The sequence below is a fragment of the Ornithodoros turicata genome, chromosome 1 (genome assembly GCF_037126465.1).
Source record: "Ornithodoros turicata isolate Travis chromosome 1, ASM3712646v1, whole genome shotgun sequence".
Lineage (NCBI taxonomy): Eukaryota > Metazoa > Arthropoda > Arachnida > Ixodida > Argasidae > Ornithodoros > Ornithodoros turicata.
In genome coordinates, this window is record NC_088201.1 from 69703091 (window position 1) to 69822578 (window position 119488).

The window sequence follows — 119488 nt, forward strand, 5'->3', positions numbered from 1 at the left end:
AGTAGAAAAATATTTATGCTTGACCTCACTTCCCAATGTTACAACAAGATCAATATATAAGCGTACCACATTTGAATGGCTGATGGTGCAAAACATCAACATGACTTGTGGCTATTGTTGGCAGGGCATCGCATGGGTGGGGGGAGGAGCATGAACGTGAAAGAGTGTGGTGATATTCTATCGGTCTGTATCCATTATTTACCTTTTTGCAACAATTTTTGGAAAACTGTCACCCTCGGCAACGTATCACAATGCATTAAGAGAACACCTTTTATTCATTTTTATTGGCTCTTTAAGCAAGGGGTGCGTTTGCGTAAGAAATATGGCATTCACAGCTTACATTAGCACAGGTACTTTGAACTTACGGATCAATGTCTATGTCCTGGACTGTGGAATGGGTCCAGTTAGAAAAGACCAGTGACAGCCAAAAAGCCGGACCCCCAATGCGGTAGTCTATCGGTACCTTGGAAAATTATGAAAAAGACGCGACCAATGAGTGGAAAAGACCAATAAGAACCTGGGGGGGGGGGTCACCTCTGATGTATCAGGAAGCAGCCTATATTGTTATCGGAATTTAGAAATGGTGGAAAGTAACCAGTCATCGGTACCATACTGGACCAATAAGAAAGCACCCTGGAATGGTATACCAGTAAGCAGCCAGGGCTGGCTCTAGATCTAGCCTTAAAGGGGGCTAGAAAATGTGGAGAGGGCTGCTAAGCCTAAAAAGTTGTTGTTACTGGACTCAGCTCTATACTACTTACATCACCTCAGTGTTCACACATGCTCAGGCAGGACATCCTCCTCCCATACATAGTTACCTAAAGAATTCATCAATTTTAGGAAGATAATTGATATACACTAAAATGAAAAGTGGACCTAATATTGAGCCCTGGGGAATCCCGACATTAGAAATTACAGGAGGTGAAAAACATATTTCTTTCACGATGTGTATTCGGTTACATAAATAACTTTCGATAAATCTTGAGTGCAGGACCGGTTATCCCGTAGTTCTCTAACTTATCTAACACGATCCTATGATTTACGCAGCCAAAGGCCTTGGAGAATTCAAGAAATAAGTAAATAGTTATACCGCCTGTATCTAGTGATCGTTTTATTCATTCAGTGAAGGTTAATAAAGCTGTCTCTGTCGACGATCCGCTGCGAAAACCAAATTGGGTTCTACATAGTATGTGGAATTTGTTTATACAATCGGTTAGTCTATTATATAACAATGGCGTTCATGGCTTTTTCACGGAACATGCTAGAGGGGATCACATGGAACATGAAAGATCTGTCCTTTCTAACAACGTGGTTTGATTGGATGCGATATGTTTCCTGGCCAAAGTATGCAGAAATGATTGAGGAATTCCGAAGGCCACGTCCAGCGGGCCACGGATTTTGATGATGCACTTGTCAGTATTGGTACTCGGTAGGTTTTTTGTTGAAGGGATGCATGATGAAACGTTGGTGAGAAGAGGGCCAAAATGTTCCGGGACCACGAACTTTTTGCCCAAGGCAAGGCGTATGACGTTTATGTTGGCGTCGATGCTGACTAAATTAGTCACCCAGTCTACATACGTTGGAACCTCGTGGATGGGTGATTAACTTGGAGACAATATATTTGGGACCGGGCTTGCATTGGTGTATAACGTTGAGCAAAGAGCGAGGAAAGCGAGCTGGTGTAACATTGGTTGTGGTGAACTTGTAGCTAACATTTTGTTGAGTATGAGGAGACACAAAGACAGGAGAGACGAAAGGACGAACTCAAACTAGCAAAATGAAATGTTTATTCCACAGGAAGCACCCTATAGAGTGGTTGCTGTGCAATAAAAGGTTACGTATAGGAAAGGAAACTCAACTAAGAATGCGCTAGGTTGACGGCTGGCTGGCTAGTGCAAAGTTGGTTACGGATTATTTTGCTAGCGCCCAAAATGACGCTGGATGCGTCAACCTTTAGACGGTGCCTTAGACTGTGATGTTAGCCTAAATGGAGACACAGTCCAAGCATGTACGCAGGTATCTGTTCAGTTCAGAAAACCGTATTGTTTTCCTGATATTCCATCATTCATACATCGTCCAGTTTGTCCAATGTAACATAGGCCGCACTTAAGAGCAATGCTATACACTACTGTCCATGTCCAAATGACGACATCGTCGTGTACTTATCTGGGTTCGCGTACAGTGATGTAAGAAACCTGTTTCATGATTTTCTCTAAATTTCGGGCAGCAACTTATATGATAATCTACACATCCCAAGCGGCACAATGTACTGTTGAATCTCATATACGAGTAACAACATAAGTTGTTACTCGTATGACATTCAACAGGGTTCAGGCAATTCTGATGCATATCTAATTATGTGCGTCAGCAACAACTGCGTAAGAATCAAGTTGAGGTCAGACTTTGTTCGCGAACATTCTTCATGCATCACATTACAAGTCGTCGAAACGCTAGCGTTGCTGGTCATATTCATATCGTAAATTTTAACGGATGATTCTAAAAGTTCGTGTTGTGTTTCTAGTGCGTTTTGTGTTTCACACATGAACCTTAAAGTGGGACTCAATGTTTCATGACGGAATGTTTCACCAGCTCCAGCTGCACATTCAAAAATGTTGTCACACCTGTGTTTGTTTTCAATTAACAGTGGTACAGGCGACATTCACATTCGTGCGACACAGTTGACGCGTTCCCTTAGTTGGTACCGACTCTTGGATCAACTATGACCGCTAAACAAAAATTCAAGGGAGCCGTTCAGCATCTCGTGTATGAACAATTGTTCAAACTCAATGCTCAAACTCAGCTGCGGTATGCTATTGCACGATTTCGAAGCAATTCTAGTCTGTGTGTCTTACACTGTCCACAGTAAGAGTGGAAAATTTTGTTAAAGGCTAAAGAAATTCGTTTCGGTGCAGTGAGATCTAATGCGACACTAGAGGTCGTGGTTACCTATAGGGCATCTACAGTGGTTGATAAACATGACGGCAAAGGGTGGCCCAAATAAAAGTGAGCGCAGGCCGTAGCGAGTAGCAGTGCGTGTATTAAAGTAGAGAGGTTCCGAGGCTGAACGGAGGTTACGTTGTGTCTCGCAGTTCGGCCAGTTTTGGTACTCAGGCTTGGATTTACTGTGGTTGGCAGTGGAGGTACTTTATGGTAATCAGCATTTGTTTAGGGGTTTGCCTCTCCCATGCTATTGGCAAATGGCTTGACCCACACAGAGGGAAGGCTTTCCCATGCATGGTGTCCAACATGGGACGTTCCGTCTTTGCCAATGCTGGGAGATGTGTGGCACTTTAACTAATCTGCTATTTTAAGTGTATGCCTGAGTACCACGGCCCGCTGAGTTCCACTTTTCTGGAATGGAAACTGCACCCTAACATGGCTATGCCACGCGCAGTAGAACAGCAGCGCCTGCTGTTCCTGAGAACCCGGCCGAGACATTGAAACGGCGAAGCAACCCAAGCGGTGCCTGCTCATTCTACCGACGAACCAAACCTGCAGCTTGGAACTTCCACGTCGCTGGAGCTGCTTACAATCACAGCTCATGATGACGCAGCAGTCCGGAGTCAGACCAGCCTTATTTCAGTCGAAGAATCCCGTTCAATTGAACGCTCCGATTCCGAGATGCACTTGTGCAGAACTTGTCTGAAGACTTGCACGATTATCAGGTCAGTATGAAATTACCCGATGCGGGTGTAATCGCTCGGTCGTGCCTATCTCTGTGGTTAGGGACGCAGCCAACTGGTATCATCTCCGGCCCGGTTTCTGGTCAAAGGATGGCTCAACACCCATAGGAGAACACCTAGGGGTCGTGTTCCAGTCGAAGGACGCGTACGACAGTTCCCAGGATCCTTGGACTCATCACAGACTGTAGCATATTGGCGCCATTCTCTCGCGCGATCCGGCACTCTTCTCCTGACAGGGAACATCCATGGCTGTATGGATCCTTGGTAAGAACTTTACAGCACCCCTTGACTCTTAACCTGGTGGGAGACGGCGTACACGAATTATGGCGATCCTGACACGTGAGTACGGAAGTTTGCGAATTCACTTTACGCATCGTGTCCAATCCTACTGTCGCAGTCCACATGTCTGTCAATCTCTGGCTACTCTACGACAGAGAACAACGTAAACAACGTTTCGTCCACCTACCCAGAGTAGTTGTGCCTGGCATCCTGGGTAGAAACCTCATTTTACAAAACAAGCTCGACCTTGACTCGTGCGTATGCCACTACATGTACCGTCTAGTAATATTCTTCTTTTTCATGGTGTCTGAGGGCCCCATGGCCTACTCCTTAAACTACTCCCAAGGCCGCTACCCCAGGGCCAGTGCGAGCAGGGCTCTCCGCTGTCATGGAGAAGTCCACTGGCTCGGCAATAAACCACTCTCAGCTATGGGAGAACGTCTCGTCAAGAGCATGTTTACGGAAAAGCCCGGTAAGACTGAGTTCATGCAATAGTGGTGGTACGCTGGTACATCACCAATGGGTAAAATCAGTGCGAAAGCTGGATAAACAGAAGAACACAGAAAGCGAAAGCAGAACACAGCTCTCCCTCTGTGCCCGATAAGATGTCCGTGCTCCGGCACAAAACTGACACCGGTAACTCTGCACCCTGGCGCATTAGTTCACGACCGCTAAGATCTGACAAGCGGCTCTCGACGAGATGATTGCCATCGTAGCAGTACAAAAGTTACGAGCTCCTTGGCTGTCTTTGTTGTCCTGACCCCGAAACCAGATGGTACCGCGAGATTATGCGTCGACGTTGGTCGGCTAAATGCTGCAAAAACGATGTCCCCGTACCCCTTTTCATCTGTCGAGTTCTGCTCTCCTTTTGGGCATGCTACTGTATTTTCCACGCTCGACTGCAGCAGAGGTTTCCTGCAGATATACAGACGGCTTTCATGTGCACCGGGGTCTCCAGTATGAGAGAAGCTGGTCTCACGATTCCACGAACAAGATGCAGCTTGCATCGTCCACGATTCGCCTCCTTGGCTATCAGATAACCAACAGCACCATCCCAGTCCCCAAGAGCACCACGCGGCAACACCGCTTCTTGGGTATTGTTGACGTTTGCCGACAGTTTATTCCTTATTGCGTGGACTTGTTACAAGGTCTTAACTAGCTGCTACGCAACAGTACACCAATGTAGCAGTGTAGCTTGGAACCCCAGAGAGAGGTTTTCCCGCAAGGTACGGCGAAGATACCTCTCCCTTAATAATCAGTGGTAGCATCTGTATTGGCTCTGTGGCGGGGCTGTGTGTGTGTCAGCATTAGCAAGAGACGTTCAATTCCGAGGGTAGCACAAGACCAAACAAGCGTTTATTCAGGATATGTACAAGGAACATCCAGGAGTCTAGGGGCAGTTCCCAAGAAGGAAAGAGGAGTAGGAAAGAGAGAAGGGGAGACCGAGGGATGGCGAGTCAGGGTTCCGTTATGTAAGGGGTGCATGTGGACTGCACTGTAGTCCTTCCAACAGCACCAAGCATTCAAGAACAAGAATTTGCATCATGCAACATTTGTAACAGTAGTAGTCGTTAGAAAATAAGCAATAGTAGTGGTCGATAAAAAAACAATCGCAGACAACGAAAACAAGCAATGGAAATTGTCCATAGAAAACCTGGTGTCATGTTAGACGTTGTCAGGCGAATTTTTACGGCAGTTTCATCTTGACCAGCGCTAAGGACGATACATGGAAAACAAGGAATAGAAGCGATCGATAGAAGACAAGCAAAATGTATGATCTATTGAAAACGAGAATGGTCGAGAGAAAACAAGGAATGGGAATGAAATTGCCTCACGACGGGAGCCACCAATCTATCGAACAGAGACGGTTCTTCTCGGCCTTCTCTGTTCAAACGATCGGCGGCTCTCGTCCTGATGCATTTCCTTGGTACTTCCTTTCCGGTTCGCTAGATTTGTACCCGTCTGGGAAATAGGAATGGTCGATAGAAAATAAGTGCTCGGAATTCTCGGTAGAAAGCCAGCAATAGGACTTGTCCATCGAACATGAAGAATGGTACAGTGCAATAGAGCTGGGAACAAAAAGAGGCAATAGGAAAGGTCAATGGAAGACAAGCGCTTAGAATGGTTGCTACAAAACGAGTGCGAGTATAAAACAAGCTATATGTATAGTCGATGGAAAACAAGTGCTGGGAATGATCCATAGAAATCAAACTATAAGAACGTGAACCTCTCTACTCCACATTGCAATAGGAGTGATCAATAGGAAACAAGCACTAGGAATGGACGATGAAAACCAAACACTACGATTGCGCAGTAAGAGAGAGCTGGGGATGAAAGGAAGCAATGAGAAAAGTCGACAGAAGAGAAGGGCTAGGAATGGTCGCTAGAACACAATCACTAGTGTTGGTCGATAGAAAACAAGCAAAAGAAATGATGGATGCAAAACAACCGTAGTATTGGTCGATAGAAATCAAGCGCTGGCAATGAAATCAAGCAGTAGGAACGGTCGCTAGAAACAATGCGAAAACTCTATAGAAGAGAAGGGCTAGGAATGATTGATAGAAAACAATATAGATGGTCGATAGAAAACTAGCCAATGGTGTATAGGCATGTTTTATAGAAGACAAGCTGTAGAAGTGGTACATAGATAACTAGCAATAGAAATGCTAGATGGAATACAAGCGCTTGAAATGGTTATAGAAAATAAGCGCTAGCTTTGGTCTATATCAAAGAGGGTATGACAACGTAGGAATGACAAGAAGCAATGGGCAAATTCGATAGAAGACGATGGCTTGGAATGGTCGATAGAAGGCGAGCAATTGGAAATGTTGATAGAAGGCAAGCCATAGAAGTGGTCCATAGAAAAAAGCACCACGAATAGTCGATAGAAAAGCGTTAGAATTGGTTTGTAGAAAACGAGCTGAGCTGGAAAACAAGGAATGGTGATGAAACACATGTACTAGGGTTGGCGTATAGAAAACAATGTATGGTATTGGCCGATAGAAAACGACTAGTGGAAACGACCAGTAGAAAACAAGCGATAGGAATGGTGTATAGAAGACCAGCGCTAGCAGTGGTCCTTGGAAAAAAAGGAGGGGCAGATGCCAGAACGAGGGCTGGGATTGGTAAACAGGAGTGTAAAATCAGTGCTGGGAATGAAAAGAAACAATGCGAAAACTATAGAAGAGAAGGGCTAGGAATGATTGATAGAAAACAGTATGGATGGCCGATAGAAAACTAGCCAACTGTGTATAGGCATGGTGTATAGAAGACAAGCTGCAGAGGTGGTACATAGGAAACTAGCTATAGAAATGCTAGACGGAATACAAGCGCTTGAAATGGTTATAGAAAATAAGCGTTAGGATTGGTCTATATATAAGAAAGTATGACAACGTAGGAATGACAAGAAGCAATGGTTAAACTCCATATAAGACGATGGCATGGAATGGTCGATAGAAGGCGAGCAGCTGGAAATGTTGATAGAAGGCAAGCCATAGAAGTGGTCCATAGAAAAAAGCACCACGAATGGTCGAAAGAAAAGCGTTAGAATTGGTTTGTAGCAATCGAGCTGAGCTAGAAAACAAGGAATGGTGATGAAACACATGCACTAGGGTTGGCCTATAGAAAACAATGTATGGTATTGGCCGATAGAAAACGAGTAGTGGAAACGACCAGTAGAAAACAAGCGATAGGAATGGTGTATAGAAGACCAGCGCTAGCAGTGGTCCTTGGAAAAAAAAGGAGGGGCAGATGCCAGAACGAGGGCTGGGATTGGTAAACAGGAGTGTAAAATCATGCTGGGAATGGAAAGAAACAATGCGAAAACTCTATAGAACAGAACGGCTAGGAATGATTGATAGAAAACAATATGGGTGGTCGATAGAAAACTAGCCAATGGTGTATAGGCATGGTGTATAGAAGACAAGGTCCAGATGTGGTACATAGATAACTAGCAATAGAAATGCTAGATGGAATACAAGCGCTTGAAATGGTTATAGAAAATATGCGCTAGGTTTGGTCTAAAAGAAGGGTGTGACAACGTAGGAATGACAAGAAGCAATGGGCAAATTCGATAGAAGACGATGCTTTGGAATGGTCGATAGAAGACGATGCTTTGGAATGGTCGATAGAAGGCGAGCAATTGGAAATGTTGATAGAAGGCAAGCCATAGAAGTGGTCCATAGAAAAAAGCACCACGAATAGTCCATAGAAAAGAAGCGTTAGAATTGGTTTGTAGAGGACAAGCTGGGCTGGAAAACAAGGAATGGTGATGAAACACATGCACTAGGATTGGCGTATAGAAAACAATATATGGTATTGGCCGATAGAAAACGAGTAGTGAAAACGAGCCATAGAAAACGAGCGATAGGAATAATGTATAGAGACTAGCGCTAGCAGTGGTCCTTAGAAAAAAGGAGTGGTAGATGCCAGAACGAGGGCTGGGATTGGTAAACAGGAGTGTAAAATCAGTGCTGGGAATGAAAAGAAACAATGCGAAAACTATAGAAGAGAAGGGCTAGGAATGATTGATAGAAAACAATATGGATGGCCGATAGAAAACTAGCCAACGGTGTATAGGCATGGTGTATAGAAGACAAGCTGCAGAGGTGGTACATATGAAACTAGCAATAGAAATGGTAGAAATGGTGGTACAAGCGCTTGAAATGGTTATAGAAAATAAGTGCTAGCTTTGGTCTATATAAAAGAGGGTATGATAACGTTGGAATGACAAGAAGCAATGGGCAAATTCGATAGAAGACGATGCTTTGGAATGGTAGATAGAAGGCGAGCAATTGGAAATGTTGATAGAAGGCAAGCCATAGAAGTGGTCCATAGAAAAAAGCACCACGAATAGTCCATAGAAAAGAAGCGTTAGAATTGGTTTGTAGAAGACAAGCTGGGCTGGAAAACAAGGAATGGTGATGAAACACATGCACTAGGATTGGCGTATAGAAAACAATATATGGTATTGGCCGATAGAAAACGAGTAGTGAAAACGAGCCGTAGAAAACGAGCGATAGGAATGGTGTATAGAGACTAGCGCTAGCAGTGGTCCTTAGAAAAAAGGAGTGGTAGATGCCAGAACGAGGGCTGGGATTGGTAAACAGGAGTGTAAAATCATGCTGGGAATGGAAACAAACAATGCGAAAACTCTATAGAAGAGAACGGCTAGGAATGATTGATAGAAAACAATATAGATTGTCGATAGAAAACTAGCCAATGGTGTATAGGCATGGTGTATAGAAGACAGGCTCCAGAGGTGGTACATAGATAACTAGCAATAGAAATGCTAGATGGAATACAAGCGCTTGAAATGGTTATAGAAAATAAGCGCTAGGTTCAGTCTACATAAAAGAGGGTATGACAACGTAGGAATGACAAGAAGCAATGGGCAAATTCGATAGAAGACGATGGCTTGGAATGGTCGATAGAAGGCGAACAATTGGAAATGTTGATAGAAGACAAGCCATAGAAGTGGTCCATAGAAAAAAGCACCACGAATAGTCGATAGAAAAGCGTTAGAATTGGTTTGTAGAAAACGAGCTGAGCTGGAAAACAAGGAATGGTGATGAAACACATGCACTAGGGTTGGCCTATAGAAAACAATGTATGGTATTGGCCGATAGAAAACGAGTAGTGGAAACGACCAGTAGAAAACAAGCGATAGGAATGGTGTATAGAAGACCAGCGCTAGCAGTGGTCCTTGGAAAAAAAGGAGGGGCAGATGCCAGAACGAGGGCTGGGATTGGTAAACAGGAGTGTAAAATCATGCTGGGAATGGAAAGAAACAATGCGAAAACTCTATAGAACAGAACGGCTAGGAATGATTGATAGAAAACAATATGGGTGGTTGATAGAAAACTAGCCAATGGTGTATAGGCATGGTGCATAGAAGACTAGCTCCAGAGGTGGTACATAGATAACTAGAAATAGAAATGCCAGATGGAATACAAGCGCTTGAAATGGTTATAGAAAATAAGCGCTTGCTTTCGTCTATATAAAAGAGGGCATGACAATGTTGGAATGACAAGAAGCAATGGGCAAATTCGATAGAAGACGATGCTTTGGAATGGTAGGTAGAAGGCGAGCAATTGGAAATGTTGATAGAAGTCAAGCTATAAGAGTAGTCCATAGAAAAAAGCACCACGAATAGTCCATAGAAAAGAAGCGTTAGAATTGGTTTGTAGAAGACGAGCCGGGCTGGAAAACAAGGAATGGTGATGAAACACATGCACTAGGGTTGGCCTATAGAAAACAATGTATGGCATTGGTCGATAGAAAACGAGTAGTGGAAACGACCAGTAGAAAACAAGCGATAGGAATGGTGTATAGATGACTAGCGCTAGCCGTTCTTCCAGAGCCCTCAAAGATTACATTCAACCAGCGTCATATGTGCAACAGTGCATTCGTTTTCTCAGTCCTGAGTAAGGTAAATCTAAATTTGTCAGCTGTTGTGCATCGGTCAAAAATGAGCTGTTCTTCTACCAGAGCCTCTAAGGGTTACATTCAACCAGCGTCATATGTGCAACTGCGCATTCCTTTTCTCAGTCCTGAGTAAGGTAAATCTAAATTTGTCAGCTGTTGTGCATCGGTCACAAATGAGCCGTTCTTCTTCCAGAGCCCTCGAATGTTGCATTCAACCAGCGTCATATTTGCAACAGCGCATTCCTTTTCTCAGTCCTGAGTAAGGTAAATCTAAATCTGTCAGATGTTGTGTATCGGTCACAAATGAACTGTTCTTCCAAAGCCTTCAATGGTTATGTTCAAGCAGCGTCAGATGGGCAACAGAGCATTCCTTTTCCCAGGCTGAATTAAGGCAAACCTAAATCTGTCAGATGTTGTGTTTTGGTGACAAATGAACTGTTCTCCTTCCAAAGCTTTCAATGGTTACGTTGAAGCAGCGTCATATGTGCAACAGCGCATTCCTTTTGTCTGTCTTGAGTATCTAAATGGGTCAGCTGTTGTGTGTTCGTCACAAATGGGCTGTTCTTCTTCGATACCTTCAAGGGTTACATTCAAGCAGCGTCATGTGTGTAACAGCGCGTTCCTTTACTCTGTGTTGAGTAAGGTAAATGGAAATTTGTCAGCTGTTCTGTTTCGGTCACAAGTAGGCTGTTCTTCTTTCAGTGCCTTCAAGAGCTACATTCAAGCAGCGTCATGTGTATAACAGCGCATTCCTTTTCTCAGTCTTGAGTAAGCTAAAATCTAAATCAGACAGATGTTGTGTTTCGGTCAGGAATGAGCTGTTCTTCTTCCAGAACCTTCATGGGTTACATTCAAGCAGCGTCATATGTGCGAGAGCGCATTCCTTTTCTCAGTGTTGAGTAAGGTAAATCTATATCTGTCAACTGTTGTGTATCTGTCACAAATGAACTGTTCTCCTTCCAAAGCGTTCAATGATTACGTTCAAGCAGCGTCATATGTGCAACAGCGCATTCATTTTCTCCGTCTTGAGTAAGGTAAACCTAAATCTGTCAGCTTTTGTGTATCGGTCACAAATGAAATGTTCTTCCTTCAGAGCCTTCAAGGGTTACATTCAAGCAGCGTCATATGCGTAATAGCGCATTCTTTTTCTCTGTCTTGAGTAAGGTATATCTGAATGGGTCAGCTGTTGTGTATCGGTCACAAATGAGCTGTTCTTCTTCGATACCTTCAAGGGTTACATTCAAGCAGCGTCATGTGTGTAACAGCGCGTTCCTTTACTCTGTGTTGAGTAAGGTAAATGGAAATTTGTCAGCTGTTCTGTTTCGGTCACAAGTAGGCTGTTCTTCTTTCAGTGCCTTCAAGAGCTACATTCAAGCAGCGTCATGTGTATAACAGCGCATTCCTTTTCTCAGTCTTGAGTAAGCTAAAATCTAAATCAGTCAGATGTTGTGTTTTGGTCAGGAATGAGCTGTTCTTCTTCCAGAACCTTCATGGGTTACATTCAAGCAGCGTCATATGTGCGAGAGCGCATTCCTTTTCTCAGTGTTGAGTAAGGTAAATCTATATCTATCAACTGTTGTGTATCTGTCACAAATGAACTGTTCTCCTTCCAAAGCGTTCAATGATTGCGTTCAAGCAGCGTCATATGTGCAACAGCGCATTCATTTTCTCTGTCTTGAGTAAGGTATATCTGAATGGGTCAGCTGTTGTGTATCGGTCACAAATGAGCTGTTCTTCTTCGATACCTTCAAGGGTTACATTCAAGCGGCGTCATATGTGTAACAGCGCGTTCCTTTTCTCTGTCTTCAATAAGGTAAATCTAAATCGGTCTGCTGTTGTGAATCTCTCACGAATGAGGTGTTCTTCTTACAGAGGCTTCATGGGATACATTCAAGCAGTGTCATGCGTGCAACAGCGCATTCTGTTCCTCAGTCTTGAGGAAGGGAGACCTAAATCTTACAATGATGAAAGATAGAAGTCCTTTCTATGTTGTTCCAGCCTCTGAGCATCAGTTCATGCTAAATCTTGCAGCTCTGGCGTATCGGTCACAAAAGAGCTGTTCTCGTGCCATACCTGCTACGCAAGCGACCGTTGCACAGTAAACGCATCATTGATCACGGGAGCAGGAACACACAAAATACAAATATAACAATTCCTAAACAACTCTCGTTGATAGTAATGGACTTTACCAAAAATTGAAATACGATTTTACTACGAATAAAGTTACTTTCTGATCGTTTTCATAACTTCATCTTGCAATCTTCATATTAACCTGTCCTGGTACCGAAAGCGAAATTTCCCCCAAACATGTTAACTGGTCTAGTTCGAACTGGCACCCCTTCACTTTCAGTTGCTACCAATCTAGGTTGAACTGGTACCTGTTCACTTCCCGGTTCCTACTAGTTCAGCTTGAGCTGGTACCACCAAGTGCCCAATTGCCATCAGCCCGTCTTGAACTGGTTGCACACACTGACCACTTGCCACCAGCCCAGCTTGAACTTGTGCCTGTTTACTTCCCAGTTGCTAACAGTCCAGCTTGAGCTGGTCCCACCAAGTGCCAGTTGCCACCAGCCCAGGTTGAACTGGTACCAGTTTACTTTCCAGTTGCCACCAGTGCGGTACCAGTTGGTTCCAGTTGACCAGCAGTTGGTGCGAACTGGGAACGAGCTGGTACTAGTTGACTTCCCAGCTTAATTTTTCGCCTGCGGTTGGAGAGCCTGCTTGATCAGTTCATCCTGTTGGGTGATCTGAATGACCACAATGTTCTGTGGGGAAGTACAAAGATCGACACCAATGGCTAGATATAAGAAAGAGTGCTATTCTCGATCACTATGCTTGCTAAATACAGGATCACCCACATACGTGAGCAGTGGTACTCAGTCGTTTTCTGCAATTGAGATCTTTTTATACGGTCCCTCTCTGTTCGAACATGTTGAATGGATTGTGGATCAAAATCCTCGGGAGAGTGAGCACTTTCCATCATCTTAAGATTGCGTTCTTCAGTCGACATGTCCACCTCGCTGGAAGCTAACACAAGCAGACTGGAGCACCTTTGAAAGACTTGCTGAACTTTCACCATTGTCCTTTGAGGGTAGGAGTGTCGAAGAAGCAGCTAAAATAACTACGGACATGATCATATACGCTGCCACTTGTGTCATACTCCAGTCTTCGTGTTGTCTACCAAGAACGCCAAAGCCCTGGTGGACAGAGGACTGTGCAACCACTCATAGGGAACAGAACAAAACTTGGAGCAAGTTCAGACGAAACCCAATACCAGCAAACCTTCTTGAATTTGAGAAAGCGAAAGTAAAAGCCAAATGGACACGCAAACAGGCTAAGCATAGGTTCTGGGAGAACATTTCATCCTTACAGTCTAACACTCCATCAAAAATAATGTCGGACAGACTTAGGAAAATCAGGGGTGAATGTAAAAGTTTCTCCATTCCGCTCCTGCAAGTCAACAGTGCCGCATGTGAAGTCCTCCAGCAGCAGGCCAATGGTCTTGGCGAACATTTCCAAAGTATCTCACCATCACATTACACACAAGCATTTGTGAAATTAAAGGCCACTGCAGAAAAACAGAACATTAATACGACAGAAGGAGACAATTGTACATATAACCAACCGCTTAAAATGGTAGAATTACTCAGAGCACTTTCAGCATCCAAGCATACCGCACCTGGACCAGATCGCATTACATACTCTATTTGCAACACTTGCCAAAATCATCACTAGAGCCCCTCCTAGACTTCTTTAACCTGGATTGGAAAACAGGGCACCTTCCTTCTGAATGGAAAAGCTTGCAACTGTCATCCCTTTGTCGAAGCCCGGAAAAGATGCATACAGTCGAACAAGCAATAGACTGATAGTACTCACTAGTTGCCTGGGTAAAACCTTTGAACCAATGATCAACAACCGGCCTGTATAATGTCTAGAGAAAAATGAGTACCTTGATCCGGATTTCGGAGAGGTTGCTCTACTGTAGATCACCTTGTCCGGTTAGAAACGAGAATCCGTGAGGCTTTTGTAAGAAAACACCACTGCATGAGTGTTTTCTTTGATCTGGAGAGGGCGTATGATACTGCTTGGAGGTACGGCATCATAAGGCATCTACACTCTTGTGCAATTCGAGGCCGTCTACTTTGCTGTATCATCCACTTTCTCTGGGGGAGAACGTTCAGGGTTAAAATTGGTAAGACGTTATGAAGTCAGTTTGTTCAGGAGAACGGTGTCCAACAAGGATCCGTCCTCAGTCTAACTCTTTTTATTTTAAAAATGAATTCTATAACGAATGTGATTCCACAGTCAGTCCAATATTCCCTATATGTTGATACGTGCAGATATCATGCAGTTCATCCAACCTTGCCATCTGTGAGAGGCGGCTGCAGCTTGCTATCAACAAGCTACATAAATGGTCCACCGAAAACGGCTTTGAATTCTCACCAGAGAAGACCGTATATGTACCATTCTCAAGAGTAAGAGGTGTGTTTCCTGACCCGTCACCTAGAATGAATGGTCAGGTCATTGCTGTCAGCACAAGTTTTTAGGAGTCACATTTGATAAGAAACTAACGTTTCTACCCCATATCAAACCCTTGAAGACCAAGTGTATGAAGTCCCTGAATATTCTGAAAATCCTCTCTCATAGATCCTGGGGGGCTGACCGAGACGTTGACCGAGAAACGCTGTTTCTCTCTCTTATTAGATCGAAGCTTGACTATAGTTGCATAGTATACGGATCAGCTCGACAATCTGCTCTAAAATGTATAGACCCTGTGCATGATCATGCTTTGCGACTTATTCGGAGCATTTCGTACCTCTCCAGTAGAAAGTCTGTATGTTCAGTGTTACGAGTGGCGCCTGGATGGACGATTCTGTACGCATTGATAATCCGCTCCTTCAGACAGCATCCTGCACTCTCATGCATCAAGGGAACAACGACTGAAGTCTTAACAAACCGTCTGTGACTCCTCCATTTTGCCTTCGGGTCCGATAACAAACTGAAGTTTACGAGTTTGCTTCTTATGACTCTCCAGTATTGCTCCAGGATACCATGAGGCTCCCATGGGTTCCTACTCCATCATACAATATCTCGCTTACAAAGTACCAGAAACGCAATACTTCCTCGGTGGTCCTGCAGCAGGAGTTTCAGATTCTGAATGCAAGTCTTGGTAACCGTGTGGCATTTTCTACAGACTGTTCAAAGACTGAGGAAGGTGTGTCGTGTGCAATGGTGACAGAAAATACCACGAAAGTGCATTGGCTAAACCAATCTTTCTCAATTTTCAATGCAGAGATCCTTGGTGTTATTACGTTTTAAAATTTAGAAACAGATCGGATCGTCTGTAGTTTACACAGACTCTCTCAGCACCTTGTATGCTGTCTGTGGTCTCCACGCAACAAAAAGCTCTTTTGTTCAGCACGCACGTAACCTAGCAAGCACTGTACTCTGCAAGGGTCACACTTTGATTTTCTGCTGGGTACCCAGCCACGTGAGTATAGCAGGGAACGAGAGCGCTGACCGTGCTGCTGCGGCTGCTCTCGCAGGCGAGGTCGCTCCAGTCGACATCCCTTATCAGGATCTTAGACCTCTGGTGAAGAAAGCTACCAGGATTTCTGCTACACACAGAATAGTAACAAATTGCACATGATAAAGCCGACCGTGAACAGATCACCACGGAACTTCAACCGATTATATGATGTTTTGTCCTCCAGCTTGAGACTAGGACACAATTTTTTACACAGGGATTCCTGCTCAGGGGAGAAGATTCGTCCGAGTGTTTCAACAACTTTCAATTCTCAATACTTATAATAGTTCTGAACACTCAAACCTCTCTTGGTCGGATCATATTCATACCAATGTTGGCGATGCAAATCGCAAACTTGGTTTCATCTGACGCTATCTTAGACTTGCTCCGCCTGAGGTGAGACGTCTTGCATACCACACACTAGTCAGGCCGAAGTTGGAATATGCATGTAGCATCAGTCAACACTTGTGGGCCTTCTTGAATCCATACAAAACCGAGCAGCTCGCTTTATTTTATGAGACTATTCTTTTCCGTCCAGTATTACATCATCCTTCCTCCTCTTGCACACCGTAGGAAATATTTTTGTCTGTGTTTATTTCATAAATTTTACTACACCACAACCATCTGACCTCGGTTCATCACTACGGCCCATTACATCTCCTCTAAGATCGATCATGCCCATAAAATCGACCACATTCCATGTCGTACATCCCGTTTCCAATTTTCCTTCTTCCCCAAAACCATCATTGCTTAGAACAACCTTCCCCAGTCTATCGTAGCCAACTCCGACTTTTTAGTTTTTCGCTGCCTGCTAGCTGCCAGTTTTGGTATATAATTTCCTTATCATCATCTCATATTTTAACTCAAAATGATTTCACAATATTGTTTTTCTTATGTGTTTAATTGCTTCTCCTTTTGTGTATATTTGTTGATGTAACCTCCCCCTCACATAACGCCCCCTGAGGGCACGTGCACATTCTGTGTGCATGCCCCTGTAAAAGACTCTACGACAGAAACATTTTAGGAAATTTTATCGGTATTGCCTATCCCTTCACCCAGCACTTTTGCTGGGTGACGAGCCTGTTGTGCATTTTGAGAGGGTTTTAAACTTTTTAAGCGAAATCAATGTTTTAAACAGGACGATTTTACGATCAGCATACTCCATCTTAGTGCCACAGTCACCAGTTTCACTACCAAGTAATCTAGCTGGATTCTTATCCTTTTTTAGGTGTGTTCTGTCTATTGCATTTATTTTAATTTATTTAAACTTTGTATGGCGCTCTACCGCCTAAGTTGCTTTTGCGCCACAAAAATCCAATCATCATGATCACCATCATCAATGTCATGTTTTGTCTTGGAATTTGTGTCATAATAATGAAACTGAATTTAGGTGCGTAGGTAGGAGTAAGGCTCATTGAAACAGCTGTGTACGAGACTGTGTCAAGTGTCGAGCTGTGTCGAGCGCATTTGTTTGGCGCTGTTTGTGCACTTTTCAAATTGGCTGTGATATGAATTCAAGGTGTTTTCTGGGAAACGTACGCCAACTTGTCCGAAGCTGGCGAACACCGGCCAAAGGACCGTACACTTCACCGAAGACCAGTTCGCCGGAGCAACAGAAAAGCTACGTGGAAGCGCTCGCCCATCTGTGCGAGTGACGGACCGTCGGTCGGCTCCGTTCTTTGGTAGGTATGCGGGTTCCGCAAGGTAGGTATGCTGGTGCCTAATATAGAGCCAGTCGCTGATTTTCAGAAAATGTACGCAATGATTCGTATTGCTTTCGGCAGAATTCTTCGATTCGTTACGGGAGCTCCGTCGCGATAAGTCCTCTCTGTGTCAGTATAATGAAATGAAACTATGTGGACTTAAAAAACATACCATAACTGAAAGCCGAAGACATCCAGAAGCCCAAACACAGGCTGGATGTCTCCTTGGCTATAACATAAGGAAGATATAATAACACCGACAAACAAAGCTATGAGAAAGAGAAAATGGGGATTCGTACACCTGTGTCTGCAAACCACATGCTTGACATCTTATATGGAGCCAAAGTTTATATCACTTTTGTTCTAGATTGTCGACTCCCCAGTTGTTTATTCATTGTGTGTAGTGGGTACAGTGCTGTAGGTTATGTCACATCACATTTAATATTGCGACCAAATTGTTTTATAGATATGCTTAGTGACGAACACGTGACATCCATGTCGGCCCCATCTACCTCAGGAACTGTTAAGAAAGTCTTGCCTATAGGTAACATGTTTTGCATAATATTTCATGACATTTGCTATAGCCCCCTGTTTTACTCATTCAGATACTCAATTCGCCATTGTGGGAAACCCACTTTGGATGAAGTCACCAACAGTTCGGTGAGCTTCAGATAGATAGATACATACATATAGGGTGGAAACGTAGAGCTTAATGGTGCGACCAGCTATTCTTTTTGTTGGTGACCTTCGATTGACTGTGTTTTGCAGTTCTTGAGTGTAGTACAAGGAGCTGAATGCTACTCTGTGGCAATCAAAAACACGTCTTACAAATATGGTTTCCTGGTGATTTGAGGAGACATTACACCCAGAACAAACATGAAACATGCCTTCCGATTTCCCAGCAGTGTACTGTGCAGCAAGTGCTATGCACCCGAACCGTGCCACTCACCTGCTATCTGCTTCTGTGGCGGCAATCCAAGGTTGCTTTTTGTTCACCTCTGTCTCACATAATTTGTGACATGCCACAATGTGCATATAGCTGTCTTTACCACACAAATGTTGTGCATGACATTGCTTACGTGAGTCAGCGCAAGTAGCAGTAATTGTTATAGTTGCCGTTTAGGTTCCTCGCGTGCTGCTGTGTACTGCATTGAAGTGCATTTTTTCTTGTAGGTCGCGCACAATCTTCTAAGCCTCAAAAGCTGCTGCATTATCCTGTGTCGTCGGTTGTGAGCACTCAACATGTAGAACAGAGTAGGGATATGCTGAGTGATGTGGATTCAGGCACGACAGAGTATTTCAAAGATGAACACAGACTCATACAGGACAATGCTCAATACTACATAGCTGGCCGTCTTGTTCACTTTTTCCTGAAGGAATCATCATGTACAGCTGTTCAGAAGCACCGGTTTCCGAAGCCCACAGCCTTGTTTCGCACAACCAGTTTCTTGCCCTGTTTGTTGCTGATAATGTACCTGGGAACTATTTACAGGCGTCACGTTACCTTCAGCAAACTGTCTCAAGTGTGTTTCGAGACCAGAGGTACTCTTTCTGCAACCTGTGAAGGAAGTGCTACACGAAAAGGGTGTTCTCAACTTGCTTTCTGCAAGTTTGTGTGATCACAGCTTCGGCACTCCAGTTTGCAGTGACACGTGTAAAGACCAGTTTGTGTTAAAGTTGTGTCGTCTTCGTTTACTGTAGCGTCTACAGCTTCAAAACTGAGAACTTGTAAAAGTGTCCACTTGCAAGCGAACAGTTGCTGCAAAAAAGGCTCAGAAACTTTAGATATGCCACATGTCGTAGTGACACCAAATATGCGCTCCTTGAATACTTGTCGTGCTGCTTAGCCCGTTTGTTGTGTTTCTGTGTTTTCTACCACCGTCAACATTATGGAGTGCTGCTCCCATCTTATTATAGGGAGGATGGTAACCAAATGTAAAGGAATAATGCGAAAGTTCAAACTTATACGAGATCCTAAAACCTTGATATGAGACATCACGATACCACAAAATAAATTGGGAAGTGTTACGCATCACTTATGGAGCAACCATTATTTGCACATACGCATTCTTTTTCGCTTAGAAATGTGTAGACTTGTCGCTCTGCGCACTTTATACTTTCCAGTCTTTCCCCAGTGATACAGAAAATCGTTGCTGCTTGCCACTTATATATTTTTGATTAATTTCGTTGTTCTATTCCCTAGCACACTCTTCCACGATGATAGTTTTCGATTCGCAATTTACATATGTGAGATTCTTTGCTATGTGTTCGTGTACATGATAAAATAAGCAAATCCTTTCGTGCAAACAATTGTGATTGTGCATTTGTTGTTGTATCTGACATGTACGTTGGTAATAAAAAAATATTTGTCGATCTACAAATGCCTCTCGCATGCGCGCACCATGGCAGGAACTGGGAGGGGGAAGAGAAAGGAGGAAACGGATTGGATTGGATATTGTATTAGATACTGGACCTTGGGGCGAGCGGTATCTTGCGCCACCTAGCCTGTGATATCGCATGTTTTTAGCGCCATCTGTTGAGAGGAGCGGGCGAACCAACTGGTACATTTTCTTTCAACTTTTACAGTCCTGCTTGCAACGGAGCACATTACCATTGTGCCTATGGGAGCTGTGGAGGCCTGGTTCCACCACAACTGAGTACACGCCTGGCGGACCACATGACCTCGCTCGTGATAACTGCGATAAGCCGCGCATCGATGCTGACGATGACCGGCATCTGTACGTCGACACAAGCCCCCCCCCCCCCCCCCCCCTTTGCAGAAACGGTCACCGTGTGCTGGGGTGATGAGGTAGATGTAGGCGGGGCCCAGTGGACGCTCCGTTGCGGTACGGCAAGCTGAGGACGATCCAGGGCTTGAGTGGCGACCAGGACATTGTGGATATCTGGTCGTGATATCCCACCGGGGTTGGCGTCGACTAGGCTGGCTTAAGCCTGTTGATGGACACCATGTCAGGCCGGCGAGGAAGATCCAAGCGGAAAAACTTATCCGCGCGGTCAAGGACTTTGTACGGCCTGTCGTACTCTTACAAAAATATGTATTGACGGTTTATAAAATCTCTATAAACATTCCTTTATAGAGGTCTCAACAATATCAATAAAATGTTTATAAACATTTTTATGCCATTTCTATTGCCACCTTATGAAAATTTCTATTGAAAGTCTATTCGGAATTGGCCACTGTGTTTTTCTTGATTGCCTATTACGCATGCTCTATTGACTGAGGGTAATAGAAACTCCATAGAGTTTCAATTGTTTTTATGCCCAATTATAAGTATGCATTTTCATGCAACAATTAAATAATAGGTCACATGTGAAAGCAAGAAATAATACTTTATTGCGCATACAGGGTATCCCAGAAAACGTGTCATTGACACCACATAGAATCATGCGGTCAACGACATTTGTTCTTACTAGGTTTTTGCCACCTCCTGTTGTAAAGGTCGTGTAACGTAAGTTTAATTCTGTAAATTTTTGCGAACTGAAGTCGGAAATTTGCCAAGTAAAGGTCACTTTTTTACTCCACCAATGTGAAGAGCGTGTCTAATTTATTCAAATTAATGATAATTGACAGGGATATTCAGGGGCTATCCCATCAGAAAAATAGCGGAACATCATGCTCTACGGAGCTAGCGCGCGACAAATTTTTCAGCGCAATTATTGTGAGTCCGACGAAAGCTCCGCGCGGTCAAGGACTTTGTACGGCCTGTCGTACTCTTACAAAAATATGTATTGACGGTTTATAAAATCTCTATAAACATCCCTTTATAGAAGTCTCAACAATATCAATAATATGTTTATAAACATTTTTATGCCATTTCTATAGCCACCTTATGAAAATTTCTATTGAAAGTCTATTCGGAATTGGCCACTGTGTTTTTCTTGATTGCCTATTACGCATGCTCTATTGACTGAGGGCAATAAAAACTCCGTAGAGTTTCAATTGTTTTTATGCCCAATTATAAGTATGCATTTTCATGCAACAATTAAATAATACGTCACATGTGAAAGCAAGAAATAATACTTTATTGCACATACAGGGTATCCCAGAAAACGTGTCATTGACACCACATAGAATCATGCGGTCAACGACATTTGTTCTTACTAGGTTTTTGCCACCTCCTGTTGTAAAGGTCGTGTAACGTAAGTTTAATTCTGTAAATTTTTGCGAACTGAAGTCGGAAATTTGCCAAGTAAAGGTCACTTTTTTACTCCACCAATGTGAAGAGCGTGTCTAATTTATTCAAATTAATGATAATTGACAGGGATATTCAGGGGCTATCCCATCAGAAAAATAGCGGAACATCATGCTCTACGGAGCTAGCGCGCGACAAATTTTTCAGCGCAATTATTGTGAGTCCGACGAAAGCTCCGCGCGGTCAAGGACTTTGTACGGCCTGTCGTACTCTTACAAAAATATGTATTGACGGTTTATAAAATCTCTATAAACATCCCTTTATAGAAGTCTCAACAATATCAATAATATGTTTATAAACATTTTTATGCCATTTCTATAGCCACCTTATGAAAATTTCTATTGAAAGTCTATTCGGAATTGGCCACTGTGTTTTTCTTGGTTGCCTATTACGCATGCTCTATTGACTGAGGGCAATAAAAACTCCGTAGAGTTTCAATTGTTTTTATGCCCAATTATAAGTATGCATTTTCATGCAACAATTAAATAATACGTCACATGTGAAAGCAAGAAATAATACTTTATTGCACATACAGGGTATCCCAGAAAACGTGTCATTGACACCACATAGAATCATGCGGTCAACGACATTTGTTCTTACTAGGTTTTTGCCACCTCCTGTTGTAAAGGTCGTGTAACGTAAGTTTAATTCTGTAAATTTTTGCGAACTGAAGTCGGAAATTTGCCAAGTAAAGGTCACTTTTTTACTCCACCAATGTGAAGAGCGTGTCTAATTTATTCAAATTAATGATAATTGACAGGGATATTCAGGGGCTATCCCATCAGAAAAATAGCGGAACATCATGCTCTACGGAGCTAGCGCGCGACAAATTTTTCAGCGCAATTATTGTGAGTCCGACGAAAGGAGGTTGGAAACCCAGCTCACAGTGGCATCGCAGAAAGAGATAACAAAGGTATGGCTTATCGCGTTCGACTTTCGCTGGGATCGCAATTTCCCTCTCCCAATTTCAGGAACTGTCATTTTTTTCTACTATCACTCTGTGGGCTGGGTTTAGAACCTCCTTTCGTCGGACTGCAAGCGATTGCGCTGAAAAAGTCGTCGCGCGTTATGGTTCGGTGCTACGAAACGCATGACGTTCGGCTATTTTTCCCGATGGGATAGCTCGCGAATATCGCTGTGAATTATCATGGACTTCAGTGAATTCGGCACGCTCTTCATATTGGTGGGGTAAACAAGTGACCTTTACTTTACAAATTTCCGAGTGCAGTTCGCAAATATTTACATAATTAAACGTACGATACATGACATTCATACCAGGAATTGGCAAAAACCTAGTAAGAACAAATGCCGTTGACCGTATGATTCTAAGTGGCGTAGTTTTTTTATTATAATTCAATGGCACGTTTTCTGGGCCACCCTGTATAACATATACGACGTTGCTGTCGTTGACTAGACACAACAGTGAAAGACACTTGCTTCGCAGTACTGGTGAGAAACAACTATCGATACAGAATGATTGTCTATGTGTAACATATACGACGTTGCTGTCGTTGACTAGACACAAGAGTGAAAGACGCTTTCTTCGCACTACTGATGAGAAACAGCTGTCGATACAGTATACTTGTGTTCCACGAAAATCGCCTGACTGAATAATTTGAGAACAGCTCACAGCCTATGGGTAAAATTTCTTCTCGGTAGCATCTTGAGGTCATTCGCCAGTAATCACTGGGGTCATTTGCAGACGGTCAAGAAACAAATATTTTATCTCTTGCAAACTGCTTTCCTCGTCTTTGGCACCTTTGACGTAGCAATGAAGATGTTTATCAGAAGCCACATCAGCAAGAAACTCCCGTCGGCTTTTTTTTTTTGAATAGATTGTTACCATTTACATAACTATTGCACGGATCAGTGTGAAATGCACTTTCACTTAATTATGTTATGTTAGAATTTTTGTCAAATAATGACCATATGGAAATGAGCATGCCACTTGTTACCTGTTGACTGGTGCCTCATGGATGCTTACTGAAAAGAAAGTTTCCCGTGAGGTTCAACTGCGTCGGAATTATTCAGCAGGGGGTCTTTGTTGAACACACTGTGCTAGTGCTGCAACAATTGAGTTTTGTAAACTGATATCTGAAGTACAATCAACTAACCTATCTATTGACACTTTACAACATCAAATGCCGCACCAGCACAGACCGCTACCTCTGCATAATTGTGCCTACCAACAGTGCGTAAGTAGGCAACATCTGAAAGAAGGGCAACATGTCACGTGAAATGTGACCCCGTTGTGCTACTCTTCTGGACGTTACCTATCTGCACACTGTTGATGAGGCACATTTATACAGAAGCAGCCATCTATAATGCCGGTGCTACAACTGAGTTTTGTAAGCTGTCACTCAATAGTTTACTTGTAAGCTTGCGTGAAGTTACTTGAACTCCCTGACGAGCAGACTTGACAAGGTAGATGGGTAGAAATCCAGCGAACCGGTAGAGATGTAGGAAGGGAGTTGCCTCAGGACAGAAGCCGCCGATATTTCGAACAGAGACTGTTCTTCTTCTGGGCACCGTCCTCATCATTGGCATGGTATTTAAAGGGTTAGGTGTGACGTGTTTAAAGGTTCATGCGAATTGTGGGTCAACAGCCCGGAGGGAAGAAAGGTTCCGTACGGGCTTTTACGGCCGGAGTGAATGGCTGCTTTGTTAGAGTGTGGAGGGGATTATGTGAACGTAGTGATCTAGGCTACAGACCGGTTACAGAAAAATGGAAGGTTCACGAACACGTGGACGAAACGGGACAACAGGCAAGAACTGGCAAGCATAGCGAAAGATAAGGAGGTTAGTGGTTACGTGGGGAAAATTCCAGAACCAGCAAAGGTTTTTTTTTTTAATATTTGTAATGCAAAGTTGTGGCATGCAATAAAGAAAGGTAGAAAGCAGTGGCCATGCAGAACATAACAGATGATAATGGAGGCAGAAGGGAAAAGCATATTTTATTTGTGAAGTGTTTCTAGGGTGCCTTGTGATTTGTTGATACCGGACGGGTGAAGAGCGTTGAACTTCTATATGAGATAAGACTCCCTATCACGTCTGTCACGTGTGGATCTAAACCCGGTTTCTAGAATATATAGTTTAATGTTGTCAAAATTGTGACCAGGAACGTTAAAGTGTTCGGCGACTGCTTTGGAGAGTTTGTTGGACGTGTCGGTTCTGTGTCCGGTAAGGCGGTTGTTCATTTGTTGGCCGGTTTCACCAATGTATTGCATAGAGCAGTCGCCGCATTCAATGGAGTATATGACATTGGAGCTTGTGCATGTGAATGCGTGGTTAACGGGGTGGGTGTAATTGCTCGCAGTGCTTTTGATGGAGTTAGCGTGTTGAACGTGCTTGCATGTTTTGCAGCGCGGGAGGTTGCAGGGTCGTGTTCCCGTGTACGGGGTGCTTGTTTTGCTGATTTTGGCATTGACCAAGGAGTCTGCCAGGTTTTTTGCGCGTCGGTATGTCACCTGTATGGGATTTGTGAATATATTGCTAAGTCGGTCACTGCTTTGGAGGAGCGGCTCGTGCTTCTGTAGAATGGCTTTGATGTTTGGAAGTGCGTTGGAATATCTTGTGATGAAGCTTATTTGGCACGCGTCAGGATTTTTTCGGTTTTCCAGAACATCGTCTCGATCGAGTGTGAGTGCCTTGCGACGGAATTCGGTTAGGAGGGAGTCTGGATAGTCCCTATGGGCAAGTGTACTGCAGAGTTCGTCAAGCTTCTCAGCGTAATCTGTGTCGTTTGAACAAATTCTGCGTAGTCTTACACTCTGCCCATTAGGAATTCCAACCTTAGAGTGACGCGGGTGGTGACTCTTGAAGTGAGGGTATTGTTGTTTGTCAGTTGGCTTTTTGTACAGGGTTGTGATGAGGTTGCCGTTGTCTAGTGATATTGTGGTGTCGAGGAAGTTAATTAAGTGAGTTGACTGTTGTGATGTGAACTTTATGTTGCTATGCGCGGTGTTCAGTAGATCTATGAACTTTTGGAATTCATGTTCCCCGTGTTCCCATATTATCAGTATATCATCGATGTATCGAAGGTACACCGTGGGTTTCAATGAGAGGGCGCTGAGAACTTTGTTTTCTAAGAACCCCATGAAGATATTTGCGTATGTGGGTGCAACAGGTGTGCCCATACTTGTACCGTGTACTTGTAGGTAGTGTTCGCCATTGAACTCGAAGTAGTTCAGTTTAAGGACCAAGTCCATTAGAGCGAGTATGGTTTCCGTGTCGTTTCTGGTGTTTGTTGTAGAAAGGGTATTGCAGAGGGCTGTGATTCCGTCGTTGTGTGGGATGTTAGTATACAGTGATGTCACATCCAGCGTGGCTAGTATTGTGTCCCTACCAAATGTACGAGTGTTGTTTTTATCTCTGATTATTCTGAGGAGGTGGGGTGTGTCTTGTACATGCGATGGCAGTGTTGTCGGAATATGGTTTAAATAGTGGTCCAGGAATTTCGAGAGTCTTTCTGTTGGTGTGTTGTTATTAGATACAATTGGCCTGCCGGGGATGTCAGCCGTATAGAGCTCGTTGGCGTGTACCTTGTGGATTTTGGGCAGTAAATAGAAACGACCTGCGCCTGTGTTTGATGGGGTGAGATATCTGAGGTCATCACGTGTGATGAGCTTTCGTTCGTGGAGGTCCTGTATGGTATGGGTTATTAGCGCCGTGTACTCCTTTGTTGGGTCATGGTCCAGTTTGAGGTAGTGTTGCGTATTGTTGAGTTGCCTATGAGCTTCAGAAATATATTTATCTGTGGGCCAGATGACGATACTCCCACCCTTATCTGCGGGCTTGATAATGATATCATCTCTGACAGCCAGCGCTTTGATGATGTCACGCTGTGTTTTAGTGAGGTTGTGACCACGCGAGCTTTGGGAAATACCGCGAAGGATGTCGTTGCTTACTTGTTTAATGTACAGGTCTAATGCGGGTTCTCGGCCGTGATTTGGTGTCCAGGTTGATGGTAGTCGGAGGTCGTTGTTGTTTTCTTGTGTTGTATGAGCGAAGAATTCTCTAAGGCGTAGCCGTCTCGCAAAGTCTGATATGTCTTTGTGGATTTCGTATTCGTTAACAGAATTGAGTGTAGGGCAGAATCTTAACCCCCTAGAGAGGACTTGTAGTTCGTCGCTGGTTAGTGAGCGTGATATATCTATTACGGTGCTTGCGTCAGCGTTTTCTCGGGGTGACTCAGCGATGTTGCGGAGAGTTGTGGTTGTGGTGCTGGAAATTATTTGTTCGGCTGCTGCGTGTGTCGTGTTAGTGGGTCCGGTATCCGTGTCGTTGTTGGAATTAGGTTTTCCGAGTTTTGAGTGTTCCTTGTTAGCTAGCTCGCGGTTGAGTTGTTGAATGTGTAGTTCGAGAGTGTTTGCCTCCGCGTCGGTGAGACTGATATTGTTCATATGAGCCTGGATCGTAGCGAGTTGCGCGTGGCACTGTTTCTTTAATATTTCTAGAAACGTACGGGCTGTGTTGTTAAGGGCTGATGCCCACTCTAGCTCTAGTTCAGGTGTCAGTTTTCCTAATGCAGGAACTGTTTTAGGGGTGAGGCCTTTAGGTACTGTGTTGTGAGCCAGGTGGTGGGTGTAGATCCGTATATGATGTAGGTATCGGCTACGTTTCTCCATGAGTTTTCGCATTCGTAGAAAGTTCGTTGACTGCATGGTAGGCTGGTGATTAGATAGTCAACGGTGTTTTCTGCGTGATGTGCGCGTGCGTCGTGTCTGTGGGGTCGGTGGCTGTGGGGTCAGTGGCTGTGGAGACTCGCTGTGTTCCTCGATGTCATCTGTCTGTGTTTGCGTGCTTGTGGTTTTCCGTGTCACGGTTTGCGTGAACTTTGTGTGTGTGCAGGTTGTGTTCTCAGTGTTGTCGTTTGCCGCGTGTGTATGCGTGGGTGCAGTGGTCGTTGTGGTCCCCTTTGATGCCATCGTGTGTTCTGGCGTGTTTGCGGTGCTGGCACTTAAAGTGTAAGCTGGTTGAGGATGTTGTGTTTGAGCGTTTGTCAGTGCAGGACGGCATCTATGGACCATTAGGTGTTTGATGTTGTGTGCCATAGCACGTACGCCTGCGTGGTTTGGGTGGATGCCGTCCCGAGCGAGATGTGCTTCAGCGTGGTATTCGAAAGCTGCGTGTGTGATAACCATAACGTTGGTGTGTACCTGACGCATGTGGATGAGGTGGTTGTTGTACAGCGTGCGCCTTCCTGCCGAACTCGTGTAGCCATGTGTCCTGGTATATGTATGCTCGGTGTTTGTTCTGTCTTCGGGGAAGTATCGTTGTCAGTACTATTTCAGCGCCTGGTCTGTTGTTTGTGATGAAGGAAACTAGTGCTTCGAATTCCTGGATGACATGTTGTGCTGTCGACCGTGCGATGTCGTTGGTCCCTACGTGGAGTATGAAGTGCGTGATGTTCGGTGGGGCGGCGGTTACATGTGTCATGATGTCTCGTATTCTTGCGCCGCTTGAAAAGTGTATGTGAGGTCCGTGTTCTCCGTGTGGGATGTGTTCGTGTATGTACTTGTAACAGCTATCCCCTAGGAGTGCGACATGTGAGAAAGAGAGGACGGGTTGCTTACCTCCTGAGGCCATCGGATCGTCAGTAGCGAACGTAGATGGGTAGAAATCCAGCGAACCGGTAGAATGTAGGAAGGGAGTTTTTGTGACTTGACAAGGTGTTTTTAATCTTCGTATTGTCACTGAGACGGAAGGTGCTTGTCGTGTTCGCTGATACAATACAGAGCCATGAGTTAACTTCTTGACCTAGTTGGCACAAGTTGGCACCAGGCAAAAATCTGGAGTGGGAGCCCTTTAAAGTGGTTTATTGGACAGGTCCCACTTTGAATGTGGGACCACTTAGTGACTGGGACCAGTTGAAAGTGGAACCACTTTCATAACGGTCCCACTTGAAGTGGAACCAGTGCAATCGATCCAGTGGTCCCCTCTGCTAAGACCGAAGACAAAACCAATCTGCGGCACGGCAACGCGTCCAAGTTCCAACGTTCCAACTGCCACCTGCCCCTCTCGCCCTCTCCTCTCCCTCTCGGCTCTCGCCGTTTGAAGTTTTAATTTGTAGCCGCCGTGGGGTCTTCACATTGCATCAGCCTCTGCAATTACATTTTCTTCGGGTGTGTTTTTTTTTCGTTTTCTTTCTTCTAGTTATTTATCTGAGTTTTTGTTGTTGTTGAGATGTATTTTTTGACATTTCGCTGGTACTTAATATCTCGTGATGATATTCACCTTCAGATGGGAATATGTGCACGAATTGGAGTTACAGGGATACAGCATATATTGCATTGCAGATCTGCAGCAGTTATTTGCTTCAAAATATGTGGCGAATAAATGGAAATGGCGGCTATTCATTAAATGTGTGCTTAAATTACATGCATGTACCCAACAGGCTACCTATCGAGTTATTTTGAACACTGCGCAATTCCAAGTGTGAAAATAGAAAACTCATACATTGTGTATAGGCTGTATATGAACTATACACAATAGGCTGTATATAAACACAAAGTCAATACATGGTCTGAAGCTGTCTATTGGAACATAGCAATAAATAGTCAATTTTAATAGAAAGGCAATACAATACATAGAATGTTCATGAGGGGTAAAAAGAAATTCAACATTCATTTTTGTAAGGGTAGGGTGGCTGCAACAATGACCGTACGGCGTCGTGGCGGATAAAGACGTGGGAGGCTTGGAGGAGGTCGGGGCCGTAAAAACTGTTGCTCTAGAAGCTGTGCGGAGCGGTGTGGGCTTGAGGTCGTTAAACACTATAAGCGGAGACGGTCGATGTAGGATGCGAGGTCCGGCACAGGTGGTGGAGGGTACGCGAAGAAGGCTCCAGCCAGGCAGAGTGAGCAGCCGTACACAAGCTCTGCCGCACTGCAGAGGTCGTCCTCGTCAGCTGCACGGCAGCCAACCAGGACGAGGGGAAGGCGCTCGATCCAAGACGTACTGTCGTCTGTAGCTCATAGAGCTGTCGTTAAGCTGTGGATGCAGACGTTCTACGATGCCGTTAGCGGCCGGGTGGTAGGCGGAGGTCTGAATGGGGCGAGTACCCAGCAGACTGCACATGTGTCGGAACGTCGTGTGAACATGTGTCGTCTGACGTCCTCTGTCAGTAGTTACGGTGGTAGGGACGCCAAAACGGGATACCCATGTGGCGAGAAAGGCGTGCGCCACAGTTTCAGCGGTAATGTCCGGTATCGGTATGACTTCTGGCCAACGGGTGTAGCGGTCAATACAAGAAAGGAGATAACGGTATGGTTCTGCTAAGTGGCAGCGGACCTACAAGGTCAATGTGTACCTGGGCGAAGCGAACATCATGTGCGAGGAACTTTGCTGGCGCCATGATAATATGGCGATGTATCTTTGACCGCTGGCACTGAAGGCAGGCTTGTGCCCGCGAGTAACATCGGTGTTCATGTGGGACCATATGTAGCGTGCCGCGAATACCCGTGTGGGCCAACGAGTGAAAGGCGTTGAAAATTTGCCATCGAAAGTCATGGGGCACGAACAGTCGAGGGATTTCTGTTGACGTGTCACACCACAGCTTCTTAGACGAGCCGGGAAGGGAAACTTGCTGGAAGGATGTTGAAGTAGAAATTGATCTTAGAAGTTCAGCAAGTTCAAGATCTTCATGTTGTGCTACGCCCATGGTGTCCAAATCGACAGTTGGTGTCAAGGGCGTCTGCGATGGAGTTCTCTCCTCCTGAAATGTGACGTACGTATGCAGTGAATTCCAGAATATAGGACATGCGACGCCTTTGCCCGGGGGAGTGATTGCATGACGCAGCGAGTGGCTTATGGTCTGTGAAGAGAACGAACGGGCGGCATTCCAAGAAATGGCGGTAGTGCCTCACAGAGAGGTACGCAGCAAGAAGCTCGCGTCCGAATGTGCTGTGCTTTGCCTCAGTTGGTGAGAGACGCTTGGAAAAAAAACGAGGAGTTTCCACTCGCCATCTTTCTCTGCTGCAGGAAGGGACCAACAGCGGCGGTGGAGACGTCAACGAGGAAGGCCGTTTCAGCGTTGGGACATCGGTGGTGAAGTAGAACAGCGTTTCCTAGTGCCCTTTTGACCTCGTGGAAACGTGTCCTGTGCTTTCTATGTCCAAGTGAGACTGGATGGCTCCAAATTATGCAAAACATTTTTATGGGAGATCTGAAGGAGGTATTTCTGTCCCTACGCGAGAAAAAGCCGACGTTGTACAAGCGTTTTCTGGACGATATCTTCATGGTTTGGCCATATTCGAAGGACGATCTAAATATATTCATTAGCGATTTTAAGTAAGCACATCCAGCTATCAAATCCACCCATTCTTACTCGGCTCTAACTGGTAACTTCCTGGATGTCCAAGCAAAGTTAACTGACGGGGTACTAACTACAGACCTGTTCCGTAAACCCACAGACTCCCAGCAGTACCTAGCTTTCAATAGTTACCACCCGCGGCACACTACGCTTGCTATGCCGTACAGACGTTATAGCACATCGTTATAGACGCATCTGTTCGCGCGACAGGGATCTCTACAGAAATTTGAACCAACTTAAGCAAACATTCATCAGTCGTCAATTCCCACCCAATTTAGTTGAGGACGTGATAAGGAAAGCACGCAGGGCAGATCGCAAAGCTCTTGGAATTGGAGTTGGCAAGCGCAAATCAGACAGTAGTTCCGTTCACCTCATTTTAACATTCAATAATAATGTTTCAAACATCAACAGTATACTTAATCGCCACCACAGTATTCTTCTTCAGTCAGAGCGCATGGGACAAATCTTCCCGGAACCTCCACGTGTGACCTACAGGCGCGCACAAAACCTTCATGATAATCTAGTCAGCTCCAAGGTCAAGCAACCAGGAAGTCCGACAGCAGGCTGCCATCCGTGCAATGGCCGCAGGTGCCACATATGTAAACTAATGCAAAGTGCCCACGGAGGAGCAGTCTAGAAGCCCACAACTTTGTTTCTGTTTTTGGTCAGTATGGAATGTTAGGCGGCCGAAAACAGTTTTCCCACAATTAGTACAACCGTAGCGAAATTGGGACGCCTGCAATAGCTCCCCGAACCTCCCGTGCGCGAAACACCCTCCTTCGCCTTCACGATAGGCACGTGATGAGCGCCACCACACGCGTCACTATGTGACGCAAGTGGTGAGGACGCTCCTCATTCGACCTGGGATCACATGATCGAGGTGAGCAACATCGCGCAGGCCGGAGCGTCTGCTACCGCTTCGGAGACGCCATGCGTTCTCCGGCTACGTGATGTCCGAAATGGAGGGTTTGAAGGCTGTCCACAACACAACCACGATTTTTTGGGACCGCAGACACCACGGGAAGAACGAGTGGTGCAGCCCGAAATTAACTGCGCTTGTACAGCGAAAATCCAGTGCTTCTCGACAGTGTACAGCCTGTCGGACACTTTTCACCGCGCAGTTGGTTCAGTTGCTAACAGGTGGCGCCACAATACCGCCGTTATCGCTTGCTTTCTGCTGCTGTGAATTCTGAGATTGCACAGAAGCCACGGATATATTACTCTTGTGTTCGTAATCTTATTTTCTCAGCTATATGCTTTTTTTTTTTTTTTTAGAAAACGTGAGTTAAATCATATAAAGAACAAGAAACAGCTCGCAATGTTCGTAGCAGACGGTTTTTCCTGCGAACGAATGAGGGGCTCTCTACCACAAACGTCACAGTAGAGTGGGTGTGGTCTGCAGTTGGAGCGCTCCGGCCTGTCACCGCGGCAGCGATTTTCCAAATTAATTGCACCGTGGTGAAACAACTTTGGACAGAAATATTTTGTGGGAATGCTTTTCACATGCTGCTTTACAAGATGACAGCAGTTTTTGGCCACGTTAGATACCACTTTAATGCTCCTTTAAGAATACAAATTCTGGTTCCTTCGTCAAAATTCATGGTGACTTTGACTGTAATTCATTCAACGCCATTTATGCCATTCAGTGCAACGCATGTCAAGCGCAATACGTAGGTCAGACCAAACCATCTTTTCCGATCAGATTCAACAGCTACCGGTCGGACGTTAACAGAAGGCCAAATCTTCCAGTTTCTCGCCATTTCAAAAAATTCAATAAATGTCGCCGCCCGTTTTAACTTCAATGATACTTTAATTCATACAGAGGCAGGGAACAACGACAGTCTCTCCTCATTTACAAATTCCAATCAATCATTAACAAAGATCCGGTGTCCTTTCAACAGTAATGAATCTGGCCGCCTAGATGGGATATACTTTCCTTTTCCTTCTTTCGTTTTTTTTTTTCTTTTGAGCTATGGCCTAAGCACAGCTCACCCTGATCTGGCTCTTGTCCTTGTGGAATGTTCCAGAATGTGACTCACCGACGAGCGTCACGTGGCGTACTTGCACCAATTGTGACTTCACTTACCGAACTTATTTAAGCAACGTGCAACCCCTGTATCCCTTTTGTCCTGACGAAGACAGTGCCACTGTCGAAACGTCGACCGTTCTTTTAAACATTTCAACATTTCGTTGTATATCATAACCTTTGTTTATTTGTTTGTTTATTTGTTTATTAGTGCTACACAAAATCAAGAACACACTTGAGATAAGGGACCGTGAGGGGAAACCCTGTTAAACGGTCCCGCAAGAAAACATATTATTCAAATACATCTTATGAGGGAGAGGCAATGCAAAGGTAGTAGGTAGTAGCCCGCACATAATGAAAACAAAGAAATATACAAGATGACACACGTCAATACATATAATATGCACAAAGGGTGTACGTTGCTACAATGAAGTAATGGACATGAAGAAATGGACATGTCATTGAACTAAATAAAGGGATTAATGCCGATGTTGAAAGTGAAATTTGCAAGAGCGCTTGAAAGCCAGAAAACTAGTTGTTGACCGTAGGTTATGTGGGAGATCATTCCACAACTTAGTTCCAAAAGAAGAAAGGGAGAAATGACCGAAATTAGAGCGAAACATTGCGGACATTGAAGAGAATGCGACACGTTCCGTAGGGAATGTGGTGGAACGAAATTTTGAAAATTAAGTTGTTGTCTGTCAAAAGACCTGTAGAAAAAGTTATGCATAAAAAGGGCAACTTTATAATCACGGAGATCGAAAATATTAAGTACAGATAGAAGAGAAAAAGTGAACGACACTGACTCCAGACGGCCGGCAGAAAGGATAATTCGTAGCACACGCTTCTGGGCAAAAAGCAGTGGGTTCAGATTAGAGTTATACGTGAGACCGTAAACTTCAAGGCCGTAGTTGATATGGGAATGAATCAGGCCGTAGTACAGGGTTAAAAGTATGTTAGTTGGGACTAGGTTCCTGAGTTTGCTTAGAGCATACAATTCACTGGAGATTTTACTCCGCACATGGTTAATATGATGGTGCCAGGATAAGTTTTCCTGCAAAAAGACGCCCAGAAACCGGATGGCAGAAACACGAGAAAGGATATTCCCTCCGAAGGAAAGCTGCAAATTGGTGAAATTCAGGCTCTTTTGAGACGGTCGGAATACCATATACGACGTTTTTTGAAAGTTAGCAACAAGTTTGTTATGTGATAGCCACAAGTTAAACTTATCGAGAACAGAGCTCGCTTTACAAGATAGTGTTGTGAGGTTTTAAGATTCCACAAAAATAGTGGTGTCGTCTGCGTAAAGGAAACAAGTAGTTGAAAGAAAGCCAGGCAGGTCATTTATGTAGATGAGGAATAAGAAGGGACCTAATATTGAACCCTGGGGGACACCCATGGAGAGCGTTCCGAGTTCGGAACTGCAGCCAGACTGAATGGCATACTGTTTCCGATGGGTCAAAAAGCTTTCTATTAATTTTAAGGGGGTGCCTCTAACCCCGTATCTGTCTAGCTTCTGAAGTAAAATTTTATGGTTAACTAAATCGAAAGCCTTGGTTAGATCAACGAAAATGCCCAAGACAATATTTTTTCTTCAATATTTATTCTAATTTTTTCCGTTGCATGAATTAACGCAAGCATGGCTGATTTCTTTTTCCGGAATCCATACTGGGATGAACTTAGCAGCTGATTTGAATTAAAAAAACTCTCCAAGCGTTGCCGAATTATTTTCTCCAGCACCTTACTAACAGTCGGAAGCAAGGAAATAGGACGATAATTGGAAGTGTCACATCGATTCCCTTTTTTATAAATGGGTGACACTTTAGCTTCTTCAGTTCTTCGGGAAAAACACCCTGCAGAAAAAAATCATTAACAACAATTCAAAACTCAACAATTCTGCTAGCGGTTGAGAAAGGTAGTTACGAAACCTTTTGAGAAATATGGAACATATGCCATCGTGTCCAGACGACGTTAGTGGCTTTAGACCATCAATAATAGACATCACTTCATAACAACTTGTAGGTGTCAGAAAGAAGGATGTGGGGATAGGAAGAGGGACGTCTGCAGGGGGATCAGTCTGAGGACTAAGACGACTAGCAACGTTGCAAAAGTAATCATTAAATATGTTTGCAATATCTTTTGGACTGCTGGTTTTAACTCCATCCTGCGCGAGTAGGCACGCACCAGGTGCCGCTTTCTCTGTATTCCTTGACAGGACGCTATTTATGGTACGACAAATAGCCTTCGGATCTCCAGAGGAGCTTTCCAGCCTAGACAAGACATATTTACGCTTTGCGTGCCGAAGGATGTCTCTTAGGATGTTATTATATCTCGTGTACCTGGCGCGGAGATCGCGATTCGTGGGGTTCAGCCGGGTTTTCTTGTACAGGTTATTCTTGCGCTTAATGCTTTTCATGATTGCATTTGTAATCCAAGGCTGCCTAACCGTTGCGCGCCTACTGCGGAAAACTGGGCGAAGAACACCTTTGAAGGATATTAGAAAGCGTACCAAGAAAATAAGTAAATTTACCCTGGCCAGTACTAAAGCTGTCAAAGCACCAAGTTACTTGTGACAGCCCAACTTCAACAGCATTGTAGTTCGTAAACGTACGGCGTGGGAGTAGTTCTGTGAGACGTGGAAGTGGACGACCGCCAAGATAAATGACTTCGTGATCAGATATGTCGCAGGCTGCAGAACCATACGCCAACTTCGACTCATTTAAATTAGTGATCACATTGTCAAGTAAAGAACCCCTACTGTCATCAGAACAATGAAAGCGGGTTACAGTTGAAATTAATTGATTGAGCCCACAGGAACTAAGTACTTCAACATAAGAGGTACACACATAATCTTTCTTCAGCAAATCAGTTCTTCTCTTTGTGTTAGGTTACCCACTAAATAAACTTGCTTTTGTTAACTTTCCTGTACTCAGTCATCCACGTCTCATTATTTTACTTATATATATATATATATATATATATTTAAACCTCCTCGATTTAACACCATACTCTTGTGGTGTTTGTAATGTGCGACACCAGGGTGATTCTGGTGCTGCCTGCTTCTCCTGATGTGCGCACTAGACTGACGTAGTGTTTTAATCTGACCGTTACAGCGCTCTGGTGTAGTTCACAGACACCAGACACACAGGCGGTAGTTACGATGGAAACAGCAAGCTGATATTATCAGCAGGTCGTTCGTGCAACTTCTTTTTCGAATTGCACTTTATTCTCAATTATTATTCTACTTCTCCTACATGTGTACCACCAACGGTAGCGATAATCTAGACATTTTCGTCACACGTACTTGTCTGTTGCTATTTCTGGTCATATTCCGTATGCGTACATGTAGGGTTTCTGGGTTTTCGAATTTATAAAAAAAAACGAAAAACGTACTCCGGTAAAATTTTAAGCAATTCGGTCTGAAAAACTCCGCTTTGCAGATGTTTTCCCAAATAACCGGGTTATTGCTCTTGGTCTCCTTTTGTGTCCTGGGTTTCTCCTGACCTCGGATACTGGCCCACCGCAACATAATAATGGTTTCCGTGACCTACCGTTTTCTTCGGCGGTCATATCGACCACTTTAGTCTGTTTCCAGATTTTTGTCCGACACGTGACCTAAGCACTAAAATAAGCATGGAACCGAGATTATACGGAGTGGTCTCTTTGAAAGGGGAACTAGCTGCAGTGCTGACGACAAGATGGGACGCAAGCGAAAGCTGCCCTGCGACTACGTCAAGGAGTACCCTGATTTGAAGGAGTTCACATCGTCCGTGATGCAGAGGTTGTCGTATGTAAGTACTGCCGCATAACAGTGAGTATTAGCACTGCACACGGAAAGGGTGTATTTGGAAGTGCGGACCACCTCAGTGTGCGTCGCACGAACGGTATTGCTAAGCCTGTGTTTTTTTAGTGTTGAAGCAATAAATGTGAAAACTGCGTTTTCGCTGCACAACTCTGCATGCGCCGTCAGGTTTTCTCCGAATTTCGGATATTAGCTGAGCTGTAAATCATACACTCAGAAAAACATCCTCCGGTAACGCCCAGAAACAAACTCCGAAAACCCGGAACCCTAACTAGTATATGGCAAGCAATTAACAGCTTGTTAACTGCTATGGCGGTTGGAGTTAGTTGTCGTAGTTTCGTGTTCTTTGGGGAGGTCGTTCGGTGAACTACAGATCATTTGACCATCTGAGTTTAGTATGCACTGCAAGGATTATGGTTCTGGGCCTGGAACGGATGCAAGCAACAGATGCGCCGTGGCCATCGGATCGAGTAGCTTGTCCGAGCGTCTCGCTGCAGCGTGCTTTTTGGTAAGTGTTGTCGGTGTATTTTCTCTTGTCTGTTTGTTTGGTTGATTGAGGTGCCTTTGAAGCGGGTATTTTGAGATTGTGTTTGACCCTTAGGTGGAATGCACGGATTAGATCAGAGAACAGTGTGCGTCGCGTTGCGGCTTTGCCTAACGGCCACATGTGCCCGTTAGGCAAAGCCAAGGGATATACGTAACAAACGAAGTTGGTGCAATTTGTGGTAGCAAGTAAAGCAGCTGGCAAGAGTCAACAACTCAAGAGGCAAGAGGTAGCGGGCAATGAAACCACAAGGCCACAACCCTCTGATTTCCGGTCAGATGTGCTGAGTCAATGGCTGTGCGGGTCTTCTGAACGAGGCCCTGGCAAGTTTGTGTGTTGGCGATGCCAGCATGGTGTAATTGGTCATACACTTGACCAGAAATCAGAGAGATATGGGTTCGGGTCTCGCTACCGACACTTCGCTGACCCTTTACCGATTGCAGCTTTGTAGGGACATTGGTCTTTTAACTACACTATGATTGTGTGCTTCTTAATTTCTACGTTATTTTAGTATAATCGTCTGATTTTTAACTAGTCACAATATTACCATGGATTTGGCGTATTATAGCTTGAGTTGCTTTAGTGCCAATAAAATTCGATCATCATTTTTCGATTGCTTTACTTTCTATCTGTGTTTGTGTATACTCTTCTGTATACTCTCTGTGTATAGCTATCTGCGTAACTGTCACGTAATTTGTGGTTCGCCCTTAATTTGATTAAGGTATTTCACAGTTCTTTTTTTTTTTTCTTTCACTACAGAGGCCTCACCGTAATACCTTCATCTTGGTCGACACGTTGGTGGACACTTTTATGTCTTGTATTGTGCGGTGACTATGTAATTCTTATTGCAGTGCATGCAGTGTATTATAGGTAATCGAAATAAAGAATATGCCTGTTATTTTAACAGTTGTGTTTCTGTTGCCCTCGGCATCACACCCTTACTGAAGGGTGTTGTCTTGCCTGGGGGTGTAGACATACACCAAAAAGGGAGTCAGTTAGGTTACCGCTAGATTACACCAAAAGAGGTGTTCAGACAACACCCTTTCTGAGGGGTGTAGTTTTGCCAGAGGGTGTATATATACGCCAAAAAGGGAGTCAGGGTATCGTCAAATTACACCCAAAAAGGAGTTATATTTTTTAGAGTGTAAGCAGCTTTAGTAAAGAAGTAACGAGCAGAGCGTGTTGGTTGAGTGCTGCATATTCATGTATGCATGGTGTTTTTCGATGCTCGTCTGTTGAACATTATTATGTTTCACGCATTCTATGCCGTGAGGTACTTGGTTCCTCAGCACCCTGACGAGGCTCTAAAAGCTGTGTGTGGTTGAGAACGTGAGAACGCTTAGAGAGAGAGAGAGAGAGAGAAACAAAAACAGGACAGCACAAACTCAGTGTTCGTGCTGTGTTTGTGCCGCGCTTGTGCTGTCCTGTGTGTTTTTCTTTTGTCTTTTTTTCTGACGTTCTCAATTATGCGCAGCTTTTAGTGCCTCGTGAGGGTGCTGAGGAATCAAGCACATCACGGGATCGAATGCATCCTGGATCCTGGGTCCTGGTGTGGAACATAAGAGAAAAGACATTAGGAACAACTGGGAATATCGGGGTGCAGCGATGGCGTGGTTCTGGCCCATCCCGTTGAAGGACGTTTGTCACAGGAGGAGACCGGTACGGTTAACAGATCTGTACAATATTTTTTACCTTTCTAACATACAGGTTCGGAGACCGCTAAGGCTTCCCCATGAACGTTATCCCTGTATGTCCAAAGGGACGAAATGGTATACGCATTGCCAGTGTAACTGACATCTGAATGGAAAAGTTTTAACGTCTGTTGTTTACACCCAACCAGCCATAACCACCAATGTTCCTGCCAATAGTAGAACACACAAGACAAGCTGAGAGCACAGGTGGGCGCCGCAGATCCTGGTGACTTTTCATTCTTGCTTCTCAATAAACATATGATATTTCTAGGGTTCCCCGTCTTCGCTGTATACCGAAAAGCACCGATAAACGTACGCCGGTAAATTTCTACAAGTTCGGTGGAAATGATTATTCACCGATAGTCGTCGAAATGCCGACTTGGAATGTATTGATTTCATTTCCTGTCTCTTCGCTCTGGCCTGGTTGGCAGCGGACAGTGGACATGAGGTCGTTCTTGAGAGAACGTATATTTCGTCTCTAGCTTCTCACGGGGTCTTAACGTTGCCGATAGTCAGGATCCGGGTCAGTTCCAAATATATCTGCATAATGAGAGTAGATCTGTTCGGTCAGAAAAAAAAAGAACAAGGACATGAAGTGTTGGTTCACTGTATGCATGGGAAACGCATCACGTTCCTCGTCGGTTTCCATCTGGTGTCCTCACGTTTCAAAATATTACCACCGAAGGACACCGATTCCTGGTGAGCGAAATAGCCATCGACTTCTCCCACCGAATTTTTGAGAAGTTAAGCACCGAAATCCGGGAACCCTAGCTATTTCCCCACCTTCATCGTTACTGTATAGTCTCAGCACTAGCTTTTCGTATTATAGTGGTAGTGCATTGTAATATTATTTGTGTCAATGTGGCTGCAACAGTATTGGAGACAATAACCTGAAGCAACTTTTGCAGGGTAACATCCAGCAACTGTGCAAGTCAAAAATGAGAGGCAGAACAAGCGGCAAATGTACCCGGCGCGGAGATAGCTGCAAAACTTTTGTTCTTACGAGGGCCCGCCGGAGACACAGCATGACACGATATCATCCGCAGAATCGTCGACGGAGGATGGATTGCCGTCATCGCTGTCACCTGGCCGCGTGGGAAACGGTCTTCGTGTGTAATGAAAATGTTGAGAGCCTCAGAGCGGAAATATGGTATTGCTCCTTCGGTTTAGGTGTCCTTGCGGCAAATGCGTGCCGATGCCGACGGCAGACGAATGCCTTTGTTGCCGCGAAATGTGACGTTACTGAAACAGCGCAGTGGTTGGATTTCAAGAAATATGTGCTTTGAAATTCTGTGGCTGGAGACTGAGTTGCTCCAGGTATTCTACTGCTACGTGACAGAAAGCGACGACTACGCCCTTATCAGGAACAGCGAAGTGAACAAGTGAGTTCATTCGCGTGTGCCTTCTGTTTGTTATCGTTTGTTACATGTCATAATTTTACGCTGCCCATGGTACATGCAGGAACTTTCGGTACGTTGCCTACAAACAATTTACCTGGTGGCTCTGGGGCCATTAGGAAAGCATTGCAGAAAAGTCCTCGAAGCAATTGCTGTACATGCCATAAGGGAAAACTTTCCTTCTGAAGCTTACAAAGGTTTTGCCTTTTTGACGTGTGATGCAGTAGATGCTGTCTGACCATGTGTATGTTTATTCGCTTTCACTGAGGTGAAGCTCTCACTTTTCTTTCAGGTGCTTGTGGGCAGCATTGAACACCTGCTATCTTGACAGAGGTACACTGGCTCCTTTGGTCGTGAACACTGCTTGATCACAACAATATCCCTTTCATGTACAATAGAGGTCTGCTATGTACCCTTCTGGAGTAACCACACAGCCACTACACAGTAAAATACATTCTACAGACACCAAGGCTTGTAAATTGCTTTATTGATCACTGTTTTCATGAATGAACATACGAGTGGTAGCAGTAAACAAACAAACAAGGAAGGAGAACATCCCCATATTGTATTCATATCAATTTGCCATCCAGTAACGCAATGTATGCATGCTTTTTTTTCTTCTTTTCAATGCAAAGGTGCTTGCTACAAACTCGTTCCAGTCTATAAGCTCTAAGAGAACATAGGCTATCACCTTGCCTATCAAACATCACGAGCTCATGATTTCATCAGTATAAGAAGGCCTCAGGTGGGGACATGCCAATGTGTTCAACAGAGGTTGCTCTTCAGAGGCATCCCTATCATTGACTCCACAAGCATGTGAAGAAAAATTTTAGACATTTGCTGTGCACATCCATCTTCGTAACCCTTTCTCAAGTTCTCATTATAAAATTTCCCATGTTTTCCCTCATACCAGTCCAATTGCAGTCATTGGTGTGGGCTCAGGGCTTTTGCAGACCGCTGCTATTTCACTGTAGCTTACACCTTTGCAAGTTGTCGGTGTTTCCTCAGGAGATGATCTACATCCTCTGCCAAGAAAAGATAATACGGTCATGACTAAGTGTCTTCCCTATGCTCTTTATATCGAAACATGGTCTCTAATGGCTATCACGGATGTTGACAGCGTGTCGGGTCAAACCAAGACAATTATCTCGAAGTTACTATACACTGTTTCCTGAATGACAGCTCATTTGTGTATATAAGCTCATACTTATCCACATTGTAAGCAGAAGCTCTGGGTCTCCCTCACAACTGGAACTACACCTGCAAATGTTGTTACAAGCATGTTGCATCCACGGGTTTAGCTCAGCACCTGCACGGGACTTGATCGCAGCCTCAAGCTTTTTTTTAACCCTCTGTTACAAGATCCTCTTGTGGACTACATGGCCCATAATCATGGCAGTTGCATATTGAGATTGTTTATATAAGTAACTACAAGCTAGTTATTTTTACCTTTCACGTCATTGTTGCAGATTGAATTATTGTAACAAAAAATGCAAGTACGCAAAGCTCGTGTGCCTTCTGTTGTACTTTTTTTTTGCACCCTCAATCCTTTCTAACAAGAATTTTCTCCTTACCACCTTCTTTGTCCCCTTTCTCTAATGTACATCAGTATAAATATCTTGACGAGACAGCAAGCTAGGTCCGTTCTAACCAGAGGCTACGTCTGGACTGCTTTATTGTTTGGCCAGCGGAACGGTCGCGGCACGAGATGATCTGGGCAGGTGACGATGAGCTGATGACGGTAGCGGTGCCGCTACAGGGTCCCCCCCCCCCCTAGCGTAGCGGTTGTAGTTAAACACCACAGGCCCCGGTTGAACGGTTGTAGAAGTGAAGGGCGCGGAGAGGAGAGGCCCAGTGGACGCGTGCGCCCAGGCGGGTGTGGTGAAGAGGTTGGGCGGCGGAAACAGTAGAAACATCTCCGATGAAGGCGGGCTTGACGCGGTCGGCGGAGACCACCTGGTGGCGGCCGGCGACGTCCACGGTGAAGTGTTTTGACGAGCGGCGGATGACTCGGTATGGGCCGTCGTAAGGGTGCTGCAGGCACGAACGAGAGCCGTCGTGGCGGACAAAAACATGGGAGCTGGTTTCCAGGTCCGGGTGTCGATAGGCAAGCCGAGCGGACGGAGGTCGGGGTGGCGTCGGACGCAGGTCTTGCATGGTGGCACGCAGGCGATCGGCGTAGGATGCGAAATCGGGTGTTGCGGCAGTAGAGGACGATGAGAAGAGGTCACCAGGAAGGCGGAGTGTCGTCCCATACACCAGCTCTGCCGGTGCGCATTCGATGTCTTGCCTGATAGTAGCCCGCAGAGAAAGGAGGACGATGGGAAGTGCTTCTACCCAAGGCGTGGGAGAAACAGCCTTGAGCGCCGCCTTGAGGTCACGATGGAGCCGCTCAACCATACCATTGGCCTGCGGGTGGTAGGCGGTAGTTCGGGTCCGATGCGAGCCAAAGAGGCGAGTGAGGTGGGCGAATAGGCGGGACTCAAATTGGCGTCCCTGGTCAGTTGTGATGGTTGCCGGAACCCCGAAGCGGGCCACCCATGAATTGAGGAAGGCAGAGGCCACGGTTGAAGCGGTAATGTCGGGTATGGGAGTGGCCTCTGGCCAACGGGTAAAGCGGTCGACGACCGTCAAGAGATACCGGAAGCCTTGTACGGGAGGGAGAGGTCCGACCAAATCTAGGTGAACGTGGCTGAAGCGAGAGTCCTGCAGCGGGAATCGCGACGATGGAGTGCGGGTGTGACGCAGAATTTTGGACTTCTGGCAGGAGATGCATGACCGTGCCCAGCGCTTAATGTCGGAACGCATTCGTGGCCATACGTATCGGGACGACAGCAACTTCTGGGACGCTCGTATGCCAGGATGCGCCATGCCGTGGAGCTGGTCAAAAACGTGACGCCTAGTGGCTACTGGCAGGAAGGGCCGGGGCTGGCCGGACGAGACGTCGCAGCAAACGGCGCACGGGATGCCGGGAAACGTAATGTCTTGTAGCGTCAAGCTGGTGGGGTTAGAGTCGCGCAGGGACAGGAGCTCGTCATCGCCGGACTGCAGGTCTGCTATGGTTTCGAGTGAGAGGGGCGTAGTTGATGTCGAGAGAGCAGTGATCGCGGCACGGCTCAGAGCGTCCGCTACTGGGTTCTGCTTGCCAGGGACATGACGGACGTCGGTTGAAAACTCAGAGACGAAGGCAAGATGCCGTTGTTCCCTAGTCGAGTAACGTTGACCCGCAAATTGGAAGGCGTAGAATAGTGGCCTGTGGTCTGTGTAGATGACGAATTGCCGGCCCTCCAGAAAGTGGCGGAAGTGCCTCACACTTAGGTAAATCGCCAACAGCTCTCTGCCAAAGGTGCTGTATCGGGTTTCGGGAGGACGTAATTTGTGAGAGAAGAAGCCGATGGGCTGGGAAGGGCTTGAGGTATTCGTCGTCTCTTGCTGCAGAACTGCACCGACCGCTGTATCGGAGGCATCCACCATGAGAGATGTAGCCGCATCGGGTCGCGGATGGAATAGGAGCGTGGCAGACGCAAGAGCTTGTTTGATGCGACCGAAGGCCGCCTCGGCGTCAGGGGGCCAGACAAGGGGACGGGAGGACTTGGCAGGAGCGGTAAGGAGTGCTTCAAGAGGGCGGAGAATCTCTACACAATGAGCTAGGTCCGTTCTAACCAGAGGCTACGTCTGGACTGCTTTATTGTTTGGCCAGCGGAACGGTCGCGGCACGCGATGATCTGGGCAGGTGACGATGAGCTGATGACGGTAGCGGTGCCGCTACAATCTGTACCAATTGTGTGTGTGTGTCTGTATCGTACCTGATGAAGGAAGGACAGACTCTATTCGAAAGCTTGTGTTTCAGTAAAATAAATTATTTTAATGTTTCAGTCTGTTTCAGTCGGTGAGAAGTGTGGGATGCACCGTAAGTCCTGCATTTCTTGAACAGTTCTAATAGTGGAGTTCTGAATTTGATGTGCTTCTTCTGGTCTGGTGAAGCGGAGGGCACAACACTGCAAAGTAGAAGAGCTTGTAGTATCAGCAGGCTATGTACCTTTCAAAACTGTTGCCTCAACAGCTGGTTCCACCAGTGGTGAAGACATTGTCATATCATGCACCTGCAAGGAATGCAGAAGTTAAAATGTTAAACAAAACAAGAGCTTGACACACCTGTGAGCATGAGTGTGTATGGACAATAGGTGTTGAAATCATCACTGGATAAAGGTTGAGGGGTGTCGACGGTAAATCATCCGTTTGCACACATTTACTTCAGATTTTCACTTTCTTGTCAGCCACGATGGAAGTCTGTGTCGTTGATGAATAATACAGTCAGTATCTATAGCGCACAATGTATGTGATGCTTATATTCTCCTGCGAGAGCTCAGGGCTCCCCAATGGAAGGCGGATGTTCCGTTTGGTACATTACGCAGCGTAGGCATCACAGAAATCAATCTGAATTTGAAATGAACTATATCTATATATGTATTATTCCTGTGTATCGGTACATACCTCGTGTGCGCTGGTGTTCGCATCGTCAGACGTCAAAAGGAGAAACACTGGTGTCGGAACTGCGGTCCGCTTGGGAAGTTTTCGACCGTCCGCTGCTACCATTTCGTACGACTCGTCAGAGAAATGGGTTGAGCAAATACGGCGTGGATCACGATTGTCTTGACCAACCACCACCTTGCAACCACTTTCGTTTCCGCGCATTATCCGTTGAAATCTTGTGGTAGACAATGTCCCCTGTCGAAAGAGCACACTTGGTGTATGCCCCAACACTACAGTAGATACCTGGCATCGCTGTATTCTGTTCAATTTCGCCAGGAAATGAACCTTTTTTTGCATACACAAACCTCGCCAGACGTAATACACGCCATGCGATATAGTTGGGAGGGGAGCAAACAGGGCGCTGACCGCGCTGACAGTATTTTGGGATACTGTTTCTTCGATATTTTGAAGAATTGTCCCAGTAATTCTTGTTACTCTAAAAGTAGTGTTTATAGGTAATTAGTCGCCGAAGTTCATTGTGTATTACTTATCACGTGACGGGAGTACTCCCATCATGACTTTTGTGAGCTGTTGCGGAGCGCAACCTACCGTTCGATTTAAGTTTTCGAATTTATGCTGTGTAATAACTAACGCACTTTGAGTGCTTAGGCTGTGTGTGCGGTATCACAAAGGCAAACTCTGCCAGGTCATACACAGAAACAGGGGGTAAAATTTCACTTTACAGTTCCTTTAAGCCGTTTAGATGTTACGCACAAGCATTTGTAGTGGTACTGATTTAGGCGACGCTTTGGAGCGTAGAAATTTTAATACTGAGATAGTTCTGTAATCATAGTTCTCATGCATTGCAAATCCACAAAGTATCAGTTACCATTATCAATGCTCTGATTGCGCATCTTTTAGTTAGGCACTGTTTCTTCCCGTACTTGTCACTAAAACGTGTGTCATTTTGTCTTTTATTTATTTATTTAAACATACTGCAACCCCTTTAAGGGGTTATTGCAGGAGTGCATCAAAGAAGCATTCACAGGAGAATTGGCGGACAGAACCATCCAGAGCGTTCCTGTCTTCAACGCAACAAGGAAAAAAGCTATACTTAAAAACGTCAACACGGGTACAAATGGGGACAATATTTAGCTGATGAGAGCTTCTGAGTGAGGATGTTCCAGCGCATGATCAATATTTGGTAAAAGAAATTCTTACTTTACCATTAATAATAGAATGAAATGCTCTAAGGCGAAGAGCACACCGTCGAACCTTTAGTGGAGTAATGTCAAGATCACGAAGTGCTCGCTTGGTGAAAACCATGGATCGTAACGCGATAATATAAAACGTACTGCCTTATTTTGGACCGAGTGAAGTTTAGCAATATAAGACTTATTGTATGGGTCCCACACTTCGCATGCATATTCCAGGACCGGGCGTATTAGCGTTTTGTATGCAAGTAACCTAATTTCAGGTGTAGCAAATTTTAATGTCCTCCTCAAATAGCCAACCTTCTTCAGCGCTTTGGAACAGATCATTTCTACATGTGGTGACCAGGACAATTTGGGGTTACAGAACACCCAGATATCTGTAACTGTCGACCGGTGCTATAACCGAATGGTCAATTTTATAGTCAAAAAGGAGCGGAGAATAACGGCGTGTAAATGTCATTTTGGCACATTTTCCGAAGTTAATGAGCATGCCCCACTTGTTGCACCACGCAGCGATTCTATCTAAAGGCTCTTGGAGTAATAATTGATCACTATGTGAAGTCACCTCTTTATAGATGACGCAGTCATCTGCGTAAAGCCTGATCTCCGCTGGAACATCCTCAGCAATATCATTAATAAACAGTGAAAAGAGCAGCGGTGCCAACACAGACCCTTGTGGGACGCCAGAGATCACATGGGCATCTGCGGAAGTACACTGGTTATAGGCGGTATTCCCATACTGTTTCGACCAGCAACTACTGACTACTCCTTCTGGAAGGTGAATCCTAATGCGGTCGCTAGTGAGACACGCCTGCTAACCCAACAACAGGTTATGCACCACCGGTTCCACCGAGATGGTTCTCTCTTCGTCTCCGTACGGTCCGAAGCAGCCGCCTGCAACCTTTTGTCTGCTAAGTGCTTAGCTGGGATTCCGGTGATACCATCAATACCCCAATCGTACACCAGAAATATGGGCAAGATATATGATGTTCCAAGAGAGTATTCGAACGACGACCTCGTGCTCTACCTTAAAGACGCAGGGGTTTTATCTGCACGGCGACAGGTTCGGCATTCCATAGCAGAAGATGGCAGTGATGTGTTTACCCCGTTACGGAGCGTTATCCTGACTTATGAACCTACAATCCGTCTTCCTCCCCGAATTGCTCTTGGGTTTCAGACCTTCACAGTCCAAGAATACATAGAAGGCCCCATACAGTGTTATAACTGCCAACGATTTGGCCATATTGCACGAAATTGCCGAGGTTCTACACGGTGTGGCATCTGCGCCGGACCTCACCGGAGAACAGACTGCAACAATAAAAGAGAGCCGAAGTGTGCTAACTGCAAATCCAGCCATCCCGCATCATTTTCTTTATGTCCTGTCAAGACCGCCACCAAGAGGCACCAAGACCGGACCCTACGACTTCCGTCTGACGCTCCTAGGGATGCTAGTGCCACAGTCCCGTCTCGTACAAATGCACAAGAATTTCCTGCACTACCCCCTCGATCTGCACCAGGTGAACGAGGGTCGCTGAACACAGTCGCGGCTACGCCTATCACAAGCCCACCGCCTCCTCGTCCATCAAGACAGATTACAAGCACTTACGCCAGTGTGACGGAACCAGCACGCTCGAGGCGACAGTTACCCTCATCAGCCTCTCAATATATGCCTTCTCTGGGACTCTTCTCAGCGGTACTCGCTGCCCTTAAGGCCATTGTCTCTGCTTTTCCTGGTGCGTCGCAACTGCCCGAGGTTCAAGCGCTTCTGGCACTGGAGGCATTATCTTCGCATCAGCATGACGGAATTGTATAAAAAGGCCCTGGCTATGCAGTGGAATCCTCGAAGCCTGCGTAACAAGCTCCCAGATTTTAAATTACATCTACAACAGTACAAGTTCCCTTTCATAGCTATATGCGAACACGGCATGGATTGTACACATCGTGTTAATGGATACACAATCTATCGCTCTCATGATTCCCCTGAGAGCAGAGCAGCGCTATACGTTCGCAATGACCTCGTTGCTGCACCCATCGGCTCAGTTTGTCATCGCTCTTATGATTACGTCACCTGCAAGATCCGCCTTGGCCCCATGCTGTTAACGGTCGTCAGTATCTATATCCGTCCCGCGGTACAGGTCCCGTGGAGTGACTTCGAACGCTTACTTGGTTCTCTGGAAGCCCCGGCGCTTGTGCTATGGGACTTCAATGCACATCACTCGGCCTGGGGAAGCCGAAGGACGGACAGTAGGGGAAGGAGGTTGTTGGAGGCAATGGAGAATAATAACATGTGCCTGCTGAACAACCGCGAGCCCACTTACATGCGATCCCCAACGTCACTGGATGTATTGGACCTCTCGTGGTGCTCAACCGACATAATTCGCCACTTGTCGTGCGCTACGGACGTCGACACTAGAGGTAGCGATCATTTTCCTCTATATATTTCGCACGACAGACTGCCCCTCTCAGCCACTGCTGGACTGATTTCTTTCACAAACTGGAGACGTTTTCGTGCGGGCCTCAGAACATCTGTGCACACCGGTATGTCCCCAGAGGCTCTCTCTCAAGCAATCACCCGCGGTATTCAGGACGCGGTGGTCGGGTAACAGGCCATGTCGGCCATTCCCCAGCCATTAATCACCTTAGAGCATTACGTCGCCGAGCAGAAAGAACGGCTCGTCGGACAGGGCAACTTACGGACATTGTGGAATACCGCCGGATGAAAGCTAAAGTAACACGAGAACTTAAAAACGAGGACAGGAAGCGTTGGCGTAAGTTTTGCCACCACCTTTCACCGTTTGATCCGGCCACGAAGATCTGGCGGACAATCCGATCTCTGAAGGAGGCGCCCCCTCAAAAGAATCCTCTCGCGGCCTTGGCTATCGTTCAGCGTGTAGACGAAAACACCCTTGCGACGGACTTCTGTGTGGTGCTAACGACTCCGGCGGCTGCCTCGACCACGCCCCTACACCGCAGTTTTGTCCACAGTTTGACGGCTGAACTTCACCACGACTAGCCCCATCCCCCGGAAGTTATGGACCGCGACTTCACACTAATCGAGCTAAAGGCAGCGTTGAAGCTTGTGAACGCCGCCTCGTCCCCTGGGCCCGATAAAATCACCTATGCCGCCCTACGAAACCTTGACGGGCGGTCACTCCAAGCTCTCCTTCATGTCTATAATACATCTTGGCAACAAGGATCTTTACCACATACATGGAAGGAGGCATTGGTTGTTCCCATCCTGAAACCAGGCAAGCCCCCAAATTCCCTATCCTCCTTTCGCCCGGTGAGCCTGACAAGCTGTATGGGGAAACTGATGGAGAGAATGGTTTTGCATCGCCTCGACTGGTGGCTTGAAAAACAACGTGCGTTCCCTCACGAAATGGCTGGATTTCGTCGCCACCGAAGCTCCATGGATCCAGTTCTCGACCTAGTCTCCACAGTTCAACATGCTCGAGCCCATCGACGGATCGTCCGATCGGTCTTCCTCGACATCAAGCGCGCATATGATACCGTCTCGCACATTTGTGTGCTGCACGCCTTGCGCTCGTTTGGAGTATCCGGTCGGCTCTTCATCTGGCTCCAAGACTTGCTTACGGACCGAACTGTCGCTGTCCGTACGTCCCAAGGCCAAAGCCCTCAGCATCCTGTTCCTCAAGGAGTCCCCCAAGGAAGCATTCTCAGCCCGACACTCTTTAACGTGGTGATGGCCGGCCTACAATCAGTAATTCCTCGCAAAGTGTCGTTCTTCGTGTATGCAGATGACGTCGCCCTTTGGACAGTAGGAAAATCACGGCCGGCTCTCCAGCGCCGCCTGCAGCTCGCTTTAAACAATATCCATACGTACCTCACGCACCTCGGGATGGACCTTTCACCCGAAAAGTGTGTCGAGCTCCCTGTCACGCGTAAAGCTATGGCCAATTTCCCCCTTTGGCTTGGTTTAAAGAAGCTTGACCCGGTACGCTTTCACCGCTTCCTTGGCGTGGTAATCGACTCGGACTTGCGCTGGGCTCGGCACATTAAACATCTTGAAACTAAAGTGCAGCGATGGCTCCCCGCAATTCAACATCTTTCTGGCTCAGGATGGGGCTGTGATCAGCGTTCCCTGCTCGCGGTTCACGCAGCATTGGTGAGGGCAACTGTGCTTTACAGCCTTCCTATTCTGCACAGGATATCAACAACTTCATTAAATACACGTCGGTCCCTGTTTGCTCGAAGCCTTCGTCGATGCCTCGGAGTTCCAAGAATGGCTGAAACACGGCAAGTACTGGCTGAAGCTGGTGAGCTCCCGATTGAAGTTCTCCGTGAACGGGAAACGGCTCGGCACTACCTCCGTTTGCGTGCTCACATTCCCCGCCACCCGCTACTCAGGGAGATTCGATACCGCCCTGAAAGCGACTTCTATCGAGTAGCGCAGAGGACAAGCCAGACTCTCACTGGCTTCATAACTAAGGACACTATACCGCCGGAAGCCCCCTGGTCTCTACCGGTACCGCCCACTTTTGTACGCCTCCCAAACCTTCTGGAAAGAAGAGATCAGGTCCCCACTCAAGTCCTCCGAGCCCATTTTCATGCTCTGGTAGACGCGAAGTTTTCTACGTTTACGGCAGCATATACTGATGGCGCATCCCGAAACAACAAATCCGCCTCAGCCTTCGTCATTCCATCCGAAGGCGTCGTGCACGGAAGACGCCTCTCACTTCCAACCTCCTCCACCGCTGCGGAACTCTATGCCATCCTTTTCTTTCTACAACACATCACTGATTTTCCACTCCGGGAATGGGCAGTCTTTACAGACTCCAAATCTGCCCTTCAAGCAATTGAAAATTCCGGCATACGAGGCCCATCCGCACCCCTAGTCACAGACGTGCTAATGGCTTACCACACTATCTACGCCGCAGGCCACAGGCTAGTTCTCCAGTGGGTTCCAGCCCATTGTGGTGTCGTGGGGAACGAGCAGGCCGAAAGCGCCGCAGAAGCAGCACTCTCGTATCGGAAACGGACCCGTATTGTTCTGCTGAGAGGAGACCGCCGTTCCATTCTGCGACGCCTAGTGACACCCCTGGCTTCCCGCCAACGGACAACCGACATTCTTCCCCCCTCTATGTTGAACAGAGTTGATCCCACGCTCGCTTTCCGCATGCCACGAAACACCTCTCATCAAGATGCTGCATTAATCCACCGAATGCGCCTCGATGTGGCCTTTACAGCTCAGTGGCGTTACTGATTGAGACAAGTTGACTCTCCCACCTGCTGCCACTGTGGTGCTCTTGAGGATCTGGAGCACATTCTTCTTCATTGCCCTCACTACGAACCTTCCCGAACCACACTCTCCGAGTCTCTTCGTCAGCTGGACTCTCGCCCTTTCTCCCTATCGAAATTGCTTGGTCCCTGGCCCAATCCAGCCCAGCAACGCTCTGCGCTCAAAGCTCTTCTGACATTTCTGGACACCATCGGACTTCGATCGTTATTCTGAAGGGGCTCGTTATTTTATTCCCCCCATTCCATCCAGCAATGGGGTAGAGTATCGCCTGTGGCGATGAAACTCCCCACTCTCCAATGTCGCAAAATAAAGTTGTTGTTGTTGTTACACTGGTTATAAAAAACACTCTGTGATCGACATGAAAGGTAATCCTTAATCCATGATACAATTTTCGAGTTCTGCAGCAAGGACTGCAGTTGCTTGTTGCCTGATTTAAAAATAGGCACAACAATAGCTTTCTTCCCTATATCAGGCACCAGCTCAGAATTAAGCGACTTATTGAATATTATTTCTACGTATTTGGACATCCACTCTGCATTCTAGCCAAGAAGACGTTTGAGATTGTGTCGGGACCACTACTCTTCTTAGAATCAAGTTTCAATAGCTGGTTGAAAATGCCAGAAGCAGAGAAATGCAGGTCGTTTATCGGAGGAACCTCATCGGCTAGAACAAAGTCTGTACCGCCCTCGTCATGTGAACCGAATACGGAAGAAAAGTAACCGTTAAAGTGGTTGGAAATGACCGAAGCACCAGAGGAAATATCTCCACAGATTATGAAAGAGTGTACGTTAGATTCTTTAGGACGAATTGTGCGCCAAAGCTTCCTAGGATTTGTCTTCAGAAAATTAGAGAGTGAGACATTGTAATAATAATGCTTAGCAGCTTGCATCTTCGTCTTAAGTGACTGCTTAAGAGAATTAAACAAAGTATGTGAATAGTGTGACAATAAGTGGCGGGCACGTAAACGGGTACGCCGATGAAAAAATCGATTTTGCGATTTTGTCACCAAAAAATAGTAGGCACAAAGGGCACGCATTCTTCGAAGCGTATAGCCGGGCGCGCGCTCCGAGCACTTTAAATATGGCGCCAAAACGCACAGCGCCCCCTGACAGCTTTAAACATGGCCGTCGTGCTTGCTGCGTCGTTCTGTCTGCCATTGTTTTTGCTTTTCCTACTTTTTGCTTAGCAATTAAATACGACAACTTAAACTGAGGTTTGATCGTGCGTCGGTATTTCTTTGAAATATTAGTTCAAACCTGCCGGGATAGTAGTGCTGTTGTAGCTACTACCATGTTCCTTTGTGGTTCGTGCTCGGTTGTGATTGTTTTTGTGTGCTGCGTTGATAGTGTACAAAGAATGCCACGATCCTCCACGAGATGGACAAAAAATGGACTTTCAAAGGAAACAGGTTTGTCCAAAAGAAGCGCAGCGAGAAGGAGGAACGGCGAAGCGCCAGCTTTACGAAGATCGGTGAGGCCGCTGGATATGAAACCTTCAATGTGGACGGCGCAGCCAGGCCAGGCGCCCACAGCTCCCCATAAAGCCCATAGTTTGAGATAATTCAGGCAACACTGGACGTACGACCAATGAAAATGCGTCGTGATGCCTAGCAGCCAGCCAATCAGCAACCTCTCCGTTTGGCTCGGCTTTCGGGCGGCCCTGGCTACCATTGACTTCTACTGGTTCTCATTCCTGGCGCCCGTTTTTCCAAAATAACTAAGACATTTTTGATAGGGTAAATACATATTTATTGATGCAACGTATAGACTCAAATCTTTGATTCATATATTCACCGTGCGTATAGGACGTTTCGTTCGTTAAATAGACTGCAACCAAACCAAGTTCGAACTTGCTAAGCACACACACAGTCTACTTCTGGAGGCGAGCGAAGTCCACAAGTGCGTGCGTTTCACAGATGAGCATCTTCTTCTCATACTGGCGATGCACCGAAGGTCACGCAGTCACGGGAAATACTTTTGTCGTTACGAGCACGCTCTTCTTAGTCACTGTATTTGAAAATGCGACAGCGCTCGAAAGTGTTCCTCGGGCGTCAGCTCACCAAGCATTCCAGTTCCGCTAGAATGTCCGTAGGTTGACACTTTATCGGAGATCAGTACATGGCCAGAGTCACTATAATTCCCGAACAAATCCGCGAATACACTTCCTCTTTGGTCGTTGCGGTCAACCGACATCGGCAAGCCACGGAGACGCCGCGACCTTGCTTGGAGCTGCCAGCCTGGCCGACTGCCCAGACTGCCCGCGAAAAGTGAGCTCTCAGATATTTCGAAACTTTGTCAACCAATCCCGGAGCGCGCAACCTCCTACGGCCAATGGGCATCCGTCATGATGCCTGACGATGTAATACCAGCTCTCACCAACTCCCCATAGAGCCCATAGTATAGGTAAATTCACACAACACTGGGCACTCGACCAATGAGAATGCAGCGATTGCTCCCTCAATCCTCCAATCAGAAGTCTTTCGGTCCGGCTCGCAGCCCGACCGGTTCTAGCTGTTGTTGACTTGTGCTTTCCATACTGGCCTGTACCGGCTACCCCTGACCTCTAAGTCTACTAGCTTTTATGCACACCTTAAAGTTATTCCGTGATTCCCAAACAACTGTGAAAAGTGTCGTAATGAACAGAAATTTATTTGAGCCATTATACTGACACAATGGGCAAGTTGACGCATATACATGCACTGAGCGTACAGAGTCCATTGCGCAGCGCTATCTAGCAGACTGGAACAAAGTTCAAAGTTGCAAAACACGCATATCGACACAGCGTATTCCCAGCAACGAACAACTGTCACATATATACTTGCGCATAATCTCTTGATCATCATGTCCTTGCCTGCTACACGTCAAACATAAAATGCTGCTGCTTCATGAATCCTATTTTCTTGTCACCGCTATACAGATCTGACGCTCTCGAACATGTTCATCGAGCCAGAATTCACGACAACACTTCAGTTTGAAATCCGATTGGCTGTTCGTAGACTGATGCTTGTGTCGAGAAACAGTACAACACGATCAAAGACACCATAATACACGGATAAGACGGCGAACGGCGAACGAACTTGCCTCCCAACGAAAGCCACCGCCGACCCGGCGTCCACCGTTCAAATTTCAAATGAAACCGCCGAGGGAGTACGCAGCACGCAGGCGAGGAAGCGCGAAGTGCGGTTTTCAAATTCCGTCAACCAATCCGGACACGCTTGTGGCGTCCGACCAATAGAGAGGCACGGATTGCTCCGTGCGCAGTAACACGCATTTTGATACAGATTTTGCGAGAGCTGTGGGGGGCTGGTAATACCACGTGACTATGACGTGATTTTATTTTTCTACTGCCACGAAGGCGGGGAGCTATGGAGGCCTGGCCAGGCCCCCATAGCTCCCCCTCTTCGCGCCTCTAAAAAAATGTTTGCACATCATAAACACGTGGTATTACTCCGTCAGGCATCATAGTTGATACCCATTGGCCGAAGGACATTGCGCGCTCCGCTATTGGTTGGCAAAGTTTCAAAAGAGCATTCTTTCGCGGGCTGCCTGTCTGGCGGGCAGTTACGAGAAGAGAAGTGGCAGCGGGCAGCGGCGTCTCGCGTCTCGACGATGTCAGTTGACACCACCGTATGATGGCATTGTTCAAAGAGAAGTCCCAGATTTGTTAGTGTGTCAGAGTGACTCAGCGCGTGTTGTGATGTTTCCCGACACAAGTATCCTACGTACGAACAGTCTCTCGAGTTCAGAACTGGAATGCAGTGGTAAGCTGACGCCTGAGGAACACTTGTGAGCGCCGTCGCATTTTCAAATGCAGTCACAACGGAGACAGGATTTGGTATCCGTGCGACAAGCATTGCCCGCTTCGTTGAAACCTTCGCACTGCAACCAACGAAAGGAGATGCTCACCATGAAATCGCATGCACTCGTGTGAGCGTCGCTCACTTCTGGGAGTAGAGTGTGTGAGGGTTTTTCGAGTTCGAACTTGGTCAACGAACGCAACGATTTGTACGCACGGTGAATATTTGTGTCAGACAATTGAGTCAGTATGATGTTTCAAATAAATGTGTATTTTGTCAAAAAGTTGCCTAGTTGTTCTGGAATTCGGAATAACGAGCGTCGGGCATGAAAACCAGTAAAAGTAAAAGCCAATGGTAGCCAGTACCGGGCCGAAAGGCGAGCCAAACTGAGAGACTCCTGCTTGGCCGAATGGTAGGCATCATAGTTCATTTTCATTGGGTGCATGTCCAGTGTTGCCTGAATTATCTCAAACTATGGGCTCTATGGGGAGCTGTGGGAGCATGGCGCAGCCACGTCGCCTTTCCTTTCTTTTTCTTAATAAACATATCCCCCCCCCCCCACGTCGGGCTATCGTCTAATTGATTTCGAGCTTTTACGTGCATGTCTACAGGACACCGCTGTCTGCAGCAGGTGCAAGAGAGGTAATTTACAATGGGAAGATGACATTCAAAAGCGAAGTAGGCTGGCTTGTACTATAAATGTGTGCTGCAGTGAGTGTGACTTCTCTAATCTTTACCAAATGTCGAAAGCTACTGCACTCAACGCAGAAAGAAGAGAAACCTCAAGAAAGGCTTTAGGGAGGCCAGTAAAAAGGCCAGAAGTGAGCAGTACTCTGCTGGTGCATTTTAACTGTCCTTAGTGGATAACTGTACATAAAAATTAATTCTTCTCAAATTGGAAATTCTGTCATTTCCTCAACTTTAGTGTACCTTTTCTCTAGAACTACTTACCTTAGGATAATGAAACTTTGCACGATTGTAATATAGTCCTTCCCGAATACGCTGAACTAAAAGTATAGCACAGAATTGCTTGCTATCATATAAATAAACGGAAACGTCAGTACAGGTCACTTCTGCAATTAGTCACAAGTAAACAAAATATTTTTTTTTTTCTGTCTAAACTCCAGATAAATTTTTACTTCTGTTTAGTTCACATTTAAAGTGATGTAGTTGAGAAGAAATCCTACAAATATCATCATGAAGTTCTTCGCACTTGTTGAGAAAAGGTACATTACATTTTGAAACACATCTTAAACTTTGGGCGCTCCTAACTTCTGTCTTGGGCGAGCTGCCCAAGCCAAAATGCATGATACCAACCACAAGGGCATCCTTCCTGAGCATGCAAAATTTCATGTTCTTGTGTGCATGTGTTTCTGAAATATTACGTTAAAGCCAACACCTATCTTGGACCCTACCATGCCCCCTTCGACGCCTGAGGTGCAAAATGTCACGCGTTATCCAAGGATTATTGTCGTTACACTTTTTAAACTGTTTAAACTGGAACAAAACGACTAATACATGTTGATAACAAACTTCGTAGGGCCTCATACAAGTATTAAATGGATCGAAAAGTGAAAAATAACCCCCATATTTTTGGCCACTGTCGTGCACAACATCATTGTTTGATAAGACACAGAAAGCATTACTTCTCAATTCAGCATATTTTTTACGTATAAATATTTTGAACATTGCCGGAACATGGATGGTGCTGCCAACAAACGTCGAAAAAGAGAAGCTTGGGTTTCGGCGGTTTCCGGTCCAGGGCTCCCAGGGATTGTTCAATCCTTACCACGTGAGAGCTAATTTTATAGAGAGCAAAGTTGACGCACAGGATCTTACAGCTAAACTACATTTTAAAGATGACGCTCACTTCCATAGTTTCTACGTTAATAAAGCATTCAGCTACATCGCCGCTACACTCTTAAAAATGAACTTCACCACATAGCACGCTCCTAGCCAACCACCATCCAGAATGACAACGTTCTCGCCTCTGATTTGTTGAAAACGGGAGGAGGAGCCTATTTTGTGCCGTGCATAATGAGCACAAAATTGGCTCCTCCTCCCGTTTTCAACAAATCTAGGGCGAGAGCGTTGTCATTCGGGGTGATGGTTGGCTAGGAGCGTGCTATGTGGTGAAGTTCATTTTTAAGAGTGTACGGGCTACGATCCACCGCGCCATCTGCAAGGCCGTCTGTGTTATCGCGTTGTTTACGTCGTGGGTCATGTTGGTCGCGCGAAATAGTAAGTGGAAGTGGATGACATGTTCGTGGCTGTGTCACGTATTCAGGATACATACATATGCCTGGTGTAGTTTTGGCGTTCGGGGATGCAAAAATCATGTTCGTTCATCTTCGTTTTCTGCCACAAGAGGAGAGAGCGCGAGAACGAATGTGGTTCGAAACACTCGGCTATTGGATGCAGCAGTCGTGGCGTGTGTGCTGAGCTTATTTTGCTGCCGATGACTACGAAGAAGATGCCGTAGACGGCGAATTGCGAAGGCGTTCGAAGCAAACTGCCGTTCAGTAACCAGTGATTTGGCTTCACCGAGGTGACGAGTTCAACACAACTCTTAGGTATATACAGGCGTCGCACACGTATAAGTTATAATATAACGATGACGTATTCCATTTAACTTATGTTATCCTACTTGTCCCGTACCCAATATTGTCAACATCAACAAATTTAATTTTAGGGGCCTTCCAGTGTTGAAGTGGCGCCAGACTACTACGTATTGTGTGATCCAGGCACTCAAGTTGACATGACAGAAATAGCTGAAAGCAGGTATGCGAAGTCCAGATATGGAAGCAGTAGATTTCTTAGGTGTTGCAGACTTTGTGACATTTATGGAGTCTTTGGACAGGTGCAGAACATTAGTACGACGTCAACAGTAGGAGAAGAAACCGATGAGAACTGCTAGCTTGTTTGAATGGTAGAAGAATACTTCCTGTGTGAAGAGGTGTAGTAATATGACTAAGGAACGGTAATTAATTTTCTAGAGATGCATCCTCTACACTTGAATGACCATTGAAACAGTGAAAGTTCATTGTCTTTTAAGCCCCACTACTGGAATTGTTCAGTGTGTGTCACTGTTGCAGTGAACCATGCAAGGTTACCACATCATATTGGTCCTAAATTTGTAGAGTACCCCTATCTCAGACGCAACCATCATTTTTCTTTATTGCTCTCCCAATCCTATCTTCTCAGAGGTTAATGTGGTTCTCCATGCATTGCATGGGCACTGCCTTTCTCTATACTCATGCTTGCGGTTTCTTGTTCTGTTGAATAAATCTTCACTTGAGTTTGCAGCCATCACCCTGTCTACTGTGTTTGCCTCTATCTATATTGATGTGCCATAACGGTATAGCACATCAACATGCCAACAACCTACCAACAACAACCAAACAACGTTGCCTAGTCCTACTTTTGGATGGAAACTACACGATGTGATAACATCCACATATATAAAATTTTAGTCGACGGAGATTGGCTGTGTTTGTACAACCTCCATTGTACATTTCTTTTGTCTTGCTTAGCATCCATGAAGAAAAGCTCTCATCTTTATCAAGATGACAGGTCACTGTTGGATCTGCAGCATTATTGTCCCTGTAATCTTTTCACCAACAGAGAATACAAAAGTGCACAAATGGTAAAATATAACTAGCTTGTTAAATTCAAAAGGGCAAGACGAAACTGTTTATACTTCTCTTGTTTATTTTGTTGCAGGTTTTACAACTCTATCAAGTACGTCAAAACATCAGAGGGCAGGAAGTCCTACTCTGTTTCCTAAATCCTTGGACAATAAAAAAGAGAGATAGAGTTTGAGTTGTGACAAAATGTTGCTTCTGCTCTTATATTATATTTCAATTAAATGTTACGATGCATTTGTAGTGTACACTGAAGCCAGCTTCAATTTGCAGGGCTGTCAAAAGTACTTTACAAAAGTACATCTCAATTACAGTAACAGAGAACTTATGCAATAAATTATTTAGCCATTTTGGAGTACTATGCACACCAATGGTGCATGGTTAACTTTGAACCGAGATCAAGGGTTAATAATACTTGAAGTCAGCCCTCAAGTCCTTCTATACAAATGTTAGTTGGTGCCGTGATAATGAATCAGTTACTCCGTTTGCTACGTTTAAGTACTCGGTTTAGCAAAACAGAGTTAATTAAGTGTTAAATCCCAATCTTGGTTCAAATATTAATTGACAGTTGGAAACGTAAACACTAAGAAGTATACTAAAAGGTTATGGACACAGTTCAGCTGAATGACACTGATGAAAATTATCTTTCTTACTCCTCACATATACAATTGAGACATGAGTATAACCTACAAATACATCTATGCCCACAGGTTACTTAACCCTCCAGTAACGAACTAGTAATTATAATATGCTGCGACAGCAAAGAAAAAGCAATGAGAAAACTTGCAGCAAACAAGAAATGAAAATACGCTGACATCAAAATTTCTACAAGTCAGCGCACTGATGGGAAAGCATCCCTAATATCATGCATGACGCAGATCGAGATCCAGTGGAGTACTTTCTATTGTATTTTTTCGGAGCACCCCATATCCATCTTGTGAATGGCCGACAGGTGGTATAACGAATTTCCTGCAGAAATAAGGATTTTCCGTCCAGTTTGCGGTTCAAGTAGCGCGTAAAGACCACACGGCGCTGCCGTGTATATTGCCATGCTCTTCGGTTTCTCGGATGTATGTAAGAGACACTTTCAGTACTTCGGTGTCAAGGCACAGTATTTCAAAATATTCGTTAGTTCTGATGCAATTGTCTGTCTGCTTTTCACACGCATTTTCTACCTCTCGGCAGCAAAAACCGTAGTATCCATCCGTAGTATCCGTCGGTTTGCATTTCACACATGAACACCTGCTCGACGAAAAAACAGCGCTTGTTGCGGCTTACACAAGTGCTTCTCCCTGATACATGGAAATTTCACCAAGCAGTCCATGTTCACGGCACGGTGAGCTACTGCTGAGGACGAATGTGACTTCGATTAATCTCTGGACGAGGAATCTTCTGCTGCGAAGAACACACTTTCCAGCACACTAACACACGAACCACAGTTCTGTGTGAGCCACAGTTCCCGAATGCGGAATTCCACCGCACTCATGTTCAAGATGCTCGACAGTCTCGACGTAGAAATTGATCACAAATGCCCACTGCCATTTTCGTTTTCGCCGGATTAGCGCCCGGAAGTGCGCGTATTACATGCGTCCTCGACAGACTGCACGGTTTCCTAAATTCGATTACAGAAAAACTACAGTGATTTTAGCGGTTCTTTGATATTTGAACTTTTGAAGGTTCAAGCTTTTCGCTGAACATAAAGTTTCGATAGGTTTATATTCACATTTCGGTCCCTTTAACGTCAGCTGACTCACTGAGACGAAGAAAGTCGTCGCAAATGCAAATGATAGCTCGTCAATAATAGCGGTATCATTGGCCGACGTATAATCGAGAATTTGAGAAACCCTGTAAATGGATCTGGGAACACTAATATTCAAGTGAACGACTGCAGCTAAGTGATCAGAAAGGCCTTCAGTAACGTTACAGTTGTAGCCAAGACGAGCAACAGTGGAACTAAGAAAGATTAAATCTAAGATTGATGACGTGTCACATTGGATACGCGTAGGACTATTAACAACCTGGATCAAATCGAGACTAGTGGCGAAGTCAATTAAGGATTGACCGAGGGCAACATCTCTCCCGCGTGTTATTAAGGTGTTCCAGCATACGGAGGGTAAGTTAAAGTCACCCTTTAGAAATAGTTTGTGATGCGACAGATGATTTCTATATATGTTGTCTAGAAGTATGGAGATGTCAGTGGTTGAGCCAGGAGGACGGTACAAACAAGCCACGATAAAGCATTGCCGATACAGCTGAACTTTACACCAGAATAACTCGATACCCGCTAAGGTAGGAAGAACCATGATCTGGAACACGTTCTTAATCAACACCACCTCCGCGAGAGGACCTGTCGTTTAGAATTGCACAGAAGCTACTAGGAACAAATTCACTATCAAGAATGGAGTCCGATAAACAGGTCTCGGTGATTGCAATGATATCAGGTGCGTGGCTGTAGATAAGATGTAGTTCTAGGGCTTTATTTCCTATGCTTCTGGCATTTGCATTCACAAGGTACAAGGGATGGTCACACTCATGTCAATTACTCTGCTGTTGTTCATTTCGCTTAGTACTTAGAAGAGCACGTTCATTACGTACATCGTTGCACTTGTAACAGTCACCATTAACAAAAAGATTATCGAACCGCAGTTTGACGTTATCTCCACGTTCTTCTCTTCACTAGCGCTAAGCCACAGCTTTGATCGAATATCTCGGATTCGCCGTGAAAAATCTTCCTTCACTTGTAAGGAACTCCCCTTCAACTTCCGAGAGTTACGAAGTATATCAATTTTCTCACGGTAGTCCCCTAACTTAAGAATAACAGGTCGTGTACTACCGGCTCTTTTCCTGCCTAGTCTGTGGAACGCACAATGGCGCTGACGTTTAGATCGAGTTTGTCCTTGAACAACTGGTTAATACTCGAAGAGAGTGCAAGTGTCGATTCGTCGTGAGCCACTGGCATACCAAAAACAAGCATATTGTTTTGCCTTTGTCTGTTCTCCACATTGTCTACAGCTAATTCTAAGCTACCAATTTTTGTGTGAATATCGCTCATGTTATCGTGGCACTTCTTAATCTCGTCAACAAGGCTGCTGGGGTTTGAAGCGAAATTCTCCAGTTCCCCTAGTCTGTTGTCAAAACTGCCTTGTGGTAATAAACATCGCATGGAATACACTAAAGCTTCTTCAACAATCACTACATTCCGGCCATCTGATGGTGCGCAAACTCGACGTCTTAGAATGGCATTGGTTTTGGTTTCGGTTTTGCAGGCGCGCGCTGCTCCTACCGTACAGTCCTCTCATGGTCAGCAAATGGTGCGAAATCCGGGCGCTACTGAATATGAAACGTCTGTACGGTAGGAGCAGCACCCGCCTGAAAGACAAGCCACAGACCAACGCCAGTTAAAATAGGCATGAGAAATACCGCATACGTTATTTCAAGCCCAATTGCCACACGTGCCACAAACCACTTGATTGTTTTGGTTCACTTGCAGAGTTTTTAATGATGTATAGTAGCACCTCGAGACACATCTCTAAGCGGGACTGCAACAAACTCATTTAATAAACTAAAAGAATGGTAACATTTCTCGACACTGTCGAAGCAACTGTCGCAGTTTTCAGTTTCGTTGAATCTTGCTGAGCAGATCGTCGTACATACGTGACAGCTTGGAGTTTTCTTCCTCCTGAGAAAAAACAAAGTGAGACGGAATCAAGTGCTGTACTTCACCACCACAGCAGTCCTACAACCTCCAGCCTAGCCTAATCTTTTTTTTTAGTACAAGTTTGGTACAAGGGCATTCGCAAAAGCTACTCACACTTCGTGCCCTTACTAAACAGAAGGCAAGATTGACATATTAATCAGGGCCGTTAGGAAATTCGGCCAGGGCTTGACAAAAACTACGAAAGCCACTGCTGTCCAAGGCTTCCTTCTCCTCAGCACGTTGCCGTTAACCCCTTGGGACTAGCGACTCGGGCCGTGGTGGTGCTTCTCACCACACATCACTAAAGTCACGGGATTGGGGAAAGTAACGCCCACGACCTACTACTATACTACAGACCAGGACATCCGCAAAGCTCCCAGCACCGGGGTACGAAGGGAGTTGCCTCAGGACAGGAGCCGCCGATATTTCGAACAGAGACTGTTCTTCTTCTGGACACCGTCCTCATTATTGGCATGGTATTTAAAGGGTTGGATATGACGTGTTAAAGGTTCGTGCGAATTGTGGGTCAACAGCCCGGAGGGAGGAAAGGGTCCGTACGGGCTTCTAGGGCTGGAGTGAATGGCCGCTTTGTTAAAATGTGGAGGAGATTATGTGAACGAAGTGATCTTGGCTCCAGACCGGTTACAGAAATGGAAGGTTCACGTGCACAGGGAAGAAAATGGGACAGGAGGCTGGAATGTGCAGGCATTCCGAAAGATAAGGAGGTTAGTGGTTACGTGGGGAAAAATTCCAGAGCGAGCAAAGCCTTTTATTTTATTTTATTTATTTATTTATTTTTGTTAAGATTCGGAATACAAAGTTGTGGCATGCAATAAAGGAAGCAAAAAGCACTGGCCATGCAGAACATAACAGATGATAAAGGGGATAGAATGGAAAGGTCTGATCATATTTTACTTGTGAAGTGTTTCTAGGGTGCCTTGTGATTTGTTGATACCGAACGGGTGAAGAGCGTTGAACTTGTATATGAGATAAGACAAGATAAGACGTCTGTCACGCGTGGATCTGAACCCGGTTTCCAGAACATATCGTTTGATCTTGTCAAAGTTCTAACCAGGAACGTTAAAGTGTTCGGCGACTGCTTTGGTGAGTTTGTTGGACGTGTCGGCTCTGTGTCCGCTAAGGCGGTCCATTTTTTGGCCGCTTTCACCAATGTATTGCATAGAGCAGTCGCCGCATTCAATGCAGTATATGACATTGGAGCTTGTGCATGTGAATGCGTGGTTAACGGGGTGGGTGTAATTGCTAGCAGTGCTTTTGATGGAGTTAGCGTGTTGAACGTGCTTGCATGTTTTGCAGCGCGGGAGGTCGCAGGGACGTGTTCCAGAGTACTGGGTGTTCGTTTTGCAAAGTTTGGCAATTGACCAAAGAGTGTGCTAGGTTTTTTGCGCGTCGGTATGTCACCTGTATTGGATGGGTGAATATATTGCTAAGTCGGTCACTGCTTTGGAGGAGGGGCTCGTGCTTCCGTAGAATGGCTTTGATGTTTAGAAGTGCGTTCGAATATCTTGTGATGAAGCTTATTTGGCATGTGTCAGGATCTTTTCGGTGTTCCAGAACCTCGTTTCGATGAAGTGCCTTGCGACGGAATTCGGTTAGGAGGGAGTCTGGATAGTCCCTTCGGGGAAGTGTGCTGCAGAGTTCGTCAAGCTTCTCAGCATAATCTGTGTCGTTTGAACAAATTCTGCGCAGTCTTGCACTCTGCCCATTAGGAATTCCAAGCTTACAGTGACGCGGGTGGTGACTCTTGCATTGAAGGTATTGTTGTTTGTCAGTTGGCTCTTTTTACAGGGTTGTGGTGAGGTTGCCGTTGTCTAGTGAGATTGTGGTGTCGAGAAAGTTGATTGAGTGAGTTGAGTGTTGGTGATGTGAACTTTATAGTGCTATGCGCGGTGTTCAGTATGTCTACGGACTTTTCAAATTCCTGTTCTCCGTGTTCCCATATTGTCAAGTATGTCATCGATGCATCGAAGGTACATAGTGGGTTTTAATGCAAGGGCGCTGTGAAGTTTGTTTTCTAGGAACCCCATGAAGATATTTGAGTACGCGGGTGCAACTGGTTTCTCCATAGTTGTGCCGTGTACTTGTAGGTAGTATTCGCCATTGAACTCGAAGTAGTTCAGTTTAAGGACCAAGTCCATTTGAGCGAGGATGGTTTCCGTGTCTTTTCTGGTGTTTGGTGTAGAAAGGGTATTGCAGAGGGCTGTGATTCCGTCGTTGTATGGGATGTTAATATATAGAGATGTCACATCTAGCGTGGCGAGTATTGTGTCCCTACCAAATGTGCGTGTGTTGTTTATATCTCTGATATTCTAGAAACCGGGTTCAGATCCACTCGTGACAGACGTGATATGGAGTCTTATCTCATATACAAGTTAACGCTCTTCACCCGTTCAGTATCAACAAATCACAAGGCACCCTAAAAACACTTCACAAATAAAATATGATCAGACCTTTCCCTTCTACCCTCGTTATCATCTGTTATGTTCTGCATGACTACTGCTTTTTGCTTTCTTTATTGTATGCCACAACTTCGTATTCCGAATCTTAACAAAAATAATTAAATGAAATAAAAGGCTTTGCTCGCTCTGGAATTTTTCCCCACGTAACCACTAACCTCCTTATCTTTCGGAATGCCTGCCAATTCCTGAGTGCTGTCCCATTTTCTTCGCCGTGCACGTGAACCTTCCATTTCTCCTCCACACTCTTAACAAAGCGGCCATTCACTCCAGCTGCAGAAGCCCGTACGGACCCTTTCTTCCCTCCGTGCTGTTGACCCACAATTCGCATGAACCTTTAACACGTCATATCTAACCCTTTAAATATCATGCCAATGATCAGGACGGTGCCCAGAAGAAGAACAGTCTCTGTTCGAAATATCGGCGGCTCCTGTCCTGAGGCAACTCCCTTCGTACTCCTCCACCGGTTCGCTGGATTTCTACCCATCTACAGCACCGGGGTAGTGGTTCTAGCAATCGCACTGCGCTATGGGATTTGGCGCTAGTTAGCATTATTCATTACCACGTGATTTGCCGCGGCAATGTACGATGGGCTGTGTTGACAACGACGAAGGTGTACGGCAGAGGGTAGACCATGCTTAGCAAGAGCCCAGTAGCCCTGTGTAGCAGACGAACGACGGTGTCAATGATGGTAGTAGTGCACACGTCATTTCCTCTCCCCAATAATGCTATGTGGCGCTTGCAGCGGTCACTAGCGCGTAACTAACCCGTGACCCGACTCTCCCATAGGTGGTTGCCATTTGTCCAAGTCTCTAGTACAGAGTAGGTCGTGGTAACGCCACCCTTTCGCTTTCCCGCCTCGACCTTGGAGCAACAACGGCGAGACCGCAGCATGGGTTGGCATGCTACAGCCGCCGTTGTTGCTTGAAGGTCGCCGCGGCAAAGATCAGAGTATGGCGATACTTTACTGTAAAACTGCACTCTTAAGACAAAGCTTCACCACATAGCACGATGTAGGCCAACCATTGTACCGAGTGCGGGGCGTACGCCTTTTTGTGACAATTAACATTTCTGCATAAGTGTCACAAAAAAGGCGTACGCCTCCCGTTTTCAACAAATCAGGTGAGAGAACGATGTCACCCGGGATCATAGCTGGCTAGGAGCATGCTATGTGGTGAAGTTCATTTTAAAAGGTGTGTATAAAAGCGAGGCGCCCCAGGATGCAAACCAACCCCCCTGTTCCCCACTCCTTCCTGCTGTCCTGTCTCCATCTGTCCACGTATGTACGCCGCTCATAGCCGCAGTTGCTTCGCGGCGCTAACATGGAATAAAAAAAAACTCGTAATTGAGGAACAGCCTGCCATCAGAGTGGGAGGGCGTGACGCGAAAGGGGAACAGGAAATGCAGAAACGCTTCGTTTCGGCATGAGAACCATTACTTTCCACGATGAAGGGAGGCCCCCGAATTTAAGAAAATTTTGGTCAGTTCCTCGTGACACAGCCTGTCTGCCTCAGAAATCTGGGCAAGGTTTCGTGTAACATGCAAATAAATACTAGAAGAAACCCTGCGCTTGCCAGAAGCCTCAATTATAAAGCCAAGCCTTCTCGAGCAGTATGGTTACCTTCTCTTCCAGTTGCTTCTCCAGGATGTTTAGCTTCAAATGAAGTTTCTTCAACAGAGCCTCACCCGCACTAGTTTGTCTGTCCATTGTTTCTCGGACACTCCTTAGCTCTTGCGTTGCCCTAGTCACAGAAACGCATGTTGAGGGTGTCGAAATCTCGCTTCATGAGACAAAATTTATTAAGTACAATTGTGAGACGCTACAGTGGTCTGCCCACAGTAAATGTAACAACCAATTCTGGTAGTTACCTACAGGCGTGCATAGGCGAAATCTAGAGCAGTTTCTTCTCTCCCATCTGAGTTTACATGGCCAAGAAATACTTCGATAAAGCAGTCTTAAATTCATGAGGGTATGGGAGCGATCTAATATTCAGGGGAAGCACTAGTGCTTAGCAATGTGGCAGATGAACGAGCAGATTAAGCACTGTGTGTACATTGTGACAGTACCCTAACTCCACCTTGATGTATGATCCAGCCCCGGAGAGATGAACATTGCTGTATTTAACGTATCTGCGCTTTAATAGTCTATTATGAAAATACGAGGCTAGAGAGAATGTTGGAGTTTCAGAGCGGAAATCCCGTACGAAAATTCGGGAATCAAATTGGAATCGGGTCCGGATCCGGATGTCTGATCCAGTTTGATTCCTAAATTGGCCCGGATCACTGATCAGCGAGTGATAAAATTTTGATGAAGCTGTATTCAAAATGTTGTCTAATAGACGCGCAACTTGTCCGCAAAAACGGCACCACTGCTACTCTCAACTTTATAACGGATATAAAAATAACACCCTGCATATAGGGTGGAATGTAATACAATAATCGGGCGGTTCACTAGAACAGTGGCCACATACTTTGGCCACCCTCACATAACACGTATCACTGTCAAGAGGGCTTGGTAGATTGTGGACAACGGCGAGGTTTTCAGTCTTCGGTAAATATTCGTGACTTAAAGGTGGGTGACCTAACGCAGTGCTGTTCCCTTCGGTATGGTGACCGCTTCGGCAGGATTCTAAGCATTTAAAGCGGCCTTCATAGTTGTTAGATTGTTCGCTGTGCAATACCGTCGATTTTTCAATCGTCCCGTCCTGAGTTTGAACGCCAATATCAAATATCTACATATGGCTGCTCTATGTAGTTACATGAGAAGCATCATGTACAATAGTATATTGCCCAGACTCTGCCCTAAAAGTACTACGGTACGGTACGGTACGGTAAATGTAGGATAAGTCTATCATCTCTACAAAAGGTATCACAGCCAACAAGTTAAAATCGCCGTTTGGAGCCGACAAAGTCGGCGGGCTAGCTTGGTACAGTTCACAGCCCCTTTAAGCGATGTCGGCTTCAACAACAATAACAAAAATTGTATAAATTCGCAAATTTGAAATATAAAATTTTGCCAGAATGTAGACATACATGATACTAAAATATGACCACAATAGAAAGAAACCGCATTTAGAAGAAAGGGCTGCTCGAGAGAAACCCAAAAAGTCCAAATACAGCCCACGGGCCCACATGAACAGGCTCGTCAGGACCCCAAAGTCGAGACAAAGTGATTGAGACAGCTACAGTAGCGCTGAAGAAGATTAACGGCAGAGGCGAATTCGTCTGCTGGTACGCATAGCGAGCCCTTACCCTCTTGAATAAATGAATAAAAACTTGTATTTCTTTCACTGAAATCCCGCAAAGGAATCGGATTATCGACGTTTTCATGTAAAACACTACTACGGCTGGGACACGACTCAGCCCGCCCCATTTTTTCTTTCTTTAGTACCGTTGTATTTCGCACATCCGCCCTTCGCCTGACGCAGAGCTGTTGACAAGTCGCATTGCTCGCGCGCTATATCTGACGTCAAAGCACTCCAGGAGGAGATGGGAGATATCAGGGCCGTTGCGTACTCTCCGCGTTGAGCGTACTCTTCTAAAGTAATTTCCTGAAGAAATTGATTGATTGATTGAAGAAATGCGCGCTTCTCCAAGGCAACGTTTTGCGTAACAGTTCCTCAAGGTCGTTTGTTCATGTCTCCCATAAAAAAAATATATGTTAGAGGTGCCCTCGAACTGTTCGAGCTGGTCATATAAAACAGGGTGTCGAACCGAACCCGTAGCGAAATTTTCATGACACTGTTGAACCCGAACCGGAGCAGAACCGGAAAAAAATAGCTGTTCCCAACGAAACGGTTCGGACATAAAGAAATCAGCAGAAGAGTTCAAGCGCCTCTCAATCCCCGAACGAGGATACATTGGTATCCATATCATGGATCTCACAAAGTTTGATGATTTCTTTAGCACGCCGAAGCGCAATTGTCCTTGTGGGCCCCGCGGCTAGTCGCTAGTGCACCACGCTCACGCTACGGCGCCGTAGCGAGTTTGCTTCAGAGAGGAGGCGCCACGCAGATCCTTGTCAAACGCTGGGATTCCAAGCAAACGCAAAAACAAGCCGTTCTCTGCAAGCAACTGCTGTGTTTTCTGAAAAGTGAGTCTCCTGCCATCGTCCACCGAATGGGATAGGCGGGTTGTGTAGCTCTATAGGAAAAATCGGCGACTAAGCAAGCGCCCAACATCTTCCATTACAGGTGAGCAGTTAAAATTTAACGAGTCAGAAACATGAGATGTGCAGGAGCATACGCAGAACGGTGCCTGTATGATTGGTGGTGGTTTGAAAAATAAATGTAGTCTTGCTTACTGGTAGTGCAATTGTGTCGTGACACATTCCCTTTGTGTTGTGGATTAACTGGTACACTGATCTGACCTCGCCAGAACATGGCTGTCTGTCTGATTTTCAACATGCGTCGGTACGGTTTCAGATCGATTAACATTGCGAATGTAGTGTGCCGGATGGGTACGGTGGTCTACAGCGTGTCCCACAAAACGCGTCATTGAACTATAATAAAAAACTACACGGCCTAGAATCATGCGGTCAACGGCATTTGTTCTCACTAGGTTTCTGCCACCTCCTGATGTGAATGTCATGTAACGTAAGTTTACTTATGTAAATTTTTGCGAACTGAACTCGGAAATTTGCAGTGTAAAGACGACTTGTGTACCCCATCAATATGAAGAGCGTGCCGAATTTACTCAAATTACATTGAGTAGCTATCCTATCGGAAAAAAAATAGCCGAACATCATACTGTACGGAGATCCCAGAGGATAGAGCGTGACCAATTTTTCAGCGCAATCGTTGTCAGTCGGACGAAAGGAGGTTGGAAACGGCAGCCCACGCCGGCATCGTTGAAAGAGATAACACGGACATGACTTATCGCGTCCGGCTTCGGCTGAGATCATGCCTTCCCTCTCCTAATTTCAGAAACTGTGACATTTTCTGCTATCACTCTGTGGGCTAGCTTTGAAATCTGCTTTCGTCGGACTGACAGCAATTGCGCTCAACAAGTCCTCGTGCGTTATGCTCGGGTGCTCCGAAAAGCAAGATGTTCGGCTATATTTTTTTTCTTCTTTTTTTCGATGCTATAGCTCCTGAATATCCCTCTCAAGTGTCATGCATTTGAGTAAATTCGGCACGGTCTTCATACTGGTGGGCTAAAAAAGTTACCTTTACTTGGCAAATTTCCGAGTTCCGATTGCAAAAATTTACATAATTAAACTTACGTTGCATGGCATTTATATCGGGAGGTGGCTAAAACTTAGTAAGGACAAATGCCGTGGACCGCATGATTCTAGGTGACGTAGTTTTTATTATAACTCGGTGACACGCTTTCTGAGACACCCTGCATGTAAAATAGTGTCCATCTTATTTCGCTTTCTTAAGTGTGTCCTGCTGGCACTGTGCGTGTGAAAAAAGTGATTTGGGGAACAGAGAGTAGCACGACTTCCAATCTTTTCCCCCATTATTTCTTCTTCCGAATTTACATCTAATCCAGCTTGGACGCATTTCTAAGTGCTCATCCATCCTCCTTTCTCTCGCTAAAGGGAGTACGAGGCCACTAAAAACGTGGATACAGCCAACAGCAGTAAGCTATCAGCCACGCATTTCCTTATCAAAGCGGCTTTATGTGAGATATAAAAGGGAGGCATTGAACCGGTTCGCGAACCGGTTCAATTTTTGGCGCGACCGAACCGGAACTCAAGCGGAACGACATCCAAGCAACTCGAACCCGCATATATTATTTATTACATATTATATATAATATATATTATTTACATATATATATTATTATACCCGTATTTTTTTTCGGTAAGACACCCCGATTTAAAACTAGACTCAGAAGAAAAGGAAACAGTTCATACATGTCAATGGATTCCTCAGCTATACTTGTGAGCATTCTGATGATGTTGTCTTTTTTCTGCAGCATTATCGTGGCTTCGTTCAACTGCTGCATCATTCGTGTCTCGTCCTGTTGGAACAAAGAGCAGAAGGCTTCTAGCAGCAATGCAATACAGAGCAGCATCAAAATTGGCATCTACCGGGTTGTTCAAAAGCAACACCTCTTTCATTTTGCCAGTTATATCATTGGCTTTTTCATGTCGCCCGTGAAGGTGCACAAATGCAGCTTCCGCCCCTCTTCCACCTACTGAAATTTGGAGTAAACATCAGTGAGGAATCAGCCACGACTGCAATATATATTTTGGAACCTCTGGTAACTACTATTGTACACTTTTTCATTTCAAGTTTGGGGATTCACGTAGGCCTATAGTTCCCAACAAACCCGCACAAGCAAGAATTGGAACGACCTGTACCAGACTTCTGAGAATAGAAATAGGATGAAGGCAAGCTGGTCGTGGAGGAAAAAACCGAAATGATAAGTGCGTGCGTGTGCGCTCCCTTTCCGTTAGTACGTCTCGGTTTTACGCTATGACCGGACTTCTGCCATTTGTGTAACACTGGAAGGTGGAACTCATCGTGGTTGTTCATCGTCATTCAGAGTGTGGTCGGTCAAGTAAACCTCTTCCTACTTATTCGAACAGCTCCATGTTCCTATACAGCGGGGATGTTATTCGTGGGGTTCTTTTCCAAGCAGAGTCATCACGTACCTTCTCTTTCTCCTGTGAAAGCTTAGCCACAGTGTCCCTCAGGCGCTGTCTCTCATTGGCAGCGTCATCACATTTACACGACACCTCTTCAAAAGCTCTAAGTAGCTTGTGACAGATGCTGTCTTGGTAATCCAAGTAGTGCCGCATTTGCATTTTCTTTTCCGACCAATCCTCCTCTTTCTCGAGCTGCCGTACCCGGTGCATTTTCTCTCGAAACGTCAGCGCGTTCTCCATATCCTCTTCGGAAAAAATTTGTTCCTGCAAAAAAGAAAAAGGAAGAATTTGTGCGGAATTATTCTGAGAGTACTTTTTCTGAACATGGTATTTTTCTGGTAAGCGCAGCACACGTTCATTCATACAATCGCAACAATTTCAGGGGACAAATACTATTAGTTTGGTACTCGTCACTGCCTGGTACCGTTTGATCGCCTCAGAGACTCTCCCCCCGATATGCCTACATATTCAGTACACTGGTCGCTGCACGGACACGCAGCATTGGCTCTTAGTCGCACTACAGAATGACAAAATGTTACACGCTGTCTTTTCTCTTCTACCTTAAAAGTACTATGAAAGCGGTTGAGCTGGAATCTCAGAAAATTCATCCCTTCGATAGCGCGGGCCCTTAGTGTTCTCACGTCACGATTTCCGCCCCAGTTGTGCCATATACATCTGAGAAAATGAAAATTGAAAATCACTGTTTCGTAGGCGATTCCCAACAGGCGTCGCCTCGAGCCGTCTCACCTCAATTTTTCTAGCAAATAGGGGATATGCAAAGTTGTCCGGATATCCGGCGACGATGGACTTTGTCGGTCATGTTGGTTATGTCAAGTGGACGATGCAACACACACGTGAAATCTGAGCCGCACGAGGGGCCACGTTTACCCGCTTTGGACCATGACTAGGGTTGGGAGCCCGTTATCCAGCAATCTCGAGATATGAGAGAACTGATGTTCTGAGGCTGGAACAACACGGAAGGGACAATCACTAACTTTTCAGTGACTTTCATCTTTCATCATTAATCTCGGGATTTCAGCGTGTTCAGCGATTTCATGTACCGACATCGAGGGATTTCGCAGTGCCAAATCTCGGGATTTCGGGATTATAAATTGCGGCTTTTTTGACAACAATATTCGGTGGTACGAGCGAAAGGAAATAAACGGTGTCCAACCGACTTTTTGATTCAAGCGTCCCTTCCCGAAAAATATCATTTGCAGTCTGAAAATGAACCAACCTTATCGTGGCAAAGGGTGCGAAAAAACGCTAGGAATTTGCATGGAACGCCATGGAATACCAACTAGCCGAACGGTCTGTGTTATTCAACCTTTTCGTGCACGGCACATTATAACGAAGTTAGCTGCTGACACATGTGAATTACGCAAACCATAACGGAGAACCCTCAAGTAGCATACAACTCCCATGAAATCAGAAGGAGTCTTCCAATCCCACATCAAGAAATATTGCAGAATATATATATATATATTTTTCCTTACACCATTGGCTTTGCACTGGGCATTCAGTGGTTAGTCGCACACCCTGACGGGAGGAATCACGTGCTACGTGACACTTTGGGTTAAACAGGAAGCGACGTTCACATCTCAGAGCTGTAGACCAAGATTAACACGTGTGAACAGATGAATACAGTGCATCCCCTGTTGCTGGCACCACGAAGAAAAGATTTCGTCATGGCGCGATAGGCCATGATGACTCGCAGGAATCAGCTGCGCACCAGCGCTGTCATCGTTTTTTTTTTCCTGCAATGGACCCATTATGGCCACTCATTGAAGAAATGCGAACGTGTAATCACCACGGTACATACAGCTCTAGGTGAGAAATGGACCTTAAATGAACTTTCCTAATTTCTGTGTGATCATCATGATGCTGTTTGGCGTTGTCGAAATGTGTGATAACTGTATGTATTTCAAAATGATGTGTGTCATGAAACCTGATATGAGTTATTTTTCTCTCTTGTTGTCTGGTGTTGTTGCCCTTGGTGATTAGTATGGTTCGGTCAGGAAAAGCGAATGGCAATACAACGGTAACAAAGTGCACGAACGTAAACGTACCATGGCTAATTATGCACTGCATATTATTCATACTGCTGGCATCATCTCCGACGTCATTTATTTACAATCGTAATACGCGCAACGGATGGATGGTGCTGATGGTCTCTATCATGGCGTCATTCTGAAGGCACATGGGCCTATGAGAGTTACGCTACCTCTTTAGATATACCTTGTTCCCAGCCTGCGTACTGCTAATGCTGGCCCAATAGGACAGAAACGGCTGTCCAGTACTGGCATGGCGACGTTTGAACACTTTCAAACATATGCTATACGTTCAGCCAAAGATCTCTGGCTATATTTTGTCCTTACATACTTCACTGGCTTTGCACTGGGCTTTCAGTGGCGAGTCGCACACCCTGTCGGGAGGAATCACGTGCTACGTCACCTTCTGACGCCATCCATTCAAGCGCTCCCTGCCTGCGTAGTGCTGACGATGGCCCAATAAGGTAGAAACAGCTGTCCAGTACTGGCATGGCGACGTTTCAGCACTTTCAAACATATGCTATACGTGCAGCGAAAGAGCTCCGACTACTTTTGTTCGTCGCTAAAGGGAGCTGAATATCTCTTTTTGTTGTTTTGATCGTCAGGAATACGTACATTTGAAACGTCAATATACAGGGCGTCCCAGCTAACTGTGAGCATATTTTTTAAAAATATATATCACTTTTTCCAACATGGAATAAATTGCAATATAGCATATGCTGAAGGGCACTCCCTGGGAGGGCATTAGCAAAGTCCAAAGGCAATGTCTTAATTAACTTTCATTAATTAACTTTTTAATTATCAAAGCTACAAAGTTGTCCCAATGAGAACATCTGTTCCTTTCGGTCACCTGATATCATGGCCGTTTTCAGAACAAAATTCCGTTCGATAGGCCGCACGCGAAAAATTCGTGAAGGAACGCCATTTTTTCTTTATTTTGTTCATTGCGCTTTTTAGAAGAAGCGTCTTTCCTTCACCCCCAATGTGAAAGGGAGAAAGAACACACTATCGCCTCTCGCGTCCTGGAAAAAGATTCAAAGGAAACAGAAAATGCAACCCAAGATAAGGCCAGTTCCGATAGAGTCACCCGATACATTTGTTTTTGTTTTGTTTCCGCAAGTTAAAGCTCATCTTCGACGCATGAGGCGGCACTGTACTCCTTTCCCCTCTCACATTGCGGATGAAGGAAATACGCGTCTGCGAAGATGCGGAATGAACAAAATAAAGAAAAAAAATGGCGTTCCCTCACTAATTTTTTTGCTGGCGATCTATCGAACGAATTTTTGTTCTGAAAACGGCTACGATATCAGGTGACCGAAAGGAACAGATGTTCTCATTGGGACAACTTTGTAGCTTTTATAATTAAAAAGTTAAGTAATGAAAGTATATTAAGACATTGCCTTTGGACTTTGCTAATGCCCCTTCTAGAGAGTGTCCTTCAGCATATGCTATATTGTAATTGATTTCATCTTGGAAAAAGTGTTATATATATTTTAAAGAAAATATGTTCACAGTGAGCTGGGACACCCTGTATATATATAAGGACACCAGACCAGGCAGGTTCTACATGCTTCCAAAAATTCACAAACCCCGAAACCCAGGCCGCCCAATAGTGTCATGCAATGGGACTGCTACCGAGAAAATATGTAGCTTTGTTGACTACCTACTGAACGATATACCGCCGCAACTGCCTTCACAAACCATTTTCTCGAATTACTAACAGGGTGTGAACGTTCCCCTTCGAGCATATTAGTTACGTTAGACGTGTCCTCTCTCTACACCAACATCCCGCACGACGACGGCATCCTCGCAGCAGAGGAGGCATTCCAAAAATACTCAGGTCATGCATTTGACCCCATTGTTCTTTCCACTTTTCTCAGTCTAATTCTCAAAAACAATCACTTTGAATTCGATGGCAAGCATTACCTACAAGTTAACGGACCGGTCATGGGCACTAAGATGGCGCCGAGTTACGCGAACATTTTTATGGGACCCCTAGAAGAAGGTTTTTTGTCCAAACGCGAGAAAGAGCCAACCACCTAGAAGCGCTTTGTTGACGACATTTTCATGATATGGCGCATTCAGAGGATGACCTAAATAAATTTATTGACGACATCAACCAAGTTCACCCTTCCATCAAATTTACTCATTCATATTCCACTGTAACAGTTAACTTCCTCGACGTTCAAGTGACATTAACCGACGGGGTCATCTCCACTGACCTCTACCGCAAACCTACGGACTGAATATAGTCCAATTGCCGGGAGTAGACATCTTTACTAGTTTGAACCGCACCGGCTTTCAACAAACATAACAAAATACAGTTAACGTTTCGGGTCCCATTCGAGTCCCATCATCAGAATGACGCTGTCCTGGTCGTCACCGGGTATTTACGTAGAAGAGGAGCGTAGCATTCTGGGAGGGGGCCTGGTTGTCGATTGATAGCTTCTTTTGTTTTCTTTATGTGCCATGACTCCAGCTGTCTCCTCACCCCCCATTTGTTCTTTTTCGCCAGAATGCATGGGTTGTCCAGGTCTAACACGTGCCAGGTCTAACTTCATACCTTTAGTTAGCACGGAGGTGTGGTCACGACCACGCCTCCGTGCTAACTAAAGGTATGAACTACGCCATCATTCCCCGAAGCATACCTGTTAGCGAGATTGTGTCGGAAGTAGAAGACAGACTGCGGCAAGTCAAAGATAAAACAGCAGCCATAGCGGCGAGGAACAAAGTAATCGGAATACTACAGAACGCAAACCTTCCGCCTAAAAACATCACAAAAGCTGAACAGAATGCTCTAAAAGACCTTCGCAACGACGATACAATTGTTATTTTGCCCGCCGATAAAGGCAAAGCGACTGTGATACTCAATCGTGACGATTACGACAGCAAGATGGAGTCCATCCTTCAAGACCGCTCCCATTTTACCGAACTATCGTGTGACCCAACAGCTGCATCTGAGAGAAAGATTGTTGCCGCGCTCAGGAAACTCAGAACTAAGAAACTAATTACGGACAGTCTGTACTGGAAACGTTTCACCTCCGACGGAGCGACACCGAAGATATGATATATGGCCTACCGAAAGTTCACAAGAACAGTTGTCCTCTGCGCCCCATTGTGTCCTTCATAGGTGCACCGTCCTATAACGTGTCTAAATTCCTGGCTGAACTGTTGGCACCTTTAATGTACAAGAACGACCGGTCGGTGAAGAACTCTGCGGAATTTTGTGAGCTCATCCGTGACATCCGCGTAGACGATGGGAACGTCATGATGTCTTTTGATGTCATCTCCCTGTTTACAAACGTGCCCATTGACGTAGCTCTGTCCGTAGTTCGAAAGAAGCTGAGAGCTGACGTTGACTTAGAAGACCGCACTGATCTTTCAGTTGAAGACATTTTAGAACTTTTAAGGTTATGCCTCGGACAAACCTCCTTCCAATTCAAGAACAGGTTCTTTAAACAAACCGACGGATGCCCCATGGGCAGCCCAATTTCAACGACCATTGCCAACTTAGTCATGGAGTTTGTTGAAGACAAGGCCTTAGAGGACGCAGGACAATTCATCACCTTTTACAGACGTTATGTTGACGACACATTTGTGATTAAGAAGAATTTCACCAACACATTCTTTGACAAGCTGAACAGCATTCATCCTAACATCCAGTTCACGTGCGAGGAGGAGAAAGAGAAAAAGATCGCCTTCTTGGATGTCCTCGTGCAAAGAGACCCGTGCGGAAACTTGAAGACCTCGGTTTACAGAAAACCGTGCGACACAGGTCAGGTCCTGCATTATGGTTCGGGGCACCCTCTTGAACACAAGCGATCGGTTGTTCGTTCCCTGCTTTCACGTGCCATGAAGATCCCTTCAGATCATCAGACAAGACATGAAGAAATAACAAAGGCGAAAGCGGATCTACGAAGATGGGCATACCCCGAGCAATTTATCTGTGATACATACCGCCGAATGATGAATACACGCACGGAACAGGCGGAAAGTAGTCAAGAAAGACCCATGTACGTTACCATCCCCTACCTGAAGGGTGTGTCAGAACCAATTAGACGGGTGCTCTCCCAGGTGAACATTAAAACTGCATTTAAGCCCACGACAACACTGAGGAACGTACTAAGCCACCCCAAGGACAGAACACCACCGGAAGAAGAACGAGGCGTTGTATACAAGGTATCTTGTCAAGATTGCCCTGCCGTGTACATCGGAGAAACAGGAAGGAACCCAAGCAGCACAGTGTACTGAAAGTCGAGTGCAATAGGGGTGGACGGGTAGGTGGAAGGCCTTGAACACACTCGTGAAGCTAAAGAACGTTGATAAGACACATACCGTCCACCCCTATTGCACTCGACTTTCAGTACATTGTGCAGCTTGGGAAGACACGAACAAGAATGAAGGAACACAAGAAAGATATCGAGAAATCAGCAACAAACCCAACAGAACTGTGTGAACACGCGCGCAAAACAGGGCACGTGTTAGACCTGGACAACCCATGCATTCTGGCGAAAAAGAACAAATGGGGGAGGAGACAGTTGGAGTCATGGCACATAAAGAAAACAAAAGAAGCTATCAATCGACAACCAGGCCCCCTCCCAGAATGCTACGCTCCTCTTCTACGTAAATACCCGGTGACGACCAGGACAGCGTCATTCTGATGATGGGACTCGAATGGGACCCGAAACGTTAACTGTATTTTGTTATGTTTGTTGAAAGCCGGTGCGGTTCAAACTAGTAAAGAAACCTACGGACTCCCAACAGTATCTTTCTTTCAAAGGAACTGTAAAGTGGAGGAATTTCAACCCAGGGTTACCTTATGATTTTATGAAAGCCTAGGAAGAGTACATCTCAGTTACGAAATATTTCTTTTTGAATCCCTTTTTCTTTGAGTAATCGAATTTCAAAGATTGCATTCGAGCGCAAAGCTCAGTACTCCCTCAGCAAGAACACTGGGTTGGCTCGTGTCGGCTACAGCTAGTCTCGCCTTTCTAATCCACCTCCCAGTCTGTGGCGAAGCCGTAATGTTGTTTTGAGGTCAACGTCGTGTGATGTTGACTTTTTCCAAAGTTGAATGCCCTCGAGCTTGCGAGAGACCAGCAGTCACGCCCGCAAAACTTTTGTTCTTACGAGTGCACGCGGGAGATGCAGCATGACACGATATCATCCGCAGAATCGTCGGCGGAGCATGAATTACCGTCATTGCCGTCTACTGGCCGCCGTGGGAAACACTCTTAATGTGTAATGAAAATGTTGAGAACCTCGCAGCGGAAATATGGCATTGCTCTTTCGGTTCAGGTGTCCTTGCGGCAAATGCGTGCCGATGCCGACGGCAGAAGAATGCCTTTGTTGCCGGGAAATGACACGTTACTGAAACAGCGCAGTGGTTGGATTTCAAGAAATCTGTACTTTGAAATACTGTGTCTGAAAACTGAGTTGCTCGAGGTGTCCTACCGCTACGTGAGAGAAAGCGGCGAGTACGCTGTTATCAGGAAGAGCAAAGTGAACAAGTGAGTTCATTCATGTGTGCCTTCGATTTGATATTAGTAAAGTTACATGTCATAATTGTACGCTGTCCATGGTACATGCAGGAAGCTTCGGTACTTTGCCTACAAACAGGTTACCAGGTGACTCTGGGGACCATTAGGAAATCAATTGCTCATTTGACCAATTGACTCACTGCAGAAAAGTTCTCAAAGCATGTGCTGTACATACCATAACGGAAGCCTTTCGTTCTGAAGCATACAAAGGTTTTTGCCTTTTTGACGTGTGATGCAGTAGGTGCTCTCTGACCATGTGTATTTTATTCGCTTTCACTGAGATGAAGCTCTCACTTTTCTTTCAGGTGCTTGTAGGCAGCATTGAATGCCTCCCATCTTGCCAGAGGTACACTGGATGATTTGGTCATTAACACTGCTTGATCATAACAGTGTCCCTTTCATTCACAATAGATGTCTTCCTTATACCCTTCTGGAATAAACAGAAAGCCACTACACCGTAAAATACATTCTTCAGACATCAAAGCTTGTAATGTTCCTTTATTGATCACTGTGTTTATGAATTAGCATACAAGTGATAGCAGTAAACAAGCAAACAATGAAGGAGAACATCCACATACTCTGTTCCTATCAATGCAGTAACGCGATGTATGTCCTTTTTTTTTTTCTTCTGTACAGTGCACAAGTGTTTGCCACAAACACGTTCCAGTCCATAATCTCTAAGAGAACATAGGCTATCACCTTGCCTATAAAACACCTCGAGTTCATGACTTTATCAGTATAAGAAGGCCTCAGGTGGGGTCATGCCAATGACATCAACAGAGACTTCTCTTCAGAGCGTCCCTATCGTTGACAAAAATTTTAGACCTTTTCTGTGCACATCCATCTTTGCAACCCTTTCCCGATTTCTTATTATAAATTTCCCACGTTTTCCCTCATACCAGTCCAATTGCAGTCATTGGTGTGGGCTCAAGCCTTTTGCAGACCGCTACTATTTCACTGTAGCTCACATATTTGCAAGTTGTCGGTGTTTCACTCAGGAGGTGATCTACATCCTCTGCGAATATAAGATAAGGTCACGGCTAATAAGTGTCTTCCCTACGCTCGTTGTATCAGGACATGGTTCCTCATGGCTGCCATGGATGTTGTAATTGTGCCGTGTCAAACCTAGACATATTATCTCGAAGCTTGTATACACTGTTTCCTGAATGACAACTCATTTGTATATGTAAGCTCATACTTCTCCACATGCTAAGCAGAAACTCTACAGTTCCCTCAGAACTGGAACTGCACCTCTAAAGGTGGTTACAGGTATTCTGCATCCACGGGTTTAGCTCACCACATGCACGGGACTTGACCGCAGCTTCGAGCTTTTTCTTAACCCTGTGTGACAAGATCCTCTTGTGGACTACATGGCCACTAAGCATTCCCAAGCATGGCAATTGCATATTGCAATTGTACAAGCTTGTTCTTTTTACCTTTTACTGCATGTACCTTTTATGTCATTGTTGAAGATAGAATTATTGTAACAGAAAAAATTCAAGTACGCCAAGCTTGTGTGCCTTGCTTTGTATTATTTTTTCGTGCCCTCAATGTTTTCTACCAAGAATTTGGATTTCCTCCTCTCTACCTTCTTTGTTCCCTTTCTCTAATGTAGATCAGTATACATCTCTGTACCATGTGTGTATGTATCATGCCTAATGAAGGACGGACTCTATTCGAAAGCTTCTGTTTCAGTAACATTATATTTGAATGTTTCAGTCTCTTATGGGCGTGAGTTCTGATAATCCTACACTCTTAACTCCGTACCCTTTAGTAAAGGGTAAAATATCGCACTATTTTACCCTCTATTTCAGAAGCTACCAGGTACCCTCTGAGCGACCCCTTTTATAAAAGTTACAAGGAAACCCACTAATTAGAGGTTACGACCTTCAATCCAGCACCTGCCCGTAAAGGTTACGCCAACGTGCGGCTTTTTATACAGGATGTTCATTTTTATTCGCAACAGAGTAGCGCTCATTTGGCAGGTGGGGTATGTGAATTTTTGCTAATTAGTCGATCCGTAGTTACAAACACATGCGTCAGGAAATGTCGGAAATGTTTGTAACTACGGATGGGTTAATTTGCGAAAATTAACATAACCCATCTGTCAAATGAGCGCTGGTGTGATGCGAATAAAAACAAACACCCTGTGCGTGGGATATCGACAGACATTTACAGAACACACCAGGGTACCAAAATGAACCAGCAGAAAAGGAGATCTTGAACATATGTATATTACAAAAACAGAAGTCTGTCGAGAGGTGACACATTGTGCACAAGTGCGATTCTGATGTGAGGTCGCTTTACCATGTATGTGGAAAAAAGAACAATCTTCTAAGTGAGAAGCAATGCATAAAAGTGCGAGGAAGCTAGCGAGTCAAAACAACTGACCTATGTTTGCTAAGCTGAAAACACCCAACGAAATGGAGAATTGCAGCAGAAAAAAATTTATTCCACATTTGTGTTGCAGAGGCGAGCGCAAATGGCAATACAGTATTACATAAAACGCACACAACCTTGAGGAATATGAGTGTACAGTAACGCAGGAGACACTACATTACTGCGTTATCAGCGTTGGAGGCGCTCTGGGACGAGTTACTGCATTGCGCTGGTGACGGTATGTGAACCTGCATGTGGGATCCTGGGAACAAAAGTTTGGGCAATGAGAGTAACATTTACGGAACCATTCAAATCCGTACAAAGCACAAGGTACAAATCAGCATAAATGCGGGAAAGCGTTCACTCCGCGATTGAGTCTTAGAATATCGTAAGAATACAACAAGTAGGAAGCTGCGAATTATATATCTCGATGCATATATCCGCAGCTCGCAAAATGCACGCCGGTGTATTGACTTGGCGACCAAGTAAGAGCAGAAAAGTAGCAAGCGTAAGTGGCGTTCATATGCAGGGCCGCAAAACGCTTGCCATAATCACAACAAACCTGCGCTAAGAGCTCTTGCTATCAAAATAACGCACGTACCTAGCACAAAATGTACACTTACCCAGTGTATGAAGTGTGTAAATTAGGGCTGCGGTGGTGACGTTCGTTTTCGGTTACTGTAAACGTATTTTTATTCGCGATGTATTAATTTTCGCGAATTTCGCGACTGCTAAAACATCGCGAAAAATTGTACTCGCGAAAACAGCTTGACGTTTATCCCGCGAAAGGAAACAGCCCTGGAACCGCGAAATTAAATACTCGCGAATAATTTCGTAAATGACTGAATGCGCAATTCGCGAAAATTAATACATCGCGAATCAAAATACGTTTACAGTATATATTCTTTGCAATCTTCGCACTCACTACAGTTTCCCCTCAGAACACCGAAAATATACTTGTTTGCTAGCGACATCTAGCTTTTCCGGTGTTCCTGACGATACTATGATAAACGCGAGGAAAACCACTGATTAAAACAGATTACACTTGTTAACGGACGGACGACGAGCGTTAAGCGTTTCAAGGAAACCGCTCTCAGTGTGGATAGACCTAGACCAGGCTCGGCTACGCAGCGAAATCGGAAATCTTGGTGGTTGCGGCATTGACAATTGTTTTCCACCCTTTAAAAAGAAACATACTATCTGTATTTCAGACTGCGAACTTATCTGTGTTCATACAGCATTGATAACATGTAGTTGACGTATAGGTGACGCTGAAACAGATAAAAAATAACAGCGTAGATTCGCAACTGTCGTCTCGAATGGGAGGCTGAAACGCGGCATCATGCTGAAAAACAAAAGGAAAACAAACGATAAGAAACTAACAAAGAGATTATCGTTGGAGATTTCGCTTAGAAGTTACAGTGTCGGAGTAGAGGGTACATTTATAAGTTACAACAAGATGTTTTTGTTTTTTCCGAGATGTAACTTCTATTTGTGTTGTAAAGACATGACTTTGGTCGCTTTTAACCTCTAAATATACGTTACAGTGGTGTAACCTATAAGAAATCTCGAAATCTACGTCTATACAGAAGTTACATGTTTCTAAAAGTTACAATAAAAGGTACGGGTTTAAGAGTGTACCTCTGTCGCGACAGGGAGCCTGCAACCTTTCTGGTAGGTGTTGTAGATGAGGTCTGTTGAGGTGACTTTAATACTAATCGGCTCGAGTAACCGGGGAACCAGGTAAACAGCAAATACTACAAGGTGTCATTTGAATCTGTGAAAACATAAGGCGCCATGAATTCACACCTTGACTGCACTGGTCCCATTGAAAATGATTGTGCCAGACAGCAAGACGTTCCCCGCAGCCACCTTGTTCACTTCTGGCTGACGTATCCAAGATAAATTGTGTTCACTTGGGCACTCGGATTGTGTGGTGACAAGCGTGACGCGAACATCTGTGCCCGCTTTGTGAGATGCACCGGAAGTTCTGAATTTAACGCACATTTGATGTACTTCTTGTGGTCTGGTGGAGCAGATGGCACAACACTGCAAAGTAGAAGAGCTTTTAGTATCTGCAAACTTGTATCAGCAAGCCATTCAAAACAGTTGTCCTTAGATTTCTAGAATAACTTAACATCTGGGTTCCACCAGTGGTGCAGATATTGTCATATCATGCACCTGCAACGAATGCAGAAGTTAAAATGTTAAACAAAACAAGAGCTTGACCCACCTGCGAGCATGAGGGTGTATGGACAATAGGTGTTGAATTCATCACTGGATAAAGGTTGAGAGGTGTTGACGGTAAATCATGCGTTTAAATCATACCTCACCTCGTGTGCACTGGTGTTCGCATCGTCAGACGTCACAAGAAGAAACACTGGTGTCGGGATTGCGATCCGTTTGGAAAGTTTCGACCGTCGGCTGCTACCATTTTGAATGACTCGTCAGAGAGATGGGTTGAGCAAATACGGCGTGGCTCACGAATGTCTTGACCAAAGGAAAGTTAGGTAGCAAGCTAGCTGGTGGTGACGATCCATGACTTGACGAGGTAGGGACGATAACAGACAAGGCGCTTGCAACAACTTTCGTTTCCGCGCATTTCCCGTTGGAATCTTGTGGTACACAACGTCCCTTGTCGAAAGAGCACACTTGGTGTATCCCCGAACATTACAGTGGATACTAGGCATCGCTGTCAGGTGAAGTTCTGTTCAATTTCGACAGGAAATGAACTTTTTTGCGTACACAAACCTCGGAAGGCCGTGCGATATGGTTGGGAGGAGAGCAAACAGAGGGCGCTAACTGCGCTGACAGTATTTTGGGATACTGTTTCTTCGATATTTTGAAGAATCGTCCCAGTAATTCTTGTGATTCTAAAAGTAGTGTTTATTGGAGATTAGTAGCCAGTCATAAGTTCATTGTGTATTACTTAGGTATCATGCGACGGGAGTACTCCCATCATGAGTTTTTTAGCTGTTGTGGGGCGCAACCTACCGTCCGATTTAATTTTTCTACTTTATGCTGTGTAATAATTAACCCGCTTTGAGTGCTTAGGCTCTATGTGAGGCATCACACAGGCAAACACTACCAGGTCGCACACAAAAACAGGGGGGTCAAATTTCATTTTACAGTTCCTTTAACAGCTGCCACCCGCGCCACACTATAATCTACAGCCAGGTGCTACGGTATACACGTATCTGTTCCAACAACGAAAACGAAGACAGAAATCTTGATCAACTGAAACGCGCGTTTGTCGACCGCAAATTTCCTACAAGCCTAGTTTAGAATGCCCTAGACAAAGCCTGCAATATCGAATATCGATCGCCGAACTTTATTCGAAAAACGCACTAGACCATCGGACGACGACGACGTCAACCTTGTTGAAACTTTCGGCGCGAATGCTCCAAATATTAACGGTATACTCCGCCGCCACCACAGTATCCTTGTCCATTCGGAGCGGATGGAGCAGATATTTCCCGAACCGCCACGCGTTACATACAGGCGCGCCCGGAACCTACAGGATTGCCTAGTTATGTCAAAAGTTAACCGGATGCTTCTCTGACCGGCTATCGCCCTTGTGGCGGCAGCAGGCGTCAAATCTGCAAGCTAATGCAAAGTACCCAGATTGTCAAAACTACAAATTCAAATTTTTCCATCAAAATCAACGGAGATTTTGACTGTAATTTCTCTATCATCATCTACGTCATTCAGTGTAAAGCATTTGAATATCAGCATGTGGGACAAAGTAAAACATCCTTCAGAATCAGGTTTAATAACCGCAGATCAGACGTTAGCAAGAAGGCGAAGCTTCATGTTTTCCGCCATTTCAAACAGCTCGGACATTCGATAAATGACGTCTCCCTTTTTATTCTTGAATCAAATTTCAATTCCGACAGATGCAGGGAGCAACGCGAGTCATATTTGATTTATAAGTTTAAATCCGCAATCAATGAAGATCCCGGTGTACTGTCAACTGTTAGAAACTTAAACAATTAGTAATCCTCCGTCTCGCCCTGTTCTTCTCTTTCAGATCAGACTGGAGGACATCCCCGCACTACGCACAATGCTACGGAAAAACCCGATAGATGATTTCGCCTTACATGGACTATTGAGGAAGCAACAGGGCCACGAGAACAACAACGCCTCAAACGACGACTTCCCGAGGAGGTCACCTAAGGCTCCCAAACACGATTACCTAAACCTCGGACTCCCAGATAACGATTTTAACACGGACGACGCCTTTGGAAGAAAGACGATGTCCTCCAGCTCTGACTTCAGAAGATCCCGGAACGTCAGGGCAGCGACCCCACACCGGACAGCGACAAACGAAACTTCCAGAACGTGACTCAACGAAGAACGCCAGGTGGCGCGAATACACAAGATTACGTCAGTAAGCTGAATCCATAAAAGCCGTGGACAGACTTGTGGCCTCTTCTGTCCCGAAGAAGGAGGAGCTTCCCTCCGAAACGTGCTCACTCACCCTCCCAGGAGTATATCGCTCGCTGAGCGACCCCTGGTTCGCCAATTCCGAACGATGCGCAGCTACCCAGAGCTGGCGAACCGCAAACACGGCGAAACACATGTCCTCTGGTACTGTTGTATCGTTCCATGAGTATCTGTTTCTCTGCGTGCAGCCATAGAAGCCATCTTAATCTGTAATTTGGAATTTAAAACACGTATATTGTCATTTCCTTGTTTCTTTAATCGCTTTTTTCCCTCATTATAATTCACTGGCTTGCACTGTGGCATTGAGGAGTGCTCAGTCACCGTCCCAGGTGTATATCGCTCGCTGAGCGACCCCTGGTTTGCCAATTCCGAACGATGCGCAGTTACCCAGAGCTGACGAGCCGCAAACACGGCGAAACAAGTGTCCTCTGGTGCTGTCGCATGGTTCCATGAGTATCTGTTTCTCTGCGTGCAGCCATAGAAGCCATCTTAATCTGTAATTTTGAATTTCAAAGACGTCTAGTGTCATTTACTTGTTTCTTTAATGGCTTTTTTCCCTCATTATAATTCACTGGCTTGCACTGTGGCATTGAGGAGTGCTCAGTCACCCTCCCAGGTGTATATCGCTCGCTGAGTGGCCCCTGGTTTGCCAATCCCGAACGATGCGCAGCTACCCGGGGCTGACGAGCCGCAAACACGGCGAAACACGTGTCCTCTGGTGCTGTTGCATCGTTCCATGAGTATCTGTTTCTCTACGTGCAGCCATAGAAGCCATCTTAATCTGTAAGTTTGAATTTCAAACACGTCTAGCGTCATTTACTTATTCCTTTAATGGCTTTCCCCCTCTTTATATTTAAAAGCTCTTTATATTTAAAAAAATACACATATATATATATATATATATATATAAGCAGGAAAAATCAGAAGACGACAAAGAGCTTACAGGAAAACACAAAGGGGAGTTTATTAACACATATGGGGATAGGGGACGACGTTTCGGCAGTCAGCGCTGCCTTCGACGGGACCGCAGCGAACGCAGGGAACGCAGGGACCGCAGGGAAGGCAGCGCTGACTGCCGAAACGTCGTCCCCTATCTCCAGATGTGTTAATAAACTCCCCTTTGTGTTTTCCTGTAAGCTCTTTGTCGTCTTATGATTTTTCCTGCTTATTTCATTCTCGTGGTCAACCGCCCTCCTAAGCTTCTAATATATATATATATATATATATATATATATATATATATATATATATATATATAATGCAGGAAAAAAAGCCATTAAAGAAACAAATAAATGATACTAGACGTGTTTGAAATTCAAACTTACAGATTAGCATGGCTTCTATGGCTGCACGCAGAGAAACAGATACTCATGGAACGATGCGGCAGCACCAGAGGACACGTGTTTCGCCGTGTTTGCGGCTCGTCGGCCCTGGGTAGCTGCGCATCGTTCCGAATTGGCAAACCAGGGGTCACTCAGCGAGCGATATACACCTGGGAGGGTGACTGAGCACTCCTCAATGCCACAGTGCAAGCCAGTGAATTGTAATGCAGGAAAAAAAAGCCATTAAAGAAACAAATAAATGATACTAGACGTGTTTGAAATTCAAACTTACAGATTAGCATGGCTTCTATGGCTGCACGCAGAGAAACAGATACTCATGGAACGATGCGGCAGCACCAGAGGACACGTGTTTCGCCGTGTTTGCGGCTCGTCGGCCCTGGGTAGCTGCGCATCGTTCCGAATTGGCAAACCAGGGGTCACTCAGCGAGCGATATACACCTGGGAGGGTGACTGAGCACTCCTCAATGCCACAGTGCAAGCCAGTGAATTGTAATGCAGGAAAAAAAGCCATTAAAGAAACAAATAAATGATACTAGACGTGTTTGAAATTCAAACTTACAGATTAGCATGGCTTCTATGGCTGCACGCAGAGAAACAGATACCAGGTTTGCCAATTCGGAACGATGCGCAGCTACCCAGGGCCGACGAGCCGCAAACACGGCGAAACACGTGTCCTCTGGTGCTGCCGCATCGTTCCATGAGTATCTATATATATATATATATATATATATATATATATGTACACACAAATAGAAAATAACCGATGCTCTGTAGCTGCACGTTGAGCATATGTTAGTAATTTGATCGTGCACTCCCAGCCAAGGACAGCAATAAACCAAAAGCAATAAACAAAATAAAGAAAAAAATGGCGTTCCTACACGAATTTTTTGCGTACGATCTACCAAACGGATTTTTGTTCTGAAAACGGTTTTGGTATCTGGTGACCGAAGAGATCAGATGTTCTCATTGGAGCAACTTCGTAGCTTTTATAATTAAAAAGTTAATTATTGAAAGTTAAATAAGACATTGCCTTAGGAGTCTGTTAATGCCCCCCTAGGGAGTGCCCTTCCGCATATGCTATATTGCAATTGACTTCATCTCGGAAAAAGTGATTGATATATTTTTAAAAAAGCTGTTCACACTTAGCGTGGACACCCTGTATATATATATATATATATATATATATATATATATAATGCAAAGGCCTAGGAGGGCGGCTGACCACGAGAATGAAATAAGCAGGAAAAACCAGAAGGCGACAAAGAGCTTACAGGAAAACACAAAGGGGAGTTTATTAACACATATAGGGTTAGGGGTCAACGTTTTGGCAGTCAGCGCTGACTGCCGAAACGTTGACCTATGGTTATATCGTTGACTGATTCAATCAATTGATTCAATCAACGACATAGACATTTTCGTTCTGCAATCGAGTTTTCCATCCCAACGCCTTAGGGAACAACGAGAATCATTCCTTATTTACAAATTTAAAAGCCAGATTAACGAGGACCCCGGCGTCCTCTAAACCAGGGATTTCCCTACACCCCCCTCAGGGGGGGGGGGTGCACCCTGCCTGCATTTTTGCAACCCCCCCCTGCCGCTGACATTTCTCAGATGACCCTACCACCAACCATCAGCTGGGCCACCAACACGTTCTGGTAGTGAGTCCGGCGCAGCGAATTACATCCTGTGCTGTCAAACTTGGGCTGCAGGACCATAGGATATGATCGTACCACGCATTTCTCCAAAATAATTTGAAAGTGACTGTTCAATGCATATATTGCGCGCATATACGAGCAAAAATGCGTGCGGGCACGCAAATTCAATGTGGATCATCAATAACCATTTGCGCCCAACTCAATCAAGCGAGGTATTCTGCTTTTTTTCGTCTAAAGTTTTCACCGTTGGTTGCTAGGTATTCATTGAGCTTCGTGAGACAAGGTGCCGGTCTTTTTTGTTTGTCAGTCGTGTGATTATGCATCTTAATGTTGAAATGCCGTTCATAATGAATATGTATTCAAATATACTGTGTTCTAACGTAATAACACGTACAGATAAAACGGGAAAGCTGTGCAGATATGTCACCATTGTGCTACGATTCTTTCGGTGTCTAAGAAAAATTCCGTAAGTGGAACCTTCACCAAGCATAACCCCCACCTTGAAAGCTCGCCCCCCCCCCCCCCCAGCACCCCAGGAAATCATTCCGTTCGGGCGAAGAACATAACTGCCTGTGACTCATTTTACCCCTTTTCTTGAGCCCATTTACTTTTGTTTGGCAAAACACGCGTGCTGCCCTCTCCCCTTGTACATCCTCCCCTCTTATTCTTTGGAATTGTCGTGCGTCACCATAATACCCCATTGCTGTTGAAGACAGCGCAGCTGTCGAAACGTCGAATATCCCCTCGTAGTTTTTAATAAAGTCCCCCTTTTATATTTTTTCCTGTAGAAGCAGTGTCTCCACTTTTGATTCTTATTTAATATCTATCTATATATATGTATATATCTGTACAGATACAAATATAAAAATGAGCTAATGCTCCATGGCTGCACGTGAGGCATATGTTTAAAAGTCAAGCGTGCCACAATCCCAGCTGTGGACGGCCGTTTCGAGCTAGTTGGCTCTCATCGGCACAGCGTAGGGATGCGACACGCTCTTAGCTCGGCACAAACACTGTGTCTCTGCGAGACATCAATGTTGCAGGGTGTTAGCAACACCCCTGGCGACCGCAGTGCAAAGCCAGTAAGTACAGATACAAATATAAAAATGAGCTAATGCTCCATGGCTGCACGTGAGGTATATGTTTACAAGTCAAGCGTGCCACAATCCCAGCTGTGGACGACCCTTTCGATCTAATTGGCTCTCATCGGTACAGCGTAGGGATGCGACACGCTCTTAGCTCGGCACAAACACTGTTCCTCTGCGAGACATCAATGTTGCAGGGTGTTAGCAACACCTCTGGCGACCGCAGTGCAAAGCCAGTAAGTACAGATACAAATATAAAAATGAGCTAATGCTCCATGGCTGCACGTGAGGTATATGTTTACAAGTCAAGCGTGCCACAATCCCAGCTGTGGACGGCCCTTTCGAGCTAGTTGGCTCTCATCGGCACAGCGTAGGGATGCGACACGCCCTTAGCTCGGCACAAACACTGTTTCTCTGCGAGACATCAATGTTGCAGGGTGTTAAAAACACCTCTGGCGACCGCAGTGCAAAGCCAGTAAATACAGATACAAATATAAAAATGAGCTAATGCTCCATGGCTGCACGTGAGGTATATGTTTACAAGTCAAGCGTGCCACAATCCCGGCTGTGGACGGCCCTTTCGAGCTAGTTGGCTCTCATCGGTACAGCGTAGGGATGCGACACGCTCTTAGCTCGGCACAAACACTGTGTCTCTGCGAGACATCAATGTTGCAGGGTGTTAGCAACACCTCTGGCGACCGCAGTGCAAAGCCAGTAAGTACAGATACAAATATATAAAAATGAGCTAATGCTCCATGGCTGCACGTGAGGTATATGTTTACAAGTCAAGCGTGCCACAATCCCAGCTGTGGACGACCCTTTCGATCTAATTGGCTCTCATCGGTACAGCGTAGGGATGCGACACGCTCTTAGCTGGGCACAAACACTGTTCCTCTGCGAGACATCAATGTTGCATGGTGTTAGCAACACCTCTGGCGACCGCAGTGCAAAGCCAGTAAGTACAGATACAAATATAAAAATGAGCTAATGCTCCATGGCTGCACGTGAGGTATATGTTTACAAGTCAAGCGTGCCACAATCCCGGCTGTGGACGGCCCTTTCGAGCTAGTTGGCTCTCATCGGTACAGCGTAGGGATGCGACACGCTCTTAGCTCGGCACAAACACTGTTCCTCTGCGAGACATCAATGTTGCAGGGTGTTAGCAACACCTCTGGCGACCGCAGTGCAAAGCCAGTAAGTACAGATACAAATATAAAAATGAGCTAATGCTCCATGGCTGCACGTGAGGTATATGTTTACAAGTCAAGCGTGCCACAATCCCAGCTGTGGACGGCCCTTTCGAGCTAGTTGGCTCTCATCGGCACAGCGTAGGGATGCGACACGCCTTTAGCTCGGCACAAACACTGTTTCTCTGCGAGACATCAATGTTGCAGGGTGTTAAAAACACCTCTGGCGACCGCAGTGCAAAGCCAGTAAATACAGATACAAATATAAAAATGAGCTAATGCTCCATGGCTGCACGTGAGGTATATGTTTACAAGTCAAGCGTGCCACAATCCCAGCTGTAGACGGCCGTTTCGAGCTAGTTGGCTCTCATCGGCACAGCGTAGGGATGCGACACGCTCTTAGATCGGCACAAACACTGTGTCTCTGCGAGACATCAATGTTGCAGGGTGTTAGCAACACCTCTGGCGACCGCAGTGCAAAGCCAGTAAGTACAGATACAAATATAAAAATGAGCTAATGCTCCATGGCTGCACGTGAGGTACATGTTTACAAGTCAAGCGTGCCACAATCCCAGCTGTGTACGGCCGTTTCGAGCTAGTTGGCTCTCATCCGCACAGCGTAGGGATGCGACACGCTCTTAGATCGGCACAAACACTGTGTCTTGTAAACATATGCCTCACGTGCAGCCATGGAGCATTGCCTCATTTTTATATTTGTATCTGTACTTACTGGCTTTGCACTGCGGCCGCCAGAGGTGTTGCTAACACCCTGCAACATTGATGTCTCGCAGAGACACAGTGTTTGTGCCGACCCAAGAGCGTGTCGCATCTCTCCGCTGTTCCGATGAGAGCCAACTAGCTAGAAACGACCGTCCACAGCTGGGATTATGGCACGCTAGACTTGTAAATATATGTATATCTGTATATATACACACACTTAAAGAACTGTGTTTGGGCAACCGCGAAATTAAACAGCTGTAGCTGAAAAAAAAATAGAGGCAGACAACTGAGGTGTAGCAAGTAAGGAAAAAAGGGGAAAGTTATTTATTTACAGGTGGAAAGTTAAGGGGATACGATGACGTTGCGGCGGAAGATCCGCCTTCGTCAGGACTAAGGGGTGACAATGAACAATGATTGCTTGGAGCCTTTACACGTGTCTAGGATGACGTGCCTTCTTCAATCAAACTTCACGACTGATCGATCTCGAGAACAACGGGAATCATACCTTATCTACAAATTGCGGTCTGCCATAAACGAAGAGCCTGGTGTACTGTCAACAACAAGTTTAACTACTTAGATAAGGTGCTGCTTTCTCTCTCTCTCTTTCTCTCGTTTCAGATGGGGTCGTGACAATGCCCCTCCCCGTCTCCAAGGACGATGACACCACCCAGACTTGACACAGCAGTCCCGGACATGACCTACTGACAGCCACCAAATGGTGGGGCGCTCCTGATTCTGACGTCATTCTAGACACGTGTAAAAGCTCCAAGCAATCATTGTCACCCCTCCATCCTGAGGAAGGCGGAGCTTCCGCCGCAACGTCGGCGTATCCCCTTAACTTTCTTCACTCTAAAAGCAGAACTTCACCGGATAGCACATAGTGCGCCAACCATTGCCGCAAACGATACGGTTATCGCTTTTGATTCAAGAGAGAGGGAGGCGTACGCGTTTTTGTAGCAATTACCATATATCCAAATTGCCACAAAAAGGCGTACTCCCCCCTCTCTCCTCGAATCTGTAGCAATAACCCTATCATTCGTGGCAATGGTTGGCGCACAGCGTGCTACGCGGTGAAGCTCTGTTTTTAAGGTGTACCTGTAAATAAATAACTTCCCCTTTTTTCGTTACTGCTCCTTTCCGTTTTGCTTACGGCTCGTTATATACGTGTAAAGTAAGACTTTAGTCCTGACGAAGACAGTGCCGCTGTCGAAACGTGATCGTTCTTTTAACTGTCTCATTGTATGTTGTGGTAAAGTTCCCTTGTGGTAAAGTTCCCCCTAAAAAAAACTAGTTTTTGTTAACTTCCATGTAATCTGTCGTCCACGTCTTATTATTATTTTCCTTATACAGGGTGTCCCAGAAAACGTGTCATTGAAATATAATAAAAATACTACACCACCTAGAGTCATGCGGTCAACGGTATTTGTTCTTACTTGGTTTTTGCCACCTCCTCATGTGAATGTCGTGTAACGTAAGTTTAATTATGTAAATTTTTGCGAGCTTAAGTCGGAAATTTGCCTAGTAAAGGTCACTTTTTTACCCCACCAATATGAAGAGCGTGTCTAATTTACTCAAATTAATCATAGTTGACAGGAATATTCAGGAGCTATCCCATCGGAAAAAATAGCCGAACATCATGCTCTACGGAGGTCGCACAGAATAGCGCACGATGAATTTTTCAGCGCAATCTGTGTCAGTCCGACGAAAGGAGGTTGGAAACTCAGCCCACCCCGGCATCGCAGAAAGAGATAACGCAGGCATGGCTTATCACGTCCGACTTTCGCTGGGATAATGCTTTCCCTCTCCCAATGTTAGGAACTGTTACTTTTTCTACTATCACTCTGTGGGCTGGCTTCGGAACCTCCTTTCGTCGGACTACGAGCGATTGAGCTCAGAAAGACATCGCGCGTTATGGTCCGGTGCTCCGAAAAGCATGATATTCGGCTATTTTTTCCGATGGGATAGCTCGTGAATATCACTGTCAATTATCATGAATTTGAGTGAATTCGGCACGCTCTTCATATTGGTGGCGTAAAAAAGTTACCTTCCCTTGGCAAATTTCTGAGTTCAGTTCGCAAATATTTGCATCATTAAACTTACATAACATTAACTTTACAAGGTGGCAAAAAACCTAATAAGAACAAATGCCGTTGACCGCATGATTCTAGGTGGCGTAGTTTTTTTAATATAATTCAATGACACGTTTTCTGGGACACCCTGTATATACCGGGTGTTCCAGTTAAATCCCAGATCTAAATAATTCGCAAACAGGTGCACCAGTCGACGAACTTTCTTTTTTGCAAGTATCTGTCTGATACCACCTGCAAGTTGTGCACCGTGCGAATGTGTGGGAGGCGCTCATTATTTAAATGATCATTCAAATGAGTTTCGTAAAAAACATAACTTCTAAAGCAGGGCGCTGTCGGCATTAAAATGGGTATATACTACCCCTTTTGGGACCTTCAGTGGAACCTTTTAGAGAAAAATCCACCGAAGCGGGTCATTAGTTGCTGTTTTTAATTGGTTTTGGTTTACATATTTTGCCGCGGCTGGTTGTGGTGAAGCGCAAATGGACGTAATTCATTGGTGTACGGACATAATGCATTGGTGGATATGGGAGCGGAAGAGCGTCCTTTTGAGCATCACTGCGACCAGACCAGCGGCAACAAAAATATGTAAACCGAAACCCATTAATTACTGCAACAAATGATCCGCTTCGGGGGCAGACTTTTGGTCCCAAAAGGGTCCCAGTTTTTGCCCCGTGAGCGGTTTTCGTGTGCGCTTTTTTTTTTTTTTTTCACTAGAATGTTTCGTCAGGATGCCAGAAGACGCGAACTATAGTGCAATTTGTGATAGCATTGTTGTGCAAGTTGATACAGTGATATACAACGTCCTGGTATTGTTGCGAAACAAATCCCGATCCCATCCCGGGATCCCGGAATCCCCATTTCGAAGTCCCGAAATCCCTGGATTGTAAAACCGTCTCCGGATTCCGAAGCCCAACCATGCCATGTGGAGAAATGATTTGAGCGTGTTACCACTGCTCTCGGATGACACGTTTGGAACCTACGACGGCCTCCTCTGGGGATGTACTCTACCCGTACACTCTGCCTTCAACAGTGCAAGCCTTGCCAGTTTCACGGTGCCTTCAAAACACGTGAATCGTACAGTAACTGAGAAGAATGAAACGTTTACACAAGCAAAAACTAGACTCGGCATGCAAGAGGAGCTGTGCAACAAGCAAAGTTGGACGGGCACGGTTCATCTTCTTCGCTCACGTGGGTCATCATTATCATAATCATCCACATCGTATCATTAAAAGGGCTGTGAACTCTACCAAGCTAGCCCGCCGACTGTGGCTCCAAACGGTGAATTTAATTTGCTGGCTGTGACACCTTTTGTATAGATGAATCTGATAGGTCCGTATCTTCACTACATATAGCATGCTGCTAGCCATCCATCATCCCCAATGACAACGTTCTCGCTGCTGCTTTGTCGATAACGGGAGGCGGAGCATATTATGTGGAGCCATTATGTACCGCATTATGGATGCGAATTAGGCTCCGCCTCCCGTTTTCAACAAATCAGGGAGGAGAACGTTGTCATTCAGGATGATGGTTGGCTAGGAGCGTGCCATATGGTGAAGTTCGTTTTGAAGAGTGTAAAGCAGAACGGTATGTGTACCTCCGCGTTGGTGTCTGATTGGGTGCTACAATTCGTCAGATGACGTGACAATGGGTAGAGGTATCTGGATGGCAGTGCGTCTACTCGCCCGTATCCGAAAAAAAGTACGTTTTAGTATTAACGCTGCACACGTTATGAAGGAGAATCGGACACTACATTGTAAATAGAATTACAAAGCGTAGAAGAACAACATTACATGTGCTAAACCTGCGGTAGCTAAATGCATGCAGATTGGAGTTCTTACCTGCTTTGATCCTATGTCTCATCGTCTTGTTAAAGTTTCCTTTTCGAACTGCCACAGCTTGGTGGAAGTGAGGGCACCTTCCTCCTTTTAAAAGCCTCGTAAAAGCTGGGGCTCCGAAATCGATATATACCGTAATAGACGTTGTCAAATCTACGTGTATGTGACAAGCACCCAGTCTCGGACAGTTCTAATACTCCTTTCATCGTTCTTCGCCAGTGAAGTGCTTGCCGGAGCCAGACCACGGGAACGGGATATTACAGGCGATAGTACAGGCGTGAAGTGAGGACGTAGCTGGGCGAACTCACTCATGAAGGCCCTCATGAGTGCCCCTCAGCCTCACCTCACCCCTTTGAGGTGTAGCGGCCGCTGGCTGCTTTAGGGGTGTCATCACCATCGCCAAGAGCTTGGGGGAGACGCTGATGACCTTGAGCTCGCGCAGGGAGCTCTGAGTTCGGTCTTGGAATCTGGACCCACCGTATGCGGGCCCATTTTGCTATTCATTAAACGCTTGGTTTTTGCTTGGACGTTACACTTGGTGGCAGCGGTGGGATGACGGCCCCGGATGCAGCCTGCCCTCAACAATTTCTCCTGCCCGACACGTACTCGGGGGACGGAGATTTTGACTCTTGGGAGAAGCACTTCTCCGCTTGCGCTGCAGCTAATTCGTGGTCTGATGAAAGGAAGTTGCTGGTTTTGCCGGCGCGGCTACGTGGTCGGGCTCAAAGGATTTACGATCATCTCACGACGACTGAAAAAGGAACGTACTCGAATCTGCGTGCGGCTTTGTCCGCTAAGTGTTCTCCTTCTGCTCTGCGCATATTGGCGGCAGCCAATTTTCGCGCCCGCATTCATCGTGGTGAAGAGGCCCTCGACACCTTCGGGTACGATCTTTTCGACCTCTACGACAAGGCGTACCCAGACTCGTCGGCAGCAATGCGAGACACCATGGTGAGGGATCAGTTCGTTCTCGGACTCGAACGTGGGACGCGTGATAAAGTCACGTCCGCCAATCCCGCCACGTTTTCTGACGCCCTCCAAGCCGCCGCCCGCGTCGTCGCCCTCCGCCAGCTTCCTGGTTCGCTGTCAACTGCTGCAACCACAAGCCTGCCTCCCACGAGTTCTTCCGCATCTCGACAGCCGGTCCAGCGCGACGCCGACACCATGGAAGCTCTCGCAAGCGCGGTCGCGGCGTTGAGCCAGAGGGTCGACGCCTTGTGCACCTCACGTCAGCCTCTGTCCCGCTGGCGGGACACCACACCCAGATCTGCATGTTACGACTGTGGCGATCACGGCCACTTCGCCCGGTCATGCCCACGCCGCTCACGGCGACAGCCTGCACAGCGACGCGGCGGCGATCGCTTCCCACGGCCCTCGGAAAGCTAAGTGGCGTCCCCAGCACGGCCTCGCTCGGGACGCCGCCGCAGCAGGCCCCATATGCGCATCACGTTTTGGTCACCGGAAGCGTTGAAGGCGTGCCTGTGCGTATGCTACTGGACTCTGGGTCTAGCGTCACCCTAGTGAATGCCGCCGTTTGGGGCATGATGCCGTCCAAACACTCAATCCCGTCTTGCGGAAGCCCCCAGCACGTTGTCGACCTTAACACCAACCCGCTTGACATCACAGGAGTCTTCTATATGAAGATATCTGTGCCCGGAACCACTACAGTTCATCCCGTCTATGTCGTCCGTGGCATCTTGCGTGAGTGTATCCGCGGCTGCGACTTTCTGGTTCAACACCGCTGCGCCATCGACTTTGCCTCCCGTACCCTCAAGACTTGCCTCGGCTCATCAGCCCCCCAGCCCATCTACCCCTTCCTCCCCGCTCACCGCAGCCGCTGCTAACTCCCGTCGCCCTTGGCGTCGGGAAGACTTGACGCTCTCTGTCCAATGCACCCAAGACTTAGTGCCGCGCCATCGCAACTCTCTACTTGACCTTATTTACGCATTCGAAGATATCGTATCTCAGGGTGACTGGGATCTCGGACGGACGTCTTTAACCCGTCATACTATCGACACCCAAGATGCCCCTCCCATTAAACAGCGGCCTCGCCGAATGCCGCCTAATGGACGGGACACCGTGGACGAGAAAATATCAGCCATGATGGACATGGACGTCATCCAACCTTCCGACAGTCCTTGGGCATCCCCAATTGTCCTAGTCCGCAAAAAAGATGGTACACTTCGTTTCTGCGTGGATTACCGTCGGCTCAACGCTGTCACCCGCAAAGATGCGTTTCCCCTTCCGCGAATCGACGATACCATAGATCTCCTCAACGGCGCCACGTATCGCCTTCAATCGTATAAAGGAGCTCCTCACCTCTGCACCTGTACTGGCGTTCCCCGATTTCTCGCTGCCTTTTATACTCGACACCGATGCCAGCGACAACGGCATCGACGCTGTCCTCTCTCAAAAACAGGGTAGTCAGGAACGAGCCATAGCTTTCGGGAGCCGGGCGTTAACCAAGACGGAGCGCAAGTACAGCGTAACTCGGAAGGAGCTCCTCGCACTCGTGTACTTTACACGCTTCTTTCGTCACTACCTCCATGGGAACAAGTTCTTGTGCAGAACGGACCATAGCGCGTTACGGTGGCTGCGTAATATCAGGGAATCCGAAGGCCAAGTTGCACGCTGGTTCGAGCAGCTGAGCGAGTTCGACTTCGACGTGGTACATCGGCCCGGCAAACAACACGGCAACGCAGACGCCTTGTCTCGAATGCACACCGCATTTCTCTCCACTGCGTTACCCGCGCTCTCCTGTACCGATCTTCGGGGCCGTCAGCTGGCCGATCCCGTCCTGTCCGACGTCATCGGGGCACTCTCCTCTCCATCCGCGGCACCGCCTCTCCACCCACAGGCTCGCCAGTACCTACGCTGCAGACGACACCTACGCCTGGTGGATGGGTGTTTAGCATGTACACGAAATTCCGGCACGTCACCGGTCCCAGTGACGCCAGCGTCCCTGGTCCCGGAAATTCTTCAACTGTGCCACGACTGCCCATATGGCGGCCATCTTGGTCGACGCAAGACTTTCGCGAAGGTTCAGCAGCGATTCTTCTGGGTCGGCATGGCGTCTGCCGTGTCTGATTGGTGCGCGAAATGCCTGAAATGCTCTTCCAGGAAACCGCCCCCAGCCAAGCCCCGAGCACCCCTAGTGACGGAAATCAGCACTTCTCCGTTCCAGCGAATTGCCCTTGATTTCCTAGGTCCGCTACCGCGAACGGACCGTGGCCACAGGTATATCCTTGTTGTCTCCGACTACTGTACTCGCTGGGTGGAGGCCTTTCCCATGTCGTCACAACGCAGCGACGCCATTGCCACTTGCCTCATCGACCACTTCTTCTCCCGCTTCGGGCTCCCGGGTTCAATCCATCCTGACCAGGGACGATCGTTCGAGAGCGCCGTCTTCCGCGACATGTCCTCAATTCTGGGTATTACGAAGACTAGAACGACCGCCTACCACCCTCAGTCAGATGGCCTCGTCGAACGTTTTAACCGCACCCTCTTGGCTATGCTGAGTGCTTACGTGGACGAGGACCAACGAGATTGGGACACCTACCTACCGATGATAATGATGGCATACCGTTCTAGCGTCCACGACTCCACGGGATACTCTCCCTACTACCTTTTGTTCGGCCGCGAGCCCGTGCTACCGGTGGATGGCATTGTCGACGCGTTCCACCATGCTCACCCTGCAGCACCCACCGACGTGGGGGCTATTCGACGATCCCTGCAAGCAGCACGTCAAGCAGCAATATCCAATGATGTCCGGAGCAAATCCCGGCAGAAGACAAACTATGACCGCACGACGGCCGAGGTGAAGTACTCCGAAGGAGACACTGTTTTGCTCCACAGCCCAGCTGTGCCGCGAGGACAGTCTGCGAAGCTTCGGTTACCATGGCAAGGGCCGTACACCATTCTCAAGAAGTTGCCCAACAATGTCTACCGCTTACAGCACGCCGAGCATCGTAGGAAGCGTCCCGTCGTCCATCACAATCGCCTGAAACCCTATCCGGTTTAGTCTCCGGGCTGCACTGCAGACCGCTCGTTGACTCCGCTGGCTCACCCTTCCTCACCGCACATCGTCCCGCTCCGCGACGGGAGTTCCGATTGTGACGTTACGCTACCCTGTCATACTGAGCGCCTTGGGGGTACTCCACCCAATTTGTCCCACGAAGAAAACCTGGCTCTGCAGTGCTTGGACGATACGCAAGATCATGAAACGCCAGTCCCACACCACACCACTCCTTCGACCGCGCTGGATGACGGGACACACCCTGTGCAAAACGGTGTCGACCCCGACTCTGCAAGCTCCGACGGTCGTCTGTCTGGGGATGTGCCCGAACTGCTAAGCAACGTCGACCCCGACTACGGAAGTTCTGACAGAAGTATCTCTGAGGATAGTTCTGAAGTCGGAGCCCCTGAAGATCAATCCGATGACTCCCACGGGAGTCCCGACCGTCGCTGTGGACCAATGCGTTTACGCCCAAGGGCGACCCTGCGACAGCATCAACGATACCAGGCGAACACTGCTGACACGTTCGCGGGACGCGAACGCTCTTCTGTTGGAGGGGATAGTGTAGCGGCCGCTGGCTGCTTTAGGGGTGTCATCACCATCGCCAAGAGCTTGGGGGAGACGCTGATGACCTTGAGCTCGCGCAGGGAGCTCTGAGTTCGGTCTTGGAATCTTGACCCACCGTATGCGGGCCCATTTTGCTATTCATTAAACGCTTGGTTTTTGCTCGGACGTTACAGAGGTAAGGGTGAGTGAGGGCAAGCCCGCGATCAGGCCATCCGTGAGTGCACTCATGAACTTCTTACCCTCATGAGGTCTCCTGTGAGTGCACTCATGGGGTCTTACCCTCTCGAAGTCTCCTGTGAGTGCACTCATGAGACCTCCTGTGGATGCACTCATGAGGTCTGATGGGCGCCAGGTCTGTGTGAGTGAAGTCACTGGTGAGGCCTGAGGGGTGCGAGGTCAGTATGAGTGCATTCAGAAATGAGGTCAATGATGCTACGAGACGTGGGCAAATTATGAAGGCACTAGTGATATGGCTGCAGCGACCCAGCTACTGGCACGGTGCACTTTAAGGGGCTGGTGTTCCCGTTTTTAGCACTTTCGTCTACGTCGCGCTGGGAACACAGCCAAGCGTCCTGAGCTGACGGATCAGTTGGTGATGATGTGGTTCCAGCGACCCAACTACATGCAGTGTGCACTTTAAAGGGCCGGTGTGCCCGTTTTTAGCAATTTCGTCTACGTCGCTCTGGAAACTCAGCCAAGCGTCCTGAGCTGACGGATTAGTTGGTGATATGGTTCCAGCGACCCAACTACACGCAGTGTGCACTTTAAAGGGCTGGTGTGCCCGTTTTTAGCAATTTCGTCTACGTCGCGCTGGGAACACAGCCAAACGTCCTGAGCTGACGGATTAGTTGGTGATATGGTTCCAGTGACCCAGCCACCAGCAGGGTGCACTTTAAAGGGCTGGTGTGCACGTTTTTAGCAACTTCGTCTATGTCGCGCTGGGAACACAGAAAAGCGTCTTGGCTGACTGATTACTTGGTGATATGGTTCCAGCCACCCAACTACCAACTACCGGCAGGGAGCACTTTAAAGGGCTGGTGTGCCCGTTTTTAGCAACCAGCCCTTTAAAGGCTCAACCATAGGGCACCCTGCCTGTAGTTGGGTCGCTGGAACCATATCGCCAAGTAATTAGTCAGCTCAGGACGGTTTGCTGTGTTCCCAGCGCGACGTAGACGAAATTGCCAAAAACGGGCACACCAGCCCTTCAAAGTGCACCGTGCCGGTAGTTGGATCGCTGGAACCATATCACGAAGTAACCAGTCAGCTCAGGAAGCTTTGTTGTGTTCCCAGCGCGACGTAGACGAAATTGCTAAAAACCGGAACACCAGCCCTTAAAGTGCACACAGCCGGTAGTTGTGTCGCTGGAACCATATCATTAATGCCTTCATAATTGGCGCACGTCTGGTATGCGTCCTTTGACCTCATTTCTGAATGCCCTCATACTGACCTCACACCCCTCAGGACTCATCAGTGACTTTACTCACACAGACCTGACGCCCCTCAGACCTCATGAGTGCACTCACAGGAGACCTTATGAGGGTAAGACCATCATGGGTGAGGGCTTGCGTTTGTGAGTGCCGTGGGGGTGAGGGCGAGTGAATGCATGCGCCCGTGAGGGCCGTGAGGGTGAGGGCGTGTGAGGGTGAGGGCGAGTGAGGTTTCACCAAAATGCCCACCTATGAGTGAGGATGTGAAGTCCCGTTTGTCACGGAGCTCTCCATGACACGACTGTCTCGATCACGAATTGGCTGACATTATGTACTGTGACATTACTGCACGATTCCCCACTACAGCGTGCTGGAATATTCAGGCAGAACAACAAACTACTTTCCAGATAAGACGCAAAAAAAGGATACCCCACGGATATCATTAGGATGCACGCAAGTGGGCCCGTCCATCAAAAGCTGTTGGCAGATAAAAATGGGCCACCATGCTCAAAACGTTGATTGTTCATTTCAGAACTAAGGGAGGGCATAGGAGGCCATACGCATGTCCGTCTGCACAGCATGGGGTGCTAGAAAAGCTGTGCGGCTCAGTAAATGTTCAGAAAGGACGCTCATATGTTGTCCATGACTTATTGACATAGTTACCAATGCTTGAGCAGTACCGATAGACGTTAATAATATTAGTGATTAGCCACTGATTCCTTTACTACCGACGGCCCTCCGCAAAGCCACATGAAATAAATCCCCGCGAAGGACCTGCCATTCTACACTGTTAAAACAGAACTTCACCACATAGCAGGCTCCTGGCCAACCGTCATTCCGAATGATATCATTATGCGTCCTTATTCGCTGAAAATAGGGGGAGGTGCTTATCTGGGAGACATTATGCTTGTCCCAGAGAGGTTTCTCCCCCTGTTTTGAACGATTCATGATCATTCGGTATGGTGGTTGGCTAGGAGCGTGCTATGTGGTGAAGTTCTATTTTAACAGTGTAGCTGCCGTCAGTGAAGCATTTATCCCGTACATTTCGGAGACCACTGCAACATTTTGCGTTATAAATGAACTTGCCGTCCTGCGGAACAAGTTCAATACGTTAGGTATTTCACATGTCGCTTCATTCCGAGTGCACTCTTAAAAATGAACTTCACCGCAGAGCACGCTCTTAGCCAACCATCATGTCGAATGATATTGTTATCTGCCCTGATTTGTTGAAAACTGGAGGCGTACGGCTTTTTTGTGACAATTATGAACAGCATAAGTGTCACAAAAATGGCGTACGCCCCCCGTTTTCAACAAACCAGGGCAGATAACGATATCAATCGAGATGATGGTTGGCTAAGACCGTGCTCTGCGGTGAAGTTCATTTTTAAGAGTGTGGCACGAGGATCAATCGCAAGAGTTCAGTGAACATTGAACCCACACGCATAATGTCGGCAGTGATCCAACAATTCTGTACAGGGTGTCCGGAGAAGAAGTGTCATTTGATTTCTATAAGGAAAAACTACGCGTGGCAAAAATTTGAGACTTGTGTCACACTCCTGAAGACTTTTGCAACCCAAACAAGCGGTTTGCACGAGTTTTCCTCATTAATCAGGCCAATTATCGGATTTCATCAGTCCCGGCACTATAGACAAGGCCCGAAGACACTCCGACTGCGCATGGAAACAGCACGAGAAAAAGAAAAAAGGAGGGCGGGGGACCGGACACCCTGTATAAGTAAGCAGCTCATGAAAACAACGTACCATGGTGCTACCAGGTTATTACGTCGAGAAGTATCTAGATTTTCTCGCGTTCGATGTTGTGCAGCCCTGGTGAACTGTCTGACGGGCTGCGTCCCTTCGCTCCAGCACCTGCTGTAGGCAGAGGTACTGCCGCCGGTACACCTCTGTGGATACGCCGGATAGCGCCGGATATGCCGGTAGCAGTAACTGTCCACGGTATATGGTGTCCGCTTCGGGATACTCAGATTGATTCGAGAGATGCTAGAATGATTACTCACGGTATTATTCGCGGTCGGCTAGAAGAACTTTGTTCTCACTCGCGTTGTCTTCTTTTTCCTCGCAGAAAAGGACTCTAGATGTAATTCCAAGTCAATCACAAAACGGAAGCGATTAATCTCACTGCAGTTCGGCACTTCTCCTCAATAGGTGTAACTTGCAGTTGTATATCGTCGTTCAGGCAGTTTGCTTTCTCCGAAGACGAATCACAACAGCCGAGTCACCGTCATCGTCGTCGCTTACACACGTTGAAAGCGTACACCATCCTCATCAACATTATCAGGGTCCAGATATGTACTTGTTAGAGTGCTTAGTACTGGCACTGCCTACCCGAGCAGCACATCGTCGGGAACGAACTGGGATGCTATTGGGGACACTGGGATGCGACTGGCCAATATCCCCCGAGTGTTCTAGGGCATGGGTGCAGAGGGTGGTTAACCTTCAGTACTCTAAGCCAACGCTTACCCGATTGCTTCTCAATTTGCCAAACTGTCACTGACGTTCCAATGGAGTGGCAACCAGGCCGCACCGAAAAACAATCGTTTCCCGATCGGCCATCGACGTAGTGCTTTTACGCAACAGCATGCAAATCGCAACCGTCGCAACATCCTCCGCTATTGCGCATGCACGATTCATTCCCCCCCACACCTGAACTGCGAAGTCGCTCTGTCCAGAGGTGCCGAACGTTCGTTTGAGCTGATCAGGTAAGATTTTGATTCTTGCTTTGGATTCATATCTCTCCTATTGCATAATTGCACAACTTCGTTTCTGTTCAATGTGGATACATCAGAACGGAGTTATTCTTGATGCGTCGTTGACTTTGTCCCGTGTGCGTCTCTCAGGCCAATTGCAAATTTCGATGGTCTGCTGCACACTGTTCTTGACGGAAGCAAGTACATTTAGTAAAATATGACGAAAAGTAACCTCGAGATAGAGGAAACGCACAGACAACCGCAACAAATTCTCAAAGTATTTGTTGTGGTTGTCTGTACGTTTTCTCTGTCTCGGGGTTACTTTTCGTCATGTTTCACCAGATAGCGTGCATTTTGAGTGTTATTCAAAACATTTATAGTTTGTAACTTTCATCTCACTACATACTTGGTAGCGGAAGATAAATTGTGGTAAGAAGCGTTTTCCTGGGGACCCGGATTCGCATGTTGTCCAGTATATATTTTCCCTCATGCGCGCACAGGCTTTGAGCACAATGTGCTCACACAGCTGCTCGACATCATGAAGGCTGTTGCCCAACTGAAACAACGAACGTCTCGGACATGGACTCTCGTGACAAGGAATGGTGGCCAGATGTTCCAGATCTCCCAGTAAGGACAGAAGAATAGCTTCGGAACCTGGTCGGCAAACTGACTGTGCATTCCGAAGCCATTGGTGCGTATAACTTCCTGTTTCGTGTGAGTGAAATCGGGAATTTTAACGTGAGGCAAAGATGTTGAATCATAAATCGTACTGATATGGGTAATTTGCAAAGTTACACAATAGCACTTACTTACAAATAACAAGTAAATAAAAAGTCACAGGATGAAAAGAAGCAAGCAGTTCACTGCACAGCTGGAGCTGATTATGCATATCAATATAGAAATCAATTGTTTCACTCACTATATTGAAGTAATAGTTATGATCGAGAGAGTCTGCACAAATAACCTTTGTGAATGATAGCGTCAACATGAGCAACACAATTTTCAACATGTACATATTTTTAGAGAGTAGTACTTTAACGTTCCAATGGTGCATTGTTTCTGGAACATGTGCTGGAAAATGTACACTGCTGTTATTTCTTTATGAATATTACATGTAGTGGAAATTACTTGCTGAGCAACATGTATAGTCACTCTTGCAGGGTACGCTGTATCCTTGGATAAGCAACTTGAATGGTTACAACGTTAAATAATTAGATTCACAAATCAGGATACGAATAATAATAATGACCTGGCCCTAGTACTTTCTTCTAGTTGAATGTGCTCAGCAAGGTTGGTGACATCACCTTGTAGGAAGCCATACTACTGCTAGTGCGACGATTACTTTTCAATTCTGTGTCCATCAGCTACAGTCTTAAAGGGATACAAAAGAGAAATGTTTTCCGCTGTCTGCGGTTGCATGCCTACAATGTTGGTGAGTGGTAGACCTATACAAATCATGTGTTTTACTGTGTGACTACAGAAAATTCGTAGTAATTATAAAAAATCACGAACATGTGTGACATGTTGGTGGATTAGGATTTCACGCTAGAGCAAAAAAGAGTAACGATGAACTGGATATTCTAGACTTGCACCCATTCCTCTAGCCAGAAATAGTCTTGACAGGGTGTTGCAATTGATGAAAGTTATTCGATTGGCCAAGTTGGGCTCATGTCTAAATACTTGTTTGCATTCCATCAATGTTGTATACATTACATTTTTTTAAAGTCGTGTGACACACTCTTAAAAATGAACTTCACCGCATAGCACGCTCCTAGCAAACCATAATCTCAAATGATATCGTTATCTGCCCTGGGGGCTTAATCGCTTCATCGTCGTTACGGTCGTTACAAGCTAACGAGTGGCGGGAAATTCAAAAAGGTGGGCACGTGACACATTGCGCGTGACGTGTACCACGGCCTTCACGTATCGCGCGAAGAGCGCCGTGCACGTGTTTTATCACGTGTCCACCTTTTTAAATTTCCCGCCCGCCTTTTTGAATTTCCCGCCACTCGTTAGCTTGTAACAACCGTAACGACGAAGAAGCGATTAAACCCCCTGGTTCGTTGAAAACGGGAGGCGTACGCCTTTTTTGTGACAATTATGAACCGCATAAGTGTCAAAAAAAGGCGTACGCCTCCCGTTTTTAACATATCAGGGCAGATAACGATATCATTCGAGATAGGGGTTGGCTAGGAGCGTGCTATGAGGTGAAGTTCATTTTTAAGAGTGCATGAGTATAAGCATTGTGTGCTCCCTCTATAGGATGTATTATTCCCATAAGCAGAAGAAACAATGAACGGAGTAGCACTCTCATTTTTCCATTCTTTTCCTGAATTTTATTTTGGTAAGAGATTCTCTCAAGCTCTAGAGAGAGCTCAAGAGATTTTCTCAAGAGGTAAGACATTCAGGTCAAGCTTGGCTGATACCTATAGCTGGAGCCCCGGACCGAGACGGTGGCCAGGAAACGCAACTCAGCAGTAGCAAATTTATATGTGGGAGAGCCTTGAACTTCTTCTTGGAAGTGCTCAAATTTCTGCGATACATCAAGCTCCTCGCGTTCATTGAATTATTGTGATACTAATAGCTCCTGTTACTCATCAAGTTACTGTGATCTGTACATGCACCAGAATAAAATTTTACAGTTTCTAAACTTTGGCTTCTCACTCTTACGCACTGCCTTACACATGATGAGAAAAATACACTGAGGATACGTGTAACGGCTGACAAAGGATGACATCTGATTTATAAAGGGAATATCATGGCAGCCAATAACCACTGCGAATAAGGAATCAATGCCGTTTTCTTAACGGTAGAGTCGCGGCTCCCAGCATCCATTATCGAGACCGGACCGGTACGAATCGGTGTTGCGGTCGCATAGCCGGCCTTATAACGCGCCCTCGCTGTGCCCCGCTATATAGGCGTTTCTTTCCTGAGCTCTGCCAACATCGGCCCGTTCCATTGTGCTACTCGAGTAGATTTTCTTTCGTTGTTCGCTTCTACACCCGACAGTTGCATTGTGCACACTGCTGTTCCACATTGGCAGTGTTTGCCAAGGCATAGCCTCTACATTACATGCCTCGCGATTGATCTCGAAACACACTGGCGCCGGCCATCCACAATGGTGAGGCTACTCTTCTGAAGTGATGACAGTTATCCCGATGCGATATCCGCAGTATCGACCATGACGCCGCCCTCCTACATCGAGAGTGTAGATCATAACCGGTGGCGTCTGACAGTCGGAGACAAGACGTGACACTCAAAAGAGTACGTATCAACGCTAACTGGCGCGGCCTGTTTCGATAACCACTGGCTTATCGAGGGCTTTTATGTTTATTTGCTCGGAGGCGCTCCGAGCCGTGTATTCTCTGAGTCCGACTGGCTCCGACGAATAAACATAAGTAGTAATGACTGGAGCACCCTCCTCACCCACCTCAGCACCCTCCAGGGAGTCATTACACTAATTGGGGAGCGTCTTACTCGTGTCCAGAACACATGAGCGTTGTGCACTACGAGAGTCCATAAAAAAGAAAAAAAAATTGATAGAGATAGAGTGGAGAGAAGAGGTTTAGTTGAAGATCAACGACGCCATCTTGAAGAAAGCGGTCGGGAACGGCCGCTGATCATCGCTCGGCGACGGAGCAGAGAGGCAGGTCGCAAAGCATCGCAGTTATGACCACCAGTTCCGGACATCCTGTGACGTCAGCTGTGACGTCATCATGGCATGTCAGGGCAGGTTAGGACAGCTCTGACATGCGAGGAGAAAAACACTCGTAATACAGAGACTGGGAAAGCAAGAGTAAAGATGCTAACCATCAATAGCTAACAACAAAAAGAATCAGGCACAGAAGCAAAACAGCCCACCACAACAGCAGTCACGGGGAGCGCAGAACGATGCGACTGCTCCATCCGACAGCCAGGCAGAGAACTGAATCGTAATGCTTTTTTCTCCTGTATAAAGTCGCGCATCTGCACCCCCTAGCGGTTACTTTCTCAACTAATCTCATGACAAAACGTGCACGGGCATTGAAATTGCAAACAAAGCGGGGACCAAGTTGGCGAAAGAATTAGTTACACAACAAATCAACCCACCACAACAGGAGCGCAGACCGATGTGACAGCTCCATCCGACAACCAGGTAGAAACTGAGCGAGCGCGGGGACTGCGGAGCAACCTAGCGCACGTCTGCTCTCCGCGACAGCCAGCGAGCAACTGACTGGGGCGCCGCGCCGCTGCCACTACGCATGCGTGTGCTTATAGCGCCGTCTGCGGCGACCACCTGTGAGAGGCTAAGAGAGAAGAGAATTCCTGCGCCCTCTTCTTGCGTTGCTCATTGGTTGTGATGTCATCCCATTGTCCCAAGGCTACACTGTTTTTTTGTGTTTTTTTCACACGGACGAAACAACTGGACCAAGGTCAATCTGCAATGAAGCCATGGCATGATGTCATCATGCACCTGCGTGACTCAAGGACGCATACGCTCTAGACAGGGGACCTATTATTTATTGAATCACTATCCCAAGATTATTTCCTTTATTCGTCTATAACGATTGCATAGGAAACTATTGCAGAAGAGCACCATACATGAAAACTGATCGTAGGAATACCAAAGTCTTACTAAATGAGACTTGCAAAAGAACAAAATATCCTAATACGTAACTCCATCAATAGCTAATAAGAGGACTAGGCACTCAACAAATCAACACAGAGTACGGGTAAGAAGGAGCGCAGAACGATGCGTCTATTCCATTTGACAGCCAGGCACGGAACTGAATCGTAATGCTTTTTCTCCTCTATAAAGTCATGCATATGTCCCTCTTGCGGTTGATTTCTGGACTAATTTAATCGCAAAATTAGTAAGAATTGTTCTTGCACAATTCCCATTGAGGTCAGCACTAGCGTCATTGTCAAGACATGAACCTTTCTAAATCCAAAAAGAAAAAAATACAAAGCGTCAACGAGGAAAGCATGCATGTCGGGGCATGTCAGGACACGTCAGGAAAAATCGCACGACTGCTGGCCATAGGTCGGCGAATTCATTCATGATGGCCTTCACCGACTTCATTCACCATCACCTCATAGAGAATGATGTGATGTTGAATGAAGGGCTATGATGTGATGTCAAGTTGAAGTTGAATGAACGGCATGATGTGAAGTGAAGTTGAATGAAGTGCTATGATGGGTTTTGAAGTTGAAGTCCGTGTAATGGGATTTGAAGTAGAAGTCCGCGTGATGGGATTTGAAGTTGATGTCCGCGTGATGGGTTTTGAAGTTGAAGTCCGCATGATGGGTTTTGAAGTCGAAGTCAGTGTGGTGGAATTTGAAGTTAAAGGGACCGAAAAGTGAAAAATAACCCCCATATTTTTGCCCACTGTCGTGCACAACATCGTTGTTTGATAAGATACAGAAAGCATTACTTCTCAATTCGGCATATTTTTTACGTATAAATATTTTGAAGATTGCCGGAACATGGACGGTGCTGCCAGCGAACGGCGAAAAAGAGCAACTTGGGTTCCAGGTCCAGGGCCCCCAGGGATTGGTCAACCCTTACCACGTGAGGGTTAATTTTGTAGAGAACAAAGCTGACGCACATTATCTTACAGCTAAACGCCATTTTAAAAATGACGCTCACTTCCATAGCTTTTACGTTAATAAAGCATTCAGCTACTTCGCCGCTACGAGCTACGATCCGCCGCGCCATCTGCAAGGCCGTCTGTGTTATCACGTTTATTGTTTACGTCGTGGGTGGTCGTGTTGGTCGCGCGAAGAGAAGTGAATAACATGTTCGTGGTTGTTGTGTTAATTATTCAAGAGACCTACATATGCCTGGTGTAGTTTTGGTGTTCGGGGATGCAAAAATCATGTTCGTTCACCATCGGCGATGGGCGTTTTCTACCACAAGATTCAACAGGAGAGTGCGCGAAAGCGAATGTGGTTCGAAACACTCGGTTATTAGATGTCGTGTCGTGCGTGCTGTTCTCATTTTGCTGCCGATGACTACAAAGATGCCGTAGAAGGCGAATTGCGAAGACGTCCGAAGCACACTGATGCTCAGTACCCAGTGATTTTGCTTCGCCGAGGTGACGAGTTCAACACAACGTCTTAGATATGTACAGGCGTCACACATGTATAAATTATAATATATCGACGACGTATTCCATTTCACTTATGTTATCCTATTTGTCCCGTACTCAACATTGTCAACGTCAACAAATTTAATTTTAGGGGCCTTCCAGTGTTGAAGTGGCGCAAGACTGCTTCGTGTGTGTGTGATCCAGGCTGATCCAAGTTGACATGACAGAAATAGCTGAAAGCAGGTATGCAAAGTCCAGAGATGGAAGCACTAGATTTGTTAAGTGTTGCAGACTTTGTGACATATTTTTTTTGTCTTTGAACAGCTGCAGAACATTAGTATGACGTCAACAAGGGGAGAAGAAACCGATCAGAACTACTAGCTTGTTTGAAGGGTACAAGAATACTTCCTGTTGAGATGTAGTTATGACTTTATGACTAAGGAACGCTAATTAATTTTCTAGAGATGCATCCTCTACACTTGAATGCCCAGTGAAACAGCAAACGTTCGTTGTCTTTGATGCCCCACTACTGGAATTGTTCAATGTGTGTCAGAGCTGCAGTGAGCCATGCAAGGTTACCACATCATATTGGTCCTAAATTTGCAGAGTTCCCCTATCTAGGACGCAACTGTCATTTCTCTTTATTGCTTTTCCGATTCACCTTCTCAGAGATTAATGTGGTTCACCATACACTGCATGGCACTGCCTTTCTCTATACTCATGCTTGAGGTTTCTTGTTCTGTTGAATAAATCTTCACTTGAGTTTGCAGCCATCACGCTGTCTACTGTGTTTGCCCCTCCTCAATATTGATGTGCTGTAACGGTATAGCACATCAACATGCCAACAACCTACCAAACAACCTTGCCTAGTCTTACTTTTGATGGAAACTACACGATGTGGTAACATCCACATATAGAAAGTTTTAGTCGACGGAGATTTGCTGTTTTCGTACAACCTTCATTGTACATTTCTTTTGTCTCACTTAGCATGCCTGAAGAAATGTTCTGATCTTCATCAAGATGACAGGTCATTGTTCGATCTGCAGCATTATTGTTCCTGTAATCTTTTCACCAACAGGGAATACAAAGTGAACAAATGGTAAAATATAACTAGCTTGTTAAATTCAAAAGGAAAAGACAAAACTGTTTATACTTCTCTTGTTTATTTTGTTGCAGGTTTTACAACTCTATCAAGTATGTCAAAACATCAGAGGGCAGGAAGTCCTACTCTGTTTCCTAAAACCCTGGGCAATAAAAAAGAAAGATATAGTTTGAGTTGTGACAAAATGTTGCTTCTGCTCTTTATATTATATTTCAATTAAATGTTATGATGCATTTGCAGTGTACACTGAAGCCAGTTTCAATTTGCAGGGCTGTCAAAAATACTTTACAAAAGTACATCTCAATTGCAGTAACAGAGAACTTATGCAATAAATTATTTAGCCATTTTGGAGTACTATGCACACCAATGGTGCATGGTTAGCTTTGAACCCAGATCAAGGGTTGCAATACTTGAAGTCAGCCCTGAAGTCCTCCTTTACAAATGTTAGTTGGTGACGTGATAATGAATCGGTTACAAGTACTCCGTTTAGCAAAACAGAGTTAATTAAGTGTTAAATCCCAATCTTGGTTCAATTATTAGTTGACATTTGGAAACGTGGTCACTAAGAAGTATACTAAAAGGTTATGAACACAGTTCAGTTGAATGACACTGACGAAAATTATCTTACTTACTCCTCACATATACAATTGAGACATGAGTATAGCCTACAAATACATCTATGCCCACAGGTTATTTAACCCTCCAGAAACAAACTAGTAATTATAATATTCTGTGACAGCAAAGAAAAAGCAATGAGAAAAACTTGCAGCAAACAAGAAATGAAAATATGCTGCAAACATTTCTACAGGTCAGCGCACTGATGGGAAGGCATCCCTAATAGCATGCATGACGCAGATCGAGATCCAGTGGAGTACTTTCTATTGTATTTTCTCGGAGCACCCCATATCCTTCTTGTGAATGGCCGACAGGTGGTATAACGGAATTTCCTGCAGAAATAAGGGTTTTCTGTCCAGTTTGCCGTTCAAGTAGCGCGTAAAGACCACACGGCGCTGCCGTGTATGTTGCCATGCTCTTCGGTTTCTCGAATGTATGTAAAAGACACTTGCAGTACTTCGGTGTCAAGGCACAGTATTTCGAAATATTCGTTAGTTCTGATGCAATCGTCTGTCTGCTTTTCACACGCATTCTCTACCTCTCAGCAGCAAAAACCGTAGTATCCATCCGTAGTATCCGTCGGTTTGCATTTCACACATGAACACCTGCACGACGAAAAAACAGCGCTTGTTTCGGCTTACACAAGTGCTTCTGCCTGATACATGGAACACACTTTCCAGCACGCTAACGCACGAACAACAGTTCTGTGTAAGCGACAGTTCTCGAATGCGGAATTCCAGCGCACTCATGTTCAAGAGGCTCGACATTCTCGACGTAGAAAGTGGTCACAAATGCCCACTGCCATTTTCGTTTTCGCCGGATTAGCGCCCGGAAGTGCACGTATTACATGCGTCCTCGACAGATGGCGCGGGGTCATGCAATTGTTGACAGACTGCACGGTTTTCTACTAGGTCCCTGGACATGCAGTTATGGAAAATACAGAAAAACTACAGCGACTTCAGCGGAGTTCTTTGATATTCGAACTTTTGAAGGTTCAAGCTTTTCGCTGAACATAAAGTTTCGATAGGTTTATATTCACTTTTCAGTCCCTTTAAAGTCAGCGTGATGTGTTTCGAAGTTGAAGTCAGCGTGTGCGGGCTTGGAAGTCGAAGTCCGTGTGTTGGGTTTTGAAGTCAGCGCGATGGTTTTGAAGGGGAAGTCAGTGTGATGGGTTTTGAAATTGAAGTCTGTGCGATGGATTTTGAAGATGACGGATAGGTCTCGGAGTCCTCATAATAGGTGTCGAAGCCCACAATGTTTAGTCGATGTCTGACGTTCACGTGTCGTGACTGTTACTTGTGCGAACGCGTACGGAGTGAATGGCAAATGTGTATTTTAGTGCACCGACCAAACATAAACGCTTCGCGTTTTGTGTCTGGTGTGGGCGTATGGGCATTGCAGATACCTGGCGGACCTCCCCCCCCCCCTCGTTGTGTACCGGCGGACGCAGAGAGCGAAAGTGTTTGGAAGGCGTTGCTGTTATGCTCGCGTAGTGGGGCGCGGAGTATGTTGCAAATGTAAGCGGTAGATTAGATCGAGAGGCGATTAGGCGTTCTGGGGTCGCGGTCTGCAAGTGCGGTTGTTCTGTTCGACTCATTTGCTCGCCTACAGCTACAATGCGCGTATATGTGTATTGGATGGGTTTGGATTTGAGCCTTCGCCTTCCGTCGTGTATGCGCGTTTTACTGGATGACAGTAAATTGCTGTCGTGCTTACGACGTGCGTTTTACTAGACTTATTTTGTGTCTTCTTAGATTGTTTTTTTTTTCTTTGTGTGATTGGCGTCCAAATAGGACAAGATTGGCTCGCATTGTTTTTGTGGACGTCTTTTATTTTAAATGTAATACACAGAGGTCACTATAGGTCTCTTATTTATCTGAGGTGCATAGGTCATGTTTTGGGGAATTATCTGTTCCGCATGCGTGTAGCACCCATCGGTCACAAGTGTTCCATCAGAGCACGTAGCTGCTATTTCTTAGATATTCATCACCAATAAAGTACATTTCAGCATAGATGGGGAAGTTAATTACCACCCAAAAGTTGCTCGTTACGAGTTACGTCATTGAGCTAAGTATGTAACGAAGTTCCAACCTTCAAGTTCTGAAAATAAAATTAAGTGAGAAGTTCTTGCTACCATGCCGAAATGAAGTTGGGAGTGGAGGTTCGAATATACCTTGTCAATTGGGCATAAAGTGAGAATTGGAATTCCAAGTTCTGCGAGTTCCCATTTTCTGCGCACATTTCATAGAACCTTCCCAAGTGTTGCCTTATCACCTTTAGCTTGATTTTTCGATTTCCGGCACATTTTGATTATTCCCATTTTAAACGTCGCCAAACACTCTAAAAACGCTAAGCATCCTGTCACAAGAACTCATATAATACTGAGTGACAGGCCACGATGTATTGTGATGCCAAAGCTAATACCCCCGCGTCAGGACTAACGAGAGAAAAATGGCACGGCGGAAAAGCCTGTCGTACGAAGCCACATGAACGTGCAATGTACCGGCAGACACGGCGGTCGTACGAAGTCACATGAACGTGCAATGTGCTATGTGCTCACTTAGCTGTCAACAACGGGCGCAACATTGTGCAACAGCCCTACCGGGTAAACAACATACCTGCCGCCGCCGTTCACATGCGACAGCGGAGGTCAAACGTTGCATCCCTCCCTTTCCTCTTTTCTTGGTGCACCCTGCTTCCAAGTCCAACCGAAAGCAAGGCGACCGCACCCTCCAAACAGCATAGCCCTCCTCCGCTTACGCTTTCGCCGCCACTATAGGAGGAAATCCACGCTAACAGGGGCGAGGAAGACGCCAACGTCGTAATGCTCCAGCAGCGGGCAGCCGGGCACGCCAACGTAGGCCTTCGTTGGTATTCAACTTCAAAACTTCATCAGCGGTCGCGCGAAGCCACATGAACGCGCAATGTGCTATGCGCTCACTTATCTGTCAACGACGGGCGCAACATTGTGCAACAACCCTACCGCGCAAGCAATACACCTTCCGCCGTTCACATGCGATAGCGGAGGTCAAACGTGGCATCCCTCCCTTTCCTCCCTCATTCGTACACCCTGCTTCCAAGTCCAACCGACTGCAGGCTGACCGCACCCTCCAAACAGCATACCCCTCCTTCGCTTACGCTTTTGCCGCCACTACCAGGAAACCCACGCAAACACAGGCGAGCAGGACGCTACCGTCGTAATCCAGCAGCCGGGCACACCCAACGTAAGCCTTTCATCAAGCCCCATCACCGACTTCAGAACCCATCATAGGAATTCAACTTCAAAACCCCATCACCGACTTCAGAACTCATCATAGGAATTCAACATCAAAACCGCGATAAGATCTGAAGTTGAATTCTGATGATGGGCTCTGAAGTCGATGATGGGTTCTGAAGTTGAATGATGGGTTATGACGTGATGAATTCTGAAGTTGAAGTTGAGTGATGGGCTCGTGATGTGATTGTTTATGACGGTGAGGTGATGTGATGGGCTTTGCAGAAAACTGACCATGATGTGATGTTGAATGAATTCTTCGGAAAATGGCGACCTATGCTGCTGGCCAACAGAGGAAAACAAACACAGAGACACTTGAACAGAGTGAAAAGGCACTCACCATCATCGGACACGTACACTACATTCCCTCATTGTAAATCCTCTCGTCACAAAATCCACCTGCAACGTCGAACATCATTCACCAGTGACGAACCACACATCCGCACCCCATCAGAGGCAGACGGAACCCCACCGAAGCTACGCTCTTCCACTGACGGCCAACGCAATTGCTAGGAGCAGAATTAACGTGTCCACACCCGCCAACGTCCAACAGGGAAGTGAATCCTTGCCCCTCCTGCAGACTTTGCTCATTGGTCGTGACGTCATCCTATTGTCTCAGGGCTACACTGTTTTTTTCCACTAATGCTCCTCTGCACAAGGTCCACCTGAAACAATAGTGTCGCGGTATGACGTCATCATGCAGCTGCGTGGCTCAAGGACGCGTACGCTCTACACAGGGGACCTGTTATTTATTGAATCACTATCCCAAGATTATGTCCTTTATTCTACTATAACGATTGCATAGGGAACTATTGCAGAAAAACACCATACATGAGAGGAGATTGTAGGAATTCAGCATTTCATTCCCAAAGTCTTACTAAATGAGACTTGCAAAAGAACAAAATAATGCTTCAGCAAGTCATATCCATCCCATCCGAGAGGCAGGGAGATAACTGAATAATGACGCTGTGTTCCTCGACTAGATAAAGCCATGCACCTGTCCCCCTTGCGGTTACTCTCTGAACTAAATGAATCGCCAAATTAATAAGAATAGCACTACTGCCATTCAAGGCAGCACTATCGACATCGTCAAGAATGTTCCTTGTCAAAAAGAAAAAAACTACGTGTAGATGGAAAACATGACAGAACAGGTCAGGGCATGTCAGCGCATGTTTGTCAGACAACAAGAGGGAAAAAAGCAGAGAAACACTTGAACAAAGCAGAAAACCAACATCAAACTATTTCTAAGCACACGCACTCCTCTTATTCAAAAACAGTGCTCATCATAAATCCGTCCAGGGCAATACACACCATTTTTCTATTGCTACACTTTTTTCTAGTAACGGTCAATGCATTGCTACAGACTGCGTGACGTCATCACATCCTGCCTGAAGAAGACAGCGGCAAAGACAATGACTCGTATTATTTATTGAATCACAAGATTATTTCCTTTGTCCGATTCTTAATGACGTTCACTTTTACAATAAAATTCAACAAAAAAAGCACCGTGCATATTAGCGATTTTCACCCCAAAGGCTCATCATGGTCATTAGAGTCACAACACCAGTAAACTACCACTGCTCTTTTAAAATAATAAGTGAGACCACCCAACATCATCACCAGGCTTATGTAATACATGACCCTTTCTATGCTCGTATACTCATTGTCTGAGGCTACACCTGCGAGCAAAAAGGCGCGAAAGCCGGGGGGCATCCAGGGATCATCAGTTCTCCCATGTTCACCTATAACAGCTTACTTCTTCAACATACCGAGCTCCTAACAACATCTAATAAACAAGCAGAGAAACCCACTTCCCAGCTTTACCATGCGACTTTCTTCTGCACAAAAGCAGTCATTTGAGGAAAGAGCAGCAAAAATCGCGCACTTGTGCATGACTTCAAAAAACTGAAGCATATGCTGATAAACTAAGAAAAAGACACTCATGTCTGGTATCAGATAATGCTACATACACAGCCGCATTGTCCCTTCGTAAAGAAAGCACAGGACAAGGGCACACAAATTCCTTTAAGCGAGAAGGAAAAAGGCTTAAGACGGAGCGCTCAGGAATAACAGCAGAGTCACCGGACATCGTTACGCGGCTAACACAAGATAACGACAACAAGATAATAGCGGCGGTGTCTAGAAAAAGGGCACTCAATTTATCTTAAGCGAGCAGGAAAAGTCAATTCTACTCGGACAGCTTAATACCATAAAGTCTGAACTTTTGCAAAGAAAACAAAGCTTGAACAGCGCTACGAACGTGACAGATACATGCTAACAAACAAACAGCAGGACCGGCGTCGGGCACTCATAAAATACCCTGTCCAAAACAGAGACTTCGCGAGGCAATTCCATTAAAAACGCTCGTCCTATCCTACAGATAGCAATGCAAACGCGACTACCCTTATTTTTTTAAACCACTATTTCACGCAATAGTACATACATGTATCACTCGTGTACACGAAAAGGCAAACACTTACTTGTCACGTGGGGTCCCTGGTTCAGAAAAGCGCGAGTGCGCGCGCGCACACACAGACACGCACACACACTCACATTTTCGCCACTCACAAACACAGTCTATTTTCACAACCACATAAATCCATATTATTCCTCAGGTCAACAATTATCCTACCATCGTCAAAAGACGGCGCAGACATGTATGCGTACGCAAAACAATCGGTCCTCGTTCCGGATGTAATAGGATATCGCCACTCGGCCGGCGCGAACCAATAAAGAAAGAAAGGAATGCACGTTCGCTATACACCCTCGAAGAAAACGGTGCCGTGCTTCTACGCAGCGATCATTATACAGGACTGAATTCACTTCGTTTTCCTTTTATTTCCTTGCATCCATATATTTTGCAAGAATATTATAGAGCAGAACGGGTAAAGGTGAACATCATTCGCTACACTCTGTAGCTCTTATCATTTTTAAACCGAACCACTCAACATGTGTTCATAGGTCTTCACTAAATGCCCGCTACGCTAAGCGGAATTACTAGCGCCGCTACTGATTCCGAAACGCAGCGCGGTACCGCTACCGGAAGGAAATATGTAGCGGCGCTACTGCCAAGCTGCCTCGTAAAATATTCTTTTTATGACGAAAATGTAACCATGATGAGTAGAGCACACACAACGCTTAGGCAATAAAATATTGTTTTATGTAGGAACAAAAAGCACGAAAAATGTCGATACCAGCTCTGAAAACTTTATTCTAGGCAGAATAAGAGCGTACAGAAATTAGAAAATATCACTTTGATCATGCCGGATTGTGAGACTTCAGACACGGATACCGCCCTGTCGAAGTGAAATGGCGTGGAATACGAGTTACTTCTTTTGTCTTGTCCAAGAAAGTAGCGGTAGCAGCATCGGACACGTCATCACGCCTCCGCTACTGAAAAAAGTAGCGAAAACAGCTGCGCTGCTATTAGTGTCGCTACGCACAGCACTGTCTGTCGACAGGGAAACGTGTTCAGCCACACACAAACACACAAAAGAAAAACACGTCCCCGAATTACGAGCGTGTGTGCTGTCATGTACCGCGTATGACTGAATCCAGGTACCGTCTGCAAGGTAAATGTAAATGGTAGCGAAGCTTGTATTGGCCACCACGTCT

The 119488-nt window shown here is 45.9% G+C and overlaps 1 protein-coding gene and 2 long non-coding RNA genes across 4 annotated transcripts; 2 read left to right on the plus strand and 1 right to left on the minus strand.

Moving 5' to 3' along the window:
* Nucleotides 1-11195: 11195 nt before the first annotated feature.
* Nucleotides 11196-11627, plus strand: LOC135400306 (uncharacterized). The gene is made up of 3 exons (XR_010424581.1): nt 11196-11292; nt 11354-11422; nt 11482-11627. It is a non-coding gene; the product is annotated as an uncharacterized LOC135400306 (long non-coding RNA).
* Nucleotides 11628-17329: 5702 nt separating this feature from the next.
* Nucleotides 17330-19653, plus strand: LOC135400307 (uncharacterized). The gene is made up of 4 exons (XR_010424582.1): nt 17330-17597; nt 18085-18162; nt 18224-18278; nt 18792-19653. It is a non-coding gene; the product is annotated as an uncharacterized LOC135400307 (long non-coding RNA).
* A 42866-nt stretch (nt 19654-62519) lies between these two features.
* On the minus strand, nt 62520-104367 carry LOC135400314 (serine/threonine-protein kinase MRCK beta-like). 2 transcript variants are annotated; one of them, XM_064632152.1, is made up of 5 exons: nt 104122-104367; nt 71771-72028; nt 71027-71133; nt 66785-66905; nt 62520-62668 (listed from the first exon to the last, which is right to left on the minus strand). In XM_064632152.1, exons 2-5 carry the CDS (start codon nt 72002-72004, stop codon nt 62603-62605), a joined length of 528 nt encoding a protein of 175 aa, XP_064488222.1. In that variant the 5' UTR covers nt 72005-72028; nt 104122-104367; the 3' UTR covers nt 62520-62602. The 2 variants fall into 2 exon arrangements, with proteins under 2 accessions (XP_064488222.1, XP_064488215.1); XM_064632145.1 differs by having other exon boundaries at nt 103865-104367.
* Between the last annotated feature and the right edge of the window lie 15121 nt (nt 104368-119488).

What these genes read in the sequence shown, in the direction of transcription:
- LOC135400314 (XM_064632145.1), bottom strand. An exon ending in TTTCACAGGAGAAAGAGAAG is followed by an intron (nt 71,134 to 71,770) that starts GTACGTGATGAC and finishes TTGTTCCAACAG; the next exon opens with GACGAGACACGAATGATGCA. An exon ending in AGAAGCAACTGGAAGAGAAG is followed by an intron (nt 62,669 to 66,784) that starts GTAACCATACTG and finishes GTTTTTTCTCAG; the next exon opens with GAGGAAGAAAACTCCAAGCT.